Source organism: Doryrhamphus excisus, chromosome 6, assembly GCF_030265055.1.
Source record: "Doryrhamphus excisus isolate RoL2022-K1 chromosome 6, RoL_Dexc_1.0, whole genome shotgun sequence".
Taxonomy (NCBI): Eukaryota; Metazoa; Chordata; class Actinopteri; order Syngnathiformes; family Syngnathidae; genus Doryrhamphus; species Doryrhamphus excisus.
In genome coordinates this window covers 15,720,288-15,864,466 of record NC_080471.1, presented here as the reverse complement: position 1 = coordinate 15,864,466, position 144,179 = coordinate 15,720,288, and the positions used below count along the sequence as shown (strand labels likewise).

The following is a 144,179-nucleotide window of genomic DNA, read 5'->3' as shown; positions in this document are numbered from 1 at the left end:
TTATTTGTCTCGCCCATCTGTGGGGACTTTGGACTGCTTACTTATAAGTAGGTTAGGTCTTTCAGTAGCATTACTCCTGCTCCAAACCAAACGGATCACTTTGTCCTCTCAATCCAATTTAGGAGCGTGATGCCCAACACCCCCTTGCAAATATAAATGTGTGTGTGTATGTGTGTGTGCAATAAGTGTAAATTGGTATGTGGCCTCTGCCTACAGCTGGATGGTGGCTCCAGGCTAGTCTGTATTATGCACTGTATCCCACACACACTTTTACTCATTCAAACACACAAATGTGTTCCCTCTGCAGTCTGCACCGGGGTTAAAAAAAAGTGTTATTGATATCCCAAGTAAGCTGCTGGCCAAATTCAGGAAGTCTGTCGGCATTAGGGGATGAAGTCGGAACAAGCCCGCAGACGTCAGATGTTGCGGGTAGAACGCTACAACTCGCAGCAGAGCTCATCAGCTGAATAGATAAGTCTCCTCCTGAAGGCAACGTTGTTCACTTTGGACTCCAACAGAGCAAACACTGCTGATCAGCAGGAGGACACACACACATTAACACACACCAATTCCTTACGCACACACAAGTGTATCTGCCCTGAAACCACCCTTTCTCCCACCTTGTTCCCCTGTCGTTAATGGAGGGAGGAGTGGATGTTAATAGGCGGGAAAAGGTCAAGGTCAGCTACTCGCCTTTGGCAGAGAGACTGCAGCTGCTTAAATTTGTTCACGGGAGTCAAATATGGAAGATTTGGGGTGATGTGCAGAATATAGACAACAAGTACTGTAATGCACCATTAAATCAACCAATTAAACAATCATATTTCTCTCGCCAGAAGGACCTCTCTCAGGTCCAATATCAGTGACCTCTGACCTCACTTTGGTTTATTAATGCTTAATGCTTCTGAATGAATGGACACTCTAGAATCGTGTCGTGGACACCAACCATTCATGGCAGAATGCCCCAATACTTTTGTTTTTGTCTTGACGTAAAGTTAGACACCATTGGGAGTTTTCAAGTTTCGCCTCTGATGGAGTGTCTTACTCACCTGATCCTTTAATCAAAGCCTGCATCCATCTTATTAATGCCAGCTTATCTTCGAACTCCTACTTTTGTCGTTTCATCTTGCATTTTTGTTGCTCTCTCGTCGTGATGTTATAACGAGACAAAGCAGGGAAAGAGGTTGGTGTGGGGAGGAGGCACACGTCAGACAGTTGCCTAACAAAGTATCAATCTGGGCTAAAATATTCAAGGCGGCACTCTTCTCTGTGACAGCACCAGGGGGCCCACAAGGCAGTAAAATGGCTGTTGCTGACAAACATGAACACTTCATTTACATGTGGCTCAGTTTCCGTTTTATTAATTCTCTGCTCTCACCTTCCACACTGCGTCTTTTTGTCTCACTGTAAATGATAGGGCTTTTGTTTTGATTGACAGGCAAGCCATGACTCCCCTCCCTCCCTGCTCTGTCTCACTGTCTCATATTCTGAGCTTCCCTCTGCTCTCATTCTGCCCGTCAGCATTATATAGCCTCATGAGGAGAGAGAGGAGAGGATGAGGAGTTGATGAGGAGAGGAGTCTAAAACGCCTCTGTAGCTGCTCTAACTTATGCATCTTTTTTTATGTTCTCTGGGTTGTAATAGGCTCTTCGGCAGTACTACGGATACACTGCTGACACCAGAAATGATGAGTATTTCATTTTTCTTTTTTTTGGTCTTTTCTGGAGAGGCTGACAGTCATTGCCAAATGTTTGCTCACGTGTGAGCTTTACAGACATGGGTTATGCTGAAAATCAGAGCAGGGCTGTCTCATAGGTGCCAAGAGATGCCAAGCGGAGAATCGAACCCAGGTCTTCCCGATCTCCTGACTATGTGGCCTACGTGCTAACCACTCGGGGCCCCTATAGAGCACTTCATATTCGAACTACACTTCCTGGCCAAAAAAACAGCTCACACACTAACATTTCATTCTCAGAATAGTCCAATGTTTTGCCCTTTGCCATTCCTAAACTCATTTGGCTGTGTGTTTTGGGTCATTGCCCTGTTGGATGACCCATGACCTGCGACAGAGACCAAGCTTTCTGAAGCTTTGCAGCAGAATGCCTCCCTGATTGTAAACCAGGGTTGTCCACAGTGTGGCCCGCAACTTCTCATCAATCCATGTTAATTTATGACTCAAAATAATGTACTGATTTAAGCTATGTCTATTTCTGCTTAACGATGGCCACTTCCGGTTCATGTCCGGCCATTTTCGAGATAACTACACTCACTTCCGGTTTATGTCCCGGCCATTCTGAGTACAGATATAGATAATTTAGATTGATACAGATATAGATACCCTGCACACATTAAAGACACTCTGTGTTGGGTGCAGCAAAGCAGCCTTAGGTAGGTAGGTAGTTAGGGACAATAGGTAGGTAGGTAGGTAGGCAGGCAGACAGAAATTGACATTTCTCGCAGCTCTGCAAAAGTATCATAATTAACTTCATAAACAGATCACTTCAAATTCAATAATATGTTAATAAGTGCTTCCCCTCCATTGTACTGATGTGACTGATTTGTCCCCATGTATGTTATATTTCCAGTGTGTATATTCTTTGAAATACTAGGCTACTGAATTATTTTTATCCCTTACACAATAGGACAGACTACTAGCAAGGGTTAACATGCAAACCTGGGGAAATGCTAAGTAGGACATTTAGATTCTTCATGGCTGTAAATCCGCCGTTCCCTTTAGCAAAAAGACATTCTTTGACTCTGCACACACGAGGCTGCCGAACACAACTAATCAAATATGATTCTATGAAGCGATACTACCACCAAATTGAGAAACAGTGGCGCTTTTTTATAGGGACCGTTAAACGGAGACAACCGAGATTTGTGCGTTTGCAATTTGCGAGGCTCTTAGCGATAAATTCATCAAAGCCTGCAATGCCTGACAACAGGAATTGCGCGGCAGCACAATAACGCTAATAATAAGTGGCAATCTGGCAGACTCTTTTAGTTGCTCATTCATTTATTCTGCATACTGCAGCCCGGTTTGTTGTGAACAGAGACTGACTCATTATTAGTTAAAATCACATCTGCAACACAAAATCCACCTGTGTCATGGTCTGTTGCAATATTTAGATACTACAAATGTGTACTTTTATTTGAGCATAGCTGCAAGAAACAATCAGTCCTCTGATAAACATTTTACAGTGGAACTTTGTTTTTTCTTGATAATTCTTTCCAAAAGGACAGATGAAAATAGGATGAAAAAGATTTTAAATTCGCTTCACACATATTAACAAAAGATATAGTTCACAGAGAATAATTATACTCAGAAAACAATGTGAAATAATTGTAAATGACGAATGGACGGAATCGTTGATGTGGACTTCCCACACATCCAGCTGGGATTGAATTCAATAGTGTTTTTCACCTTCTTTATCTAATTGCTGGGACCCACAACTTTCTTTTCGCCAGTTATTGAGTAGTCTCACTTAACAATAAATAAACAAGCAACAGGTAGGGGGCAGTGCAGGTGTTCATGTATCACATAAGGCTTGTGAATGATGGGCAAAATTCTTCCTAAAAAAGTGCAGTTTTCCTTTTGCTGCATTGTACGAAAACTGAGACAGTGTACAAAAAATTAATCATATACTACAATTGGGGCATTTGAAAACAAAGGATGTAAATATTGTGTCACACTTTTTGTATGAAGTAATCTGCGAGATATCCTGGTATCCAAGAAGCATCCCGGTAAAAAAAATGGGGAAAAAAAACACCAACGAAAAATCAGCAATAGAAGCTGCAGTACTAGTGTCCTTCAATCAATATATTGAGCAGACCTGTCTATATTTCTTTGTTTTGTTTCTCTTTTAAAGGTCCACTCTCGTCTCCACGTAAAAATTAGACATGTTTACTAGAGGAGTTCCTCTCACGCTGACTTCCAAGTGACTTGTTGATGAGGCCAAAACTAGCAACTCCAGCCCCAGTGAAAGCCGCCCACACAGCTCAGTGGAGTGTGTGTTTATCTCATTTAGGTTGGAGACGGCGAGCACCAGGCCCTCACGTGTGGTGAGGCAGAGGACCGAGCGCATTGTGACGAGTGCCTCTGTGCATGTCGTCAATCCGGCAAGGCTCCTGCAGGCTTGTGCTGCTGTTTTTCTGCTGCACTGCAGAGGCCTGCGACGCCTCCTGCTCGCAACTTTAGACCGGTTTCCCCGGCAACCAGGGTGTCTGCACATGGAGAGCGAGCAACTTCCCCAGATGAGAGCTTTTGTCAGTGCAGTCACGATCACAAGGAGAGAGAGAGAGAGAAGGAAAGAGAGAGAGATGGGTGAGCACAAAGTAATTCTAACCCATTTATCACTTATATATCTTGGAGAGCCATAAAATGCTATCTGTCCAACCAAGTGGCCAAACCTTCCCAAGTTACACGGTGCTGGAGCACTCTCTCACACTCACACGTATGTCACATACAACCTTTTAAACATTAAAAGTATTTTAAAAGTGCTCTTCTTGTATAAAGCTCTATAAAATACAACCCTGGAGTTCTTTACTGAGCTTTCAGTGGAGCGCAAAGGAATGTCATCTCAACAGGTAGTGCAGGAGTTGCTCCTACTGCTGATTGTTTGTTGTTACATAAAGGTGACAAGAAAAGTCCTTGTCCACGACAAAAATAAGCATTACACAAGCTGCGGGGGATAAATCCTCCCCACGGATGAATTCACTTTCATTAAAATCTTCTACATAGCTGTACATCTCGCAAAAATATTAGTGGCTGTAAGTAGGCTAATGCTGTGTGTGAAATTTAAGCTTCACAGTAAGCAGACAATTAATCATTTAAATGCTTTTGTGTGTAATCTGATCTGACATGGTAAAATGAAAAAAAAGAAGCTGTATCTAATCAAATTTCCAAGCACTTTCAACCTTTAGATCTTCTAGTTTTTGTGTGAGATAAACTACAGAAAAAAAAAAACATTGCTGAAAGTAGGCACACTAGCTCACAATTAAACAGAACGGACCAAGTTATGTGTCCACTTGCAGGACATGTAGGTGCATCTGGACAGTGTAATGGCTTAAATATAACATTCAAATATCAGACAAGGATATTTGTACACGTCCATGCTGCTCCTGTCATTAACTAGCAACTGTAAAGCAATGGAGACGACAAGTCTGCTCTTTACGCTAAGAAAAATAATCAAAGAATCCTTCATCTTGAGTTATCATCATCCAGAAAAGCCAGAGCCAATCCTAGCCGAGTATTATCTGGACTGGTCGCCAGTTTGGGGCAATTATGAAAGCCGTGTTAAGTGTGGGTTGATCCTACACCAGCAGCAATAAAGTCAGCCATGTGAATCACTACACGGAATAACCAGGTAACAACTTTAGACCCCAGTTACCTTAGTAATCTTTTAAAATTGAGAGACATAAGAGTAATAGCTCTGGAAAAAAACGAATGTTGTGTATCAACGCTTTATTCATTTTGAATGACGTGAGAAACAACCTTACAAAGACCGTTGAGGAATGTGAGATACGGCTGTCCTGTGAGGTAATGTGATGGTTACGTGATACATTTTCCGGGGAACGCTATTTTCTGCACATGTTTTTGTGTGTTCTCTGCATTTCCATGTATAAAAAAAGAAGCGTTTTGTTGCCCGAGGGGGAAAGAATGTACCTGCACTTCCAAAAACTCAGGTTGCGTACCCTCCTCCCACCTTCCTCTCGCTCTATCTTACACCCCCTCTTTTTTTTTTGCTCATTGCTCTATTTGTCTCCATGCATGACTCACCAGACTTGGAAGCTTTTCATTCAGAACATTCTACCTCCCCTCCACCCACTCTTGTTTCAATAACGCTGGCTAGCTGACCTTTTTCTTTGCGAATAATAACAAGTGTTTCCCCTCATGCCGTGGACATTGGGATCCAGCCCACTTGATGAAGATGCTGCAGCTTGCATATATTAGTGCATGATATGTGGTTACAATCATAACAGAGTGGTGGCCGGGGGTAGGGGGGGTGGTGGGTGCATTTGTATTCATATTAAATGGAATCATTTGGTGCTCTAATAGCACGTCCATGTTTGTAGGCTAGTCATTATAGCCACTCGTAACTCTTCATTACAGCTAACAAGCAGATAAGAAGCTGTGTAGCATGGACACACAAAGCCTGGCAATTTCAGAAAAAAAACATTCTGAGAGTTTCCACTTTGTTTGTTTGTGTCTCTGATTGCAGTGAAAGTTTTTTTTTGTGTCACATTGGACATAACAAGGGCTGCACGGGAGTCTAGTGGTTAGCGCGCAGACCTCACAGCTAGGAGACCCGAGTTCAATCCCACCCTTGGCCATCCCTGTGCGTGTGTGGGTTTTCTCCGGGTACTCCAAAAACATGCTAGGTTAATTGGGAAGTCCAAATTGTCCATAGGTATGAATGTGAGTGTGAATGGTTGTTTGTCTATATGTATGTGCTCTGTGATTGGCTGGCAACCAGTCCAGAAGACAGCTGGGATAGCTGGAACCCCTCGCGACCCTCATGAGGATAAGCGGTAGTAAATGAATGAATGAATGAATGGACATAACAAAAAGCAGATTCCTTATGAATACAGATATAGAATAGAATATAATTAATTGATGAAACCTTATCTGAGGACTTTGTTTTCACTGTCTGATTGCATAAAACTAACAGTTATATGTATCATCTTCACTATTTACTCAGCCAACGCTGAACTGTTAACATAAGTGATTGTTTTTATTTGTCCATCTCTGTTAGCAAACTGTTATCTGGTACTTGGAGAATGACACAAGATAATGTATTTGTGCTTTTATTTTGTTATTTGTTATTCTAACCCAAGTGATCAGTACGAGCTGATCTCACTCATGATCAATATCAGAATAATCAGCATGAATTTGGTCTTTGGTAATATGAATGTAAAGAGGACTAAATGGGTGTTATTTCATGTCTACAGGGTTCTACTGATGTTAAAAACTATATTTAGAACATTGTAAACAAGTTTTCTGTCATGATTTGCACTTGTTTTGGTCTGCTGCCCCCTGTTGTCTCTGTTCTGTCCTGCAGCGGACTCCTGCCTTGCTCTCCTGGTCTGCACACCTGTTGCCCATCAGCCATTAGGCCTTCATATACCACTCCACTTCCATTGTTCCCCTTTCAGATCGTTTGCCTTGTCATGCCTGCACGCTTCAATTTTGCTCCTGACCTTTTGTCTCTCTGACTTGTAACTTGTATTTTTGCTGCTTACTGTCTGTAAGTAGTTTGGCAACTTTGTGAATCCTCATTTGCTACTTTGTACTCTTTTGTTTGTACTTTTAGCTTCCCAGTGACCTTTTGTTGTTTGTTTCCCTCTTCTGCGAGCACCCTTTGTTTTTTATTAAATACCTGTTTTATACATTTGCCTTGGTCTCTGCTCTGGGGTCCTCAACACCTGCCAATAGTGCCACCCATTGTAATGTTTTCTATGCCATAAATAAGGAAATATACTTTGCCAAAATTCACTTATCATGGTCAGGTTCAGTTTGTCAATTCAGAGTATATTGTTAACCAATTTAGGCATTTTTTTGTCATGCCGCTCTTCTACAAACTTTATAAAGGCTAACTGACTCCAACAAACCAAACCAGCATCTCAGTTTTTACACCACCTTAGAATACAACTGTGCAAATGCAATATAATCTTATGTCCTTTAAAAGACTGCATAATTTCCAGCTATTATCTAAGATTTTATTTGATATAGAGTGTGTATGTTGATCTGTACATATTGTTAAACATTCCACTGTGCACACAAAGGAAAAAAAAAATCCATCACCTTTGGGGCAGGCTGCTGTTATGGATTTAACATATCCAAATACAGACTGCTCCGCTTGCCTCCACTTTTCAGTTATGCCCTATGATTTGATTATATTAGTGTCCAGGGAGGAGGTAGAAGAGGCTCTGAGCTATTGTGCACGGGAGATGATGCCAAAGCTGTGCTGGATCCAACACTCCAGCCTCTGGCACCGGTGAAGAGAGATAAATGCACCAAACAATTCTCAGGAGACTTCCTGTTTACTCGGGTGTGGAAGAGACTTCTCTTCTTATCACCTTCACAGTCACAGTACAACTTCTACAGTCTGACTCGGGCTGTACGTGAGTTTATGAAGCATGGATTTGCTGCATGACAAAGCTAACATTCGCAACACGGGGTATCGTTTCAATGCATAGAAATAGACTGGTGTCAACTATGAATGATTATGCTTCTTTCTAGCTATAATAACTGGTATACAGTATTTGACATAAAAGCAGTATAGGCATGCATATTCTCAACAATTAAGGCATCAAATTATACTGAATTATATTATCAAATTAATGGATGGGCGGATAATTGGGGAAGAAAGGACACAAAAACCTGACATGGTTTAATTTAGTGGCTCTGATATTAACTTTAATTGAATCCTGTAAGTGATTTGCATTGGCCATTACTGATGTGATGTTTGCAAAATAATTACAGATAATATTGACATGGAAACCCAATAAAAATAGTTACTGTACCTTTCGTGTCTTCCGCCATCACACGTGTTAATTAGTGTGGGAGTTTCTTGAACGCCTTTTGTTTTCCTTCTAACACACACCAGCTCCAAAGCAATAATGTCAGCAAATTACTCCATGTAAATAAAATGTTATGAAGTTAATTATGTATTGATACTGTATTTATGGTGTCCAGTCATCATGACTGTTCAACTTGTCATCGCATTTGGAGAACCGTCACATATACGTAATGTAAACATAAGCTCCAAGGTCAAACACTTTTATATTAACTACATAGTGTACTGTGGTGTATATATAAAAAGCAAACATAACTTGTATAGTTTAGTGTATTTTTTTAGTACAAATCAAAGCATTCTATTAGGTTTGTGGGATTGTTTTCAGTGTGTGACTGCAAAACAATGTTCTCCAGCTAAACTCAGACAAAACTCTAATTGTCTTTGGATGACAGAAACAAAGAGAAAGTGTTATCAGTCACCTTGACTCATCAGGTTAGAAATTTAATAATGGTACACTACTGGGTAATGATGGACTCTAATCTGAACTTTAACAACCACATTAAATCAATAACATCATGAGCTTTTTACCACTTAAAAACAAGAATCAAGGGGATCGTGTCTAAACCAGATTTACAGAAACTAATCCATGCATTGCGTCCAGCAGGCTGGACTACTGTAACAGCCTTTTTACCGGGCTCTCTAAACAAGCTGTAAAACAGCTGCAGTCCATCCAGAATACTCCTGACTATAGAACCAGAAAATATGACCATATTAATCCAGTACTCTCCCGTCTCTGCACTGGCTTCCTGTCGCTCAGAGAATACCCTTTAAAAAAGCTCTGCTTGTTGAGAAGTCTTTTCATGGTCTTGCGCCAAAGTACATCTCTGACATGTTAGAGCCACCAAACCATCTCAGGCTCTGAGAAGCTCAGGTAGTGGAGGCACCCTGCAGGCACCCAGAGTCAGGACTAAACATGGTGTGGCTGCATTTCAGTTTTATGCTACCAGAAGATGTGCGACAATCCTCACCCTTGGCAATGTTCAAATCTAAGCTAAATACTTCTAAACACTTCTATTCAATTGTGCATTTGAAAACAAAGCATGTTATCTGCACTCTTCATTTAAATTTTTTTGTTTTATTTTTTATATTTTTTTTATCTACATCTTATAATTAAAACCACTGATCGTTGGTTTTAAGTCAACATTGTCACCTGTTCTGATGCTGTGTATATGACTTACTCCAATATTGTAGTTTGTCCAATAATTGTGCCCAGTGTCCATATCGCCATACTATCAGCCGCCAAGCTCGTATATTGTATTTTTGGAAAATTAATCTCATATTCTCTCATTATGTATTTATTCATCTTTCATTCATTCATTCATTTTCTACTGCTTATTCTCACAAGGTCACTGGGGTGCTTTGGCGGGGTACACCCTGGACTGGTCGCCAGCCAATCACAGAGCACCGAGTATAGACCAACAACCATTCACACTCACATTGATCCCTATGGACAATTTGTAGTCACCAATTAACCTAGCATGTTTTTGGAATGTGGGAGGAAACCGGAGTACCCGGAGAAAACCCATGCATGTACTCCACACAGAGATGGCCGAGGTTGGAATCAAACTCCGGTCTAGCTGTGTGGCCTGTGCGCTAACCACTCGACTTGTGCAGCCTCTCCCATTATTTAGTTTCTGCATTATCTATGTATAGCACATTTTAATCGAGCACTTCCGAAAATTTAATTTTGCTAAATAATTGATTTTTTTTTTGGTGGGGGGGGGGTGATTTATTGATACAGTTAGACAGTCTCAGTTGTCTTGAGGTGCAAAAGTGATGTATCGACTTCAGTAGCGGCTCATAGAAAATGAAGTGCATCAATACATACAGCTGACATTCTCACATTATCACAACAGTTCAATTCAGACAGAGCTCAATATAGTTTATTCACTCATGATAGCCATATTATCAGTATGGATCATGTCAGACGCGTTCATAGCGCACATTTGGAAACAACTGGCTGAATAAAGACAAATGGAAGTATACAATATATTTTATCACTTGTTCACAGCACTTGACAGCTGGCTGCTAATAGATAGATCAGATAAGATCAATCGCTTCGTGCTGCCAGAATTGTTTTATTTTTTGCGCACAATCACATCCATCTTATCCTCATAAGAGTTGTGGGCATGCTGGAGCCTAGCCCAGCTGTCTTCGGGCGAAAGGCGGGGTACACACTGGACTGGTCGCCAGCCAATCACAGGGCACATATAGACAAACAACCATTCACACTCACAGCATGCGGACCACATTTCAAACAAAAAAGTACAGTGCAGTTTTCTTTTGTGCCGTCTTATGTACACAGTAAGAGCAAATAATTGCTTGGATTCCCAGTTGTCATAAACACAATGGGATATAATTAGGAGACGCTTTTACCATATTTAATTATGCCTAAAATACACTCAACAAAAATATAACACTTTTTTCCCCATTGTTCATAAGCTGAACTAAAACTTTTTTTCTATCTCTCAAATTTTACTCCCTAATCTGTTTAAATCTGCGTTAAAATGACCAAAAATAAACCAGTCCTCCTCACTATAATGTTTTCTAGGCAACATTGGGCATTGGGCTCCGCTGCCACACAAAACAGAGGAAGGAACCGGCTGGAAAATATAGACACATTAATTTCATAAAAATCCTCCCTGTACAAACCGATAAATACCTAATTTCACCACAGCACCATCTGCCAGATCTGGTTGGGGAATGCCCTACTTGCTCTGATTTCCAAATCATAGTAATAGTCCATTCCATTCCATACTCAATTAATCGCTCCACTTTTCTTCTCTTCTCCAATTTTGCCTGCAGGGTTGTGCTTAATCTTTGCAGTTTTTCACACCATGCAGACTGGAGAGTCCTAAAGATGCAAGTGGCATCCACAGCTTTGAGCACGTCTTCTATGTTTGGGCCAGAAGAAAGAGCTTTGAGGTGAGTTGTATGGAGACATCAAGTGAAGCACTTTGTTGTGAGGGGAAGGACATGACAGAAATATACTGTGCAAAAGTTTTAGTCCAGAACTATCATGATAACTACCTATTTTACAGTTGACACACACTTAAATCGGCAGATTGACATATTTACATTGCTGTTTAATTTGCAGTAGGGGTGCCACAATTTTAGTTGGACATTAAGTATCGATGGGAACCTAAACTAAACCTTAGATTCTCCTGTAATTGTTAATTTAAAGAAATTTAGATTCTCACTTTTGATTACTGAAAAAAATTACACCAAAGAAGAAGAAGCGTGTCAGGAAGCATTTGCTTTCATCCTTTTTAACCATGGATAGTGTGCGGCAGCGCTTGAATGTTTAGCTGAACTTCTGCAAGAAATATGAATGGTTGGCGCAGTGCAACATTTGTAACGCCATCATATCATGCAAAGGAGGGTGCGCCACTAACATGATTATACACCTCCGGATTCATGGTGTACAGAGTGCTCTGTTTTTGACGCGCTACACCAGACTACTTCCCACCAGTCAATTTTGAAATGTTTTATAACTGCATGCATGACCTAAGCATGATGTTTAGGTGCATTCATGACGGACACGCTGTGTCTCCATGGAGGTGAAGAGAACCACGCTGCTCACCGATTTCTGGTAGTCCCGCAACAAGCTTATAATGATCACATTTTCACTCTCGATGTTGTGCCAAGATTGTCTGCAGTGTGCTCGCTCACTTCCACCTGTGCCCTCCAAATGGCTGTCTACCGGCTGGTAACTAGCAGCTGGTGACCCAAACTTTAGCTTGCATCCAAGAGACGGCTCGTAAATAAAAAAAAAAAACAAACACTTGTTAGTTGGGACACTCATGCCACTGTATAAATTACAATAAAAAATAACTGTAGTGCTCCAGCACCTTCGTGGGATTCTTCAGTTTCCCCAGCTGAGACCAGAAAGTGGCATTTGAGACTCAGCATACTCCAGTGTCAAATCCCAGCGACACTACATACAAACATAGGTCTTGTCGAGGGAGCCATCTGCTAGGGATTTCAAGGCAAACCTTCCATTCAAAATACACATTGCTTTGTCCATTTCTGCTCAACATTAACTGCAACACAAGCTGTGTTTTCTCAAATTACGGTTTGGGCCAAGGATCAAACAGGACATGCGCATGTTAATCTTACATCAAAAAAACAATGGCATTAAAGAGAATTTCACCAAGTTTGGTTAGCCTAGCATCGCTTAGAAAAATCCCATCCACTGCTGTATGTTTCGTGGCAAAATGTGAGAGGAAAATGAGCATGTGGCCTATATACCTATGTGTGTGAGCAAAAACAAAGAAATGTCTATTTCCAGAAACCTCCAATCATATATCTTTGATTCAATAGTTCCATTACATAGTGCTGAGGCCCAGATAAGAAGTAATTGACAAGAATTGACTGATACACTAAAGACTATTGAGCACACTCATTATCTCAATGACCTGACCCCTCAGCTCGGCCCGAACCACATGACCACATCCCATCAGTACCACACACGCAAATACACACACACAAAGATCAACCTTGTTGTTACCGGGCAACTGCTGCAGCCAAACCTGTATCCAACTTGATCACATGACACAAAGGCTGACGCAGATGACAGTGTTTGTGTGTGTGTGTGTGCTTACTTTTGTAGTACATTTAATTTTGTGCTTTTCCACCAGACCTATATTAGAACAGATTGTATAACATTCTAACGGTTAAACAATCCGCTCTACAATTAGATGCCTCCCCTCCTTTGTCAAGGTGCATCGTGGATATGCTGGAGCCTATTCCTGCTGTCTTCGAGTGAGTGCATCCTGGACTGGTCAGGGGTGTTTAGGGCACATATAGACAAACAACCATTCACACTCACATTCATACCTATTGACAATTATTTTTAAATAATTCATAATGCAAATGTTATGTGTTTTGCAGTGAATTAGACAGATGGGACACTGTAATTAAAACTGAAAAATGCTAGCTCACCCTTGCACTCATGCTAACTTGAATGCCTCTACACAAAACCTGGACTGACTACGCTTGTGGACATGTGCATTCACCATCTCCAATATTACAAGACTGTCTGAACACCTCATAATGTGTCGTAGTAATGAAGGCATGGGCAGGAGTTTCTCTTGACTGCACTCACTTCCTCTTCACCAATATCATTCACTCATCTCTCACAATTGGATTTGTTCCCTCAGCTTTCAAAACAGCAGCCATAACCCTGATACTGGAAAAAAAAAACAAAAAAGCAGGTCAGACCCAAATAATTTCATTAACCTTAGTCCCATTTCCAATCTTCCATTACTTTGAAAAATCCTGGAATAGACCATTGCCTCCTATCTCAACTTCCACCTCATAATTTCAGTCTGGTTTCCAGCACACCACCTCCACCTGGAGGATGACTTCTCAGGTCTTCTCACTATCCTCATTCTCCTGGATCTGTCCACAGCCTTTGGCACCATTTCACCAATTCTCTCCTGTTTGGTCTCCCCGATATGTCAGCTACGTCAGAACTCTCCTGCTTGTATAACTACAGTGGCTCCCCATCCAATAGTTCATCCTGTTTAAAATAATTCCCCCCAATTTCATGTCTTTCCATAACCATGCTCTGCCATATCTTTTTGACTGCTCCTGCTGCTCCCTCAAGTCATTGTTATCCCCCATCTCACGTCTTGTCTTTCCACCATGTAATATTGACTCATTTACGCTCTTCATATCAAGACTCAAAACAAATTATTCAGGACAGCTTATTCACTTTAGCATCAACTATTTACTCTCTTTTAGCTCACGTATGCAAATTTAACTGACATTTTCCGCTGTTTTCCATTCCATTCTCTTCCGCTTATCCGGGTCCGGGTCTCAAGCCAGTTGTCTCAGTAGGGAAGTCCAGACTTCCCGGTCTCCGACCACTTCTTCCAGCTCCACCGGAGGACACCAAGGCATTCCCAGGCCAGCAGGCAGACATAATCCCATGTACTAGGTCTGTCCCGAGGCCTTCTCCTGGCTGGGCATGCCCACAAAACCTCACCAGGGAGGCGTCCAGCAGGCTAGATGATTTGCAGGTGCTGAGTATCATCCCAGAAGCTTCTCACTCAGATGCAAACCGTTCCAGTAAACGCTGAATGTCACAGCCTGAAGAGGCCATCAGGACCATATAGCACATAAGTAGCAGAGATGACGTCCTAAGGCCTCCGAACCAGACTCCCTCGACGCCTTGGCTGCGCCTAGAAATTCCGGCCGTGAAGAAAATTATGAACAGAATCGGTGACAAAGGGCAGCCTTGGCCAACGTTCACTGGAAACAGGCTTGACATCCTGCTGGGAATGTGAACCAAGCTCCTGCTCTGGTTGTGCAAGGACCGAATGGCACGAAGTAGCGCAAGACCAATCCCGTACTCCCGGAGCGTCCCCCAAAGATGGGACACGGACAAATGCCTTTTCCAAGTCCACAAAGCACATGAAGACCAGTTGGGCAAACTCCCATGCAACCTCCATCAACCTTGCGAGGTTGTAGAGCTGGTCCAGTGTTCTGCGACTATGATGAAAACTGCATTGAACCTTCTGTAGCAGAGGTTCGACCAATGGTCGTACCCCTCTCTCCAGTCCCCAGGCCCCCTGGAATACACTTTCCCCTCAAGGCTAGGGAGTGTTAACCCCCATAGTTGGAACACACCCTCTGGTAACCCTTCATAAAAAGGGGGACCGCCAACCCAGAGCCTTGAGGAATTTGCTGAATTTTTCTTATCTATTTTTGTGCTGCTTTTATTATCCTTATTTCTTGTTTGTATGATGTTCTTGAGTGCCCAGAAAGTTGCTCAGAAATCAAATTAATGATTATTATTATTATTATCTATAAAACCTTTACTAAAATCTGTTGACTGCAAAGATAGAAAGAACTACATACTTTCTGGATCCTTCAAGCTAGACTACATTATCATACACTTTTCATGCCACCTACACGGTTTACTTCAACACCCTCCAAATATCTGATGTGTGCATCAAAAAAATGTTGTTGAGTGAAGAGATTGCAATGTGATGAACTAAAATGCTAGTCTCGTGGGTGCAAAAGAGAACCACTCGCAAAACAAACATTACAGAACATTTATAAGAGGTAGAAAATAAAATAGGAGATTGGGTAAACACGATGGCGGTGGAAACTAATTTGGGATGCAGTCAAGCACTTAAGGGCCTGCACGTCTCTGCAGCCTAGCAGGCAAAAATGTAACCCGAACAACCAACAGAAAAGATTTTCACATAGTGCAATGAACTCCCAGTGAACTTTTCAGGGCACAGGCCAGTGAGGAAGGATGGGAACTCAGGTAGTATAGCTAGTACTAGCTTGTTTAGTTTGTTTATGTACCTACAGAATAACTCACTGCACTGTCAGCCTGTTCAATTTTGTAACAAACAACATTCACACTTGAAACAAACAAAACAAAACTTTGAAAGAGTATACTTGGTCTGGACTTTCCTGGACGCATTATAAAATTAAACCAAAATGCCATCTTCTGGTTACTTTTATTTATGTTATGGTATATTTACCACCTTCTAAAATATACAGATGCACACATAGACAGAGAGAGCAGAGCAGAGAGACAACATTTCCAACACATTTTTGATTACATATTAGTAAGTTTGTATGACGTTTGCTGTCATTTTAATAATGGCCCATGTCTTTGGTCTGTGTAGCGTTCACATGTCATCAGTTGACTTGCAAGTGGACCGAGACACATCTCTCAAGTGGTCTTGGTCCACACCAGTGTGTAGCACAGTGTGTGCAAATAATGCATACAAGTAGAGCAAACCAGACATGACAAGCCAAGTGTGAATGCACCCTTGCAGTAATTTGCTATGATTGTTCCAGGATGTGGCTTAAAAGATATCAGGTTGACATTGATGACAGTATCAGAAACCACTTAGGATTCAGTGACTTTCACAAGGAGACTTAGATAAAGCTAAGATGGAACTCAGGTCAAACCAGAAACCTTCAGATTGCTAGATGGCCGCTCTTGCTCATGATCCACGTTGCCCACAGAAGCTTATCGATACACTGGTTGAATATTATGGGCTATCTTCCCCTAAGTGATGCCTTGGTTGGTAAACATGGGAGCTGACTTGAGAAAAGGCAGACTGCGGTGACACAGAGAGATAAGTGATAAGCCAGTAGCACGTTTGACACCGAGCGTTGTGTGGTCTCCACAAAGTCAGCTCCCATAAGATCAGGCAGGATTAGATTTCTGAATAGCAGTCATGGCACATGAGCACAATGTGTAGGCTGTAGACAAGTAGACAGTGGAACACAAACCACCAAGAGATTTCAATGGTGGCCTTCAATCATTTGAATCAGTTATTCATTAGTTATTCAATTAGACTTATTTTCCTCCGGTAATTCACAATTGCACCTTCATATGGATTTAGATCAGGTCAATAGTCATGACCATTGAAAATTGAAAATGACTTCAACGTTATGCTGCTTCATTTTTGTTAAATGTCAGTGACTGATGCACGATCGCACCGTTTGTCTTCTGAAAAGCAACGTGTATCTTTTGAAACAAATTTAAGATTGCAAGGTGCATACTGCAATGTATTGAGATGGGTGTAATATTTCAGCACGCTTGTGTTAGTCATACATGTAGAATGCTTGATGCCGCTCTTGTGCTATTGTTTAAGTGTACCTAATGTTGTGGCCAGTAAATGCCGGTTATCGTTACCACTGTCTGTGTATTGCTAACTGAAAATTAACAAAATTCTTGTATTGTTGGTAGCACGCCTGTTTTATGATGACTTTATGAAATAAGACAAAAATACATTTCAAGAAAAAAATGTAGACATGCTACCCCAATTGAGTTGAGAGTCGCACTGCATCGTGCATTTTACGGGACACGTATACCAAGTACCTTTTAGATACAAACCAAAATAGAGGCAATCTGAAGAAAACCTAATAAAGTGGAGGCATTGTGACAAACGCAGAGCTGTTTTAAACTTCCCAATTGCACTGTGTACTTGATTGAAGCACTGCTGAGTTCCTCTGTGGCAGCCGCTTGCAGAGTCGGTCTAGGGAGAGCCGTTGCTGTGTGTGGCTGGCCAATCACAGAGCGTGAAGAGTGAATACATAATTAGCATTTTCTTTAAACATGAATACAGATAATGACGACTTTCACACTCGTATCCGGCAAAAATGCATTATCCGTAGTAGTTGCTACTGTGAAGCATACTAGCAGGAGACACATGAATTTACTCACTGCCAGCTTAGCATGCTTTTCCATGGTCGAAGCTCTTGTGAGTTTTTGACTTTTCATCTCCATTGGCAAGGCGGTGTTGAAGTGTTTCTCCCACAAAGCTTGCCAATCATCTGACAAGGTGAATGGTGTCTTTTGGAATGGTTCCGTCTCGTCGAAACGGGCATAATAACTGTAGTAGTGAAGTCATTGTAGTGAAGGAAAACTTACATGTAAAGCCGTCTAGCCGAGACTTCATTTGCGCCTCCTCCTCAGAAAATTGGAACAAATTGTCAATATTTTAATATTATAAAGCATAAGTCCATCACAGAATGTGGGCCTTGCTATTTGCTATTTTTCACTGTGGAAACAAGATTACCGCACTGCGATTGGCTGGCAACCAGTCTAGGGTGTACCCTGCCTCTCACCCAAAGTCAGCTGGGATAGGTTCCAGCATACCCCCACGACCTTAATAAAGATAAGCAGTATAGAGAATGGATGGTTGGAAATAAGAAGTTTTGAGCATTTTAAGTTTATGTAAACAGTCAATATTTGCAGTCTGTGGCATGCTGTCAATTCATCTCTGGGCCACATCCTGACTTATGGCAACACATTATAGCATAATCAATGCTTGGAGTTTGTCAGAATTTGCAGGTTTTTGTTTGTCCACATGCCTCTTAAACATGAATAATTTCAGGATGCTTTGCTGTTGGCTTGACACAGCTCTGATGGTAACTCTCATCTTTTCTTCTCCAGACAGGCTTTTTTTCTGGATGCCCCAAACAATCAGAAACGGATTCATCAGAGAAAATAGTTTCACGCCAGTCTTCAGGACTCCAATACCTGTATGTTCTGCAGAATACCAGTCTGTCAATTTGTTTTTTCATGGAAAGAGGTGGCTTCTTTGACACGGGGCCATTTTCAAAAGTCTTTGCCTCCGTGTGCATGCAGATGCACTCATGCCTGCCTGGTACCTTCCTGGTTTCTTCAGCGAGCGCTAAATTGGTGGTTCCCAGATGTTAAATCAACTTTGAGAGATGGAGCTGACGCTTGATGGACTTTCTTCGGCGTCCTGATTCCTTCTGCTCAACAGCTGAACGATCTTCTTGAAGTTCTTGATTTTGCGATAAAAGGTTAAATGAGGTGTAATCTTACTAGCAGCAATATCCTTGCCTATGAATTTTTTTTACGCAAAGCAATGGTGAACTTCTCTTGATGATGTTTTGGTGTAAATGTTTGGAGTTGGCTGAGTGCCACTCAAAAGTGGCAATTAGTTACTAATGCTCAAAGTTACTAACTGTGAAGTAATGTAATGCAAAGCCTGTTTTATCGCATCCACGGTGTCCGCGTGGCTCCATGCGGACAAATGTCATCTTGATGTCATCTTCACACCCCCTCGTGCAGAATTTTTTTTAAACTACGTGAATGAAGACACAGGGAAGAAAATGGCAGGTGGACAGGAGGTCCTCGAAGCTGAAATACAGAATTTATACAGAATTTATACAGAATTTATATGAGGCAGGACACATGTTAATTTAAGCATGAAGAAACACTGAAACAAGTTTTGTTTTAAGTCAAGTTATTTGTTTTTCATTTTCTTTTGTAAGCACATTCTCCACCCAGTGTACAAGTCCCTGTGGTGTTGAGAGGAGGAAAGAGGAGAGGAAGGAAGAATGAAAGTCATTTCGAGCTTCGATTGCAGCTCTCCTCCTATTCAAAGGACGAGGGGGCCACCTTCTTTTCCTTTTTTGTTGCAGCAGCAAATAAATACACAATTACTCTTCTTCAAGAAGTAGACACACAATGCGCAAGTGTCGCCGTGTTGGAAGTCAAATGCAAACCTCTCCCGCTCTAGTTGATTACCTTGGTAGACGTGTGTTTTCCATATGCTGCCCCCTGCAGTTTCGGAGCAGACGCCGCATGAACTATAAAGACCACACGGTCTCTTGAGTGGATTTCCATGCGGCTCGTTTGCGCGGAAAGTACAACTCAGCCTTAAGTCAGGCATAGACTACTTCCTTTTCTTAAATGACACTGGCAATCATAGTGTCTGCTGGCAAAATTAAAAAATTGGCCAGTTAAATCCCCACTCAAGACCCAGGTACCAGGTACCATGTATAACTGTCTTTTTTACAAATAAATGTAACCTGCAAAAAATCTAATCTGAAAATTAGCTGGGTATTTTAAAAATATATAAAGTTCTATTTGCACAAAAGCTGATTGGTTTAATCCAAATTACCTTTCCATTTTGGGGGGTCTTTTTTAGTATATAGGTGTCCTGTGATACTTAATTTATTCATGTGAATTCCTAGATTTTACCAGAAAGTCCCAGGCTATTTTCATGGAAAAAATGATTTTAAAACAAATTAACAATTTGGTACATTTGCAGAAGCTCGGAGACACTTACATCCAAACAAATTTTATACAACTAAAGGTTTCTACATTTCAATGAAAAAAACAGATTTTTCCAATTAAAAAAAAAAAACCTTTTTGCACTTATTCTGCAAATGTCCCTTTCCAAAAAAATGTTATGACCCGTGTTGTAAAATTTGTAGTTTATGTCCATTAATCGCAATATATATTCCATCAATTCCAACTTGGAAATTTGCAGATTTCTGTTGTTTATATGTATATTTGTTGTGAATTCCCTTGTTCTGTACACTAGCTCCATACACAAAGGTTTGTGAAAATTGTTTTCGTAAACCAAGTAGCACAATCAAACAAACAAGAATTATGACTTCAGTTGTAGATCTTCTAAATAACGGTTCAGTGATACGAGCAACATGTTACCAGCATGCCTGACCTCATTTCCCTCACTGTGTGTCTTTCAATTCAATTCCACATGAACATATATAAAGAACGATTCAAATGTCTTTATGTGCGAAGAAAGCACACACTGCAGCTAAAAGGCTGTACATTGGCAATGGGGGCTGATAAAAGGGAGAGTAGAGGCAGAAGGCAGAAGAAAAAAAAAGTCAATCCATTTGAACAAAAAGAGTATACGTACCTTAACTTACCCTAATGTAGCCTCAGTCAGTCTGTGTGTGCAGTCAGCTATACTGCCTGTAAAACATAATACGATTAGGGAAACTTGCGAGGGTATAAAGATTTGACAACACGTGCTGTGACAGACATAAACCACACACCAAGCAGTTTGTGTGCACAACAAACCAAACAGTGTGGAGAAATACTGCACTTCAATATTATGCAGTGTTTGCAATCGCTTAGCTGGTGCTTATTTGCACTGCTCCAGCACAAATGCCAAAGTTGTCTTGTGCAGAGCGGTGCACATTTAACAAGGTCTCCTCGCACCTTTTTCCTCCATATCATGGCGTTGCACTTCCTCAGCACACACGCTTGCTAAAGCAGATGCATGCAAAGACACGTGCGCTACGAAGGCATATCTCCATCGCCACACAAATAAATGACTGTACATCATAGCACCTGATTGCCGGTTGCTATAACTGTATACACTGTTTTTAGCTTTTTAATAATGCTCGAATAGTTGTTACCTGAGACAACCCCGGGGAGAGGAAAAACAATTCTGGCCTCCCACAAGCCCCGTGGTTTAATCCCATCCAGTATCCTTGGGAAATAATGCCTCCTCTAATAATTCCTTTGGTCTTTGGGCCCAACATTGATGCCTTTTTTGTGTTGGCTGGGGCCATTAGTTCTGACACATGTATAATTGATTATCATATTAACAGCAAAAATCATTCAGCTCATTTTTTTGCTGATGTGAAGCAGGTGGATAATGGCTTTGAAGCAGTTGAATCTATACCTCATCTTGTTTGCTTTGGTCGAACATACACTTCTGGGAGCATAAGACTCGAAAATATTGCCCTTTTTGTTGTTAGTTGTGATATTCCATTAATGTGGAACCACTAATGATGAAGACAGTTGCTCCTGGGGCATCGCTTGACCTCCAATTTGTTCATATTTTGAACCATTATTTCGTAATTGTAAATAATGGAGATAGGAGCGTTTCAAGTATCAAATTGTCGCCATCATCAAACCTTTATCATCGAAACAAACAATGTTTGGAATATTTTACACAACCGCTGCAGTTAATATTATTCTGCCCAATGGCATTGAAAGAGGAGTTCAGAACATTCAGAGATTCTCACCCACAAAAACTACCCCATAATTGATCAGGTCAAATGCCTATGCCTCCCAGTTCCTCTTTATATGCATAATTAGCCTCATAGTAGTGTAAATAAGCAGGCAGCATTGTTGCACAGCACTGAAGGGTTTACTGCTGAAGTGAAAAACAAAAGGAAGCTGTGACACAGCTCAGTAATGTAAATGAGCAGGACACAAATTACACCATATGGCTGAGAGACAATTGAGAAACTCCAGTGTCGGGCCACCACTCCCTGACCTTATTTGAAAAACTGATGCGATAGAGAGTTACAATGGTGTCCAGAAAATGGAGCACCTCTCAATGATTATTGGATTACAACAAGACATTAGAGAGGCGGACTTCCTTATATGGTTCATAGTTTGGGCGTGTGACCAATCATAGCGGAGTGGACATGCCCGGAGTTGGGCTGTGGGTGGAATACACTCAAAAAGACAGTTTTGGCAGGAAGCACAAATCAAAGCAAATACAACTGGAATAGGCGCAGATTCTGCAAAATATAAAAAGTTTTCTGTGCGGGTTATTGTGTGTAGCTGCTCTATAGGAAACCACAACTCAATACAAAGGGTCGAAAAATGTGCATAATAGGTCCCTTTTAATCCTTTCTTTGACAAACGTACTACATTTAGTCAAAGGAAATTTGGATTTATTCTTATTAAAATAATTTTCTTCCGCAAAATTGTGTCGATTGTCTCATACCAAAGTACAGTACATACATACAGTATTTATGTATTACCACTCACCAGGCACCACTCACCAATCACTCACTAGAGTAAATCTTACAGCCAAAGTACAATCTGCTGCATTTAAGTATTGTACGTAAATAATGCATATTATTGTTTGCAGTGCTCATGACACTGCGATAATAAAAAAAAACAACAATCTGACAATAACTGACAAAAAACCCCCGAAAAAGACGAGTGACTTTAAGCAATTTAAGTCTGGAACACTACTTTGCCAATCTGACGAGGCAAATGGTGTCTTTAGGAAATGTGAATAAGGTTCACTTTTGAGTGTTCCAGTAAAACCTTTCAACACAACACAGCAGCAATTCATCTAACAGTTGAGACAGTCAACACGAAGCATGAATGTAATTTTTGAGAATTTCCCGTTCACTTTGAAAAAAATTAACAATGTAGAACATAATTTCAAAAAACACATAACATACAGTATTTAAGTAAAGTTGATGAATAATAAAAAGAGACCCATTAACACTCACTCACAATGAAAGAAATATGTGCTCAGGAGAGCAATAGTTTTTATAAGCGGACAGATAGATATGCCATAGTTACCATATGCCCAGCACCACTGGGAGCCGAGGTGCACCGAAAGTACGGTGACGCATGAGACACGCACACACACTGCAGGACACCTGGCACTCAGCACTTAACGCATGCAAATGCACCAATAGTAGCATCCGTGCACTGTACCTGAATATAGCACCATCCTCTCTCTAAGATTGTGCGTATTGTTTCTAATTCAATCATGGGTTAGCTCGAACACTAAAGGCTAATATCGGTTTAATATCCTGTTGTGAAAAGTAACACACATGTCTCCCATGGGATCTCCCTGACAGAGAGAGATAGATGTTAAAAAAGACACACAGGACGAAGCAGGAAAAAAGAGGGTCAAAGATAGACATAACAGAAAAGGGAGGACGAGGAAGCAGCACATTATCTCAGTGTATAGAGTCCTTGGAGGAACATTGTGTTTGTAGAGTGATACCTATCAGCTCCCTTGCTGTCTCAGGAGGTATTACTGCACAGTGGTGTACTTTACTCAGATAAAACATCCCTGCATCTCTGATGGAGAGATATAGGCAGTTAGCAGCAAAGTGAAAGGGACAGGCAAGAAGATGCAGGAATCAATTCCTTTTTACAAATGCATTTTATTGCATAATGGAGAGATAAATCCTTATGTGACAAACAGACTCACCAGTTCAGATGTGTTGAAGCCACTACATACATTTTATATATCCAACGCAAGGCATTTTGGAATGTGAGCAAAAACCTGCAAGCTGCTTGTCACTTTGACTGATTTCTCAGACAATGCTGCTAAATGGATGATTCACACTGCGGCGTGTCTGCATGCCTTCCTGCCTGCATGTTTCACTTGGTCGTGATCCCTCCTGAGACGCTGATTCACTAACTAGTGATTAATATCAACAGTGGCTTTGCTATTGACGCTTCAGGACGTCGTGCTTACCCGTGGATCTGGACCTTGAGATATGAGGTGCAGATTCAGAGGTGAAGCTGGAGTTGATCTCGACTGACTCAGTGGTGAGAAAATGGTTACACACTGCACTGTGTTAAAAATACTCTGCTGAATGCCAAATAAGCCCCTCTACCTGCCCACACGCATACGCAAAACTTTATTTCAAAATTATTTAAATTATTTGTGCAATTTACTGTTTACGCTGTACATTGTTGTTCATATTTGATGTAATCTATTTATTCGCCACATTATTATTATTATTTATTATTATACTGGAGCCAGGCAACGAGATTTTGTTGGCAAATTCACTGCTGTGTTATTGTGCAATGACAATAAATCCATCCATCCAAACCAGCATTGTTCGAATGTAAGAAGAAGATATGCAAACACAGAGAGAACATGCTAAGTCCATACATATAGTAAATATGATTATATGAATGACTCAATAAAAAGCTGTATTTAAATACAGGGTTTCGCCTTTCTCCTGCAAGCTCTCCCATTCTTCTTTCCAGGTCAACCTTGTTAGCATTTTTTGAGTGGTTTGATCTCTTTGCTGTCTGATATTTGCATGGACATGCATGTTTTTGCCACCATGGTTTTGCCTTATCCAAGTGATTTCCCTGTTTACTAAACCCCTTTTTCTTCCTTACTTTCAAAGAGACAGTAAAAGTGTTTGGTTTTTTTTCGACTGCATTTTTATAGATATTATAAGCAGTTATTATTTTGGGATTGGAGGAAGACAAGTTATAAAGGGTCAAATAAAGAGCAACTCAAAATGCATTAGAACATATACAAATGTGATTTGAACTCTGAAGTTGTGTGCAAGTTCTGAGGTAAACTTTTGTTCAAAGTTTTGGTTGACATCTGAATTGTTCAAACTAAGGAGCATTTGAAAAGTTGGTGTGCAGGATTATATTTTTTCCTTTGGGTCACATGCTGTTGGTCACTTCCAACTCTGCCTCGCTACAAGTGACAACACAAATGTGTGATATGAGCAGGAAAAATAATACAATTTTTCTCAGATTAATCATGGCACCTCGTCACAAAATATACATTAACGTCAGACACACAGGTTAGGAGAACCACAGTGTTGGCCTGGAGAATTTGCCCCCACTCCGTGAAGGGTGTGTTCATGTCGGACACCGTGGGGACCTTATATCGCCACGACGAACATTGGCCCCCGTCATAGCCCTCCCTATGACGGACCTTTTTCGTTTTGTGAATATGGGGTGAATAGCATTGGCCAACAGTGGGTAGACCAGTGCGAGTGGCTGGAGACCGACTTAAGCCTGTTCATGTGGATGTGGGGGAGCCGATTCAGTTAGCCAGGCACCCCCAACATGGTTGGCTTCCTGGCTCAGCCTCAAGCGACTATATAGCGCCTGTAAAGCGCAGCCGTTTTTGCCGCCATATCATTCCACTGCAGCATTGACACGGCTGCGTATTGTTACTGTTTTGTATCGTGGGGGTGACAGCTGTTGGATTTACAGTTTTTCCTGGTAAATTCTTTGGTGACCGACAATATTTGAGACAGTCACCAAGTGTACTTCTGGTTCCGGGTCATGTAGCTGTTAGCAAAGTGTTGAGGTGTTGAGTGGAGAGTAAACCAATTTGTGCAACATACAGTACCTTGACTCTTGTCTTGTTGCAAATCACATCTCCACAATATACTGTAATTATACAGTCACTGTGCTGATAGCTGCTCAACAAAGATCTGTCAACAATGTGATCATTTCCAAAGAATACAATACAAGAAAGGTTGATTCAATCTCATTGTCAGGTTAGAAAATAATCCTCCAAAATACTGAAAAGCGTGGGCCTCTTCAAATAAAACAGAAGTTAATTTATGAGAGTGCGTACAGTCGTAAAAAAAAATTTTGAGCACCTTTAATCTTTGCTGATGTAATTTACTTTATCTCATCCTTTCAATTTTGTCTCCGGGCCTAATCTTGAGTGAAGCACCTTTTTTTTTTTTTTTTGCAGAAATGTGGACTGAATGCTAATAAATATTTGCCATGACACCTTTTAAGACAGATACGTTAAGTTTGTTATGTAAATGTTGGTATAAAAACATGCAATGTTAATGTTTTTGGACTTACTTTTAAAACACTGTTATAGAGTCAAGCTGGGAAAATCCTTGGAATGTTGCAAGGGTTGAGTGTATTTTTTTTTCATTGGTTGTTTCCGGTTAATCCATTGGGTGTATTCATGCTGCAGCTGCCACGCAGGCCACACAGCGAGGAGACCCAAGTTCAATTCCACCCTCTGCAATCTCTGTGCGGAGTTTGCATGTTCTCGCCGTGCATGAGTGGGTTTTCTCCAAGGACTCCAGCTTCCTCCCACATTCCAAAAACATGCTAGGTTAATTGGCGACTCCAAATTGTCCATAGGTACGAATGTGAGTGGGAATAGTTGTTTGTCTATATGTGCCCTGTGATTGGCTGGCGACCAGTCCAGGCTCCAGCACCCCGCGACCCTCGTGAGGATAAGCGGTAGAAAATGAATGCATGAATTAATACTGGATGAACAGTTTGCGGTTACAACATCGGTTTTGTTGCTGGTTGTGTTGTACAGTCGACATGTTAATAAGTGACCATGTGGTCAAAGAGATAATAATAACAACATCTCCTATTATCACCTGCTTCCAATTATCTCCCCTTCCTGTTTTCAGTTTAGATAAATAAACAACTTGACTATAATCTTTGTATGGTAGCATTCACAGTACCTTTACATTATTTAGTACTGCTGCTTGCAGCACCAGCAAAATTGAGGCTCACCACGTTTCCCTTTCTTTGCACTGTAAAACCACACACAGTAAATATACTATTTTATTTATGAAGAATGCATTTAATCCACCTTCTGTTGATACTGCTTTTGAATTTGTATACAGGTTTTTATTCAGTTATTTTTTCATTGGGTAGTTTCAAGGGTGATCATGTGGCTCCACCCATGTCTTCCACCTCTGCATGCGTCATTTAAAACTCTTGTGGGTCACATCTGAAAATAATTGGGAATTGGCAACATTCATCTTTTCCAGCCCCCCTTTTTGGCAAATGTCGACAGTGCTAAATACACCCACGAATTACGCCAGCCAGCCAGCTAGTCAGAGACAACCACCTGCAGATTGACAAGCTTATCCAGGGAAGGGGGGTGTAGGCAGGCAGGGCTTTAGCCATACCTGGGATCTCTGCCTGGTGTCCAAATACTCTATGCAGATTGGCACTAGTTGCTGGGGAGTTTGTTTTTACACTGCCAAAGTGCCCTTGAACAATGAAAGCACTAAACCCAGTGCTGTGATACATAAATATATACACGCATGTATAACAAATATTCATATATTTTATTTTTTTTCATTATTGGTTTTCACAAGAGGATAAGTAGCACAGAAGATGGATGGATGGATGGATGGTGGGCGACTATACCATATATTGCAATTTATGAAAGAAGTTGAAAATCCAAGGGAACTCTAAAAACAGAACACATCTGAAAACGATTTAATTAAATGAATGTGTTTCGTTTGCCAGGCTTTGTCTCACACATTTGCACAGTGACACATCAGTCAGGACTGACTCAATTGATCTGCTACAGTCCAAAAAATGTGTTATAACACTTACTTTTTGATGACCACTGCACTTTCTTTCTTTTTTTTATTACTGAGTTTCAGAGTCATGTTAATGTCAATGAAATCTTACTTTGTGGCTGGGAAAGGAACTTAACAGCAGACTCAATAGTCAGCAAATACACTTTAAAGGTGTGAGAAAATCAAGTCAAGTCCCCTGAGAATGATGACCCGCACCTATAGGTCAAGTGGATGATTGCAACTAAAAATCTACCTAGAGAAGTGATGAGAAATTAGATTCACACTATGTTTTAGTGTATCAATTTACAGGATGGACCACTGATATGAGAAAGATCCTAACCACCAACCTTATTGTCCTACCACACAGACTCATCCGCACTTTGCATCCTTCATTTAAGGAGTCCAAAGTGCACTGAAGATGTTAAATTGCATTACAAAGACAACCTAACCAGATTTAGGAAAATGATTGTTAACTTATACTGAAACTCAGCTACCTTTAATGCAAGTTCAATGGCTAATGAATGCTTTTCGTGCGTCTCCGTTGTCACATTTTCCATGTCTCCTTTGCACTCTCGCTGACTCACTAATGCATTAACACAACTGCATGGACTGTGGCGCCATTCACCTCTGTGGGAGTATGGAAGTGTATTTTGGAGTGTGTATGGAGGTTCTACTTTGAGTTTCTTCCGGATGACAGTGCTTCTCACCTTATCGCTAAGGGAGAACCTAGCTCCCTTAAAAATAAAAATAATCTTGGCTGCTTTCAGTCACTAAAGAAAGCTCATGACTGTAGATGTGGGTAGGCACATACATTGACCGGCAAATTGAGAGTGTTGCCTTTTGGCATCACTGCAGATGCCGAACTAATCTGCCTGTCGATCTCACGTTCCAACCTTTCCTCACTCGTGAACAAGACCCCAAACAACTTACTGGAAATTCCGCCACATGGGGCAGGATCTCATCTTTGACTCATTTTTTCCTGATCAAGACTCGGACGTGCTGATTCTCATCCCATCGCCAGTGAGAGTTGAAAATCACAGCTCGATGAAGCCAGCAGGACCACATCATCTGCAAAAGGAGAAACCCAATTCAGCAGCCACCAAACCAGAACCCCTCAACGTCCTGGCAGCACCGAGAAATTCTGTCAGTCCGCCCAGGGCATCATTCAAGCTAGAACCGCCACTGCTCGTATTACCCAATATAGTAGATATAATCAGAGAAAATAACCCATTCAAAACATGAAAAAAACTTGTGCTTGTGTGTGTTGCAATAAATGTGGTCCCCAGCAATGTTTCCTCTTAGCAATTGATCCAGAGTTCTCTGAACACAGCAAATCTATGCAGCCGTACAATCCAACCAACCAATTTAATGTTTTAGTTATCTTTTCACCAAAATGTTCCCTCAATTCTTGTACTCTGTCTTGGTTATCATACAAGATTATACCATTTGGTACTTGGATAGCATTGTTTGTTTTTCAGTTGTCTTGGATCACACATCCAACACCAAATAATCTTTTGATATCCTGTAAAGAACATTCATTTGGCAAACTAAAATGAAAATATTACACAAACTAGCCTGTGTGCCTGCATATCATTCCACAGAATCGAGAATCGCATGCCTTTCCCCTTTAAGCGCTAAAGTCGCACAAAATTGCAACAAGCAACATTGCTAAATTTAACAAGCCATTTCTGCAAATACAGTGCCTCATGTAGGCAATACTTTACACCAGGAGATGGTGGACATCTGTAACTTCAATCTGAGCAACATTTGTAGGCGTTTCTATGCAAAGTTTACAGACTTTGAAGCCTGTTGTGCGTACGGCAGTATGTCAGCTTGTCCACACACAGCATACTTGAGCCGATGCTTTGCTAAACCTTGTTCGGAGTGGTGGGTTGTCAAAACACGGCTAATGGTGAGGGGGAGGTGGGAATGTAAAAAAAAAAAGCAGAAATAGCAGCGTATGCGGTACGATCTGTGGGAGGCTCTATAGAGCAGTGGATAGAGTCTATACACTGCTAATAGATAAATATGACCTGAAAAACATAATGACCTGGATGAATGCCAATATTGACAGGTATAATAGATTAATAGACACTTTATATATATGTAATGTTTGCAGTAATAATAGACATTGATGATGGCTTGAGACATGAGGAAGAGTATCCCAAGTGCATGAGACATTTTGTTGAGCTGGTATCGTGGAGATTAGATGAGTACATTTACTACAATCCCAAACCTTTTCTAATTTGCAGTATGCCTTTATTGCTAACAATTTTCAACTAAAACCTTTTGAAACAGTAATGTAAAAACTGAAAAAAATTGGGGTCTAAAGGGTTAACTCATACTCAGAAGTCAATTTCACCCAGCTTTGATGCCATCACCAGTTGCCACTTGACACCAGTTCTTTGATAACTACCACAGTTACACCACAAGTATCTGTGGGGGTATTTTGTATTGAGTATAGTTTGAAAATAATCCACCATGGGGTCAGAGAATGTTGCAAGTGCCAGCACACTGATAAAGAAGCTGAAAAACTACTAAATTCATGAAAGAAGTCATTGCAAAACACAAACATGGTGTCCTTGTGTCTCTTGCTTTCTCTCCTTTCTCATAACTCTTCCCCATCTTTGCCAATAAAAATCTTCAGATCTTAAGGGCAATGTTAAAAGCTCATTTTATTTATACTTTAAATGGTTTTATCATTGTTTTATGCACATAAAGCTATAATTGTGCTCTATAAAAAGCAATACCACTTAGTATTACAATGTATCACTTAGAAGAAATATTGCTTGAGTTTGTCTTAAAAGTTTTCCATGCAAAAATGTATATTCCTTCACATACACAATTACATTTTTGCATGGAGAAACAGGTTAGAGCCTTATGGGTTCATGTGTAACGGAGCATTTCTCAGTCTGCTCTCTAATACTGCACACACACACACACGCGCATACATATATTTGCAGTGTGCGTCAGAGGAGATTCACAAGTGCTTTCACGCCAGCATGAGCAGCCCTGACACTCGCCATGTTCTCTGGATCATTTGGGCTCATGTACCCCGTAGATCTCATGGTGCACTGAGCCAAGTCACAAACCTTAGCCCCCTGTGTGCATACGTGTGTGTGTGTGTGTCTTTCTTGCTGTCTCCTTTTTTATGACTACATTTTCTCCCTCTCCATCCATCCAGCTGACCTGCAGAAACATGCCACACTTCTTCTCCCCTTGATGCCTTTAAAGTATCCTTTATCAGCACCCTCCGTGTGTGTGTGTGTCAGCGTCAGTAGGGAATACATGGCGTGTGCACATAGCCTCAGAAGCTGTCAATTCACGTGTGTTTTGTGTTCACTCCAATACTATTTATTTAATACAGCATCAATTGATTTTGACGTTTAATCTCCAGCTTGTCCGTGCTCTCTTGTGCGTCACCTTCACTCCACGTCTCAGCCTCCCTCTCTCTTTCACACACACACACACACACACACACACTCATACTCCATCTTTGGTCACCTTTTTTTAAAGGTTTTTTTTCCCCCATCACAACAGATTCATGTCATATGTCACATGTCATGTGATATAAAAAGCTGCTGTGCTGAACTATTTGCTATCTAATCTATAGTGTTGTTTGTGTCTTTCTGCTTTCATTTACCCAACTTTGGGTAGATGTTAATGTGCAAGTTTGTCATTGAGAAAGTATGCTTAAATTACCAGTACATACTCTATGGTACTGTGGCGCCATCTGCTGGAATGAGGTGAGAACACCAACGTCATCGAAGAAAATGAATAGCTAGGACAGTGGTTCCCTTCTTTTGAAGATGGAATTATTTTCAGCCACCCACAAAAACAAGATTAAAGAAAACATTTAATATGTTAAAATATGTCAAATAACATAGACATGTAGCATATTGGAATACAATTATTTCAGAGTGGATGCGGTTATACAGAACAAATGTAACAATACGATACAAATCTGTAGAGGAGAGCAGCGCACACGAACGTTCTCCTCTTTCAGTGTTTTGATTTGGTCCATTTCTACAAAAAAGCGGTATCGCAAAAAGGGATGGTCATAATAATTGATTCATTGGTTGTGTTTATATCTGGCAAAATTGAATGCAGTACTTGGCTGCAACCAGCAGAGGTGCTGTTGATTCAGCTTCCAAACAGCATCGGAATAGGATTTCAAAACTCTCATAGACTAATCAAATGGCCATCCCTAATTGCAAAAACGTTTCTAAGGACTCCTATACCAGCTAAATCCCTGTACATCTCCACAGATACAGTATATATATATACATTATATATTAATATACAGTCAGTGGGTTTCAATTGACATGAGGTTTATAGGCATTTTTTTATACAATGTAAGTGAAAGCTTGAATGTAAATTCATGAATACTCGCTTCAACTACAACATTCATTTATCTTGCCATACATAGATCTATAAGACCCAACATAGAGTGCCATAATACACTCATTAAATAATTATATACACTTAAAAGCCCTGCCTCCAACACATGGATGTACTCTGTTGCTGAGCCACAACACTTTGGTGTTCAAAAGTTTCAAGTAATGCCAGGAATCCAAAGTATTCGCACATAACACAACTTTATCGCTACATGATGTATTTAACTTACAGTACCAGTGGTCATGCTGCATTAAGGGCTGGGGGAGGTATTTTAGAGTTAATACAGAATGGTGGTTCAGTTTCAAAAATCATGACTAAGTCTCTCATCATCTGTATAGTGCAAGACTGAGCTAACAGCTTGATCGGCAAGACTAATTAATTGCCAGTGGCCCAATGAATTCTGAAGCCTAACAAGAAATGCAAAGGTGACGTGGCCAGGAAAAAAGAAGTCAAGCAAGTATATGGTTGCAGTTTCTAGTTCAAATGTTGTCTGTGTGATGTAAATCATTGCTGCTGGAAGGGAAATTGGAATTTAAGTGGTTGGTGGGCCAAACTTTGGGTTTTGCTAACTTTGCTGCTTCAGTTTACATATTTCCACTGCTTCTTTATAATACAGCTTTAATATTACCACACAGAATTATGACTTTTTAATTTGTTAACTCTTTAAAGTTAAAGTTTTTAATTCATTCATGAAGACTTTCTTATAAAACTTGAAAAATTCTAATTTACTTTTGTACAATTACACCTATTTTCTCTCAAATATAATTTCATCTTGGAATATTGTTATTTTAATAGCAGCAACAGTTACTGAAGCATCAAAGTAGTAAAAGGAGTAACAAGTAAGTCCTTTCCACTGCACTGTTTGATTATTATAATTGTTAAATTTTTTCTTAGTCTGATTCGGGCACCATCTCGTCTTTACTTGCTGCTGTAATGTGCTACTAAACACCTGAACAGCTGTGTATTTTTGGTAATTACCATCATGTGCTCTGAAGAGTGCAGCATCTGTTCATGGTGTGTTTAAATCTTACATTTTACTTACTCATCTACTAAGAAGCAATCCTAAAAGCGGATGAGTCCTCCTGAGTTTTGCTGCAGTTGCTGGTACAATGTTAGTTTAATCCCCTGGTTTGCTGTGTGTTATTCCGTGCTGAGCTCTGGTTCAGGGTAATGTTTGAAGACTTTGTAGATCCATTGTGTGTAGAACGGCACGTTGATGAAGATGCCGGGTCTGTTGGCACGAGCGCAACCTCTGCCGTGGATGCTCACGCCAATAATAACCTTGAGCTCGCCATCCTGACACACCAGAGGGCCACCATAATCTCTCTGCAGAGGAGGAAATATTGTATGTAACACTTGGGCACTTTGGAAATGGATGACATCATCAAGGTTAATTTTTAGCATTGAAAGAAAGCTAAATGTGTTTTTGTTGTTGCCTTAAAGGTAGCAATCATCCACAGCGGTGCAGCACAACTCTTAAAGAACACGCAAAAACCAAGGCTTAGGTTGCTGATGAAATGTAGTGCAACCCTCTCAAGCTTCTCTATTTTACTTCCAGCCTCACACTAAGCCCACAAATTCAAATAACATTTACTTAGGATTTAAGATCTTTGTCAGAAAAGCATTGAACCCAGAGTGCAACATTCATCATTTCACACAAAGAAGAATTCAAAACTTGGATTTGGATCTGCAACAAGAGGAGCTTTGCATTTACCTCACACACGCCCTCGTTCCTCCTGCCTCCTGCACAGATTTTGGAGTTGGTGATATGCAGGCTTCCCCTGTGCAACTCTCTGCACTTTTCGTTGCTCACAATGGGCAGACTGACTGCTTTTAGGATGCCCTCATGACCTGTACCTGCATGCCAAAGTTCATGGTAGTTTAATTACCTTAAAATTTTTAGTGTAATCAAATGCATGTGCACCATGGCAAGCCACATCTCTCTCTGTTATGGGGTAGACGGAGGCACAGTGCAATTCTAACACCATAAATGTATCCCCAACTCACAAACATGTCTCCAGTACTTGGAATGACACGTCCTCATTTTTACTAGACGACCGTGAGTTCCATTCACGGACACATCAGAACATTTTTGCGTGGTATCATTTACATGGGATCAACATTTTCAGATGTGGTATCTTTTATCTTGATTTAAATTTTGAGTTTATTTGGAGGTGTTAATACATACATATCATGTCCTGTAAAAATGGGCATATTTCACACAGTTTCAATTGGTGATTAATCATGATTAATTAATTAGAAAACTGTGTTTCGTTTGGTTCATGTCTTTAATAATTCGACAGCCCTAATTATTATATATAACATTAATTATTTAAGTAATTTATTAAAACTGCATTTTTTATTTTATTTAATTAAAGATTAATTAATTAGAAAACTGTGTTTCATTTGGTTCATGTTTTTAATAATTTGACAACCCCAATTATTATATATATATATATAATATATATATTATAATATTAATTATTTAAGTAATTTATTAAAACTGCATTTTTAATTTTATTTTAAATTAACTCAATTAATTAATGAAATACATGTACTCAGAGTGACATTATGACTGGTAGAGAGACAAACTATAGCATTAACAGTGACAGAATGGCTATATAATGTAACGATGAAGGACATAAACAGACAACCAAGTCACTGAACATTGAAGAATGCATGCTGTCAGAAGCAATAATCTTTTTTTTTCACACTGTTATATGATTTTAAAAAGACAATTATAATAATTATCTGATAAATGGACATTTCAAGTATTCCAAACACATGCATTATTTAAAAGAGAGTATATAAAATACCTTTGGTCTCTCCCCATCCATACATTTTACACATGGTACCTTCCGAGATGGAACAACCATCTACAGGCAGCTGAATGGTATGGATGTTGTCTGCAGGGAGGGCAGGCCTGCACATATTTGGTTCCCAAAATATGAATAATCATCACCGTGTATAATGAATTACATAGGATACATATTTGACATCCAAGTACTCACTTGGAAAGCCTTATTAGGGCCAAACTGGAACCTTCTGGGCCACATATCACCTGCGCGATGCTGACTTCCTGTCTTGTTGACCAATCAGACTCCTGAATATTAGATACTCCCAGCCACACTCGATACTCACTCAGGTCTGGAACACTGGAGACAAATTGATACAGTTAGCTGGTAATATAAACTGTATACAGGAGATGGTAAAAAATCTGACAAGAGGGTAAAAATGGCATACCATGAGGAAAAGCACTGTCTGTCTGTGAGTACCCACTCCTCTCGTATGAGTGAACCCCCACACCAATGTATTGACCTGGAAAGGACACAAACAACAAAATGACATTGCACAGTATTGAGTAGCCGTCTATGTTAAAGTCACCCATTAATGCCTGTAATATTTACAGCAGCAGCACAGGATACTCCTGAATATTAATTACATAATCGAATAAGCTTTTGTGTGTTCTCAAAGGCAGCCAAGACCATCCTGTACGCCCCCAGTACTTCAGTAGTTGTGGAAAATGTGCCGAATATTAAACACACTGCTGTACCCTTTTTGTATGCTGACCATCCAGCTGCCGTCAGATACACTCACTGGACCTCCTCCAACGATCCTGGTTCTCTTATGAACAAAACAACCCACAGAGGACAGCTCACCTGGAAGAGCACAAAACACACACACACTTAAATTTCATTGGATTTGCTCTAAGTAATAATTCACTTGAAGTCAGACAAAAACATGCCTCGTGACAATACAGAGAGGCATTCATTTATCTCCATTACGGGTCTGACCTGCGGATCATTTGTGGCCTGCAGCTAATTTTTTCACGGGCCCAAGCCGGTACAAACATAACCTTTACCCTTACGACATCCTAGGGACATTTTGTGATGTTCATTTATTTTCTATTTTCAAGCCATTTTGCTGTGTTGTATTCAGTTTTTTTATTTAATTCAGTTCAATTTAAAAACCACTGAAAATGCAATTTTTTATCCTAAATATACAGTATGTAATATAATGCAGTCCTTTGTTACAATACTAGTTTGGACTACTGGCTTTCAATTCTAAATTCATCCACCAGATGGAGTTACTTTTCCCAATTCAAAGCATGCAGGAAAATGTTTCCTCCATGCTTGCCTTGCTACTGAAGTTGTACTTTTGTTTCACTATAGTAGGTGTTGGATAATCTGCAAGTGTATCTTTCTGTAAGTATGTTTGTGTACATACCCGCCCCCTCAACAAATATCATAAATATGTGATTTATACAATCAGGCTGAAGTAGTTTTAACAGACTTACTTGTTTAAAGTGGGGAAAATATTAATTTGCTATTATGTAATACATTAATCCCTCATTTGTCACAGTTGATTGATTCCAGACCTGATTGTGAAAAGTAAAGCTCTGCAAAGTAGGATTTCTTGAATATTTTCGAGTTAGTGCAAAGTTTACTTCTTTGAATGCATCTTCTGAATGCCTTATATTGGTATTTTTGTGGATTTAGCCATTTTCATGCTTGAAAATAATTAATTTATAATTAGTTTAAGCAAAAAATACATACAGTTTTATTGCGTATGCTTTTTTTTAATTAATAAGCATGAAGCAGCAAGGAATTGTTCTACTTGTAATAACCATAACAACCATAACAAAATTAAAAAAAACATTTTACACATCAAAGTAGATACAGTACCATTATTTGCAGAATTTCTATAGTGAGTTTTTTTTTCATAAATTAATTAACAAATGATGGCTGTTTCCTGCTTGACAATGGTCTATTACTTGTCAAAACATATTGAAGTACAAGAGGTATGCAGTATTCTGGTCATTAGGTGGCAGTAATGATGCAAAACATTATCTTACATTACATTACGTTAAAACTGCACAGACATAAAGTCAGCCGTGGCATGTCCAACATGATAGACCATTCGGTGTGGATGTAGTAAGTTTTTGGCTTCTTAACTTTAATAAATTCAGGTCTAACTGGTTAGCTCGCTAGTCTATTAGGTCACTAGCTTGCAGGCAACTCGGGTCCCTGCAGCGTAGGAGTTTCAATGTGGTGTAAACAATGAATAATAGGAGTGTAACGGTAAGTTTAGAGGTGTTATTCCATGTCTACAGGGCTCTAAACCTAAATTAAAAACCAAATTTAAAAAGTCAATAACTAGTTTTCTATTCTCTAACTACGAAAATATTCCATTTATTAACGTTGAGTCCTATATTGCAAAAATTAATTTAATGTGGGCAGGTCTAGAACTAATTAACCGCTATAAAAGAGGGTCAACGGAAATTGCTTTTTTTCAATCATTAAATTTATTGACAATTACTGTATGTATGCCCTTTTGCTTATCTACTTATTTGTGCATTCAAGTCAACATCCCTCAGTGCTGGAGTGTGTGTGTTTCCAACTGAGCTGTGAAGGGTTAAACTAACGATCCACTATGAAAATCATTGAACATAAAACATAACCAGTTATGTTAACAAGGTCATTAATTAAGGTAATTATTGAGTGCCTTTACAGATCCCATTAATGAAAAATGAAGTCCCTGAAGTCATATTTCACCACCACGACTGGTTCATCTCTCCAAGAAGGGGTTATGCCCACAAGTACAAGGTGTATAGGCACACAATGTAATCATAACGCTACCGCTTGCTCGTAGGATGTTCCACATGGCAACACATAAAACGGATTAGTGCTTGTCTTGGATGCCATTAAATCCAAATCAACAGCAGAGCCATTTGTAAGCGAAGGCAGACTGATGAGCTGCCTGAGACACTCACCCACTGGAATGATGCTCTGGGAAGCATTACCTGCACAAAGGAGAGGAGACAAACGAGGGGGTCAGTCTTTATTAATGGATACAAATAAGAGAGGAAGACCCCACACCAGAGAGGGAAATTTACTGTGGGCCAAATGCCACAGACACCAGTGACCTTCAATTTGTCATGTCCCATTAGTCTGTAGTCACGAACAACTTACAGGACCATACTGCTAAAGTGGTACAATTGGGAGTACATCACTGTTTTCTGGAAGGAAAAAAGCCTCAAAAACCTCAACCGCATGTAGCTGAAGCATAATGGTAAGTCACTATTGTAGTGTACTTTATTTGTGGGTGACTCATTTTTACACTTGTATGACAGTTCCAATGTAAATTTAAAACATTGATTGATGGAGTTTTAATGTTGGGCAAACGAGGCTGTTACGCCCCATAGTTTGTTGGATGCTATATGTGTGTGTGTGTTTTTTTTCCTCTCCCCTCCCCTCCCCTTCTGCTCTGCAGAGTGGTGACACACCTGGAAGGTGCATCCCAGGTGTGCCTGACTGCCAATCAAGTGGAGCTGGCATATATGAGGCAGACAGCAAGCAATGCTCTCCTGGAAGCGTTGTTGTGTGGTAGACCGGGTGGCCGTGCTGTTTGCTGTGTGCGTGGCCATTTTGTGTCAGCTATTTTTGTTTCACTAGTTTATTTTGCGTCCTGGTGTTGATGATTGCTTTTTGTTTCCATCCCCTGTTTTTGTGGGGATTGTTTTCTGTTGTTCCTGGAATAAAATTCTTGATTTATATTGACCTGCTAGTGTGTTAGTTACCTTTCCCTTGACTGGTATTTTCCTTTTACACTTTTGTTAAGCCCTATTTTGCCAGAGACACCTTTGAGACTTAACAGAGGCATCATAATTACATTTTTTAACGGGGACCTATTATGGTTTTTCTACTTTGACCTATAAATGTAGTTAGAATGTTGTATTCTCGTGTTAAACAATGCCAAAGTTTCAGATAATGAGGTTTGCGCATTTGCAAGTGAGCCCTGAAAGTAGTTCGGGATGGCTTGAAAAGCTCTGATTCAAAAGGCGTGGTAAAACTGCCTCTATGTGATGTCACAGAAGAGGTACGTCCTTATGTGGTTCATAGTTAGGGAGCACTTTGGGTGTGTGACCAATCAGTGCAGTGGGCATGCCCGCATGTGGGCCATGGGTGAAATAAATTAAAACAGACCGTTTTGGCAGGAAGCACAAATCCAAGGAAAACAGCTGGAATAGGTGCAGATTCTGCAAAATCTAAAAAGTTAACTGTGCGGGTTATTGTGTGTAGCTGCCCTGTAGGAGACCACAACTCAATACAAAGGGTCAAAAAATTGCATAATAGGTCCCCTTAAACATACAGTGGAATCTTCATTTTTTTCTGTTTCAATGAAAATTATTGCCGCATATACATATATCTCAATTATTGTATGGTGAATCAGTGCAAAACAAAGTGGTGTCTCTTAAACAATGGATTGTGGTTATTTTAGAATTGGGACACCATAGACTGATTCCGACCAGGAACCCTAATAATATTTATTTTGTGTATGTGTGTGTGTGGTTTATTTGTTCATAGAACTGACACACGTTGATGAGGTGCTGAAGTGCAACGCATGTTTCTGAGTGTTTGAGGAATATGTTTTTTTCTCAATTTTATACTATTAAAAATCTGTTTATTTGTATTTATTTTTCCATCATAAACAAAAATTTTGTTTGAAAATCCATAATATAAAAAAGAGGAATAAACAATAAAATGCCAATAAACACTTCCTTGTAGGAGGTAATATGACTAACACATGCAATGAATAGTTGTGTGTGTCTATGATGGTATTAAAGTATGCACTCACATGGTTTGACATGACAGTAGTCCCATCGTATAGCAGAATTGTTGGTGTAGCACCATGGTCCATGTTTGTCCTTATCAGGGTTTCTGCAGTAGTTCCTCTCTAGGCTTGAAACCACCAAGCCCCTCTCGCCACTATCAAACACACAATAATAAATCAGCAGTCAACTCAAAAACACACCTAATATGTAAGACAGATTTCCTGGTGATTGAACTTCCAGTATAAGTTGAACGCATCCATGTAGATATGATCTGGACAGTGGAAGTACACAGCTGTGTAGGCCATCTCTCCTTTGAGAGGAGATAAGGTCTGCAGAGGAATTACTCACTCAGACCATATAAACACCCACCTATTCTCTAAACACATGATTCTGTGTCACACTCAAGTCCTACAATGAGGAGATGTGAGGTAGCAAATCACAGCGGTTCACGCTCGTGTTTGTTGTATTTCAAGCAGCCGAGCTTAACAGCCAATTCTCTTGCTGACTCCCTAACCCTGACCCTCGACCTCTCCGGGCGGGAACCAAGCGGTGCAGCTGATTGGCTTTGAAGTGCTCCTACAACGAAAGGGTTTTAGGTCAGAGGTGAGGAGTGAAGTGGACCCCCCCCCCCCCCCCCCCCCGCCCCCGCCCCTCAGGTCAAGTTATCACCGGGGGTCATTCTTGCTGAGTTAGGTCATCTGCAGGGGATATGTTTTGTGGGCCATTTGGAGTTCCAAAGAGTGTATAGGTGTTTCTCAGTGATTCACTGACATTGGGACCCCCTCGGAAACAAGATGCTGCAGCTCGAGGGGCTATCCCAAATATTTGAATTAAACATTTGTGAGGTGACTGATGCCGGACCTGAAAGAGAACCCGGCTCACCATTTCTTCTTCAATATTTTTGTCTATGTACTGTATGTATCTCGTTGACGCAAATAAAGAAATTACATTGTGTAATAGTAAAACAATCATTTAAAATAATATAAAATGATACCAAAATCATAATATAAACAATACAAAAGCTGTACTGATATATTTTTTCCACCTATAAATAATACACTATATAATATCTATTTCAAGTGAAACCTGAGTTTTGTTGAACAAATGCAGAGAAACGGTAGACAGTGTAAACGTGGACTAAATGTAAACATGAACTTGTTTACAGTATCCTGTGCAACAAAAAAATTGTCAAATTCCAAACTTTTTAGCCAAGAGACAAGGCTCTCTAGGTGCTACAGTTTTGGTTAGCAAGTTACATCAAATAGGCTCATGAAGTACCGTTTTGGTTTATTTTAAATGATTACAAAAAATATATATTGCTTTACTAGCTAATAATTATTATGATTATTATTAATAATACTAGCTTTAGGTCTTTAGTGGCTTTATAAGTTTTGGCCTCAAGAGTGACCCTTGGGGCACGCCACATGATATACTACATTTAAACATGCAGATACATATTCTCGCTTCTCATATTGCTTCCTGTTTGCTAGGTAGCTTTTTACCCATTTTGAGACCAACCCTCTGATTTCATACCTTTCTAGTTTGTTAATTAAGATATTGTGATTAATTGTATTGAATGCTGTTGTCAAATCCATAATTGCTGCAACTGTGTATGAAATATAGCGTTGGTAATTTCCTCCGTTATTTCAGTTAGTTCCATGGAAGTAGAAATATTAGCTCTGTATTTACTGTCTGTGAATAAATCGTTCTTATTTTTTAATTTATCTAACCTGTTGTTGAAGAGTTTTTGGATGATTTTTGATGGTCATAAGGAAACTGGTTTGTTTATTAGTGAATTGATGTTTGATTGATTTTAATGTCTGTGTGTGACAACAGACTCTATGACCAGAGGTCATGACATTTTTAGAATATTAGGGGGACGGTCACTATTGTAAATATATTTTTAGCGCCTATCCTGGACGCTGCTGTTTATTTTAAAGAGATGCTTTTGATGGAGTGGGATTACCTGTTACTGTGTTCCCTCCAGGGAGCACAGGGCAGGTTTGATCTCGTCCTCGACTGCTCTCCTTGGTATTTTTCTCCAAAGCCTTCGTAGCAATCTGAATTTAAGAAAAATGAAGTATGTCATTATTAGTCTTTCAACTACCCTTTACAAATATTAGATTAATTTAGTGATATAGCGGCTTTTACTGGATTGTGCAGGTTTCCATAAAGAACAAGGATTGTATATGCATTAACAATAATGCAACGAATATTCATTATTTGTAATTATAGAAAACCTTAAACTCCTCTCTTCAGAAACTGCTTGTATTTTCATAAGGTCCCTTTGGAAATTGGTATTTTTGCTAGCATTTATAGCTTTGCATCGTTAATTCAAAAATGTCTTGCTCGATTGAGAATTCCATGCCGCAACAATGCTTCCAGCCCATCAGTCACCGTCCAGTGAGACCTGACAATCTTGTGCTGCTGTCAGACTTTGTTTGTGTTAGGCGTGGTGGTGAGGCCTTCCCACAGTCCTATAGGGCCACATTTCTCCACAGGGACTGCAGTGGAAAATATTGGTACAGGCAACGTTGTGTGGTTTGGACTCTACTATATGTACTCTTATTCTACCCAATCAAGGATAAAGTACTGTACTTGTCTTTATTCCTGCTTTGGTATTTCCAGTGGTAAAAAAAAATCTCTCACCAGGCTTGTTTTGGGAGCCACACAGGGGGATGTTGGTGCAAAACATTGTGCGGACTCTTGGGTCTGTCGTGAAGCACCATGGGAATTGTTGGCCATCTGGATTCCGACAGTAGTTTTCCCTCAGATCCCTGGAAAGCGCAGAAACAAGACATATTGTGCAGTATATGTACAGACATTAGCGAATGAGCGAGTTGGGTAGGTGGAGGACTCACTTGCAAGTGTATGCCTGTGGGATAAACGAGTGGTTATGGGGATACTGAGAGTCCCAGCGTTGGCAGGTGAGCCCAGTGGGGGTCATGTCCACCATCCCCCTGTAAGCTTCTCCATTACCCTGGTAGCACTGGCTTGTTTCCACCACCGTTCTTTTGGGAGGTATGTCTGTGAAAGCAAAGCAAAACATGATGCAAGTGGAAATAACCAAGGCAGAATATTTAATCAAGGTAGTCAAACGTGAGTCAACGCTTTAAATCATAAATTATATATTATACACACGTTTAAAGTTTGGGGGTATTTTGTTCTTTTTTTTTCTCTTGAACCCCACGGCTTACACAGTGATGCAGCTAATTTATGGTAATGTTTTAATCTTACGACATCTTTTATAGTTGAAAACAGCCATCGTGCGTTTCATGCACACACTCTCATCATTGGAAACACACAAGCAAATATGATGCAGCTTTCCAGTCAATTTGCCTGTCAAAGAAGGAAACAAGGCTGCTGTACATAATCTTGGCATCAATTAATTGATGGTGAAATGTTGGAAATGGAACTGGGAAAGCTGAAGCAAAGCAAGAGGCTTAGGAACTATTGCTCAAGTCTGCCAGTGAATCTTGACATCGTGAAGCAGTGTCCATGATCCACACTCCTGCACGATGAAGAAGACAACTCAACATTAAGGGCTATTTTGCCTTTAGACGAAAGTGACACACGAACAAAAGAGAGAGACTGACAAAGTGTGTGACGAAGAAAATTAATAATTAATGATGATTAATGATGATTAATAATTAATGTGTTTAATTCTGACCCTGAAGAAGACAACTTTAGTGGTTTTAGCTCCCAGCAGGAGGATGAGGACGGTGATAAATGATTTTTCTGGTACGCTACGATTTAACTAGCTGTACTACATACCCTATTCAGCATTGTTTAACTACACACATTACATTCACTGTTTGGCATTGTTTGGAAAAAATATATATCGATTTAACTAAAAGTTCAATCTTTCTGTGCACTAAATACCAAATACTATTATGACATTCTAGGTAATTTAGTTAACAACATACATTTTCAAATGTCTAAGTATTTCTTGAATTTTTCAAACAATATTTTGTATAATAAATTAAACTTAAAGCACAGAAAAAAAAATCTCAATTTAAAACGTAAAACCTATAGAAAACCACCCTCCAGATGAAGCATAAAACCAAAGAGATATACATCAAAAAAGCAATTTGGCTGACTAATTCTACTGCAATTTGCAGAAAAAAGCAATGATATTGATAAAACGCCTTATCTGACTGAAGCGGAGATGGTGAGATAAGACAAGACCGTGAGAATTTAAGAGAAGAGAACGTTCCCAGGGCGCGACAAAGCGTGAAGACGGATTATAAAATGACTAAAATAATTCATAACTTGGGCCCACCCCTCTGTTTTCCTCCTTGGACTGCTATTTGAGCAGATCTGTAAATTATTCTGCAATGGCCCACACATGTTAAAGTAGAGTTTAAGCACAGAATGACTCAGACACATTTGTAATCCTTGATGTAGTCGCAGTTCTTAACATTAGCTAGTCTAATGACATTTAATACAAGCATTGTAGTAACAGTTTTGCCTTTCCAAACAAAATAATTTGTATTGAGACTGTCAGGGCGGTATTAATTTGGTAATCGGTTTTGATTGTGGTTTGTAATTGTGTAGAACTGCAGTGCATCGTAGTGGTCATAAAAATTGATATATTTATGTAGCTAAAACACACATATGCTTTTAATATGTGCTTTCCAGTAACTCTCACTGCTATTCATGTCTGTCATTGTCTTGTTTTACCATAAAAAGACTGATGATGGTGCTCACAACACAAACCAAACACTGTTTTTGGTTTTTGATAGAAAATGGATGAATGGATGGATATATCTAAAAATATATTTATTGGAGAGCACACAAAAGAGCAGGCATTAACAAAAGAACACTTTGTCTCACTCTCTTATTCTCCAGTCACTGCCTTGTTTTCATTAAGACTCACTGGGTCGTAAACTCTGTCTGTTCCCAACAAACCTCCATATCAGAGAGAAAAGGGGGCAGATCATTTTAGAGAAAACAGGGGTGGGGGACACAGTGAATCACGGGGTCCACATGGAAGAGTGCCATCCTAGTAAACATGGTGCCAAGCAGGCTGATGATCACAGCATGAAAACAGACCAAGAGCCTGATCATCAAGCATCTTGTTTCAGTTTTATGTATTTAAACATCACAGGGATTTCTCACTGATTATAGGTCCATTTTACAACATGTTACATCTAGTCTCATCAACACCTATCTTTTGTGTGTCACTCAGACTTCTTTTTAATGCCTGGAGGTGTAATGTAAACAATCTGTGTGTATGTGCAGCATGTTAAAGTCGTAACCAAGCCCTCGACAATTTGACCACCTCACGTAATAGCTGGTGTAGAACAATAAACATCAAGCCTGTGGCGCAGGGGAGTAAAAACATCGTGGCTATTATTGAAGACATAACATGAGAGCCAAGTGTGTGTGTCTGTCTGTGTATTTCAGAGCATGCAACAACTCAATAGACTAGTTGTAGAGGTGACTAGGTGAGTAAGGTTTAAAAACATGAAGTAAATGTTTAGACATTGTAAGTACTTCATCCTCAAAACCATGACTTAGTATTTTGGTAGAAAAACACTTGTAAGGCAGAGAGTTCTGATGTTTGTCGTAGTTGATCACCAAGGTTGCACACAATGAGGCTGGATTTTAGTCAAGTCCTCTTTAAAGATAGCCTCTTTAAAGATAACCCTGAAGGTTTCAAGGCTGTCGCTTGGCAACTCAAATTTTCAGTTCACTCAACAGATTTTCAGTCTTTCAAGTTTAGATCTTAAATTACTTCTTCTAATTTACTTCTTCCTGAGCCTTGGCTGTATGTTTTGGGTCACTGTTATACGGAAAACCTGTCCATGTCCCCAGCTTCAGTGTTCAGGACAGGAGGTTTTCGTCCAAGATGGCATGGGCCTGTTCTTTGGCTTTGTAGTGTTTTGTTGATATTGTGGTTCCTTTTTCTCTGTTAACACATTATTCATGCCTCAGACACCAAATAATGACTCCCTCCACTGTATCTCTGCATAACATGCATGATCAATGCATTGCAACAACACACACAACAAAATAAATGCATGCGTGCCTTACCACAAACTTTGATGTTACAGTACTCCCAGATTGTGTTAGGGTCTGTGGTAAAGCACCACGGTCTGTGGCGTCCATCTGGATTCCTGCAGTAGTTATCATCAAGGCCCTTGTCAGGATACCTAATGTAAAACATGCATTACATCACTTCACTTGATATAAAGCAATCATGTATGTAACGTAATGTAATGCTTCTCTATCTTCAGTATCCACTTGTCTAGGTATTCAGTCCATTGTGATTGACTGAAAAATGTGAACTCATTAGTTGGTATCATATTTTCAGCTGCCGTCAGGTTGAGTTCCAAATAGAACCTTTGATTGCATATCTTCAATATCTCCTCCTCATTCTCCTAAAATATATAATCATGGATCACTTTCTCTGTTTCCATAAAGTTGGCTGTTGGCTCATTTGCATACTAACAGTGATCGGATATTTGGGATTGGATGAGGGAAGCGGAGAGCGGAGTTCCGGTTTCCTCCCACATTCCAAAAACATGCTAGGTTAATTGGCGACTCCAAATTGTCCATAGGTATGAATGTGAGTGTGAATGGTTGTTTGTCTATATGTGCCCTGTGATTGGCTGGCAACCAGTCCAGGGTGTACCCTGCCTCTCACCCGAAGACAGCTGGGATAGGCTCCAGCACCCCCCATGACCCTTGTGAGGATAAGCTTAAGAATGGCAAATTGGGTATTTTTGTCACACCAAAAATTCTCTCTGACAGTTTATTTTCAGTCTGATCAGATCATTCCTTTTCTGTCCTTATTTTAATACTGCATTTTTGCGATTTATTAGTGAATAAAAACAAGTTGCTTGAATGTAGCACCCATATCTGCCTTTGCATGCCCCCACACACCACAGAAAAACAGCCTGACATAAATAAAGATACGCAAGGAACACGGGGAGTAAAATGTTCCACCTCCCTAAAAAGCTGAAGCAAGAGGCCTTCAGGAATCTGAGCACGGCTTACAAAGAATTTAGGGCAATTAGTCCAAATGAAGCCTTTTCCCAGCTAAAACACACAGGGAGCACAACAGGGAGATGTGCTGCAAGTACACTGGCTGACTGTAAATGATTTAGTGCAATCACTTGACATGAGTTTCAACCATGAGGTCTTAACCCTCTGTGTGTGTTCATGGGCTAATGTGATCAAATTGGTGCAAGTGTGCTTGTTACCTTTCAGGGTGGTACAGGTGCTTGTGTGGCTCGTCCAGGTCCCAACGTTGGCATTCCTTTCCGCTCTCTGTGTGGTCCATGGGTCCTCTGTAATCCTCACCATTACAATGCATACATTCCACTTCATAACAATAACACACACACACATATACACAGAGAGAGAGAACAAACAGCTTTAAATAAGAAAATTAAGTATATATGGACTTGCAGCTAGAAAAACAATATGGTAATAGGAACAGAAAAAGAAACTGTGTAATGTATGACTAAATGCAGGATATAAGTAGACTAAGCAGTATAAGTCATGAAAACGTAATTAAACAGCACAGCAAATCCAACCAACTGTATAGTAGGGTACTACTTTCTTGGTGACATAATATTTTTTCATAAAACAACTCTCTTTTCCTTTATTTCTTGACTTTATACGGACATGATGCATAGAAGCTTTTATTAAGTGACAGACCAATGAATGTGCTTTCATGTGCATAAAATCTCATTTGTTGCATGGTGAACCCTACACACCACCGTCAACTGTCAACAACAATGAAAAGTGCAGATTAAAAGCAGATGTCCATGACGCCGCACATTTTACACACCAATCTACATGCATACGCAAGCCAAGTGTGTGTGTGTGTGTGTGTGTGTCTGTGTGCATGTTTCTTATTAGAGGCAGCTAATAGCTGGAGTCATTTTCTTCTGATTATTGCTTTTCTATCAATACAGAAAGGTCATTTACAGTGATGTATCAAACTACCTCTGGAATGCTGAGCGTGTCTAATTACCAGTGGCCTGATCGAGCTGCTGTCATTCTGAGAAGACGGCAAGAATCCTTGTGGGATTATCAAGAACCTCCTTCAAGGAGACATCAGCTCTTGACAGCAATACTGTATGATATAACATAGAGGCTGATACAATGGTGGGAAAGTATGTTCACGCTCATCACCACCACCATTTAAATGTCACTTTATTCATCCAGAGACATTACTCAAAAATGTTTAGCTTTATTTGTGCTATATATATAATTGCATGAAACAATGCTATAATTTGTTGTGTCTTTTTTGCAGGAAAACATGCATAGGCTGAAAAGCATAAAAAACGAAAAACACTTTAAAACTGCTGAAATCTAAAAGGGTGTACTCATTTTTGTGTGTGTACTCAAACTGTACGGTGTGTGTATCCTACCTTGGGAACACTGTGGTATAGCACACTCCTGGTGTCTCAGGTGTGCTCGTGGGTCAGTAGTGAAGCACCATGGTCCGACGGTGGAATTATCAGGGTTACGACAGTAGTTCTCCCTGAGGTCCTTCTTCCTGAAGCGCTTGGACATGAATCTATCAGGAGCAGAGCAGTAGTTACATAAACAAGCACATGTGCAAGAACCATCTGCAAACTGTTTGCAGCCAGTATGTGGATATAAAAAAACACTCAAGGCCACAGTTAGCTTTGTGTTATCAGCATAGGTGTGAGTAATATATTGCAATCATGCACTCAATGATCATAGAACGGTATCATTTTTAAAAGAAAATCCCAGAACAATATATAGCTTTCCATGAGCCTAGAGCAGGATAAAATGTAAACACATTGATGATGGTGACTCATATATTCTCCAACAGGAGCACACATGGCTGAGGCTTCCAGAGATAGACCCTTAGCCGAACAGTGCTTTCTTCAGCATGATGATGGAAAGATAATCTCTTAACCATTGGCTTAACCCTTTGTGGGCCGCACAAAAAAAATATATATATATCTCAATTTCATATTAATATACCAGTAAAAAGTCATTATTCTTTGGTGAAATACGACTAAATAAGATGATTCCTTACAGTGATGTGTGCAGGTCCAGTTTTAAGTTATGTTACAGAAATAGTACAGATAAGAAATGTTGGGCTGCGTTTATACATGTGGTTTGGAACTGGACCAAAAATGTAAAAAAGGCACTTTTTTGTGTACTTTGATGCAGCTCGCTTAACTTTCTCACAAGTATTTTTGTCATGGGATCAAAAACTATGCATTAAAGAACATATGTATAAAGTAAAGATATGATTCGGCAGCTTTTGTGACTTATTGCATAGCTTTATATTTTGCATATTGTATATTATGTATAACTAAAATGCATCTGTACATGGGCTAGTTTTATAATGAATTGCAGTAAGCTAAGATTTTGCACTTTTTGATGTCGTTTTAACACTGATCTATGTAGCATTGACATTTGACCTCAAGTGAACCACACCAGAGTTCACTTGCAAGCGGACCAAGATCCATCTCTTCAGCAGTGTTCAGATGTTTGCGTTGCAAATGCACCAGAGTTCATTTTAACCAAACCAACACACCCTAAGTCAATGTCATGTACTGTGATGGGTGTGTGAGACAGAGGAAGCATCAAGCATACAAAGCATGGAATCTAAAAGATGCAGGCTTATGGGCAGGGTACCGCTCTCTTTGTTTGGTCTGCTGTCGTCCTCGTCCTCCACAGAACTATCAAAGTCTGTAATGGCATTGAGTGGATGGAGATGAAAATGGAAAGAAGGAAGCGGTGTGAGGTTGCCAGATAATAAAGGTCTCTACAGAGGAGTTAAACGTGTCTGGAATAAAGGTTGCCTGATGGTTATTAATATGGAACACCTACTCCTTCGGTAGCCAACACACTGCAGGCTTTATGAATACAATGAAAGACTGCTGCATGTGCTGCATCCATTGTTGAAAACAGGGACTACTATTGTCTTACATGTAAGAAGGAGGCCTATTCATTTGAAATAACTGACACAATATGGTGGTGGGTGAATTATTGCCGGCCAGGGAATCATTTAATCATCTCAATTATGTGTGTGTGTGTGGTTTATTTGTTAACAGAACGTACACAAAACAACAAAGAACTCAATATGAATTGAATTAACGCATTCAACCTGCACTTCTAAGGCGTTCAAGCGCATTGCACATTTCTGAGTGTCACACAACCCATGGTTTTTCATCACTGAGTTGGATTTGGTTTCATATAGCGCTTTTCAAGGAACCCAAAACACTTCACTGTGAAGTGAACACATTATTCATTCACTCCGGGGGTGGTAAGCAACATCTGTATCCACAGCTTCTCTGGGATAAACTGACCGAAACATGGCAGCCAATTCATGCCTGCGGCCTCCCCAACTACCAGCAAATATCGCAGTCTGGGCAACACTGGAGGCTAGGTAGGTGAAGTGTCTTGCCCAGAGACACAACATTACAACAACAGGATCGAACTGGCAAATGTCCGGTTCCTGAACGACCTGCTCTACTTGTATATAATAATACATTGTAATATACAGTATAAGCAAGAATGCTATCGATTTTAATGGGTAATTCAATGCAAGCTGACCAAGATAATCAAGATCAAAGCTAAAATTGGTACAATAATCATCACACCTGTCTAGGTGTCAAACTTCAAATGTTCATGTCTATGTCCAAACAAGAACATTATTGACGGTGAAGCAATTTCTATCCTACACATGATGAAGGAGGCAGCTGAGGTCAAAGGTCTATGTGAATAATGCACACATATTAATGGAACACACATCCTTCTAGTGCAGTGATGGGCAAACTACTATATATACAGTAGTTTGGTATTTGTGAGAGGTGATCTAAAATGAGAGGCTAAAGCTAACGTGCATTTATATATATATATATATATTTTTTTTTTTTACTTACTTACACGTTAAAAAACTTTAATATGCTGTCTAAAACCTGCGTGAAAAAAATGTGAATGTCCTTAAAGTGTAGTGTTATATTGTTTTACAAAGTCACAGCTTACCATGGTGTAAAACATGTAGTTTGTTTCGCCGTTTCTCTCATTTCACTGAGCTGCAGCTGAATGAGCGCAACAGGCATATCACTGGTGTGTGTGTTTCTGTGTAAAAGTACTCAGGCAGGTTGCAGCAATGAGACACAGCAATAAAGAGATCCTACCTTCAGAGCAGAGGTAGGATCTCAGATCTCACAGCAGCAAAAACAAAGTTGGCCACACAGTCAGGAGATTGGAAAGACCTGAGTTTGAATCTCCGCTTGGAGTTTGCATGTTCTCCCTGTGCGTGCATGTGTTTTCTCCTGGTACTCCCAAATTCCAAAAACATGACTCCAAATTGCCCATAGGTATGAATGTGAGTGTGAATGGTTGTTTGTCTATATGTGCCCTGTGATTGGCTGGTGAACAGTCCAGGATGTACTTGCCCAAAGTCAGCTGGGATAGGCTCCAGCATACTCCCACGACCCTGGTGCGTAAAAGCGTCATAGAAAATGGATGGATGGAAATACTATAGTCTAGACCCCTGACAATGTTTTTCACCTCAATGTGGCCCTTGAGTAAAAACTTTTCCCACCCCAGTTCTGGTGTCTCATGTGTGCTTTTTTATCATGTCAGGTGTTTCCCTTCAAGCCAAACAACTGACACTTGAAATGGACAATGAGGCTAAATGCAGGCAGAGAACATTGCAGACTGTCCTGAAGATTCACAACGATTACTTTCACAGGCCAATGGAGAAACAATAGTTCACTGCTTGCAAGAGCAAAATCATCTTAATTGGCTCATTTTATTTTTACAGGCAGTTATTTAGAATCAGGCAGCATGCATGCATTTGAAAAATGTGCCTTATCTGGGAATTTAACTGGGGGATGTACCTTGAGCTTCACTAGAAGCTCTTCGATGTTATCTTAATCCCGTTCAAACAAACACACATACACACATAGAGAGAGAGGGAGAGAGCCTTTACCAAAAAAAAAATTATGTGTGCAACAAAGTCAGTTTTGATGAAGCACTGCAACCCGGGAACTATAAAGTGTAAACACACATGCACGCCTGCAGCTACTGACTAATTGTATAACGAACAGGCCAAAACAAACACTATTTTTTTTTACATTGAGATGATGAATTTTGTGGTTCTTACTTGTGTTCATGAGGAATATTGGAAGCCCAGGCCTGACATTGGATCCCAGTGACTGTCACCGACCGTCTCCCCCTGTAGCTCTGACCTGTACCCACGATACACTCACGTATGTAATCTGAAAGAAAAAGTAAGCATAACTACAGTGGAAAATTCAAAAGTAGTCATCATAACACATGAAAACAAGATCATTAACGCTCAGCGAGCAGCTAAGAAATCTACAACACAATTGTGTTTTCATTTTATTCGTACTACTACGAAAAAATGGTGCCAGACGAAATGTGAGATGATAATCATCGGAGTCTGTGGTTGGAAATTACTGCATATAATATGAACAACTAACAGTCTAAGTCATATAACATATATAATAGTTAATAAATCATGCGTTTTTTGTGGTTGAATACAGCTTATTACTCAAATAATATACATATTTAAGCAAATTGTACGTATTTTTTGCCTAAATCAAGCATGAAATGACTAAATAAACTAAAATACAAATATAAGACATTAAGAAGATGATTGAAATTGTGAATATAGTTTTTGACATTGGTCAGTAGGTGGTTTATTTTCTAATTAGACAGTGGTGTGAAAACGTGCTTGCCCCCTTCCTGATTTCTTTTTTTTTTTTTTTTTTGCATGTTTGCCACACTTCATCAAACAAATACATACTTATATATTAGTCAATGACAACACAACTAACCTAACTGGATTACGTTATTGTGTTTTATTCCACAGTTTTTAATTTATCTGCTTGTAGGACAGTTATGGATGTTAAAATGTTGTTTAATGTATTGCTTCCAGAATAAATAAAGTTTTTACAGTTTGACTGGAACACATTGTCATTTTATATTGTTTGGTATGAGGGAAATGGTTTGGATGTCAAACTTGAAAGTCAACAAGCATTGTGATAAACTTTGGCAGTTCCATTGTATTGTCTTGGCCGATGTTTGATAATGCTTATTTCTGTTTTCATAATAATCTGCATTGTGTTTTGATGCAGAGTTACCATGTTGCATGTGCATTCAGGGCGGGAGAGTTTTCCATAGTTTACAAAAACGTTTCTTAATAACAGAAAATGAAGCATAATGTGCTGCGACACAATAAACACGACATTGGTCCTTGCCCTTCCTTGTTTACTTTTCAGGGGACAACATCTGAAGAATGCTAAAGTACCTCCAGGCTATTGTTCAGCAAACTGGTAATATATGGCAGAAATACAGTATGCATTATATTTGACACATTTATTAAAAAATAGTCACCTTTCTTTTGATAAAGCTGGAAATTCAAGTCGTTTTGCAATTGGGCGACTGGTGAGTTCCGGTCAAAAGACAACCACTGGCATTTCCTGTTTTGGTGATCATAGAGGAACGCTCTAGACACAAGAAATGAGGCAGTTAAAAAAAGAAAAGTGAAACTTGTAGGATTTTAAATAGTTCTTGGAACAGCATTCCACTCAATTATCACCAATGTTGCCTGCAAAGACACCTGAAACTGTTCTATCCACTGTACATACGTAAGTACTGTACATATCATTGGCAATATTACCTGCAGGTGAATGGGAGTTTTTTGTTGCGGCTGCAGGTTCGAGCACACTTGGCAATGCTGATCTTCCTGCTTTTGGTTAGGTGGGATGGGGTTAGGGGCGTGACCACCAGATGCACGCCATCGGTCCTCTGGTAGTCCTGCAGGGCATTTCTTCTGCCCTCTGATGTGATGGATGGACACATCATTAGGTACACCAAAAGAGCGCTTCTACTATTAATGTTTTGTTCAGAGGTATTCATTTTAACATTATTATTGTGGATGTAGATGTTTCTAATACTCCTGCTTACTTCCGGTCATCACTACATGTTTGTGTAAGCTAACTCTTATCCTCCTGACGAGTGAAAATGTGTCCATATATGCACCCCCACTGTGTTGCTAGTGTTGTTATTTTTCTGACAAATACACATTATAGTGGTGGTGTTATTCAACTGAGCGCTGTTAGACTCAATCAGTCATAACTCAGTTTCTCACATAGCTCAATGTGCTCTACAAAACACTGTAATGCTAGGATCTCAAGTCAAATCACCACCTAAGTTCCTTTGTCAGGTCACCTTTCGTGGCCTGACAAGCATTTCAGTGAAATTTGTGCAAGATAGGTTAAAGGAAAATATGGCTGCCATTCAACAGAACATCTTTGCCTGGGCATGGGAACGAGTTTCAAACTAATTCCCCATAAATCATTGACCGTGTATCCAATGATAATAAAACTTAGAGGATATTTATATTGCAAGTATTCCCAAGTATTTTAGGCACAACCAATATGGTGCGCCATAACTACCACTTATCCATTGTGTATCCATACTTTTCAAGTGACTGTATGAAACCTCATAGTATGATATACGTATATTGGTAGAGGTGTACCTAATGATATGTCCAATGAGTGGCATTTTTTATATTCATCAGGCCATGTTGGGAAGAACAGAATTCAATATGAGGGTACATGGAACCCCCATGCAAGGATTTCCGCTCCAATATTATAACAAATACTACGTGATAGAGTGGGAACCATCATTGGCGACTTAGTGGTCACAATTGACTATAACAACTAAACCCATATGTCAGTAATAATACCTAGTTATGCCTAAGTTTGTTATTATGTATCAGTTTATTAAAACTGCTATATGTCATTAGATATGACATATGTAAGAGTGAAATTAGAGAGGCAATACTAAAAACATTTACAACTGTTTTATTATTGATTTTTAATAATGTCACTAATAATTAATTAAGTTAACCTGTTTATAAGTCATACGCACACATAAGGTTTTATAATGCTGTGCAAAATTTGTCTATAAGGTTTACATTTTAAAATAAATCTACCAAGTGTAATTAAGGGTGACATGTCACCAATTGGTAAGTTATATTATTCTTTTTGTTATTTTTTTAAATGTTATGAGTGCAATATTGGGTAGAAGACACACAGCATGTAGCTTTCTCTGGTGACAGGTGGCTATGATGACTCACAGCAGTTATTACTAACTTATAAGACCTAATAAGGTGCTTGCCAGATATTACTGCAACCAAGACTCTCTCACACACATACACAGGATGAGGATGACGCATACAAGTCCTTGTAAATGACATAAAGCAGTCATAAACCAGTTGCTGATTGTGCATGTGGGTGAGTGTTGCATTGGGTCACAATTTGGGTTAAGCCCACTCAAATACCGTTCAAGTGTGACTCCACATGCCGTGAGTGCACAACAAACGTTATGTGCAGTCCAATTCCGATATGTTCCTACTTGATCATAGAATAAACTTGCACAGGCTACTTTTTGACTAGGTATGCACTAATGCGATGCAGTCTACAAGGGCGTTTGCGCACAATGACTACAGCGTCAATTCAGATTAAACAACATCACAACTATATAATGAGAAGTGAATTATCACACTATTACAACATGTGTATGTCCTCTAAACTACAGCATGGTGTGGACATATTACGCCATATTACTATACGCATCAACAGTGTGCGTCATAGCGCGGTGCCAAAAGCGACCCAAACTGCTGTGAATTCAACTTACCTGAACAGGACAGGATGAAGAGTGTCAACAGCAGCTTGTAAATCCACATCACAACAGATGTATTGTTTTAAGACGAATAGTACTGTCCAAAAGAACAGTCCGACTCTGACAGAGAGATGTTGCTTCCACCACTGAGCTGAGGATGCGTCTCCTTCCACGACTTCCACGCCTCGCTTACTCTACTCCTCCTCGTCCTCCCTCCTCCCGTGTGTCAGTGACTTCTCTTGCCTACAGCCCACCCCATATTACGTTTTTGTTTCAGTCGTCTCCATCGCTCCACATACAATGACAAAACAAACCCAGTGACATCTTTGTGTACACTTTTGAATCATACACTACTAATAATTTATCTATAAGTTCACCCCCCCTACCTTCTGCCTATAATAAAGCTCTATACTTTAGTTACTTTTGGAGGTCAACGGCTGTTCACAATGGGATGAAGATTGCTATGACTCTGCAGTGTCATTTACCAGCCAGGCAGGAATCAATCAGATATTGGCTCTTTTCCAAGACATGAAAGTCAAAGTCAGTGCAACAAAAACAGCAGAGGTGGTGTGAGGAATGACTTTATATAGTAGTATTCTATTCTTTAAAAATGTGGTACACCAACCATGTAGGAGTCCTTTGTGTTTTCATGCTTTAAGAATGTGTTTCTTATTCCTTTCCAAATGTAATACAAACAGACAACAACTTTAGTAAACTTCCATCCATCCATATTCTATGCCACTTGTCCTCACGAGGGTTGTGCGTATGCTGGAGCCTCTCCCACCTGTCTATGGGCAAGAGGCGGGGTACACCCTGGACTGGTCACCAGCCAATCGCAAGGCACATATAGACAAACAACCATTCACACTCTCATTCATACCTATGGATAAACCATGTGTGGCCTACATGCTAACCACCCGTCCACCGTATGGCCGGTTACTGACCATTTATGTGCATAATTTTTAATTCATTCATTCATTCTACCGCTTATCCTCATGAGGGTCGTGGGCGTGCTGGAGCCTATCCCAGTTGTCTTCGGGCGAGAGGCGGAGTTCACACTGGACTGGTTGCCAGCCGATCACAGGACACATATAGACAAATATATCTAAATATATTTTAGCAACCACTTGTCAGTCGGCATCACTTGAATTTGGTAGAATACTTTGGCAACTTAGGGCAGAGAGCCCTGTTGCGTCCCACAGCAGAGGAAGGCCAGGGAGTTATGGCAGGAACACAAACACAGACACAGGCAAAATATATGATTAGAAGATGATTTGAAGAAAACCTAAACACTAGTAAAGATGAAAAACAATAAAAGACACATATAGTAGAAATCATGTAATAGACCTTCTTGAAAAAATACAAAACAAAACGGTGTGGGGCAGCAGCGTGAAAGGCCGGGTCTCACATGGGACAGAGTTTGCTGCGGGGCTGTTGAAGGCAGTATAGGTGTTGGTGGAACAGACATGTCTGGAGGTATTTTGTAGTTTGAGGAGCTCTTTGAGGGAGACTGGGATATTTCCATTGAGACCATGATGAGTTAAAAGGCAGAGTTTGCATTGGATTCTGTGGTAGATGGGTAGCCAGTGGAGTGTTTGGAGAACAAGTGTAATATGATCATATTTTTGCTGCCTTGTCAGGATCCGCACAGTTTTGGCCATGCAGGGATCGCGAGTAATGTAGCCTGGAGGAAACAAAGGCATGCACCAGTTTTTCACGTCAAGTTGGGAAAGGACAGAGTTGCCATATGTTTTGAGATGGAGGAAGGAGGCTTTAGAGGGGTGGCAAATGTTATTTTGAAATGATGAATGTGAGTCAAGCTTGATGCCTAGACTTGTGGCAGAAGAAGAAAGAGGGATACTGTGGCCAGAGACAGACAGACAATGGCTCTGTTTTGCTACTGTTTAACTGGAGGAAGTTCTGTGACATCCATGCCTTTGTCTCCTGCCGCCATGCAGTGAGAACAGGTGGCGTGGCCGGGTTGGAAATTAGATTTGTTTTCAGGTATAGCTGGGTGTCATCAGCATACAAATAAAATGAGATGTTTGCTGATTTTGTGACCCAAGAAGAGCATGTAAAGAGTGAATAGTGCTGGCCCAAGAACTTACCCATGAGGGAGCCCATGGGTGACGTGTGGGGTGATGATTTTGACTCCCCCAGAGCCACATAAACAATTTTGCCAGTGGGGTCTAACGGAAACCATGTAGGGAGAAAATAAGAATAAGAGAATCAGAAACAGGGAGCAACTACACTGTGATCATACCCGCCCAAAAACTGTGAATGACTCAATCAAGGAGGAGCATGTGTAACCTGTAACCTGCTTTGAAATGGTTATATTATATTTTATATGTCAAAAAATATGTTATACAGTTTAGGTCGTTATCGCAAGAAGCTGCAGCAATATATATTGCAATATAGTTTTTAGCCATATCATCCATCCCTACGTGTGATGAAGCACTATCATTTGTTAGATCAAAGAAACACTGCTATTTTGGAAAAAGTACTAACATTTTTCACAATTCCAGTAAGAGTTATTTCATCACAGCACCATTTGCTGGATGACATACAATATTAAACTTGCACAAAAACACCACTGTGGTGCTAGTTTGTGCTATTGGCTTTCTTTCTGCTGTTCCTGATAGGGACGGGGAGGGGTTTAGTTGAAGGAAAATATCCCAATCCATTGCCTGAGTGCCATCTCTATCTCCTGTGATGACTGCATAAGATAGTAGACCTTAGCATGTCATCATAACATGCAGCCAATTACTTGAAGTCGAAAGCGGAAATCACATTGTCATAATACATCAAATCAAACAGAGAAAGGAATGGAAGAATATGTAGGTGGAGACTCCTCAACTTCTCTCTCTTGTTCAAGTGACTAATGCTCCCGCCGCTTCCTGAAAGGACCGCCGAGTCGCTCGCAATAATAAACAACTGTGCATGAGTCAGACACTTTCACTGTAGTGGAGCATAAAAAGAGTCTACATGTGTCTCCATTTTGCTTTCCCTTGCACGCATGTAATGCTGCTTTTTAAAGCAATCTTATCACCGATTTCATCTGGTTCATCCAGTCATTACCTGCATCATCTTCAGAGGAACCCTGTAGTGTCTGGCATGCCCGAGGATAAAGACTGAGTAATTGAATGTCTTGCACTGTAGTACAACACATGTTGTTGTTCTGTATTGTTTACTGTGTTTTTTATGAATGTGCAGCTTTCATCTGGACCTCTGTGTGACCTCCAACCATATGACCTTATGCACTGAGGCACGGATGGAGAAGAGTTGGGAAACATGGTTGTGATATAGCCAACATTAGCACTGGAAGTCCCAGGGCAATGGGGGCACTTTATAGCAGATAAAGGAAATGGTGTCAGCAGGAATTAAAAGAGGACAGAAAAGACACCAGTATTTTGGTTTGGGGTTTTTTTTGTTTTGCTTGTGTTTGTGTGTGTTGGGGTTAGTGATGACAGCAGGCACAGATGCTGTAAACACTGATACGGCGTGTTAAGAGATCCTCCTTTTAAACAAACACACACTTCCTGTTGTCAGTGCATGAGATGGAAGCCACTGCTCATAATTGAGCTCTGCTGACAAGTTACGGTAACACAAATAAACGCAACACGCAAACACGTACACGTCACGCTCTTTCCACACAAACATGCTGAAATTGTGACACTGCAAGCAACTCATAGTGCATTACCATTTTGTTTTTCAGATTGCATCAGAGGAAGCTTCAGAAGATGGACTAGAGGGGAATTTAAATGTTTTATGATTATTTTGTTGTTCACATGAAAAGGTGTCCTGGCTGGTCAGTACTAAAAATATGTAAAGTTTGCTTTCTTTGTTTACATGGTCAGACATATATACAGTCGTCCCTCACCACTTCACGTTTCTAATTTCGGGGCGTCTATCAATAATTCTAATAAAACTTTTGAATAAAAGCATGAAGAAGCTGAAATTCACCTCCGAACCCCTAAAGTCACTTCCTGTCTGTAGCGACCAATCTTGCAACTTTTTCTGGTGTCGGAGAGTTTTCTGGCATGTGCAGACTTAAAAATGAAAGCATGTATTGTTCTACAGTTTCTGATCTCACAGAGCAGCAGTGGGTCCTACTCTATTTTGATAAATTGATGATCCATTTTAAATTGACAAACCAAGAATGAATTTTATTTGTATTTCTAAATGTAGTAGTTACTGTAATGCAACACAACAATACAACACAGCACATGCAAATGATATGCAAATCACCCGATTATGTCATCTGCTGACTTCTAGTACTAATATTTCACACATTTTAATAGGCTATGATGCTAGGTTAGCCAAGTCACTGAAGAAAAACAAATGGCTGAATGAAGAATCATTGGCAGAGATCCAGATTTTATTTTAAGATGTGTAGCAAGGACCCATTAAAAAAATATATGTTTTGCATAATAGGGAAATATGTGGTTACAACAGGACTCATCACATTCATTACTCATTGTAACTTGTCTTTTGACTGAAAAATTTATACTATTGTGTATTCTGGGTTTTCTCTGAGTCAGTTATGCATCTTTTAAAGGTGAACAAAGTTCCCCTGTGAACACACTTTGAGTAAAAAAGGCTTTATGTTCAAATAACAATAACACATAAATCTGCTGCCAGTTTCCGATGAGAATGAAAATTATTATAAAGTGAAGCAAATGAAGTCACTAACCATTTGACCACTTCCAGTCCACGCTGAGCCTTTTGTTCGCCTCTCCTTTTGTGTTTATGGGTGTTGACGTGAACATGGAAAGCAGAATGTTGGAAGAACAATTAGTTGACTTTGTGTAACCCTGCAAACCATAACTGTTTAAAGGGCACATCCTTTAGTTCAAACATATCACATGTGGTATCCATTGTACACCACAATGTACAGTTAAACCGAAATAAAATATAGGTCATGTTTACTTGCACAACTTACTCTATAGTGAAGAGGAAAGTTTGTTTGGTTCTATTGTTATTGCTGTGAGTTTATTTGTTCCAGAACTTTCCGTCTCCATCATTTGTTTTTGGCGTGATAATAACAGGTGGAAATGGTTTTGTGGAAAATAAAGTACATGTTATTAGCAACGAATGCTGGCAAAAGGATGATAAAACTTTATTTGTATCTGTATTGCATATATGCTGGCATGTCTATTAAAGCATTTCGAGCACAACCCAAAGGGGGCGCCACACATTTACATACTTATGCAACTTGATCCCAACCTGTGTTTGTCAGTGTAAAATACCTGTGGTCAAAACATGGAAAGGACAACAAAACAAAGCAAAGTAAGAACATGAGTGAAAGATTAAAACAGTGACCCATCCAGCATTTCCTCATTTCTTTCACATCTGCTAACAGTCAGCATTGTGTTGTCTGCTGTTTGCTGCTAATTCGCCCCCGTGTGACTCACGGTGAGCTGTAGACAACACAGGCGGAGGAGCCTTTAAAAAAAAAAATAAAAAAAAAACTGGCTGCAGGTACGTTTCATCCCACGTGTGCCTGTGTCAGGACTCATACATTTAATTAGCATGTTGATGGCCAACATGGCTCAGAACAGCACGTGTCCTCGGAGTTGAGTGATTTTCCAGACAACATAAGTAAGGTAAAACATAAGCGCACACATTGAAGCACACAAGGACACACAGAAGCCAGCTGCTAAAGTTTTGACCAAATTGTCCACATCAATTAGGCTGAGCTCTCCATCCGCATGTGACCTACAATGTAACAAATGCTCCTTTTAATCACCAAGGGTGTTTTTTCCACGTAGACTTACCTGCACAGATATACCCCCTAACATCTAATACCTCATGTTAGCGCTTTGTGCATATCAGCACCCACTCTAAACACATAAAATCCCCAAATCAAGACCAGTCAGGGGTTCGAAATGTGTTCCTTCTGGAATGAGATTTTTAAGCTCTACTTTTCCAAGTGTGCCAGTTTGTACAATGCACACTTCACACAGAAGCGCTGATCAGACAATTGTGTTCATATTTATGAGGTTGGAATCATAAATCTTGAGGTAAATGCGGCTTAGTGACTTCCTGATTAAAACGCAGTTGTTTTGGATGATCTGTGAACACAAACTAATGGAGACTGAACTCAACAGCACCTCTGCTGGTAGAGGGCTGGTATAATATATTGTGGTGTCGTTGGGAGTGCTTCAGGCTTCCTAGCATGCCTTGTGGCTCTTGTTTTGTAAAATGTTGCTAGAGTTGCATGTTTAGAGTTATAATTGTTTATGATTCTCCATAGTAGTAGCCTAATAGTAGTAGTCTACAGACTCCCCTGTTCAATGTTGGCGATTGTGGGGTTCTGTTTTGTGGGCCAAACTCACACTAAACCTTGTAGAGGGCCATAAAGCTCGTTATGGAGTGCATATTAGCCCAGGAAAAGCTGTATGATGTTTGATATCATTATAAACCAAATGACAGGGTTGATCAATAGTCAGAGCTCTATCCGCATTTGGACACTGCTTTTTTTCATCCTGGGCCCACACCAGATTATTTTGCACATATTTGATTGATAAATCCTTAGTTTAACTTTTTAAAGCATTTATGGCTTATCATGTATCAACCAGGATAACTTTCTGACATTTTTCTAGACATGTATATACATCAGATATTTGCAGTAGCTCTTTGCAGTCTAACACAAAATAAAATGAAAACTAATAGAAAATCGGAATTGTATAAATACAAAAGCTGAAGATGAATATTGTACTGCAAATGGCCTAGTCTAGTCTTTCCAGTGATACAGTGAATATACTGTAAGCGCACAGGAAATAAAGCAAACCTAAATAAACCAAAGTAGCATGTCAGCAAACTGAGCTGCAATCCTATTGATTTTCACGTCTACTTTGTGAAGAGTTCAGATCGTTAGGTCTATTTTTATCGTCAGGCGCAACTTTGTACTGATCATTAAACGTTCAACATGATTTATTTATGTTAAAGTAAGAAATATGGATTTTGAATGATAGCTGACTGAGGTAGCTTTCAAGTCAAAGGTGAAGTCAATGAAGTACTTTTTGATTGTCAGGTTTTTCAATTATTTTCTTACGATTATGAGGGATTATTTCTGTACTCATGTTGAATATGCTAACGAAGATGGTTAAGGTCATCTTGATTGCTGTTTTGACACTGACGCTAATGCACCGTTATTATTATGGGATGTTTTTACAGGACGTCACAGCACGGAAAATATTGACCTTGATGCTTCTGGCCTTTTGCATTTAATTGTGAAGGAAAATCCAGGCCTTCCTGTAGCATTAAGTCAAGTCTAATCACAAAGAAGTAAAACAAACTGCACCAATTAAACTCTTCAGCTGCTTTCATTGTGAGCAGGTTTGGGGGAAGTTTATCCAAACTCGGGTTGATTGCCCCCAGTGGGGTCACGAGGCGGAGGCCACCGAGAGTGTTGCAGCTAAACTTAGAATTAAAGCGTCACTGTGTTACAATTGTGAGTAAACATCTCCACATAGGCATGTTTATTACTATCAATATAGTGTCCCTGAACTCTTAGGGAGGGTTTAAATATGTAATGCTTATCCTTGCTTATGCAGTCCTTTTAGTTGAATCAGCGTCAGTCGCGTGTGTCACTTCCTGCAATTAGAGGAACAAACTGAAAAACCCGGTTGAAAGTTTGACCCGTTTGGCTGCAAGTCACGCGGTTCCAGCTTCAGGATGAAATGTTCTTTCTTGAGAAGGACTAAAAAAAAATGGGTAAATTGCAGAAACAGCAAAAGAAAAGTTACTGATGCAGGAGAAACAGTAGGCTGTTTCAGTCTCCCAATAGACGCTCCAACAGAACCGTTTCTATAATGCATGAGTCACGGTCCTGTTTGGCAATGTATAAGTATCAGTACTATTGGCTCCATTATTTGCATTTGTACAGATTGGATGACATAGCCTGGACGCATTAACACACAAACAAAAAACACATACAGTATATGCAAAATGGTCATTATTATCAGCAATATTCATACTATAATCAACATACTGGATGTTTTAAAGTTATACTGAAAGGAGGGCTGTCAATCAATTATATACAAATATTTAATCATGATTAATTGGATTTTGTCCATAGTTAATTCATAAATAATCACAGGTAGAAGGATGTTTTTGTCAATAATAAGTAGGGATGGAAATCTCTTTGTGGTAAATGATTCAATATGCATCTACATACTGCGGTTTAAGATAAAAAAAAAACATACATTAAACAAATAGAATAATCGATACAGTGTACAAAGGTATCATTCGATGCAATATGATTCAGTGGTTACAGTTGTTGCTGTATACATTAATCTTATCCTATAAAATAAGGAAGCTAATACTATAAATTATTTCCAGTACTGTCAAATGTGTAAAAGAACACATCATATCCGCAAGCATGCTGTTTGGCCACGGGAAATATTGAGGTGTAAGTAAAATACAATAACAACAAAAACAGGACAAATAAAATAAAATACAGTTGTTAACTACATCAACTTTTATGTAAAAGGATGTCAATTTTGGAAAAAGAATAATACACTGTTACAAATCCCATGTTTTTGCCTGTTTAATGCGAGCGGCGACTCCCACTTTGTGTGACATTCTTCCACACTGCCCACATACACCGGCACCTGTAATTTCTTTTTTTTTTTTTCGTTAACTTTGACAGCCCTAATTGAAACACCATATGTTCCTTTGTTGGCATTCTACCAATCACAGTTGGGGAAGGGCAACAATAACTGGCTGATGAAAGGTATTGTTGATTTATTGTGCCTTGAAACAACTGAAGCCAAATGCAATGCAGTACTTGGATGCAACCAGCAGATGCCCATATACATAAATAGAGTACTGCATGGTAAAACAAGCATGGGATGCCTGGTGGGATTCGTTGTGAGCATACTTTCAATCGGGGATCTCAAATGAAGATGAGCCGTAGAAGTTACAGCGTCTGTAAGTCCTTAAGTCAGGCATGTTAAAGGCTACGACCTCACCCCTCGTTTACAGGGGTATCCTCTTACAAAGCTGCTTTCTAGATGACCACTATATTGCAAACATACACAGATCTTCCTGTCAAACACATCTTTAAAAGAAACAAACTGTTTGGGACTCTCCATTTGAAGTTGTGGGGGTGTTCTTGTTCTTAAGTTGGCATTATATAAACACAAGTCGCTTCAAACAAACAAAACGTGACAGAATAAAAAAAAAGAACAGGGTCATCAAAGGCCATAACAATACAACACTTTTATTGTGAATATATTATATTTGCACAATAGTCAACACCATGTTATAAACATTTTTTCCACCTTTCTGTTCTCTTTTATACAGTAAATAGTGTACAAATGTATACAAAATGTATTCAGGCTATAGTCCACAAAAGAGTAAATAATGTACAGTATTAAAGCACAATCAGATATCATTGGAGGGGACACAAACATGCCTCAACATAGACATGGACCCCCTTAGGGTTAAAACACATTTCAACACTTTGATAAACAGGCATCACCTGCACACACAGCACCGGCAGATCAACATCAAGGCAAGTTGGAGAGAAGACAACTGTTCCACCTCACAAGGAGGCATGCTTGTTGTGATGTTTAATGATGAGGTAAGGCAATGCGAGATGATTTAAACACCTTCATTGTTCTCTCCAGCAGGCCATGATGCTCACCACGGGGCGCTCAAACAACAACAAACAAAAGCTCATCCCGGGAACTTTGCAGCGTTTTGTGGACACCGACACCTCAGCATCTGCTTCACAGCGCTTTTATTTTGTTAGAGCAACAACAATGACGGTAAAAAAAAGAAGCAGGAGCACAGAGAAACAAGGAACAGTCATGGTTGATATTAAGCTCAAGTCATTTTGGCTCCTGAGTCTGGTGAAATAAACAGAAATAAAGGGAGTACAACGGAGGTAACAGCATTCCTCATATTTTCTTATTCTTAGGGCCCCGATGTGTTCTCATGAGAACTTAGTGGAACCCCTAAAAATCTAGCAATATGTCCATGATGTTCGAACTACATTATTTTTCTGCATCACCGAGCATCACAAATGCATCTGTTGAGGTAACTCTGATCTGAAAATGATCTGTTTCACTCCAGTGGCAGTGCTATGGGTACTGATCAATATGGCATGCTTTTATCCACCATAGCTACATCTGTTGGATCTGGTGAGTCACTCCAGCATAATAAAAAAAAAAGAAGCAGAATCTCTCTGTTCGGCTAAACAAAATCAAAAGAAAATAGTGGAGCATTTACTTTAGTGTTTGTCCACCAGTTTCCGGTTCATGGACAACGATGGAAGACGGGATAAATGTTTCCATTGACGATACACCGTGGCAATACACTCCAAAACTTAGTATCTTTTCAACATATCGTTGCATCAGAACCATAAAATCTAGCTTGTAATATGTCTTTACAAGGATCGGCTATGTAGGAAAATGGAAATTCTATGGTTGGAATTGTTACCTTTATTGAGGTATCGTGAAACAGATCTTGGATAACGTTTGGTCTTATTTGATTAATGATTTAATCCTGGATATAAAAAAAAAAGGACACAAAAACCGGACAGAAATAGTTTGGTTTTAGTGAATAGCCCTGGCATTAACTGGAATTGCATCCTGTAAAATGATTTGCAATGGAAGTCACACAATTTCTGCTATACCCATAATATCGACTAGGTACAAAAACTTTTGAAATCCAATAAGAATCATTGCCTCTCGTTTCTCCCACATCACATGCATTATTTAGTGTGGCGAGCACCTGGAACACCTTCTGTTTGGCTTCTAACATGCATACATTGAATCGAAAATGCCGACTAAGAATATTTGTTGTTGTGATATGTGTTTTTGTGCTTAGTTATGACCCTCTCGCCTTGTGCTTTTCTCACTTGGCACTACACACCCTCCCAAAATACTAATTTCGAAACATGTATAAAATCCTACTAAATTCTCATGAGAATTGTTTTATGGGCCAGCAGCAAATTCGACCTATGGGCTACCTGCTCTATACTGCTATATTGCAGTAAATATCAGCACAGACACACGGTAAGACTGTTTTGCCCCTTTTCCACTTCACAGTGCCACCTCAGTTTTGCTCAATTTTGGGACAGTCAGTGTTCAACTTCAAAGTAGTCCTTCCTTAGTTGTCAAACATTGCATCCATCGGATTCGGACGAGTTTGTTCAACTTTATTAAAGAGAACTCTGACGGCAACAAGACAGATCTTTGCAGCAAATAGGAGAATGCAGAGTGCGACACTGCAGCTTTCAGAGCTAAGGCACAGCAACGGGATAAGCTAATGTTAGCACGTGTGCGTATTTGGGACATTTCAATTCATCTATCCATGCAGCTAAGATGAATCAGTTTGACTGGTCAGTGCTCAGAACTGGTTTGTCAACCCGGAACCCAGGCTACTACAACAGTACCTGATTTTCCTGGTGGAAAAGCGTCAATTGCGAGTGTAGGCACTGCGTATTGGAAAAGGGGGCATATGAGCCATGATGGAGGCACTGGAAATTCAATGCATCAAATGAAGGACACACAATGCAATCAGACCAAACAACATGGATGCTCTCTGGCCACGTATAACTGTCATTGCTTCTCCATTTCACACCCATATCTGAGATTTAACTCGTTCGGCATTCAGTGTGACTGCATGGAGCTTTGGTGTCAGGGTCACGGTATCATCTTTTGCTCTTTATAGAGCACATGCGGCTACGATACAACACTTAGTAGCAAAATGCCTGTTGATTGTTGAGTACAAAAGGAGCAGGTACAGTACATCGTTAAAACACAAACAAAAGGGGAGGGTACTCGTCATAGTTGCACTGGTTGCTGCAATCAATCATCACAGCATTTATGCTTCACATGTAATGAACAGAATAAGCAACAAATCAACAATTACACAAATCAACGCTGTCAGTGAACATACAGTCTTTGAGTGATTTTCCATTGGCTTAGTGGATTTAAATGTCCACTAAGTAAATCTGCAAAAGAAATGAGGCAGAATTAAAGGGTTTGGTTAGCGCTTACTCTTGCGGTTTGCAAGAGATTATGGGATACAGCTTAAAAGCATCTGAGCAGAGTAATAATGCCATTTAAAAATGAAAAGCATAAAATAACCAAGAAACCTTTGGCATCGGGAAATGAAGACAGCAATACTGCGTTGAGAACAAAATAACCACATTGCAAATCATCTCCATACCGTCCCCGATGGTGTCCACCGATGGCCTCTTCTTGTGAGATAACACCATCACTTTGCGTGAACGCTTTCATGACCACTTTTCCTCGTCATGCTCAGTGTCTTTTTGCTGTGTGTTCGTGTTTTTAGGTGTCACGAGCTTTGTAAAGGTGTGCTGAGCCACAGCAACAGCAGTTGGAGGGTGAGAACGGCCCAAAGACTTGGGTTTAGGGAGGTCCCTCCGCCACAATCAGAATCGTCTTCCTGTGGGACAAATCATTTGTTTAGAAGTACACGTACAGTATACTCTTTAATCATTTGTATGCCCTCTAGTGGCTGTGAGCAGAATTAGGGAAATCGGGACAATCTAATTGGACACTCAATTGCCCTGCACAATATTTTCCTCGTGAAAAGCAGATTATTAAGTTACTCGTTATTGGAGTTCACAACTGTCTGTAGAAGCCCTGTAGGGCAGTTTTGGTGTTTACCTTAGTACACTTATTTGTTTTTTTTTTTTTTTTAAGTTCATATTTTTCATTAAGAGTTAAGGTTTCTAATTGTGATTTTATTTCATTTGTGTCTAAGATGGCTTATTGTCTATTATTATGTCTACTATATTGGGTAATACACGTGTAGAGGTGACTATACGGGTGTTATTCCATGTCTGAAGTCATAAAAAGGTTTTCTTGGCTCCTATTCCGAAACTATTCCATTATATTAACATTGAATATAAACGAGGGATGACTCTACTTTTGTTATTTTCATTTTGTTTGTGAATTTACCTGTTTGAAATGATAAATGATGTACGTTAATGGTCATACTAAATCATTATTTACCTTCTTATCATTTCCATTTCAATGCCATTACAATCGTTATAATTTTATAATATTTTAATCATGATATCAATTATTTCCTCTTGTCACACCAGTGAGGGACATGGAGCTGGGATTCCTGTCTATACAATCATTCTCTTTCTCCACTGACAAGGAATTTGGGATCCCTTTTTTACAGATTTCCAGACAGGTCCAATATTTACAAAGAGAAAGTGTCATCAGTCTCCCTGAGATTTTTCTCTAAAACTAAATCATCACAGAAATGTAGGGGTGATAATGGACTCAGACTTGAATTTTAGCAGACATTTTTTTTATCAATAACATCATCATCTTTTTACCACCAAAAAAAAAATGCCAAAATCAAGGGAATCATATCTAAGCCAGATTTAGAAAGACTAATCCATACTTTTATCTCCAGCAGGCTAAACTGTTGTAACGACCTTCTCACTGGGCTTTCTAAATGAGCTGTAAACCATCTGCAATACATCCAGAATGCTGCTGCTTGAGTCCTGACTAGACCATCTTAGTCCAGTGCTGGCTTCCTCTCTCTTGGAGAATAGACATTAAAACAGCTTTGCTTGAATATAAGTCCTTTCATGGTCTTGCTCAAAAGTACATCTCTGCCATGTTCGAGCCATATAAACCATCTTGGGCACTGAGCAGCTCAGGGAGTGGTCTCCTGTGGCCGCACAGAGTCAGGACTAAACATGGTGAGGCTGCAATTCCGTTTTATCCTGCCAAAATCTGGAACAGTCTTTCAGAAGATGTGCGATAATTCTTTGGCAATGGTCAAATCCAGGCTGAAAACACTTCTACTCAACTATACATTTAAAAACTGAAAGTATTTTAACTGCACTTTTATTTTTTAAATGATTTTATCATTTTCTGTGATTTTACCTTTCTTTTCTTTATAGTAATTTGAATTACATCGTGTACGCAAGGTGCTCTATAAATAAGTTTGTCTGGCCTTGCCATGATTGATCAACACTGCTTAAATGTGTTCTATATTGTTTGTATTCATGTTCTACGTTGTTTGTTCTGCAAAAGCGGATGATAAATTCCCAATTACATTAATTGTTCATCCTCACAAGTAAACAAATATAGCGGTATACAGTATGAGATGTTTACAGTGATTATTGTGAAGATTTGAGCAATGTATCAATAGTTTTCGAGGACGAAGAAACTTCTGGAGATTAAATCGGCAACTTGCAGAACAAGGAATTAAGCCGACTTTATTCGAACAACCGACAATGAAACACAACAAAGCAGGCACATATAACAAGGAAGCTGTAAATGTGCAGACGATTCAGCAAACGCTATAACAAGCAGTCAATGCTGATGTTGACAAGCAATTCTTCCAAACCAACGACAGGCTTGTGAAAGTTGTCCCACCGTCATCTGTCAGCAACAAGCCATAATCTTTGTTTTCGCCATCCACACAAATACACTGAAAACTGAGTTTTTAAAAATCTTCACCCTGGCCGGAGTTGTCAATTAGACTCAGGACAAAAACCTCTGTGTGTGTCTTTGATTTTATCTTTAACATATATATTTTTAAGCGGGGGGTTATCTTTGCCTTGTCTGAGATTTGTGAAGGTTTTTTTCAATGTCCTACAAGCATACTGTACACCTGCCTGCAACTCTCAAATGGACTGTTTTGAGTGTGTGTGTGTGTGCAAGAGTGTTGGGAGTATTCAGGAAGCTCTCACATGCCAGCAGCAGGCCTGAAAGAGCTTTGGAACTGCTTGGACTCAAAAGGCAGGAAATCCATGCAGCACTTCCTCTGTTTACTTTAATAACACAATCTGTCGTCTTATGAAGACCTGCACTAAACGAAATGGCAGAGATGGCAAGACGAGAAAAGGCCACTTCCTACTTCCTGTTAGCTGGTATATACGCTCCCTGAACATAAACACAAACGCACATGAAGAAGTGTCGTGATCTAAGAAGCTTCTACTAGACAATGAAAGGCAGAGTTCACAGAGATAGGAGAGACATTTTTTATCCTAAATATTTAGACAGTTTCTAAATGGTGTGGTAATGAACAATATTTTATACGCCTTTGCTCCTTTGAGTTTCTGATTTATTACAATTTGCACAACACATGAACTGAATCACCTCTCTTTTTTTTTAGAGGAATCCACATAATGAATTGAATGGTAACGGGTGTGACCAATGCAAATGAAATATTGCTTCCTCAAATTACGTCATACAGAAAGCTCTTAATATTGGTGTTGTTTTAGGTGGGGAAGTGTGATGCTGCTATGCAAAATCTATTCAATAGTTAGGGGTATTATTCATTGAAATTAGTATTAATCTTGGAGTAGATAGAGTGGTCATACAGTCGATAGACACCTGGATAGCTAGATAAATTGACAAATGCAATAATTCAATAATTATATATATTTATTATTATTCTAATTATTTTTAGATTTATTTTGATGATTTTTTGTCAATTACTTTCTGAGAACAGTACATTTCACCAGTGTGTATTTGAGGTTGATTCTGATTCTGCAGGGAAACATAATTATAAGTACATTTGTGTGTTACAATGATATAAAATCTGGAACTTAAAGCAGAAAACTACTTTGATACAGTCTATGCTGGGAGGCTACTTCATAAGCGGTATAGGCACACTAACCCAATAAAACCCATCAGCAGAAACAAGAAGAGGGGTGTGTGCCTCAGAGTGAATCCTTTGCTGATTGGACACAGGGGCTCATCCTACCATGACGGACAAGAGATGCAGCCAGTGGGAGGCAGAAGCAAAGAAAATGAGATGGAGAGCATGCAAAATAATGAAACATAATAATGAGGACACAATAGAGGACTATGAAACGTCAGACCAAAAGCCAACACAGAATAAAATCTGATGCTTGTGAAGAATTACAGATATTGTAAATTAATCTTGTCTTACATTTTCATTGTTGTCGAAGCACACATCCGGTCCTTTGCGGTATCTTGGATTCTGGGCTAGTTCACATGGATCTGGACCCTCAGCTGAACATGCATTTTCAGGAGAACTAAAGCAAGAAGACAGTCTAACAAAGAAGTGATAAACTCGAATGGCACTCAGTAACATGTAAACCTCCACCAAGGCGCAACTATCCACAAAAATACCTTTTGTGAAATTGTACATATTCCATGAACGCTGTCAAAGACATTGTTTTATGCTACCAAGGAAAAACTGAGAGATGAGATAAATGCAATCAAAGCAAAGTCTCAATAATACTGACAGAAAGTCAACAGTCCTAAACAGGACAAATTGTCCGCCCGTGTTAAACCTTGCACGGCCCATTACCTTATTAGCAACTAATGGCCCCGTCAGTAACCACATGGCCAACTCCAGTGATGACACCTTTACTGTTAAACCAGCAAGAAGCCACATTCAAGCCACATCTGCCAAACATACGTATATTCTAACTAAAAGATTTGAACACACACACAAGTGCAGCTCCTGCTTTAACCTGAATTCCACTTTATGTTGGTACGCAGGCCAGAGACAAAGAAATCCAATCTGGTAGTAATGTGAGACCATCTTTCATACGCAGTGCATCTGGTTTACTGTTCACCCGTGAACATTCTGAGGGGACCTGCTGGAAAGTGCTTAGGCGTGTGTCCTTGGATTCGGACTTTAAAGCTCTCTTGTCATGGAGTGATGGATGGAAGTGCTCGGGAGTAAAAAAAAATAAAATAAAATAACAGGACTTGTTACTACTTAAGTGAAAGGATACAGGGTTGTTCAGCCTGTCGTAGCGGCCTGGGGTCACACGACAAACACGTTGCTTTGGCATCGGTGATTAGGAACACCAGGTTGGTGTTGGGCAGCTTCTCTGCACGATACATCCTGTCAGGCAGTGGTAGACCCACACGTTAGTAGGACCTCATACAACAAGAAAAATACTAGTTAAACAGCTGTCTATCTTCCATTTATCTATCCATCTACATACAAATAGTCATTTCCCCAATGATCTAAATACCTACCTACCCATAAACTCATCTACATGCCTATTAACGCATGCAGTGATCGTATCGATAATTGTATGATTGATAATGTATGCAATCTATCTACACACCTATCTAAATACAGAGCAATCTACCCATGTACATATCTATCTAGCCGTTTAACCCTCAATCCATCCTATCTATCACCAGTCAGGGAAGAGTGTATTATTTTTCAGAACATTCATTATTAATTGCATCGTAAAATTGAATCCTCTTCAAGTTAGCCAAAACCATACTCTCCCTACTTTTCTACCAATTCCAGTGATTTACTACTTGAACTCCAATGTAATATAAGTAGTTCCATTTGATACATACTGAATGGGTCCGCTCAGGTGTGCATGTGGCCTCTTAAACCCTTGCTTCTCTTATTGGACTTTTTATGGTCGCCATGAGGCTTTGTGTGTGTGCAGTCGTTAACATTGGGAACCAGACATGCGGGACCCATAACATTCAGTAATTACAGCCATATTTAACCCCCAAATTGACACAAAAGGAGGTTAGACCAAAGTAAATGTGCAGTGGCCCGTGAATTGTGGCGAATTTGAAGTAAAGCCAGTGGCTGAGGGAACTAAAACAGATAAAAAAGCGCTTGTGCCTCTTCCTGCAGTTCTTATCATTGACAGATCAAGGTCAAAATGTGTCAGATTGAAACTTGTAAGAGAACCTTTCTGAAGAGAGTCCGTGCAGGAAAGTAACACTATTCTTAACCTATCCCTGTGGATCATTAAAGAGAAGGATGTGTAGGAAGGATATCTGAGGAGGGGCGGCAGGGCATCTTTATAGTGTCATACATTCACACTTGGATGGGGAAGTTGATAGTTTGTGGACCTCGTAAAAATGAACATACATAGACCATACTCAGATGAATGAACAGATATACCTTGAACAGTTTCCACAGTCGAGGACTCCTGAGTAGGATCTTTCATCGTTGTCAAAGAAATACTGCGTTTGCTCTGTGATGCAGCTTTCTTTAAACATGGCATCTGGGATATCCTCGTCAGTTGACTCCGCTGGAAGGTTTGCACAAGTGTTTGAAGTAAAACTTGAGTTTCCACTTCAAAATAGCATTGTAACAAAGTGTGACAACCAGATGGCTGTTGGCTAGGGTGAGGAGAGACATTTTATTCGACAGGAGACTGAGAGCAGCAAGAAAATGGGCAGTTCCTGCATTGTGGAGACTGTGGAGTACAATCCTCCACCCATTTTGTAACTATTCAGTATGCTTGGAACCCAGGTACCAAAATAGTATCTGGTAGTATCTGTTTTTTCCAATAAAAATGTGACAATTACCAGTAGAGCCATGGCTAGCCTGAGTTGGTACTGTGGACTGGAAAAAGGCCATACATTAATGAACAAGTGGCCAAATATGACTTTATTGCTCACCTGCCTCTAGAAGGTTGGGGAACATGAGGCTATAGAAGAGCTGCTGGAGTATGGACCTACAAAAGAGGACATTAAAAAGACAATAATTATGTTATTATAGTTTGAGATACACAGAAAAGGGCATATCATTGCACCTTTCAGTACACCTATGAGACTATTTATTGATTTCATCTAAACTATGAAATCATCTACACTATAGACACACATACATGTATTTCAATATACCTGCCATTTGGCAAAACCCAGCAAAACTGACCGATGGCCTCTTTTGGATACCAAACAAAGACCCTTATTTGGTACCCTCAAAATGTTTGTTTCTTTCTGCTTTTTCCCTGATTACGGGGTTGCCTCAGCAGATATTTTTTGATCCGCATACTGATTTTTGGCTTGAGCCCTTTGAATTCCGCATGCCCTTCCTGACGAATACCGATGGTGCTTACTAGAGGAAATTCAAACCTGAAGTGTCCAGAACGGTACCCACTACACCATGGCAGCCTCGGTACCCTCAAAATGCGCAGCGCAGTCTAGCGCAGCGCAGTCTAGCGCAGCGCCGTGCACCCACACCTTCATCCCTCCCACTGCCGCAAGTGCACAGTTACATTAAACACAGCATCACGCTAATCGGCGCAGTCCGATCTACCAAATTGGTGGTGCACTCTGCGTGGGCTGCACCACACACCTCCACCCTGCATTTGCGTTCATAAAACTAACAACGCAGACCATAATTACAATTACAATTGTTTATATTTAAGCAAAAATGATCAATCATGTCAGTGACCCTTTAAAGGGTCATAAAATTGTGTATCTATAGAACACACACAAAGCCAAAACACCAAAGAAATTAGCATCCACACACTCACCAAGCAGCACTGGATGCCCACCAGCCAATACTAAGCAAGTCTGCTATGGTTGGCTGCAGAAGAAAAGACATATGTCAGACAGGGAAGTTTAAAGTCTTAAGAACCCCCTCCCCCTAAATGAATGAAAGTTCAATGAGCAACTAACCACACAGACAGAGCGAGGTCCTGCTGCCGCCTTGCTGTCCTTCTCCGGATCACAAACAGACTGATAGTCATAGGTCTTGTTGAAGGAGTAAAGAGAGGTGTTGACCAGGTTGATCATCAGCACGGGGTCCACCTCGCCAAAGAACTGACCTATCTGAACACAAAAAGGAGACTTCAAAAGCTGTCTTGCCTTGTACTGTCTTTGCTACTCCATCATCAGTTCATGAGTAACTTGCATCAGCTTTCTTGGCCAATTTGTATGATCAGACATACTCAGAGAATTTGTTTAAGCAAGCAGCTCTCCTCAGATGTATTGCTTATGCAATGGAGTGTGTAGCGATGTCCTTGTCTGCAATGTCAAATGCTATGAAACATGATTATGTTCCTGGAATGGTCGCAGCCAAGCTATTTTTTTTTTCTGGCGACCTCGTTAATCGCGGTGTGAGACTGTTACTACCAACAACACAGACTATAACCCAGTTTCAATTCTTATGAATCACTGCCCTATATTTTTATTTTTAAGTCATAAAAGTACACAGAAAGAAACCAAAAAATATCTCATCTCAACTCACATAGTAGGTATAGGGAAAAAAAAACAACTAGAAATGAAATCCTACATCCCTAGTAATCGTATAACACGTCACACTGTGCATGCTCTTTTTTTCCTACATTGAATCCTACAAATGGCACGTGAAAACAGGCAAATGCTGTATCTTGATTGACATTCATGGACATTCCCAAGACCACTAACATTAGACCTTGGGGACCTGGAGCAGTCTGCAATCAGTACATCAGTTTGAAAGGCTTACTGTACACCCACAAGAGACTCACTTTAATAAAGCATCCCTGACTGACAGAACAATCTTTGATCCTAATGTTAGGCTTGAGTAGAAACATGGATGGACCGCTGTCCTACAGGAGTTTGGAAAAGAGCTTAGAACAAGCAGGCCATAGTTGTAATTTAGCCACAAGTCCTTCAGTTGACCTTTATCGGAGACTGATTCATTTCCCACGAGAGGCAATGGTCTACTTGCAAAGTTTTTGATTTCACCTTTTTATCTCTTTGGCTACAGATCTTTTTCTCTGTGAAATCAACTAATGTCTTTACAGAGAGAAGCCCTAAACATGTTTTCCTATCTGGAAATTAAGGAATATAAATGTATCCGTTAAATAGTATAAATATACAGTATGTTATATACCAAAAATAATATAAAGTTGCTAATCATTTGCATGATTAAAACCCGAAATATATACACTGTCTATTGAATTATTTATTTGTGCCTTGAAACAAATCAAATATTCAACTTGTAATATACGTATATATTTTTTTCCCAAGTGACTTGATCTATTTGATTTTGTATGAGCTAAAGAATATTTCATGAGCAACTCACCAGACTAATATAATCATCCTGATTGGACATGAGGAGAAACCCCCCATCATCCAAGATCACACAGTCGACATGCTGAAGCGAAACCAAAAAAAAAGTTATATATGCATAAAAACAATATAAGGTAGCATTAAATGCATTCTATCAGGCTAATAATCATATTACTGTACCTTGTCATTTCTCATACAGCCACAGATCTCATCTTTGCACTAAAAGGAGAACACAATATGTAATTAGACTACATAAGAAGGAACTGCTCATGTCTAAAAGTAAAACTGTGAACCATAACTTACATTCTCTTTAAGTGTGGCGTTCATGAAACTGTTCATCCAGTATGTGACATTGAGTCTCACTCCTACCACTACAAACCAGACCAGAAACAAATGTATTACTTCACATTATCATGTTGTTTTGACATTTATTTTTAGCAAATCTGTCTATTTATCCATCCATCCATCTATCTATCCATTAGAGCATGACAGATACATGTATTGACCTTTTGTCGCAAGCGGCCAATCAATGTGGTATTACTGACCTGCAGGCTTAAGTGTGACTTCATCGACAGTGAGTTCCACGGCTTTGCTGACAAGAATACCTGACTCTGACACAATCTCCCGGCCTTCTGCAGCAACTGAGGAAAAACATACAAGGGAACTGTAACTGTAATCATGGCACATTTGGTCTAAAAACCCTTGTTGAAACTCTCAAAGCTGGCAGCATTTCAGAACCATTGCGGTCGATTGTTGGGACATTCCAAACATTTTTAGCTGCTTGCAATTTATGTTGAGCTGACTGGATGGAGCCTGTGAAGCCAGCCCATGTGTTAATCCAGTCAAGTGTTATCCCAACTCATTGTTTGCCTCCCCTGATGTCTGTTTGAGAGATTAGTGGAGATAAGCAAGAGAGGAAGCACACAGTCCAGGAGTGAGGGTAAGGATGAGTGCTGACAGACATACTGTAAGCAGGGAAAAGAAGAAGGATAAAGAGTGTGATGTCATCAACATACAAGTGCAGTCTTTGCCAAGGAGGCTTGGGATGACATCCAAAGGCAGGGAGCAAGGTAGGCTCAATGCCAGACCACACTGATGAGACTCATGCAACAAAGTGCAAACACAGGCATACACATACAGTATTAAGTTCTTACTGTTAAAAGATGGAGCGGTGAAAATGTACATCTCGTTGTCCAGAGCTCTCTTATAGAAGCTGGACTCGTATGTCTCGGGGTTCTCAATCCACTCTTCACCAGCACTAGAAATAAAAGCACAGTTGCAATAATTAATGCAGTATGTAACAAAAAGTTAATAATTCAGTGAAAAAAATTGTGGGAGACGGGATATCCCTCAAAAGTCAAGTTAGTGAGCATCGAAAGCACAGGTTTCAAACACATGGATCATGTCATTTTACGTGGCCTGTGAAAGCGTGGAAATAATGTATGTCAATAAATCTTAATCTGTCATGAGCGAAGAAAATACTCATGACAAGCTTGTCAACGCACTGAAAAATGCAAATGGTCATGACTTCATTAGTCTGACTCACGATGTCATCTTACAAATAACACAAAAGTCATCACACAGCAACTTAACATTCAAAAGGTGGCTGGAAAATATACAATACAAGTACCAGTGTTTTAAATTAAATAAAATATATATATATATATATATATATATATATATATATATATATATATATATATATATATATATATATATAGTAATGTTATCCTATAATGTTAAATGCATGTAACCAGAGCAAAGCATTTATTTGGAGGACAGGCGGCATTGAAAATGCATGGATGGATGGCACTGCAATGCTGCCTCTGCCCACCAGAGGGAGTCAGAGGAGCGCAGAGGGAGGCTGACAGCATTGCAGCAACTGTAAAGGCCGAAGGGTTAAAAGTTCACGAAAAAAAAGTAGCAGTTTCTGCAGCTGAAATTACGGTGTGTTATGTTGGCTTGTTTGGCACATTGTTCATTCATTTATCACACATTTACATGTTTGAAACCCATGTGTATGAAAGACTAAACTAACAAAAAGAAAATTGAATCAAATATGCATGTGGGTGCTGGATCTGTGGATTTATCCATATCCTGCATGGACCCAATCCTGCACTTTTAAGAAAATAACTCAACAAAGCAGACAAGAAAAGCAGCCAACCTAAAAATATCACAGTCCATTTCAATTTTCACAGCACATATTTGCATGCCGAGATAATTGGCCAAAGCTTGTGTAGTAGTTTTGCAGTGCCAGAGAGTTGAAGAGGAGAAAGTTGAGCGGGTACCTTCTTGGGAAGACTCTTGTGATCCCTCCATCTGTGGCTACAAATCTGGCGACTGTCCCGTTCCTGACAGGATGGAAAAACATGGTCAAGTATTGCGCTGACAAATAGTAAATCTGTGAGTCGCAGTTGGGGAAAAGACACTCTCGACTTTCACAGGACGAATTCTTTGACAATATACAAAGGACCTTTGGAGACTGCTAACTGCTTATCCCGCACAGGTCCACAGGCGAACTGGTGCATATCCCCACTGACTTTAGGGTTCACTACAGGACACTTCTAAAGAGGTGCTAAAATAACAATATGTGCATTTCATGAAGTAATCCATACAGTAGAAAGACCTCTAAGTATAATGCAGTCCATTTCCAGCACTTTAATTCTGTCATTACCTGAAATGTAGCATTTTCGACATGTTTGTGGTGTACGTTGCGGCAGGATTGCCCCCTCCTTTTGAATTTCTGCATGGGTTTGCATATGTGCCAAGAACTTATGCAGGAATAAGAACCTCAATTTGGACAAAACTTGTCTAGTGCGAACCTGATATAGTATTTAACATTTTGCATGCATTCCTTAACCATCAGTGGGTTTACCATGGTAGGAAACAGTATGGGATATGGAATATTTCTACACATCTTTTGGAAGAGTCATTCAATCAGCAATAAGCATATTTTTCTTTCACAACCACTAATTTTGTGAGTAAATTGTGCACGGCCTGAGCGTCAGCTTTGTAATCGTGTGTAGGACAGAGATTTTCACTTCAAAAATAAAGCAGCATGATTACATCTTTGAGTCATAGAAAGTTTGGCACTCACACTTTCTGCTCTTTCCACAAGTCAACCAGCTCAGCTGTCAGACCGGCATCCAAGATTAGTCGACTCACAAGGGACACATTACCTATGATTAAAGACAGATCTTGTCTACATATCATGCACATCATTTCTTCACCATAGTAATACTAACAGGGAGAGTGTGCTCATGACAACAATGGCAGTCTAATGCCAGGGAAGTGAACTAAATTGGGCTTATGGCTGTCAAGAAGAAGAAGAGTGATGAGAAGTAAAGGGAAGAAGAAAGAGTTATGGAGGTTAAAGTTGAACAAATTAATGTCATTTATATGTCGGACTGATTCATATTAGAACAGTTTCCTTATTTAGTGGATCCGCGGTTTTCGTCATTAATCCATCCCAAAAGGTCAGACAAAAACCAAAGCATGAAAACCGTTGTATATTTAACATAAAGAAAACAAAGCAAAATTAAGATCAACTTTATTGAAGACTAGCAAACACAGAGATGGGGGTGAAAGGAATGGAATAGCCATGCGGATGCTATGTCACTTGAGTCCATTACTAACTTAACTTTAGAGGAGACCTACTATGCTTACTTTCATGCCTTTACACGGACAATCACAGGTAAATCCTTAAAACACCGACTGACTTACATTTATTCAAAGAGTGTCAAGGAGAGCCAAGAATCAACCAGGTCGGAGCTGGCGAGCTTTCAACGCACCTTCATCGCACTATTGTGTCACAAAATTTTCACTGAAAATCGAGCTGAAAATGTGGACACCTCCCTCTGGTGCACTGCCACGCCCATCTACACTCAGCTCATCCTACCAGTTTACCAAAGTGGCTGTGCACAGTGGTGCGCTGGATAAAATTACCACTACACGGGTGCGCCACGTTCTGCCACACTGTGTGCCACCTTGTGGTGCAGCACAAAAGAGAGCCCTGAGTCACAAATGCATGTACTATTATGCTTTGTTGGGGCATTGTTTTGCCATAAAATAATTGAGACAGTGTAAGAAAAAAAACAAGACATATTTTAATCAACTATCTTAATCAAAAACTGAATCCTTGGAAAATTGGGGCATGCAAAAACCGAGGTTTCACTGTATAAACATTTAAACCATTGTGTCAAACAGATTATCATGCTGTTGCTATTTACTCTTGTTTGGTGGTGTGTTGGCAGTTTTACAATTTATTCATTTAACGGTCGGGAGCTTCAGTGGCGTGTGGAAGAACCGCACATTGCTCTGGGATGGCAGTGTTTCCCTTAGGTCAGGGGTGTCAAACTCAATCTAGCATAGAAAATTGATGGATGGGACAGTCCGTGAGATATATAACCTGGAAGTGTTTGCATCTGTGGAATGGGCAGCATTTCCTCGCAAGTAGTTAAAGTGATCGCTTCTTATGCCTTTTAAAGTGTTTTTTGTACAGACTGGGTGGAATGGATAAAGTGTTGTTGTTTTTAGTCATGTAAAGTTAAATTATTTTGCCTTTTGGTGTGAATCTGGCACCCTTATTAACAATGATTGTGAATTTTGTGCTATGGACAATATGTATTTAAAATGAAAATGGCAGAGTGGTTTATACTGGAAGAATTGGTGGGCCAACTCAATGCTATTCTCCAAACAGTTCTGTGGGCCGGATTAAATTGCATTGAGGGGCCAAATTTGGCCCCCAGACCTGAGTTTGACACTCCTGACTTAGGTACACAGCCACTGGAGTAGCTGAAGAACATAGACACAAACATGCGAACACATGCACACGCAAGGCATCGGCCTCTGCATCATGATTGCTCCCTGAGAGTTATATTTGCTAAGCACCACCTTTTATAATAAAAATGTATCTAAAAATGAATCCACTATCTTCTCGGGGGGATGGGGCGCCCTCCCTCATATACTAGTAGGGAAAACACCGGATGGCATTCTAGGAGTTGTCATGCATCCACACTGAGTTGGGCTGACATTAGGACGAGAGTTGGGCATCGAGTTTCAAGCATCTGTAGAGACCAGGATTAATATTGCGATTTTCCTGAGATCATTCAGATGTTTGTTTTTTGATTCCTAGTATCATGAAAAACAGCTTACACCAACATTTTTAGAATGACTTTTCAGAACGAAACATATTTTTTTAAAAATTGATAAAAAGCTCATATCATTAAAACAAATGTGAAAAAATCAGATATTTCATCCAAGAGCTAGGTTTAGCACCCTCATTTAAACCAAACAAACTTGTATCACCCCGTCTCTTAAAATTATCGGAATTGAGAATTCCTAGGAACTGGGTTTGAAAAGAGGAATCGGAACCAGGATTATTAAAACTCAAATGATGCCCAACCCTGGTTAGGACCATTGGCAGGCCACTCCAAATCTTAGGGGTTCTCTGAAAAAAAAGTTTTGCCAGTTTTACATGTACTTGCTTTCTTGTCATGTACTGACAAGAAGCATCGTTTTAACAGAGAAATAATCAATACACAACTTTATGCACTTTTTGTTTTATGCATACACTGTAAAGCGTTCTCAACTGCTCTTTAAGACACAAAACTATTCAGAGGCAGCTGTAGGACAAGACCTGAGTGTGACCTTGGCTTCAAATGGATCAGGAATAGCTGTATCCATTAGCAGGGGATAATGGCGGTAAGCTATACCAGGGGTGAGATCCATTAGAAGATGACCAATCAAACACTATGAGTCACTGTGCAGAATGACAACGTAAGGCTTCTAGGAAGCTAAGTCGATCAGCCTGATGTCACCCTGCTCAGACCTGACTAATCAAATTAGCAGAGTCATGATCTGCCTTTCAGACGCTGACCACTGGGGAAGATTGGGGACGTCACCACACATGCACACACACACACACACACACACACACACACACACACACACACATATACAGTACATACACGCATGTCTCCAATGTTATAATGATACAAACACACAGCAGTGCTACACAATGTACATTGATAAAGGCAACATCAGGGGGAAACACTATTATTTGCTAATATGTCGGGTTTAAAAACAAAACAAAGTGATGCATGACTCACATGCATCTGGAGTGTTCCTATCAATGTACTGGTTGAATTCAAGGAGAAACTGGGTGTTGTTGAGTGACAACTTCAGCTCTTTGCAGTACTCCCTGAAGAAACAGCAACCGTCAGTTTCACTCTCAGCACCATGTTTGCTCCGGCATGCTCAACAAGACTCTTAAAGGTGAAAAAAAAAATATCTCCACTCACCGTGGAGCGATGAAGGTGTAACCAAATTCATCAAAGTTCTCCAGCTGGATGGTTTCCATCACTTTGGAAAACACACATATAAAAATGCAGATGGGTGATGGAAATGTTGGCACCTTTCACAATGAGGTTATGAAACCTTTGAAGTCATAAAGTTTGAGTAAACTTTAGTGGTTCTACTGTATTTTCATGAAAATACGGAATTGCATTAGATATGACTACATATGCATGAATATGACAACCAGTCCCATACACATTGACATGGACACATGAAATATTGCACAGATATGAAGTGCTGGGTAAAGACAAAGGGGTGATGGGTGGAAGCTCACAAAGACTGAAATACTTGCCTGTTTGCCCTGTGACCCCCATGAAGAAAGAGAGCAGGAGAATAAAGTGAAAAAGATGTAGTCGTGATACCTGGGATAATAGTCTCATATAAAATACAATATCAGAGGAGAACTAGCATGTCATAAAAAGAAAATCTCTCTCAGATCAGATCTATGCTTAAAATCTTATAAATGGCAAGACAGGCGTCGATGATCATCATTCACTACCACTCTCTTAAAGTGAAGACGTTTTGGATTTTTAGAGTGTACTTAGCGGCGTGGTGCTGTCTGCAAAAGCCATCACTGAGCGCCCACTTTGAACATTGTCATGGAAATGTGGTGCAGGGATGAAACAACGTCCTTCATGTAAGAATATGACAATATGGCAGATTCATTGCCTGTTTCTTTATGGGCTGCAATGCACCATGTCGCTCATATACAGTATATATAGCACCCCCGTTCTATGCATGCATGTTTATCCAGCATGAAGACAATATCTTATGCGTCAGTAGGGAGAGAACAGAGATGTGTTGATGTATTGGTGGTCTGGCTGTGGAGTGAAACTTTAGACTGCCGCACACCAAATTTTCAAGTCCTTGCCTCGCTCTCTGTAGCAAAGCGTCACCGTGAGTTTTTCGGTCTTTAACAACCCTGTAAACGTTGACAGACTCTTTATGGCAGGGAGGTAGTGACACAAAGGCCAAATCACTCAGTCAAAATCTCATCTATTGGGATAACGGCGCCATTAGCCAGCAGTACTTTGTGGAGACACATCAAAGTGATGAAAATTCACCAAAGACAGATGTTTTTTAAGCTGAAGTCGTGTTTTTCTACCACTAATAATACCCTGTGAGGCATCTTTAAGCTTTTTCAAAGAAGAGTATTCATCGCGCCATCAGCAACAGAATTTTAAAATGTAACAATCACGCACTTTTTGAACGGCATAAATATATTCAAGCAGGAGAAGGAACATCACAATGCAAAAGAATGACACAGAAAAGTAAGTACTTGCCCCAAGTTGATGCTGTATATGTCCAGCAAAGAAGACAGAGAAGAACATGCCTCAAAGTCAGAATACCAAGACACAAATCACAACATATAACAACTAGATTTTTGTGCTTATAAATCATCAGTGTAATTTATGAGCAACAATTAGCTTATTAGTAGAAAATTTTATAAAGAGAAACCAGAACTGAAAAGAAAATGATGAAAAGTAGTAGTAGAATTTCCCCCAAATTGTGTACTTGAAAAACAATGTTAAAATGTCAAATACATAAAAATACATAAAACATTAACTTATTATATTAAAAGCATTCTATTTATATTAAAGCTTTGGGATGTTTTTTTGTGCGGAGAGACTTTTTTCTCCCCAAATTCTCTTGTTGTTATTAAATGAAAGTAATAAAATAAAATTGCAATCTACTCGCAGGTAATTCTCCAATAATTACAATTCTATAAAAATAAAAATCATAGATATAGAGTACAGAAAAATCTAAGAATGCACTTCGATGAAACCAATCCAATCCTACAAGCTATGTAAACTCTGTGTTATAGTTGACAAACAAATTAGTGTAATATCTCATGAGAAAGAACAATGAACAAGCTGCAAAAATGACCTTTGGCCTGCATTGTTCTCACACTGCAGTACATAGCTTTCATTTTATGCAGCCATTTTTGTCAATTTTTGTCTGCTTTTTGCCAGACTGTCCCTTACTTAAAATGTGTGCAGGGTGGAAAATGGGACATTACGTCACAGGGACAGCTTTTTGCCAGCCTGTACAGGCACACAAGCATGCACTCACAAAATGTGCAAAGTGCAAAATATTGCAAAACCAACAAAATGGTACACGGTAAAACTGTTGCATGTTTTGAGTAAACACTTCGCTAAAATGTCACTTAATACATTAATTCGAAAATATCAGGAGGTCTCATAAGACATGATGAAATATCCCATTTGCAGAAAATCTGTCTTGCGAGAAGCCAATCAAATCATGAACTGTGGCATTGCTGCTATGAATGATAATACAATAATATGGTAGTAGCCGTGCGCAAGGCATCGTTGGAACAACACATGTGGGTCGCACACTATAAACCTTGTAATATAACCAACCTCGGAGTTCTCAGCGTCTGCGAGTGATGTGTGGCTGTTTGTTCCGTTGTTGAATGTTCCCGAGACCAAAAAATGGTTAGTGGGGACAGCTGGAGTAATTCTACATTTGATCAAAGTTACTTAGAATTGTAAGTTCAAAACACATACTTCGGACTTGTCTGCACCCTTAATCATTGAGCGGTTGCATTTACGCTCATTGTTTACGCAGCACTTTACAAGAACCGGACCATCACTGCTGCTAACAAACCTCATACATAACAGATCTGTGTTAACAACTTGGTCGCTATATTCAGTGAGTAGAGTTTTGCAGTAAAAGTGAAAATCAGGAAGTGTCAGTTGTTCTAAATATCTGCTGTGCACATCTCAGATTGTACATAAGTATCGCCGTGCATTGCCAGTCTGAAAGAAGGCAGACCTTGTACTCCTTGTCACCTGGCAACATAACAGACAAAATGAATTGCCTGTGAGAAAAATACATGTAACAAAGGCCAATTCCGCAACTGTATTTAAGGAAATATTACATTTTTATGACATATTATTATTTATTATTAGGGATGCTCTGATCAGGGTTTAATGCTGATGAAATTGGCTGATACCGATCACATAGATGAAGTGTAAATATTGAAATGTACTATTGGCTATTGTGGCACAATACACATTTCAAAACACACCTGCATTCGTTTGTGACGATACAAATAACAAAGTTTGTTTGTCCTGTCGTATTTCTTCATTGCACTGTTCTTAAAATGAATGTTAAAACCTCATCTTGTCTTGTTTATGTGGACCTAACCTTGTGCGAGTTGCGTGTCTCCTGACACCCCTATTAGTAATATCATTTTTTTGCATTTTGACATGGAAACATAAGGAGTGATATTTTACCCTATATGTGTTAAAAAACAGATACAAAATTCTAAATACAAGTTTAAACAGGAAGTTAAATTCAATTATTTGAAAGATCTTAATTCTGATATAAGATGGCCTTAGTACAAGGTACATCACACGTGCAGTCGCTTCATAGTACATTAACAAGGATGTTCATAATTTGTACTTGTGCGGTACAAACTGGTTACGCAAGAAAAGCTGAACATAGGGAGGCGAAAGAGGGTCAGAACAAAAAGTGTGGCAGAAGAATACAAGTTAGGGAGGATCAAAAGAAGCACAGCACACTCGGGTTGGGTCACTGACAAGAAGAAGATCCTGTGCTTCAGCATGCATGGGAGTGCATGGCCACTGACCAGTAGGTTACACTACAAAAGAAAAGCACGGTGGGGATGCGCTTGATGCGAGCTAAGGAGTGGCTGCGTTTCCAGCTGGGAAGCAACAGTAGTGACCCAAGTAGGGCCATTAAAAGACAAATAAAAGAGCTGTTTACTTCATGATAGACTGTGTGGTACTCACACATTGCTTGTTTGATGTCATCACCCAGTTTGGCTTGAATGAAGTGTTCGCTGTATTTGGGCAGAACAAGGGCCAGGCTGCAGAAAAGATCATCAAAGTCAATAGTAATAATAATAATGTGTGTGAAATTTCCAATAATAAACAAAAAAGGGTTATTATTTTCTATCGAGCTAGTAACTAGCAAGCTGATGTATCTGCTCATATACATTAGAGCCAATTTGTGACCTTTTATAACATTTTTATGTCTTTAGCCAGCAGCTTCAAACAGACAACTTGTTTTATTTTAAGGAGAAGGATATGTGCCTGAAGTTTTTTGGTGCTTTTATACATATTTTATTCACAGATATGTCACTTTTATTATGAAATGACCACAAAAACACATGATATTACAGTGTGTGAGTGGATATCTGTTTGTAAATAGTGCAAGGAAATCCTGGCATCAAACACTATACAGTAGTGACCCCTTGTGGCTGAAGTAGCATCATCGGTCCTCAAGAGACCTGAACAGAACATAAAACATCTACTTTTGGTGACTCACCTGTAATCAGTTCCATTGACGGGTGCCCATGTGTAGGTTCTGATTCCTCGATCAATGTATCTCTACAAGAGGTAACATCCGTGGTTGGACTAGGAATTGCCATTTAGCTTTTGCTTAGTACTTAAATTACTCATATAAAAAAAAAAAATCTCTCACCTCATCCTGAGTTTTCACCAGTGTCTGAATGGTGCGTTCGCCTGTCTCACCATCAATCATCATTCTCCGAATCTGCAAGATGAGACCGATACTATTTGATTTACTGTACCTGTAGAAAGGTTCTGTACCACTACTTAAGAACTACCTCATAAACATGACACATATTTATGTATTTACAACTACCTCTACTTTAATGTCGTTCTCCAGCTCAGCATCCAGAAAGTCCAACGTCACAGGCTCCTGGAATTTAGGATTCTATAGAGATATGATTATAATTTGGTCATTAAAATCATAAATATCATCACTTGTGTGACAAAAAAATGTCAGCTTTTCAGCAAAATCTACTATAAAAATATTACATAGTCTTTTTTTTCTTACTGCTAGGCAGTATTTTAAAAGTACACCAGACTTAAATATCTATCCACCCTGGACTGATTGCCAGCCAATCGAAGGGCTGGTTTATCTGTTCCTGAATGTCACCACTGCACCTGTTTTGCACCCTCGGTATGTACTGTATGTTCATGAAGATAGTTTAAGACAATGACACCAATATTCTTGCTGCTGTAGTATTGGTCAGTGATCTCAAGCCAACAGTGGGGTACAACAGTGAAGGCCTCCTAAAGCATCTCCAGGAAGTAAAAGTTACAATTTTGAATGTTGGAAAAATAATTATGTCACTATCTTAAGGTGCAGGGAATTGCATTAGGAGACATTTTTTCCACATGCTGACCCCAAAGACTTTTATATCCTTTTGCATCTTAATAATGTCACTGGATATAATTACCTTATATAAGAGCCTCTACGTCATTTGCACAACAATGTTCTTTCATATTTCTGGGCCAGTCTAAATGTAAGGCATGAAAAATATAAAGTAAATCAGAGAAGTGTTTAAAATGAAAAATAGACAGACATAAATAGCTTTATTATGGTATAAAATGGAATCTGCAGTATTATAGTCCTATTGTATTGCTCTTATTTGTGCCAGATGAGATGATGCCAATGGAATGAAAGGACACTACTGTCCTCTTTTTTTTTTACACAGCAAACCCAATTAAATACAAAAAAATATATATATATATATATATATATATATATATATATATATATATATATATATATATTAAACGCATGGATAAGAAGTGTGTAAAATATTCAATGGCATAACCATATTGCATGAGTTTCTTACTTTTGGTGGCAAGTACAAATGCAATGGAGCGGCAATGAAAGATGATGCATCTCAGCATGAATAAGAGAGAGGAATATAAAAAAAAGGAATAAATGATCAAGGGCTAGCAATGATGCATGACACAGAATAAGACATCAAACATGTTGAAGAACGACAAGGAAAGGAGAAAAAGGAAATGATTAGAGACGGGAAGGAATAAAAAGAGGGGAGGGGAATGTTTAATGTCCATGTAAGAGTCGTGTCAAAATATTAATTGTCAAAAGACTTCAAATTGTTCTATGATTTTTTTTTTTTTGCATAGGACACATTTTTGATACAGCTCTTGCAATGGATCTTTGCAGGTGCAAAATTGTTGGTACCCTTTGGTTAATGAAAGAAAATCTCACAATGTTCACAGAAATAACTTGAATCTGACAAAAGTAATAATAAATGTAAAAAAAATCTATGAACGAGCAATGGAAGTCAGACATTGCTGTTAAACCATGCTTCAAAATAATTATTTCAACATTAAAGCCTGGACAAACATGATGGTACCCTTAACTTAATACCATTGCAATCAAAGATTCCTGTAACAGTCAATGAGACTTTGGCACCACTCAGTAGGTATTTTGGCCCGCTCCTCGTGAGCAAACAGTTGTCTCAGATTAGAAGCGTGCCTTTCCCAGACGGCATGTTTCAGCTCCTTCCAAAGATGCTCAATAGGATTTAGGTCAGGGCTCATCGAAGGTTACTTTTGAATAGTGTAATGTTTTCCTCCTAGCCATTTTTGGGTGTTTTTAGTTGCATTGTGTGTCATTGTCCTGTTGCAACACCCATGACCTTCGACTGAGACCAAGCTTTCTGACACCGGCAAGCACATTTCTCTCTAGAATCCCTTGATAGTCTTGAGATTTGATTCTACTCTGAACAGATTGAAGACACCCTGTGCCAGATGCAGCAAAGCAGCCTGAGAACATCACAGAGCCTCGTTCATGTTTCACAGTAGGGACAATGTTCTTTTCTTGATATGCTTCATCTCTGTGAACATAGAGCTAATGTGCCTTGGCAAAAAGTTCCATTTCTGTCTCGTCTGTCCATAGAACATTATCACAGAAGCTTTGTGGCCTGTCAATATGTAGTTGGCAAATTCCGGTCTGGCTTTTTTATGATTTGTTTTCAACAATGGTTTCCTCCTTTTGCTGTCTCCCATCAAGTCAAATTTGGTTCAACAACAGGTGGATCTTGAAGTTCACCTTTATATCTTTCTAAGTTTTTCTTGGCTGCTTTGTTATCATTCGTATTATCTGTCTTTTTCATTTGTCATCAATTTTCCTCCCACAACCACATCCAGGGAGGTTAAACTTCTGAATAATATGTGCAACTGTAGTCATAGGAACATCAAGCTGCTTGGAGACGGTCTTATAGCCTTTACCTTTAACATGCTTGTCAATAATTTTCTTTCGAATCACCTGAGACAACTCTTTCCTTTGCGTCCTCTGGTCCATGTGGAACACACCACATCACCAAACAGCACAGTCTTTACCTGTCGCCCTAAAATTTCGGCCCACTAACTGATAGTAGAGTGTAGACCCCTGTGAAGTCTTTTCTAGGGGTACCATCATTTTTGTCCAGGCCTGCTTCATTGGTTTATTTAAAATAACTCAGTTTAAGCATGGTTGAAAAGCAATGTCTGACTTTAATTGCTTAAATTTCATATAATTTTTATTAATTTTTTGTTACTTTTGTCGTATTCAAGGTATTTCAGTGACCATTGCGGAGGGTCCCACCAATTTTGTCCATGTGTGTACCTACAGTATTGTTGGAGCTTCTGAGGTCCTAATTGAAAAGGAGAAGCACTCACTCTACCTCACTTGTTTATCCACTACTTCTACTTCTATCTTAAACACCCTCTACCTGATCTCACCTCGTGAAATGTGACAGCATACTTATTATTGAGCCTGAGACTCCTGTTATGGATCCTTTTCTAGATGCAATCATGGAAAAGTGTAAAAAGCACCGTACTGACCCAAGAGGAGCTGTGTTGGATTTTATGGTCTAGAGATTTTTGCATCCAAACTAGCAACTGGTGCCAAAGACTTCTCCCCCAGCGAGTTACAGAATGTTATCAACATACCAAAAAACTCCCAGTGGCAGATGAAGCCTCAAAAAGTGAATGCTGTACCTTTGGTTGGAGATTGGGGTGCAACAGTACATAGCCGTTTGGATCAATGGCAAAATAGTATCCATTCGGGCCAATCTGGATGGAGAGAGCACAGGAAGGAGAATTACAGTGCATACATCTTTTTTGTTTACCTATACGTTACGTCACAAGATAGGATGGTATGCGAAATTGGGTCTACGAGAAGGAGACAAGACACGGTTTTAACATTACTTTTAAGAAAAGAACACATATATGCATATGACAATATATTGCAAATTTCCTAATGTAATGGAATTGCATTACACTATTTGCATTCTGTTGGTATGCTCCTGGCCCCGTCACCACCCAAAGAGACTGTATGACTGACAAAAGGGTCACTCTATTCATGCCGTAAACTATAGAACAAACTCGCCAAGGTGCTGAAACCAATGTACAGTATGAACCTTCACAAAAAAAAGACACACTTGGTGTTCAACTCACAGTGAAACGTGGTGTGAGCTTTTTGATGTCATTCAGAGACACGTCAATCCCCATCACGCCAAGAATGAGCTGATTTTGATGCTGAGAGACAGTGGGAGAGATATGAAGATAAATACACCGCACCCTATGGTTGACGCCGCATGAGATTATGTGATTACTTCACAGCACCTCGCCATTCCTGTCATCTTTAGTCTTGGTCTTATTAAAGACAGGAAGTGTCCCGGTAATAACAAGACCCAGTTCCTGAGTGAGAGACAACCACCACACACACGCATAAGCATTTTCTGAGCATGGGAGATAACGTTTGTACAAGTACAGGGGAAAAAAAAGTCAGACCAGTGCATCGAGGTAGACATTTGTCCATTGAACTTGTTTGGCTTGCTTGTCTGCCAGAACCATGGGTCTTCCCAGGACATCCAGGTACTCCTACATAAGAGAAAACACTGTGTTATGACGGGTAAAAAAAACTAGAATAAAAAATAAAGATTTACCTGTGTGTTGATTCGTATGGCTCCAATAGAAGGGATCTCATAGAAATAACCTGTATTAAAAATTGCATACAAAAAGTCCATCAGTAGACGGAACAGTTGAAGCCCCCCACCACCACCCCCGTTCAGCATTTTCATCTCATTCCCTAGAATTGTATACAGTGTGAATATGCATTGTATTGCACCTTTATTGGAGCAGGCCATCCACTGAATGGGTCCTTTGTCATAATTGTGCTGTCCAACCGAGAAGGTGAAGATTCTAACCTAGAATATTAATACCATACAGACAAAGCAACATACAATGGTGTTAAAAAAACAGATAAGATGTTAATTAATTGCATTTTTATTTGTTAAATATAATTCAGTGCAATTCTCTATGAATTTAGAAGCCAATTTTGAACAATATCAAACAAATATGATAAAATATTGCATTCCAGTAATAACACTGTTAAATTAGGCTGAGGTTCTAACAATTAACTTTCAATGTCCCATAAAGGGCATCCAAATAGTTATTAATCATACAACCCTACAATGTTATATTAAAGAAACTGCATGATTAATCTCATTCATTTTGTGGAGATGTATCAAGAATAACAGGCCTAATTAACTGATTATGAGCAATCAGGTCATTAAGTATTAGTAACTTCAGTATTAGTGTAAAATCCAATCCATAATTCACCAGATTTATACTAACATTATTTGCATAAACATAACGTTGCACATGGCTTCCCATTAATGAGGTTCATATTGAGATTTTAAAGACATGAACTCTGAGCTTTTCATTAGGTGTGCTGCCTTTAAGGTAAGCAGCACATGAAGTGTTAAGTGTTTGTGGCTTTTATCAGCATAAAAAGTGGAAGGATGTGGATGGTTTAGCCTAAGGGGAGCTCCAAAAAGCTCAAACGGAAGCATTTCCACAAATCTCAAGCAACATAAAACGTGAAAGCAACTAACATTTGTGATGAATACTACTGAAGAAAATAATACAATTGGGAAAGGCTTTCTCTGAGTTGTTTTCAGATTGTGGTATGATGTGTGTGTTGTGTGTGCGCATTGGGTGTGTTCTTATACTTTTTTGTCTGCGTTGTATTTCTCCAGTATGGCCTGGGCTCGTTCTTCTCCTCCATCAGTAAACAGCATGATGATCTTGTTACAGTTTGCTCTGCTCACATTAGTCTGGTTGCAAAAACAAACAAAGCCAAAATGGCAGTTATTGGGATTTTGGATACATTGCACATACCCTGGTACCAAACATGTATAATTAGGATATTTTTTCAGCAAACACTGAGATGTCAGTCATAATGACGTTGAAATTTGGCAATAGATATACCACATTTTGCAGTTTACTTAACATTTCAAGGAAAATATGAAAGTGAAGTAGAGGTTTGAGGCATTATGCTAATATAACTTTTATTCTGCTATTACGATGTTTTTTTATATTCAATTGACACCTTTATATAATAAAATTGCTCAATTTAAACTGTAACTGTGCAGCAACGGGGGGGGCATTCAACTTATGTAACACATTAGTCCAGCAGGTGGCAGCAAAAGACAATAGTACTGTCTTGTCTTAGCTACTTGTTTTGATAAACTTTATTAGCGGGAAATCTCATAATGGCATTCATTTTATGTAAAAAAAAAAAAAAAAAAAAACAAATCTGAATAAAAGAAAGGATTAAACAGTGTTTCTGTTACTTACTCTACTAATGTTGTTATTGTTGTCCAGTAACAGTTAATCAATTAAATTAGTATTCCAAAAGTAAAATGCTAAAATGCTAAATCCAAAATATTTGACGTATTTGAAAGTGTTTCAAAAGAGTAATGCAATAAATTACTTTCCATGGTAACTAATTACATTTAATAAGGAGTAATTCTGTTACTAATATAATAAAATTTTGGGGAAAGTAACTAGTAACAAAAACTCCTTTTTGAAAGTAATATGCTGGTTGCAAATTAAAAATATAGCAAATATACCAAAGTAGCTCATACACATTAACTTGTCTTTGAATAATTTGTTTGTGAACAAATGAAAAGAAAAACAAAAAAGTTTTACACAAAAGCAACAACAAAATACCAAAGTAAGAGTAAAGTAAAATATTTAAAATAATATCAAATATTACCGCAGAGAGCTGCTCAAAAGCAAATTCGAATCCCTTTGTGTAGTTTGTAATTCCTTTTGCTGTGATATTCTGGACTGCGTCTTTCAGCAACTTCTTGTTCCTCACATTGGCTTGAACCAGATGGTCAAAACACGCCGTCTTCTTCACCCTAGTATTGAACTGTGACAAAACAGCAAGGCATTATGACTTCAATATAAACATCCATACAAAAAATTAGTTGTAATTAGTCATACGGTGATATGAAAAGGTTTTAAAAAAAATTCAGTTATTTCAGTTAAATATTTCATATAGCAGATGAACGCAATGATAAATGAGAGGTGAATTGATTTGAATTCCTTTAGCACTAATTATTGGAACGCAAAATTTGTTTGGTAAACTCATTGAATCTAAACCTGCATACACAAGTGAAGCCAATCATGAGAAAAGGTATTCAAAGGTATTCACAAGGTATTGTATATGAACGGTAGCACCCTGGTAGCCTCAAAACAACTGCCAAATGACCTGAGAGCAAACATTGTTCAACATCGTGGTTTAGGGGCGGGATACAGAAGTTAGCTGAGAGATTTCAGCTGTTCCACTCTGAGGAACAAAGTGAGGAAATGCAAAACCATTTTTCTGTTGGTGTGCCCAAAATTATGCACCATGTATGGCTGTTTTGGTCTGCTATATGATATAGTATTTCACTGAAATGGCTGATCCGAACAACTAATGATTTATAAAGGAAAATCTTGAAAATTATCAGGGGTCCCCAAACTTTTTCATACCACTTTATATGCACATTCGTCACAGAATCAGGGTCGCGGAATAAACATGTACCCTTGCATAAATTACCAAATGTGCAACATATGTGTTGAAGAAATACATTGAATGGGTACATATACGGACACACACAGAAACACACACACTCCCACCTGGCCTTGGCTGTTATGAGCCAGTGGAAAACAGATACATTCATCAAGGCCTGCTAATTGCTTCACATCCTTGGAGCTCAACGACACGGTACCCATGGTAACAAGATGAAAGCTGTATAAGAACAATCTTATGCAGCACACCCTCTTTTTTTTGGGGGGGGGAGGTTTCATTTCCATCCCATATCATTCATATGCGACATGCACTCAGCTTGACAACAACAACAATCAAAGCAGTCTTCTACACACTTGTACACAAGGTTGTGCTCCAGGCTGTAATGATAGTGCTGATTTTCATGACTTAAGAAGTGTATGAATGATGAGTTGAATAGAACATAAAGTGCAATGAATGCTGGAAAGGTGAGGTATAAGAAACCACAACAAATCGACTAATCAGAGTTTCTCTGTGAGTTCCTAAATAAACTAATCTCCAAGCAGGGGATGCAAAATGACCTCTGACCCTGTGTGGGTGTGCATGCATTTCTAGTGTGGCCTTGTCGGTCTTGAAGCTGCTTCTCCTTTGACAATAACAGACAAACAACATCTCTATTTGACTGAAAGGCAATGATCACAATGGCCAGAATTAAGGTGAAAGCAAATAGACTGTCACGAACACACTACAGTGCACACACAAATACAATGGAGGTGAGCATAATGGCCCACGACGCGCACACACGCATCCATTGTCACATAATCTATTAAAAAAGACTGAGGCAGAGAGGTAAGAAGGGGCTGTGGGAGGGCGAGGAACAGTATAGTATGTGTGAATAGAGAATATGAGAGTGGGAAATTGAAAGGGTGTGTCACCTTGTATGGCAAATAGTGAGATCTCATATGTTATGCGGCACAGTGGAAGCTTGATTTTTGAATGCCTTAAAGTTTGTAAAAGTTTGTTTCAGCAACCATTTCATTATATAATCTCAAGGGACAATAATATAGGACTTAAACTTGGATATACTTTACAATATTCAGTGTACAGCTTGTATAGCAGAATTGATTCACTTTCCACTGAGACAACTCAAAACACAGTCATTATTGTCTAAAACACAAGTGAGCAGCAAGATAATTTTGTCTTGCCTATAGGTGGCAGTGATATAGTCTGGGCCTGAGTGCTGCTGGCGACTAGGGAACTGCGGTTCAGTAAGGGAAAAATTAATTGTGCTATGACATTGTGAAGCAAAGCCCCTTAGAAAACGTTCTAATATGGAACAACAAACGCAAACACAGCTCCAAAATGACAATGATGAAACAAGTTGAAGTTGAAGGTGATGGAGGCTTTAAAAGGGGACCTATTATGCTTTTCCACTTTTCTCACCTAAAAATGTAGTCAAAATGTTGCATTCTCGTGATCTAATTTAAAATGTTGTATTCTCCATGCCAAAGTTTCAGATAATGAGGTTTGCGCATTTGGAAGTGAGCCCTAAAAGAAGTTGGGGAAGGCTCAAAACTGTGGGTGTCAAAAAGCTACATAAAACTGCCCCTTTGTGATGTCACAGAGGTGCAGACCTCCTTATATGGTCTTGTCTGTATGCCGGATAAGCGCTCTGCCCTCCCCCAAACTCTGCTTCCTCTGCCCTCCCGCAAGCTCTGCTCCTTTGTTTACTTGCTAGCAAAGCCACATTTGTTTACAATTCCTAACAACGCCACCATCAGGCAAAAGTGGTTGGTGTTCCTGATTCCCTACCAGCAAAAGAAATAGATTTTAATCTGTCAAAGGCATTTCACACTGGACTGTTTTGTGAACATGGGCCAGTATGCAGTTGGACTAGCTGACGCCTTTCCAAAATCACAACAACCCTCTGGCCAGACATGGCCCTGTGGTCTTCAGCAGCAAAGCTTGCTTATGTCATGGAGCTGACAGTACCATGGGAAAATGGGGTTGAAGAAGCTTTAGAAGAAAAAAAAAAAAACAAGTATTCTGACCTAGCAAAAGAAGCATCCAAGAACGACTCCAGCCATGGAGGTTAGATGCAGGGGGGTTGTTGCTACATCTACCACCAGTCTGTTGAGGAAAATCTGAGTGAGAGGTCATTCCCTCCAACAGCGTATCAAAGCCATAATAAGCACTGCGGAAAAAAGAAGGAATTGGCTCTGGATACAGCGGAATGACAAAGCGTGGAAAACACAAAGACAAGCGGTGTACACCTGGTTCAGGGAGAAGGGAGAAGTCCTTCAAGGGAAGTGGAAGATATGGTACCGAGGGACCTCAGACACTGGGTACATTGTTAAGCCGTCTCGAGAAATCATGTGCAAAACATTTTACCTTAAACAATCCTTAAAACAGCATCAAACTATCCACAGAAACATAGTAAAGATGAGTAAAGGATTCCCTGGCTGTCAACATCTTGTTGATCTGCTCATGACACATACATTCAACCAAGTTTTCTTTACCTGTCCTCTTCCAAATAGTTCTATTTACTAGTTAGTTGGATTTTTGTGTTTGAGGCAGCAGGCCTTCCAAGATTGGATTAGTGATGACACAAGACAGAAGGCTAATCTTCCGGCCTTAATGCTGCTGAACACTTCCATGCTCCAGTTGGCACTCTGGCACTGCTCACTGGACTGACACCAGCTAACACAGCCAAACTAACTGAGCAGGCTGGATAGATAAAATGTAGCGGGAAGAGATCACACATGAAAGAGGAGTAAAGATGAAGAATGGGAAGGAGTAGCCAACAGACATTCCTCTGACCTACAACAGCTGCCGTGGGAGTGTGCGTGTGTGTGTCTTCCTTGACCAAATGCCAACCTGGTCCCTGGGCTCCTGTTAATGAGGGAGGATTCATAGCTAACATTAGAGATTAATGATTGAATGTCAAGTTCCAACACCTCCAGGTGGCGTGCATTAGTCCTGGGTGTGTATGAGCGAGCCCGTGGAAGAAAGAGACATAGTAAGAGGGTGACACAGAGCAGAAAAATGAGTTCTGATGAGCACAACCTCCATTTGTTTGCCTTTTGCTAATTGATTTATTAGGGGGCGGGATGAAGGCAATTAAGCAGACTACGTCTACACTTATATGTATTACAGCTTGGACTATTAAGAAGTCATTACTAGTCGTCATGACAACACTGACAAAGTTCAGTTTAATGCTAAAATACAGCAATGTCCACAGAAACATGTTCACCGGGAAAATTAATTTCTTGGCTCATTTTCCACACAAATTGCTCTCATTAAAAATTAACTTTTAGGAGGAAAAAAAGCAAGGATGAACTTAGAGTATATGTTGTTTTAATTGCATAACTGTATGTTCTCATGTACTGCAATTTCCGGTGTATAAGCCACAACCTTTTTCTTAAACTTTCAACACTGCGGCTAATTTATGGCTATGTTCTAACCTTGTGACATCTCCTTTACTTTAGAACTACTGCTCATGAATTTAAATACTGTGCCGCTCGCACGTCAGTGAGGATATGGTTGCTCATTTTTTGGCAGGAGCCAATAACAAAGAACACACGGCACACTTGTCAACCCACTGGAAATCACAGGAGGTCTTTACTCAACATAACAATGACTAATGGTGTCATCTTACAAAGAAGGCTAAACTTGGCTAGGAAATACACAACTACCAATATGATAACATTTAAAAATATATAGTTTTCCCATAGTGCATAATGCAAGTAACCCCCCCCCCCCCCATCTGAACCTTAGCGATGCTTTGTTATTGGACTTCTGCATTCCACCATGAGTACACCATGTCCAAGCAGAAGGGTCGATGCAACCAAGCAGCTCAGTGAGTGTTCCAGAGGGTGCCTGAGGGTAGACGCCACTGGTCAAGCATGCCATTTGCCTCAAAGGCAGTCAGCCCATCAGCCAGCGATCCGACCGGGTGTCTCAACAACTGGTATCACCGCTCATGAGGGAAGATGAGATGCAGCATCTAGGAAAGTTTGATGCCTACCCAATGCCACGTGTCAATCACATAGTGAAATGCTGAAAATGCCCTTCTGTCATAAGTTCCCTCAGAAACCTTGCGATAGATTGGTCTCTTACTGAATGAGTCACTGAAGTCTGAATTGTGCATGATAAAGAGTTCAGAAGAGACAAACTCAATTTAGATGGTAAGTATCATAAAACACAACGTACACTAATACTGTATATAAATCTTCTCTATTTTGTTCTACGTGTTCCACCTGCCATTCTTGGAAACACAAACAAGTATGTAATGGATGCTGAAGACTGCAAATCTGCCAAATCACTGTCCACTGAGACAAACAATGTATTGTTTCCAAAAACAAACCTTCCCCAAGGGTGTATAAGCAGTCAGCTCCAATCCTTGGGCCCATCTCAACAAACAAACAAAAATGCCTCCATGGGCACATATCTACACGCCACTCCGGCTCCTGATTGGGTCTTTCAAGACATAAACAGAAGAAGATAAATGAAAAAGTGTAAAATGATTGGTAGATGAAAAAAGTGAAAGTGAAAGGAGAGAAGAATGAGAAAAGTTGCATTGTTGTACACACAGTCAAAAGGTGCACAATAATATTGTTCACTAATTCAAAAAGATGAATGGAACTGGTAAGATGCTGAGAAGGAAAGGCAATAGAGAGATGAAGAATGACTTCTTCCAGGTTCCAGTGGTTTTTCCCGTTTGAGGCTTTAATTTCCTCAGAAGCAACGGTACAGCACACACACACTATATACAAAGTTAAAATCAATCAAGGGCTGGGTAAGACCCCTGACTTCCCCTTGGATCTTAGGTCTTCATACACTTTGAGTTCTTGCAGTTTGGCCGAGTGTGCCATTCCTTTACGTTTGTGCATATAGCCATGCAACCTCGGTTTTCATCATTAATTTGTGCCGAAAGGTCAGACAAAAAGCGAAACATCCATCTGTGTGACACAGCAATTGTAGTGTGTGTGGTGTCTTCATTCGTGCATTGGAATTACAAGCACATCTAAATTGAGTCTGGAGTTTCTACCTTTGTGGAAGTGTTTCCTTACCTGCATGACCTGACTTGCACTATCAACACTTACATAAACAACGTTGACGTAGTCATCATCAGACAGCGTTTCCAGCATCTCGCTGACAGAGGTCCTGATCAGTTTGAGCGTCAAGCCGGACACGCTACCGCTCCTGCAAGGAAAGAAAAGACAGGTTGATATAATAAGGAGCTAAATAAAAAATGAAATATGTTAGAATCAGGGGAAATCAGAAGTACAGAGATCAATGTGGTTATTAAGTTAACTCACGCATCCACCAGAATCAGCATGTCTTTGGGAGAAGCAGCTCCTTGGATATACCTGCATACACAGAAAAAAATCCCTAAACTTTGAAAACAGCAGGTTATACAGTGGTGCAGCTAATTTATGGCTATGTTCAAAAACTCATGACATCTGCTTTACTGCGGAACTACTACAAATTGTTTAAATATCATGCTGCTTTCGAGTCAGTGAGGAAATAGTAGCTCATCCTTTGGCAGGAGCCAGTCGTGAGCTATAAGCGAACTCACAATGAGCTTGTCAAAAATGGCAAGAGGTCAATAGTCAATGATACAGTCTGACTGACTGTCATCTTACAAATAATGCTAAACTCATCACACGTCAACTTAACAGTCAAAGGGTGGATAAGAAAGACACAATACACAAGCTGAATGTCTTTCCATAATGCATTTCATCCCAGCAGTGGTACTCTGGCTTCTTCAACATGAAACCCTAAGAATTGTCCATATAGGTGTAAATGTTTGTTTGTTTATGGGAATACCTCTGTTGAAGACCAATAAACAACAGTATTCTTACATATAAAATGTATAACATTTTGCTCCAATCTAGCCTCACACAGGCAAATTGTAGCTTAATTTAAGAATATTGTAAGAGCATTTGGCTTCATTTAAACTTGTATCAAGACCATTTTACTTAATTCTGGTTATGTGATAAGAACGGCTCACTTAAACTTAGACCCGATGTCTTATTTTAGGACTCATTACATTATTAAAGTCACAAGAAAAATATTGTGGTTGTGAGAATTTTAACCAAATAAATTTGAACTCTCATTTTAATATAAAAAGATGCTTTGCATCACTATTTGAAGAAATCCGATAATAAACACAAATTGTATTTTTAATGTTTTTTTTAATAATTATGTTTTTATATAAAAATATAGTCAGTGTAATGATGCAAATACTATCCCACTGAAACTCTAAAAGAAATAAAATTGTGTCATACCGTAAAACAGGGTTATAAGGGAGTTTCAAAAAACATTTTCCCAAAAATTGTCCCCTATTACCCTGCCGTCGCTTATAACCCCATTTTACGGTATATAATTATGCATGTAAAAAAAATCATCTTGTGTGTGAATATTCAAACCAACAAGCAGCATCCTAAATGTGAAATGAGCCATTACCAGGAGAAAGTAATGATGTTTTTGTATGTCTTACCAAGGTCTCCTGCGTACATCATACAGGTCAATTTTGCTGGGCGTCTTACGAGCATCCATCCAGGGAGACGCTTCAGAGAGGGAGGGAGAGGAGAAAAGTCTTCATTACACATTACTCACACCGCGGTAGGAAATAAACCACTAATTGCTATTTTATTTACGACACAGGGGACAACTTAGCAGTGACCAAAACAGACAGACATGTGGGTAATATTACACACATGTTGAATTGAATGTTATAATTCACGTAACATTACATTCTACCATCATAAATATAATTCATGGGAGTAACCAACAGAGATGCTGGCTGAATTTAATTGCTTGCACAATCATTGGCTCGTTTCTATGTGCTGCCATTAGTGAGGACAGGTGGTATGAAAGCAGCCAAGCACGCATGAGATATGACTGCTCTTCCTGCATGCTAAGTGTTTAAAAAAAAAACAACAACAAAACAAAAACAAAAAACAAGTCAAAACCAGTGATGATCCCTGAATATTGCACACAATCCTCTACTGTGAAGCCACACGGGGAACCTCATGAATAGAAAATACTATGCGGCTTAAGCAAAGATGATAGAAGGTTTGTATAGTGCAATCACAGCAAGGAGTTGGGATTTTGATTAATTCAAAAGTCTTGACTGTATTCACTGTATTATCGTATCTAAGGACAGTCTATAATTATAACCAAAGTAATAGGAAGTGACGCTGATGACCACCTATTTAAAAAAAACAACAAAACATACACTTAACATAAAACACTAACACATCCTAATATTGTTTCTTATGTTGTAAGGTGGATCATTGGTTCTGAAGAAATATTACTGACTGACTAATGATCAACTTTGATGATTTTGGCCTTGCGTTGATAATATCATCAATAACTTGCATCTCGACTTTGACAGCAACTTCATGATGGCTTTAATACATTTAGATTTTCACAGTGAATGTGTTGAGAAAAATCGTGTCCCCATCCAAAGCATCCAATGTTTGTTATGATGTCATTTCCAGCAAGAGAACATATTTTCCCTGGGAATCTACTTCATTGCATGCATTTCTTAATGTCCAATCAGTTTTAAGAACAAAATACACAAAAAGCTATTTACAGTCCACTGTTACTTGAATGTTTCTTTCTTCTCTGTGACACATTTTTGACTGATGTGACCTGTAATCTGGAAAATACGTATTATTATAGATATTACTGGTTCCTCAGAACCAGAATTGTAAAGGTATGTACAATTATTGCTGAAGATGCATAGTGTCCTGGTTACAGTTCGCTGACCTTGACCTTTTTTTCATGTGTGTGCATGTTGTATTTCATTCCTTACCTGGATAGTAGCGAGCCAGACCGGTAGCGCTTCCAAACACCTGCCACAGAAGAGTGGGATCATCCTCTCTGTTTCTTTTGAACACTTCCTCCAGTGCCTCCGTCCAATTTAGCTCATTCAGCACAATGGTGGCTAAAATGCCATGCATAAAAAAAACACAAGCAAAACCCAATGTGTAATTGAAAAGTAAACACATTCATTTTGTGACAAGTTTACATAAATTGACCTGTTCATTTTTACCTTGAAACACCTGATAACCTCTGTATGTGTGTATGTGTGTGATTGATAGTGTGTGTTGTGAGAGGCAACAGGCATTATGGATGCAATGACACAGCACCTTGACAGCGCTGAGATCCACCTCAGACTCACAATGATGGATGGGGACACAACACTCGCTGCCCCGAACTGGATCAGACTCTTACCCCACACGCCCCTTTTCCTTTCCTTTTTCCTTTTCCTTTTAATTCCGTTCAACAGTGTGTTGAAGTTATTGTATTTTTTAAATTGGTCTGTGCTCTTTAAATGAACTTCTGTGTGCATGAACTTAAACTTCCATAAGTGCCTGGCTAAGTGTGAAATACATCGGTCTCCGTTATTGATTGCGACGTGCTTACTGATGTGCAAACACTTCTCATTTGTATGCATGCCTGTAGAGGGATGAGCTAAATTAAGCGTCAGTATAACCATGGATATTTTATTGTTTCTAAATTAAAACATATGTGTATGTGTGTGTTAGTTCACAGTAGGCATTTGCCTCATTAAATGGTGAATTCTTAAAAGGAAAAAGAGGAGATATAATATGTTAGTGTCGATGGCGTATAATAAAAAAAAATCTGATCGTGCGAGGCTACAGTGGAATAGAGTGAAATAGCTTGGAGAGAGAAAAAAAAAACAAGAAATATATACTAAAGCTAAACTCCTCTGCCTCGTAGTAGACACAGCAGCCTGAAGTCAGCGATAATGCCAATGACACTAATGTATTCTCCAGCAGAACTCTGCATCGCTTTGAATGTGCACTCACTGATGAATTAATTGTGCAACTGAATGCAATAACCTAAACACTCTGGCTCTCCATTCCTGTTTACTATTAGTGTGATGCAGTGCAGTTGTACACCACAGCAATCTACAGCAATTATAAACGTATTTGTGTCAATAGAAACCGGGCAGATTTGCTGAAAATGCTCTAAAATGTTTATTATTATCTCGATCTCTATATTGTGTCATTTAAACTCTTTAGTCCTGCTTCTTCCCTCATTTACCAAAACAAATGTGGCCGTTATGATCCGTCTATCATCTATTTCCAGCCTACAGTAGCCGTCCCATGCTTCTGCCTGCCTGTGCAAGGTGATTTCATAAACCTTGCCTCCTACTTTACCCAGAAAATCCAATTTTCCCCCAGCTGAGAAAAGGCTATTCCTGGAACATTTATAGGGTGGAGCTCAAATTGGGGGAAGTTGAAGTCTCAACAGCATATGGATGTCGTCTTTTTCTTCAGGCATAAAAAAATAAATTCTCTGGCTAAGGTGGCCACTCTGTCCAAAATGTGTGACATATGTAGACTGATCCGTTTCTTCAATGTGTTTTCACCACGGGTGTAACTTTGGGTCTACCACCGGAAGGTTCAATTATTTGCCTGTTTATTTATTTATTGAATCATTAACTTAATTTGGCAGACCTGTATTAGAAATACAGTACACTGTGATACTTTTACTGAGATTTACTTGGCATTGTTGGAGCTGTGTACTTTATGCCACAATGACACAGTAGTTAGTATTCAGAGGGAAGGTTAAATTACCGGATGATTAAATATGCTATTGTTTTTCTGGCAAATTATACAAATAAAGAAAATGAACTCGATATTAGTTAAATCAGAATGATGTGATTATATTTGGGGGGTTACATTGGCTGGATCTGATTTTTGCGGGGGCCATGACCTCCCTATCCCCCGTGAAATTTACATGCTTGGCTTTCACCAATTGCACTGTACACCACCTTTAACCTTCCCACCTTTTTTCTAACTTTAAGGCAGTGTTTCAAGGCATTTGATTTTCACAAACATGGCGTATTCACAGATACTTTCAAAATAGCCTCTCCATCAATTCAAAGATTTTCCCTTATGGGGGCTTGATTTATGGGAGCCAGACCGCACAAGGTCCCCATGACATGAGAACGTAAACAGACTTTGTTCCACAGAGAAAAAGTTAGCAAGTCGGTTTCCAAGCCTTTACATTGCGGAGCATTCTTATGGAACATTCGTCCCGATTTACTTGAAGGTTTTGATTGAAGTAATTTCTGTATATAAATTCATCAAAAAGGTATTGGTGATAATCAATACATTAAATATGTTTCTTAATATTGTTGAATTTGGCACAATCTACGTTAATATTGTTGTGTTGTTGTAGTCAATTGTAGAGCTGGAACAATGAATGGATGAATCGATGACTAATCAATTATCCAATTAATTGACTCATATCCTTTGTTATTGGACTGTGGCACATTGGAGAAATATAATTAAACATAAAAACTACGAGCAAAAATGTGGGAAATAAATTACACTATGTAAAGTTAAAATGGTTGAATGTTGACACTTTCTACAAAGCAAGAAGAAAAAAACCTTTGGGCACCCGATTACTTGATGGAAATAACAAGCTTCAGCTGTTTCCATTCTCCTAGTCGAGTGTTGATGACGGCAAGCTGCATCAAATCAAGATGGTGTCATCTTCAATATATATCCAGTTGCTTGATGTCTTTGACAAGTATTTTAGCTTCCTATGGTCCCGCATTGTGATTGCTGTAAATTTTACAATTGCCTTTCCAAGTGCTTTGATTTTCCCATGCTTTGTTAAGTTAAGTTAAATTAAATTATGTTATGTTTGCTTCTCACCTTGTCACCTTGTTTTTTTTTTTTTGGTTTCTTTTGGTGAGCTTTGAGGCGATTTGGTGTTACTATTTCTGCCAGACACTGGAATCCACATCCACCCACCATAACAATAAGAAGGATGTACTATTAAAGAGAAACTTATAAAAAAAAAATTATATTTTTTTAGAGAAATTTGTGCAGTTTTATTTAAGTAAGCCTCTTGTACTTATTCATTGTATGTACAGTCCAACCTTTTATTATTTATGTAAAACCTGGTCACATTTTTTTGATGCAATTTAGTGTTGTATTGAAATAATAAGGTGATGTTCAAGGTTTCATTACATTTGATATTGATATAAGCTAGTCTGTTTGATGCAATTTAAGACAAAATAAGGTTTGGACCATCACTGTGAAAAACAAATTGCATACACAGACCTTACTCAATTTCAATTGAAGACCCCTGCCATAAAGCGATAAATATCATAGTGTGTGACACACACACACCGATACTTTCATCTCATACAGATCATTTTCCGTCTTGGAGGGATTCCAGCAGCTCTGAAATTCATTACTTGAAAGCAATACACAACATCTTTGAGTGTGTGAGGAATTGTGGCACCCAGCCCAGAATCTAACCAGGGATTTGTCAGAGGAATGACAAAAAACAAAAACAAAGTCACACTGGGTTCAAACACAAGCTAACAAACAAGCCTGAACTTTTACAAATAAAAAAAATCAAAAAGTTTGACATCAACGGACACCTGATCCATCGTTCAGTTTTCCTAGGTCTAAGGGTCTGAAGAAAAAGGTGACGTTTGTTAACCTTGAGGCCAAACGGGTCCTCAGCAGGACTTTAACCCTGCTGAGGAAGTCACTTTTTTGGGTCAGCTGGCCCTTTCCTGTGAGTGCTGACATCTCACGGAGAGATAATTAATGAATGCTGTAAGCCAGTCAGTCTCACATAGATCTAACCCACCAGGAGAAATTAGCCTCCTGAGACGGCTACCCTCCAACAACTTTACATTTCTGCACACTGACACTCAAACCAAATGATTGTGAACCTTGCAAAGTGCCGATATCACCACATAATTAAACAATGATAAATAAATGCGTTTCCGAGTTAAATCCAATCTGTGATAATCTGTACATATGTATGTTTCAATGCTAAGTGCATAGGATTTTTTTTTCGGTTTGGTGGTATTGACATTTGTTTTGTGTGACCCTGTTAAACCAAAAAAAAAATGTATCAGATGGGGGAAGAAAAAAAAATCTAGTCTGTAGTGGAGACAACTAAGAGAATAAAAGAAATAACTCAACACTCTCACAGAGCCAGGCGCCATTAAACATTTAAACAGCCCTGATATTCTTCATAACTAAGAAATGGCCACCATATATTCGAGGCTTGAGGAATACTCAATGTGCTATTTGATATCACATTTGCAAACTCAGCTGCGTGCATGTGGAGTACAGAAAATGTATTGAAGCCATTGAACAGTCAGTATGAAAGCTAGCAATAATAGTTTTTAAATATTTAAAGCAGTGGATTATTTTTTCTCATCCATGTGGAAAATGACACATTATTTTTATTCAATCATGTTTTTCATTATTAGGAAATTCATGTAGCACTATTAAATTACACTATCGATTTCAATTTCAGCAGTCGTTAAAGGCTATTCAGGTATTCAGGTTTCATTAGAGGGTATATTTTAGCTGGCACGCAGGCAGACGCAGTTTCGATTCCACCCTCTGCCATCTCTGTGTGGAGTTTGCATGTTCTCCCCGTGTGTGCATGGGTTTTCCTCCCACATTCCAAAAACATGCTAGGTTAATTGGCGACTCCAAATTGTCCATAGGTATGAATGTGAGTGTGAATGGTTGTTTGTCTATATGTGCCCTGTGATTGGCTGGCGACCAGTACAGGTTGTACCCCACCTCTCGCCCCAAGACAGCTGGGATAGGTTCCAGCACCCCCACAACCCTTGTGAGGAAAATGAATGAATGGATGATGAAAAAGTGGCCAAAGATCCTTAATGCATAAGGATTAAGGATAGTCACTGTTTTCAGTGATCATTTGTACATTCTGAAATGCATTTTAAACTTAATTAAGCTTTGAGAAAACACAATCTTTTACACCATTCTAAATGATCCTGGTAACATTGAGTTTATTCTAGAGCAGGGGCCTGCACATTATGGCACAGTTAGCCTCCCCTATAGTACAGATAGATGGTCCGAAGTTTACGGCTTCTGGTGCCTCCCAGGAGAGGCTCACCTCACACTTTGAAACCTAGAGCCTTCTAATAAACTAGAAAATTTGCTAAGCATGTATTGAGAAATAGTAAAATGTTTAAGGAGACATTCATTCATTCATTCATTTTCTAACCGCTTATCCTCACAAGCGGGCAAGAGGCGGGGTACACCCTGGACTGGTCTATTGGTCTACTGGACTATTTTGATCTATCTCTTGTACTAAATACCATTATATCATCCTCATCACTTTCTTTTTTGAACAAATCCATTAAGCCAAAGGCAAATTTGGCAAGGTTGCAAATTGCAATCATCTTCTAATGGAGTTATACGTGTCAGCTGTAACCATGGTTACCACAGTGTGTGCATGCACTCACAGCCATCATAGATGTCGGTGGGAATGTGCACAGCCGTGTGACTGTGGTCTGTCAGACGCTTAAATGACGGGTCCTCCTTAAAGTCCGGGCGGATTCGATATTTCCGTCCCTCTGTCTCATTTGCATCCAGCTTGGGAAGAAACAAAAAAACAAAAAAACGTTTGAAACCTGCTGCAAAGCATGTAATATATGTAGAAAATAGAGCACCATTAGATATTTCAAATACCCTAACAATGCTTCTCTATTGTGTCTTTAGAGGTGATTATGATAACTCTACTTGATGACATTGTGACAATTTGGCATCAATGGTATCAACATGGATGTGACAATACATGAAGAAACATGCACTGAAATGTGGAGAAAGGCATGCAGGATGGAGACGGAGGTGACGGGAGGAAAGAAAAAGGAGGAAGAGCATGTGTGAACACTTGCTTCCTAATAAAGCAACTGTGCAGCCTGCTCATCTATCTCATCTGTCAATTAGAGTAGAAACATGGCAGAAACCTCTTCACCTGCAAAAAAGAGGGTGGGAGGAGGGATGCATTAGAGGCGGCGAAGACAAGAGCCTTGGAGGAGAGGCAGAGCAAAAGATGTTGCATGAAAGCAAAGAGGCAAAACACAGGAGTGGAAGAGGTGAGGATGAAGGAAGGATATTGAGGATGCGAAAGGGAGGACAAGAAACAACCTTTTTCACTGGCTCACATCTGAGTCGCTTCAATGACAGCGGATGTAAAATGGACAAAAGTCTTGGGACACACCTTAATGAATTAAATTGTCAAGCAGGGGCTCAGTTTAGAACCCTGAATCATAATTATTTTTTTACTAAAACAATGATAATACTTCTGCTGTCAATGTTTTTGGGAAATAGACAAATGTAGTACAATAAACTCAATATACTGCCAACAATACAACATATTTGTAAATACTGTAATGCTGATGCTGTAGGATTACAATATCAAATATAATTTGATACAGCATCATATGATAAGATGCAATGTAGTGTGAGTAAGTTTATGTTTCCTTCAATGAACTGCAGCTCCCCCAGTGCCAGCAGCACTCATGTAGCCCCAGACCATGACATTTCCACCATTCCTGAACGAGACACAATCATCCTGGTACTTGTGTTTACCATCTATTTCAGGGGTCGGGAATCTTTTTGGCCGAGAGAGCCACATATTTTAAAATGTATTTCAGTGAAAATACTTTTTAACACTGAGTACAGTGTTCCCTCCTTTATCGGAAGGGATAGGTTGCTGCAGCTTCCCGGGGAGCCTCATCTCCCGTCTTCAAGATGAGCTGGCTGCACAGGACGAGGACGTTGGAGGAGCTTATTGCTCTCTCCATTCGGCTGGATGGTCGGCTGTGGGAGCGCACCCTTCAATGCATAGTGGAGATGACTGCCGCTCCACGGCTGGAGGTGCCAGCTGCTCAAGAGGATCACCCAGATCCCCTCATCACACCTTCAGACATCAGCAAACTCCCTACGGAGGCCCTCGGCGGGGATGAACCCATACAGTTGGGAGCCAGTCGCCTGTTGCAGACAGACAGGATTTGACGGCTGCATCTTAATCTGTGCCTGTATTGTGGAGAGGCGGAGCTCTGGGTGTACCCCGGAGGTCAAAGTACATCCTCCTCCAGCAAGGAGGGAGCATACTTTAGTATGCTCTTCCATCGGTTGCTCTCCGTTCCATGTCGGCCATGGATTCCAGCCACCCTTGTTCCCCTCCCAAGAGGCTGAACCAATCCTCTGTGTCTTTGGTTGCCTCCCTGCTGTGCCGTGTCCACCAGGTATGGTGAGACACATGTGTGGCACTCATGCATTTATGTAGGCGCAACCAGAAGTTGGCTGATCACCAATAGCCAAAAATCTGGCTACAGGCCTGGCCAGAGGCTTTGTTGTCGTCGCGGGACCTCACACTGGCTGGCACCTCGAGGAAGAGGTGGTGCGTATGGCCAATGCAGTATCCGCGAGACTCAAGCTCAAGCTTGGCATGTAACAGCGTTCATACCAAGGAGATTATACAACAGGAGAAGTAAGGCATTCACTTCCATAGTTTGCACTGGGCGGGTTTAGGCAGAATCCAGAGAAACTCAAATGAAAACATGCTCTCGGCATACGGCTCAGTCATTAAGTGCTTAAGTAGAGAGTCCAAAAGACCAGATTTGTCATTTTTCAAGTTTCACGTACACAAAAGCAGGTATGTGTAGATTTCTAACACTGTCTATATTATATGGATCTCCCATATTAGCTGAATTAATGACAAGTCAGTGTTAGTCATTATAGTCTATCAAATGTTGCATTGTGTAAATTCTTCTGTTTCTTTAATACTGTTGTTCAGGTTTTTATTGACATCTACATCATCCATCCATCCATTTTCTATGCCGCTTATCCACATTAGGGTCGCCAGATGACTTCAGGTGAGAGGCGGGTTACACCCTGGACTGATTGCCAGCCAATCGCAGGGTACACATCTACATCATCTAGGTCATAATTCTGCAGTATAATGATTTTTTTATTAGCTTGCTCATAAAGATCACATTGTTTCTTTACAATTAATTTTAATTTTCATTTAAAATTATTAATAATATATATGTTTCATTTTCTTCCAGAGTGCTTCAATTATTTTTAAACTTGTATGACCGTTAAAAATCGGACTTAAAACATTGCCTGCACAGTTAAAGGTTATATGGTGCATTGTTATGCAAAATGGTGTTGAAATCAAAAGGGCATCGACACTATAAATGGTTCCTGTTGTTGTAGTGGCCATGTGCCCCAGTACTCTTGTCCATAAGGTGTGGGTAGAACAAAAACAAGCACTCACGCTGTCCTTTGAATTGTAGTACGCAATTTCATCATCCTGCAAACAAGCACATTACCAGAGAAAAACATCACTATAATGTGACAAGAACAAGCGTTATATTATGACTTATACTCCATTAGTTAGTTTAATGCTGTACAGAGACACAAGGGGGTTCTGAAATGGGACTCCTAATGTGTCATAATGTGCAATATTTACTGATGGAGCTGCAATCACTGTAAGCGTCACCCTTTAAGCAGCCATAATAAAGCAGTTGAGATGATGAAATAGATCAAAATAGATGTGCATGACTTGTTTGTGTGTGCATCTCTTGAGGTCAGATTTATAGGCAGAAAACTAAACCATGCAAATCAAAAACCTTCCACTTCTCATGGTACAGTGCTCCTCATCCTTACCTCAAATTCATCTTTCCACAGATGCTCCATCTGGAAATTCTCCGCAGCTGTAGCCAGTTTCTGGGGGAAATTAAGGATGACAGGGATTTAGCCTGGGAAATACGTGCAGAGTCGTACAGTCACTGGTTGGTCTAATTACTGGAAATGTGCACAAAAAGTAGGTATGTTAGCAGCAGACCAGACACAGATATATTATTGCATCCCCTCCCTCGCGGACCTCAAACTGCCAGGCTATCAAGGTCTTACAGCACTGTGAGGCAAAAGGCCACATCGCACAGCATAATAATGTCAGAGTGAAAAGGTTTTAAGGTGTGTGTGTGTGTGTGTGTGTGTGCGCGCTTTACAGCATATGAAATGGCAAATGACTGAATAAAGTCAAAGGCAAGGGAATTACTGACTGAGAGGTTGTCAGTCAAAGAGGATCCTGCGTAATAAAAGGTGGGTGTAAGAGTAAGTTAATGCCACCTCGTGAAATGTATACATAGATTGAGTATTTTTTAAATACACTTTAATAAAACAAATCAAGCCACGGAAAGCACAAAAAACATTCCCACCACACTTAGTGTATGGGCCAATAAATGATGCATTCAGTGTTGGTGCACATCAGGACAAAGGTGAAATATAGCAGTGACTTTACACCATTACAGTCTACTTGCATTAGGGCCATATGGGGCAGTGAACCACGAGGTCCAGCAGATGGAGTTGTGGTGAAAAAAAAACGTGTGTGGCTGTTGATTACTATGCTGTAATACTCCTACTGATACCTACAGGACTGGAGTGGAATAGTATTGGAGATGTACAAGTTTAGTATTTTTTAGCATTGTTCAGCTTTGGGAGCGTTCCACACTCTACTGAGTACTATTCAAGTAGTTGAAAGGGTTTTTTTTTTTTGGTGCATGTTCATCACGTGATGCATGTTCCTTTTATGTACTCCAGCCTCAATTTTGAATTCATACACTTTCAATTTTGGGTGGTTTTGACAGCCACGGTAGCTGAGGTCAAACACCCAATTAACTGCAACTTTTTATTTCAAACACTAACATCTCCTTCAAAATTTCAATGTTTTGTTTTTCAGAATACGTCTGATCCAAGATTGACTATGTGGGTTTTATGTTGGCTTATCTGACCCCCCAAAAGCCAGCAGCCTTATTAAGAACCTCTTCCATCCCACACAATCACAGTTCTCCTCTTCTTCCCTCTGACAGATGTGACAGGACATTAAGGTCTGCTTTAACAATTGTGAGAAAGAAACAGCACTTATGTATAAGGACTTGTTTCTCATTTTCCCATGAGGCAACACCCTCCCCTCCTTGGATGCATCTATAGTTGCTAGAGAGGGTGAAACTACAGTATTTTGCAGGAGAGGATGTTTAAGGTATCCCCTAAGTATTTAGTTCAAGTGCTTCACCCTTTGTCAGAGCTTTGCAACTGTTGAGAGTGTTATTGCTCTGTCTGGTCAACACCTTCTGCACAATTATTACAAATATACTTTAACCTGCACTTGGTCCCTGTTCTCTGCATAGTTTGGTAGCTGCCACAATGCCGACATGCGCAAACATGACAACATTGGTTGTTTTTGGATATTTGTTGTCACTGAATTTGAATTGTAGGTTACTGTATGTGTAGTTTACCCATGGCAATGGTAGAACTCAAGTTCATGAATTACCCATCACTTGCAAGTCTTTTATAGTCCTATTTCCTATTGGAAAGCCTCAGCGAAACAGAATTGTGAGATTTTATACTACTCCCTACTCATCTATTTTGAAAAATAGAAAAAAATCTTAAATAAGCTCAAAATATGCATCTTTATTACCATCTACAATAAAAGCAATCTCAGCAATATCAGCGCCTCACTCCATACTGTAATAACTTTAATCAAATGACATTATGTGATTATTTATTGATTTTTTTAACCAGAAAATTATGTTCATTTGTTAGCTGTATGCACTGAGTGATGAAAGTGTATATATTGATGGCCTTCTAAACACAAAGAGATCTACTTGATGAGATTAAGTTGTTATTTCCTCTCATCTCATTGTTCAAAAGACAATATCAACTGCAACTGAACCCCTATTTAAGATGAAACAATATTAACAATATTAAGTCGAGTCATCCCTCAGAATATTGAGGTTCGATGATCATGGCTACATGTGTTTGAATCTGGTTCCTGGAACGTATTCTGGTCGTGACGTCAAAGCTATCTATGACAGCAGTATGAGTAAACAAAATATATGAATGTCATGAGCACTTTAAGATCAGATTGATTATATTCTAAAGAACTCCAAAATGTTATAGCGCCAAAACACATAATAAAATATGTCAAGGACCTAAAAATAAACAGAAGTGGGGGAAAAAACCTTTGGAGCAGCTTGCGTACACTCCTCCGTGATATTCATTAAGTTGTAAGAGGAACAAATCCCAGTATCGCATGATCTTACAGTACAACATCTGATAAGAATTTCACCAAGGCTTCAGTATGTGTGCTGATAGTTTATGAAACAACTTGTATGAAGAGGGTGGAACTTGATAACCGTACAAAATCTCACTCATTCCTTCCCATTGATAATTCACTGCACTGACAGTTACAGTCAGAAAATACGCCCCAGGTTCAACAAGATTAAAAACATCATATTTAAAAAAATACTCTAACTATTAAATTGTCACACAGGCATTCAATCAAACAAATGTGCTGCACTTTTAGTGCCACCGATTTCCACATTCAGTGATGAGATGCATGAGTATTGGTTGAAGCTGCTCAGGATACCTTGCATGTTTTAGTATCTATCTCTCTTATATTATACCCAAATGGTGCATGGTGTCAAAAATGGCTACCTTATTGTGATAGTACTATAGTATATGCATGCACATGCATATACAAATCTGTACAAACACATGCCCCAGTGGATAGCAGACGGACACACTTGTTAAAAATTCATGACGAGACTTCAACAGGGAGGGCTGCACTTCCTTCTGGGAGATATGAGGAAGGAAGGGTGTCTGCCTGTGAAAATATGTGTCAAAATGAGCCTAATTACCCGATCCATCATTTTATATCACTTTGTCAAACACACATACACAGAACTTGAATTTGATTAAAATTTGTCCACATTTAAGAGTGATGGTTTCATCCGTCTTTTCCTCTCTCACTCTCTCTCTCTCTCTCTCTCTCTCTCTCTCTATATATATATATATATATAGTAGCTCTATATATTAAGGATGTCAAAAATAATGCGTTAACGGCGGTAAATAATTTATTTAATCAATTCAGTCACATTTTTTTAGCGTAATTAACGCATGCGCATCATGCCAAGCCAGCGTTCTCTGTTATGATGACAGACGGCGTCACAGTGTAGCTCCCCACACAGACTATGTCGCCTCTTTAGAACTGTATTCTGAGCTGAACACATCAACAGCAGTGCAATTCAAACACCATTTATGTATCTCAACTCTAAAACAAACACGTCTTTAGTCCGTTCGTCATCGCATTACTTCCTCACCAGGCAGATCACAAGATGCTTTCACTGTTTGGGGTGAACATCACAACGTCTCTATTATGCCTGCACGTGGTCTAAATCGGGTCACCGACATGGTGCCCTCTTGCAATATTGCTTTGAAAGACCACACGAGTCTCCTGCCAGTATATATATATATATATATATATATATATATATATATATATATATATATATATATATATATATATATAGCTTGCTGCATGAGGTGGTATCTCAACAAGAAAGCATAGTGGAATTCCCAGGGTGATTGTGTGATTGTTCGCTGTACACGGAGAACAAAAGCCCAGCAAGAAAGTGTTTCAATTAGGGAGTGCTGCAGCAATTTGCTACACCGGTTTTGGTGGAGGTATGCAGTCTGAGGCTACCTTTTATTCATTTAACTCTATTAACACAAAAATTGAGTAAGCTCATATTGGGTATATATATATATATATATATATATATATATATATATATATATATATATATATATATATATATATATATATATATAATTGCCGGACACTTAATTAGGTACACAAACGCCATTTCAACTACCTTACATTATTCCTATACAGGATAATCTTTTAAGTTGAACACCGCTGAGGTAGTACAATCAGGATTTAACTGATAAAAAAATATATTGCTGAAGTCACACAAGTATGTGAGCTGTAGAGATGAGACCCACTGAACCTCTCTGATGGTGTCAGTCACATATTTTGTATTGTAACTCAGATGTTCCAGATGTTGCGCCCAGTGAATGTACTGTAGGTTTGGTTCAGGCTCCCTCTCAGGATAAGCGTCCAGCTGTGTTTACAGACTAAGCTCTGCGTGTGCCTCGATATAATGTCCTATCAGCACATCATCTTAAAGCTCATAAGGCACATGTGAGATTCATTTGGTCCAGATGGAGCAATCCAGTCAATATAACAGCAAGATACTTTATTTACCATTTTTGGGGGAAAACTAATTTTTGTGTGCATGGCTGCTGAATTTGTTTCATCCTATCAATACTTGAGAAACTCGTTAATCCCACAGTTTTTACGAATGCCATAACCGTAAAGAAAGCCATTCTAAAGTAGTAAAGTAGAAAGTCATTAAATAGTTATTTCAAGTTGTCATTTGCTTAAATTGATTGACACAAGCAATCTCACTTGGAAGAAAAGAATAACAAAACACATTTCAGCACAGCAACAATTGAGTTAATGGGCATCCCTAACTCGCCGCCTGCTGTAACGATCTTGATCTAACTGCTCATTAGTCTTCTTCTCAGTGATTGTGGTGTAGATGGCTCAGCTCCACACTCTAATGAGTCTACTCCGTCAACTGTGGATGACCACTGGAGACCTGAGGAGAGCCACCTCTCAACTGCAGCCTTAATGGGGAGGATGAGACTGGGATTTAAATCTATGGTGGTTTCGAAAAATGCTGCAGTAGTAGCACCAGCTAAGATAAATTCACTGGTTCTGTTAAGTCCAAAGATGAATACAGCTGATGAGTCTGCCAGAATGCAGGAATGATCATGCTTTCAACTGATGAGGGTCAACCTCACACAGAGTCTCAGCGGTATACAGCGGTACAAAGTTTGGGCAAGGTAGCAAACAGACATGTAATTATGAAGTTTATATAAAGATAATGCTGATCAATGAAGTAAAATTTTGCAATGTACCAGTTATCCATCCAACCATTTCCTATGCCGCTTATACTCAGTAGGGACGCAGGGGTTTGCTGGAGCCTATCCCAGCTGACTTTGGGCGAGAGGCGGGGTACACCCTGGACTGGTTGCCGGCCAATGGCAGGGCACATTTTGATAAACAACCATTCACACTCACATTCACAATAACGCCCGTACAGGCCAAACTCACACAGAAATGCCCTAGCGGCAATTGGAACTCAGGTCTTCCCTATATCTATATCTATACCCTATATCTATATGTGTGGCCAACACTGACATCATCGTGCGGCCATGCAGAAATTATTAAAAAATAATGATCAAACTTTGTTCCAAATAAAATGGTATTAAAAATTTTATTTTTTTAATACACAATGCAAAGGGAAGTATTTTTTTCCACATATATATCAAATATTATAATTATTTTATTTTCATATCTTTACAAAAAATAAAGCTATAATTGAAGACTTTTTGACTATAATTGAAGAATTTTTATTTTATTGTAGTTATTTGTTGTGGTGGTCCGTTGCTCTTTTGTCTTGCTTTCTCCTATTGTGTTTTTTTCCCTCCTGTTGAGCTTGAAATTTATAACTATTTTTTTCTGGAATGTAGCATTGTATAGTCCTTATTTTGACTTACGATGAGAGCACAGACCCAAAGGGGTCTTTCATGGCCAGCTCCACATTTTACAGAGCAGCTCACATTGGAATTTAATATGATTTTGTACAAAAAAATACCTGTACTGTGATAGGTTAAGAACTGGCATAATGTACTTTATTGAAGTTATTTTCTGCTAAATTGTTTTTCACAATAATATAACCAAATATAACCAAACTCTGAAATTCTTTAAAATGCTTTTAGACTGCATTTTTAATGTCCGGCATGTTTACAGAGCATACTGCAACAGGAATTGCGATAATAGTGGAGTACATCACTGTGATTGTTCCAGCATTTACAGAGAGCTCACACAGGCATAATGTGCCTGGAAAATAGTCCAGTTGATGTATAGTGTAATATAGCACTTAACTTTCATCCACTTTCTCACATAATCCCCATCACAACAAGTTGATAATAAAACAAGATGAGACTTTATAGATAGAAAGATGGGATCAGTCTTACTAAGGCTCCACCTCTCTCTCTCTTTTGTACATGCAAAAGAACATCCAAGCCTGAAATCAATGGTCCATTCAAAGCACACTGCTTTCTCCCTCAGACAACAAAGCAATACTCCGCAATAGCAGTAATGGTGTAAAAGATCATTTACACATACTTTTATTCCCTCCACCCCCTCATGTCCGACCATGCCGACGTGAAGAAAGGTTTTTGTCATAATGAGCCCAACAAAAGCCTTAATTATAAAGAGAACGAGGAACTTTGGAGAGGTCAATATAAGAAGTCCAAAAAGAAGGAGAAGGCATTATGAGCTAATTGATTATTGGAGGGTACAGTCCAAAGAGGAAAAGCCCAGTGACCGCAGACCTCATTAAAACCTGAGAACAAACATTTCCGGTCAGACAGATCGAAATAGGAAATGTCTATTTACTAATAATAGCGTGTAGGTGTAAGGAATAAATTTCCATTATCGACTATTGGAAAATTAACAACCATTCATTCTGGATTTCTGTTTTCCTGCCAGTCTTATGTGAAGCCCAACAGTGATGCAGTCATAGCAGATGTTTTCATGAAAGTAGCTCACCTTCCCATAGCTGACACTGAATCAACAGTGCTTCTACTGGTGGCAACCAAGCCGTACTCTCCATTTTGCCACACAAAAGATCCAGTAATAACATAACGTAAAACAGGGAAATTACAAGGAAAATCACAATGGAAGATTAGTCATAAATGAGAAAAGGTAAAAGGGAAGCACCGGAAATTAAAAACGATTGACCCAAGTGGGCAGAGCGACCAAAGCCGACATCAAATCTTAGACAAAGAGGATCAGACAACATAAAAAATGTTGATTTTAAATTCCAGTTTGACAAGAGGACTGTGGCAAAGGGCCAGCAAGAAGGCCACAGAGGAGGGAAGGCGATAAAAAAGAGAACGGCGGCCCTGTGGGAGAGCCATCCAGCTCCATGTGACCTCCTCTCTTGCTCGCTCTCTCTCCCTGATGTTGAACCATCTCATAGGAAAAGTCGGTCTACAGCTGCTTCCTGTTTGTCTTCCCATGTCAATCTCTGATTCGTCTAACTCTCTTATACTCTCCACCTCTGAGAAATTCTACTGGGATAACATTTCAGCCATACCCTCAGTCATACATGTGATATGTGTGGTCCTCGGGTTACATATCATTTCCTAGACTGTGATGTAAGGCGAGATTTTATGTCCTAAATCATAAATAACAGTTGAGTTTGCTAATGATGTTTTGGCATGATTGTTTGTTTTTACAAACAACACGTTTGTTTTTACCATAGAGACATTGTCCATTGACAGTCAAAGACTATCCCTGAGAAATATGCAAACCAAATATGTGTTTAAATGGAATAAAAAATATTTTAAAAGATCACTCATAATGCATTGCATCTGAGCAACACATTAACAGGTGGACGGAGGCAGCATTGCAGTACCATCCATCATGCCGCTTGTTCTCCAATGAAATGCTTTGCTCAGTCTAAATCTTCCCATAATCCATTGCATCTGAGCAACACATTCATCAGAGGACAAACAGCAAACAAAATGGTGGATGATTCTGCAATGCTGTCTCTGTCCACCAGATGGAGACAGCGGAGCCCAGTGCTCAGAGGGGGGCTGACGTCATTGCAGTGCTTTAATTATTGCATTTCACAAATGCAATGCATTATGGAAAAAAATTAAAGTTGTTTTTCCATTTTTAACCTGTAAATATTGTACATTGGAGTAGTTTCTGCATGATCCTGCTAACTTACAACCAAACAGCCAAAACAACAAACTATAATAAATTGCAAAGCTGCAGTTGATCATTTTAAAATTGCACTTAATAATGTGTGTTACAATAATTATAATAGTGTTACAATAAAAATGCCACCCCCCCAAAAAAATGTTAGTCTGGGGAGCCTCACACCTGTCTCTAATGTTTGTGTTAACTCTCAAACAAATAAAGGCAATTTATTGTCGACTGTTTTCTGTGGACCTTTTTTTTTAGAGAGAAAAAATGTACATTGTCCTTTCTTGTACATAAAATACTTTTTGAGTCATGCTGCTAACAAACACTGGCAAACACATAACTTGGGGGCGGTATAATAAGTTATGTGCATAATATTCCAGACTTCAGGACATGTGTGAGTGTGTGATGCAAGTGTTAGGAAGCAACAAAGTTTGTGTGAAATGTGTTTGATGAGACAAACAGAAGCTAATTATCTCATTGGGCCAGGATCGTTTTGAATTTCTAACAAGTGTGTTAACATAACTTGATGATGATGTACATATTGTTCGTTCAAACGGCTGTTTTGTAAATATTTGGATTTGGAATAAATAGGATGTAATTGAATAGTAGTGTTCTTGCCTTGAAATAATCTGTAAAATATAAAAGACCGGTGTCTTCTACGTAAATGTCAGTCACTTTGGGACAACATAAATATGGTTCTTGAGAAAGTAAAGATTAGTCAAAAATTGCTGCTGGGATTGAAAGGAAATTTATTGTTTTGACTGTTTGATACTGATGATATTCAAAATCAATAAGGATCTTTCTTAGCTATAGATTTGAAAATGATAGAACACTGTATTGGATATTAACTAATCATGCAAAAAGAATGTACAGTATGTGTCTTAAAATGAAGCTAAAGCCACAATAAGTGTTGCAATATAAAGAGCTACAATTTCTTCTAGATGAAAATATGAGGCCTCTCCCAGGGCTACCATAAGTCTAGTTAGAATTCCCCATCTGTGCTACTCCCTCCTACTCCGTCGTTCTGTCTGACAGACACACATACACATGCATTCTCACCAATACACACTCACACAAACACAGACACCTTTCGTCTGCTTAATATAATCAGTGCAGAGCGGAGATGGGAGGTTGAGTAACATCTGCTCTGGAGACTTGCGATATCTCTGATCGTATCATAGCCTTGGCTCATTATATTGACGCGTGCGCACAGACACACAGGCGCACACATGAAAACACCATGATACCGCATCTTGCGCTCATTATGGAAACACTGTGACAGAAGCCAACAGATTAATAAATATATGGCACGCACCTGGGGCACGATGTCTGAGAGACACATTGCACACATTACACAGGAATCGCTTGACACGCTTTCAATAAAACAAATGCAAGAAGTGGACTTAATTATTTACAAGGGAAGATGATATCTGTGTAAATAGAGCAATTAGGGAGTGGTGCGCACAAGCTGTTGTTATAATTCAAACAAACATATTGTTCATGTTGTTAAAAATGCATAATGGCAATGATGCCAGCGTCATGTGTGCCAGATGTCACTTTAAATAGCAGTAATCGATTATCATTAGTCGTAGTGAGAATAGTAGTCATAAAAATAATAGTGTTATTATTCAGGGTTTCCATTAGGGTTTTTTTGAAGCTGCGGTGGTGGGCCGCATGGGAGGGCACACTGCCGCTGCTGCGTCTGAATTGACTTATTTATTCATTAAGTTATTCATTTAATGTTTTTCAACAACCAACATAGCATGAACCGAGAACATTGGAAAAATGTTAATTTGATTGCAAAGTTGCTGAGAATAGCTAAAATAAAATGATGGGTTTCCTTTTGTAACCTGACCTATTTAGTCCAATTGTACTACATGGCTAGTACAAAAGGGCAAAATTTATAGGTTTTCTCTGGGTACTCTGCTTTCCTCCCACATACCAAAAACATTCATGCTAGGTTAATTGGCGACTCCAAATTGTCCATAGGTATGAATGTGAGTGTGAATGGTTGTTTGTCTATATGTGCCCTGTGATTGGCTGGCGACCAGTCCAGGGTCACTCCGCCTCATACCCCATTAATTACATGTAGCCATGGTATTATTCATTTTCAATGGGTACAGAAGGTATTCAAACTCCTTAAAAAATTGTAATGTATTACTAAGGGTGTCAATATTTTATAAATTGGCAAAAATATATATATATATTTTTTCATATCGGTGTTGTTTTCCTTGTCAATAATATTGATATGACGTCACGCTCCACAGAAAAACAATCTTGCAAGCTTAGTACGTCTGCTGTCTAGTCGTCCCTCCCCACTTCATGGTTCGAATTCTGCGGCTTAACACTAGTCACTACGTGTCGGTAATATTACTATAATGTAAAGACCCATCATAATCAGACTTGATCTCGAGCACAACAGACTTTTATTTATACAATAATAAGACAATAATAATAATAAAATACTGCAAATCACTATAAAAACACAGGCTGCTGTTGCTGCATTAACCCACACCAAGCAGACATGCAACACTGACATCACTTTTGGGTCTGGAATCAATTAACCACAAGGTTATAAACATGGGATTATTGTACTCACGTTTCATAATTTGTACTTTATCGGTACTTTGTTCTTATACAGATGTTTGTGCCACTTGGAAATGTGCAGCTTTCCAAATTGTATTGTTAATTTGATTCTTATTTGTGAATTTATCAAGACCACCATCTTTGGTATTGGTGGGCTGACCAGGAAGTGACATAATGGTGATGTGTATATTGCGGATGGACCATGCGAAACTCAACACTGGTTTTCAATGCATTGTTATTTAGAACAAGAGTAACACACTTCACCTTCCGCAGAAACATACTAACATACTGTCAAACAATAGCTCCCCAATGTGTATTGACAAAACCTCGGCATGATGGTTCCAAGTATACAAGAAAATATGACTGGCCGACTTTATAGTCTCTTAGTGCCAATATAGCTTTTCATTTTAACGCAGTGTGCAGAGCCCTTGTGTCTCTTCAGACTATTCCACCATAATGAGGGATCATGTTGGCCCTGTTGGCCGCCTTAGTGATGCTAAGTGTGACACACTATTGGATTCAACTTGTCTAATTTTTCTGTGATGTATTGGGAATCTAGTTCACTACATATATGGCATAGAAAATAAAGAAATAAGTATTCATGCCAAACTTCTGTATATATTTGGGGTGCTCCAATCAATCGGCCACCAGTCGGTATCGGATGATATCATTGAAAAAGGACAGTATCAATATCGACCAATACTTGCTTTATTTGGGGGTGAACACTTGGCAGGCTGTGGTGAGTTTTCGAGGCTCACAATGTGATTATCCATCGGGCAGCGGCTAAAGGCCCGCTCCCAACTCGCTGTACTTACAAGTGTGGGCAAAATTTGGGGATGAGTACCGCCTCAGTACAGATTTGGGAGCATCCAAACACCACCTAGCACTTTTAGTGCAGGAGGCGCTTTTGTTGTGTGCTGGGCTGCCTCTGCAACCACTTCTGACTATGTGAGCATGCACCTATTTTCTTGGTCATGGCTCCCTGAAGGTACAGAGATGTTTTCACAAACCCCCCGATTTGAAATACTAGAGAAACTGATAATATCTATTTATCCGTACTGTAGAGACTGAACTTGAAACTGAAACAAGGAAAATGGAACAAAATGGTGAGCATACTGTCCCATCTTGGCAATGCGGGATGCAAAATATGAGACCTGATGCAGGTAAAAAATTATATTTAAGAATAATTGCTGATATGCCGCAACAAGAAACCAGCAATTCAGCAAACAAATGCTAATGCACCAACACAGCGGGATGCCACGGTCTGAAGTAAATAATCAACACAAAATCAGAAACAGATGTATTTGAGCAGGAAAGTGGATAGAAACAGATGAAACAGAACAGGAAGTCATTACAAACTAGGGGCATAGAAACAGGAACTAAGGCATCAAAGGGAAACTAAACCAAACCATTCAAACGGGCTCACTCCCGCATCGTGACACATACGAGCGTATTCAAGAGTAGAACATGGTGCAAAGGACACCAGTTTTTTGCTGCCTTGGTGCAAAACGAGGGCAGTGTAAAGTAGTATAAATGAAGAAATCATGACATTCATATTGCATCACATTGCCCTAGTTGTTTACTATCTCCACTATATCTAATGTTCACATACGCATTGGTTACCTTTATAGCCATTGTGATTTACTGTATGTAACTTTGCAAGTGTACTCATAAACCAACTACACCCATCCTATTTGCTGCAGAGTGAGCTGAGGTATTACTTTAAGTGGAATTGCAGACCAGCCCATTTGTCACAGCATACTGTCATGTCACACACTAGAACACACATTCATGCAGCCTGTTCAAGCCAAAGCAAACTTCATGTGGCCTCTGATGTCAAACATCTATTAACGCCCACTTAATGTGTGTGTATAAGCTAATGTCTGTCTACGGACTTTTATCAGTTTGCCTTTCACCTCCATAATTCTGCAGCATCAATAATTTAGATTTTAATTAGGCCTCAGGCCCCTTCACACACTTTCAATGTGGTCATCCACAGCCTCCACCCCCCTCTTTCTCATGCCCTCTCAAGGGTAGGGGTGTTTACTATAAACCCCAAACAGCTCAATACCTTTTTGGTAAAACAAACATGTTCTTATGCACTAACCAGCTACTGCACTGAGTACACCTGTACAATACTGAGACAATACTGAGAACGAATAATAAAGATGTGCCAACTATACTGTCTTCACAAAAGAAAAGGAATACGCAGATTGTATTTACACAGTCAGTGTTATTATACTGGACTGTACCATACTGAGAGCTGTTTCTAATATCGTGGATACCTTATTTATTCACACCCCTCCATTTTGTAGCCGGAGTACCCGGAGAAAGCCTATGCACAAGGAGAATATACAAGCTCCACACAGATTGCCTGACAGAGATTTGAACCCGCAATCTCTAATATGCCAATATGCTAAATACATCCTCTGTATGGCCCATTTACCGGACTGCGCTCTAGTCACTTTTACACTCGTATCACCCAATATAATCCAATCCAATCCAAACCAATCCACTTTATTTATATAGCACATTTTATAAACAGTTTCCAAAGTGCTGCACAGACTAGTAAAAATAAAAAGTAATAATCCAAAACTAAAACAGCATTTAAGAAATAAAATAGTAAAATAGATATTAAAATATTAAAAACAAGAAACAAAGCAATAAAAGTATAAAAAATAAAACCAATTACAATAAAAACGAAGAACTAAAAGACACAGGACCAAACGGCTCACTCAGAGTTAAAAGCCAGAGAATAAAAGTGGGTTTTAAGACGATAATGAACATAATAATTGAAAATATGACATTTTAGACATAAATAAGACATAACAAAGCACATGTTAGCATTGACAACGGAAATCCTGTGGTCTCATCAATGTAACGTTATTGACTTGTGTAGAATAATTGTTTGTGGTTAAGTAAGAGACTCATGATCCGCTTCAATTGCTTGATCAATAAGCAGAAAACACATATTCAGTGCACATTCACACAGGAGCTGCTGTCGGCCAAAACTCACACAAGTGTCTGCTCTCGCACTAATATTGTTAGCTGCTGCTAACAATCAGCAAAGCAGTTAACTCTAGCTGGCTGACATCACACACGTCACTTCGAAGGTTCTGCTCTTTAAAGGGGAACTGCACTTTTTAAAAAAATTTTGCCCATCATTCACGCTCCTTGGAGCGCACCTGGAGCACACCTCTTCTGCTGGAAAATACACCATCTCAATGAGAGCAGACATCGTAAGTGTTGGTGCCGTACCTATGCTGCTGTTGTTGACAGAACCAGCATAAATATGTGTATCAATCACCTGGGAAAGACTTGTCAATGTTCTGATAAAATACGCATATTGGCTTTGTTTGGTTTGACATAAAATATGAAAATAAATGTGACAAAAATGACTAGCGCTTGGCTGTTTTAGTTTTGTAAAGGTAGCTCTCACAAGAAAAAAATGTGGTGACCCCTAATATAGCCAGTGGGACATTTAAACATTTACACTGCATGTAGTATGTGAACGGTATTGGTATCGGCCAATTTCACTCATAGATTATCGTGGATTATAGGCAGCATCACACCCTGATCGTAACATCCCTAATTTCTGGTTTTATCAGGAAATGTCCAATATATTTATACTATAATACTGTAATAAACAACAGTAAGTACCTCCTCTCTATTAAATGTCTGAAGCGCCCTGTAGTTAAGTGATTGTTACTGTATGTCACGTGTAATGACGACATTGCTACATTATTTTGTAGACGAGTAAAAGCCATAGTTTGCTCTACTATGCCTACTATACTTTTGTATACTAGTAGTACTTTTTTTGGACCACAAGTTTTATTTATGTCATTAAACTTCAGTGCCACTACAGCCAAAGAGTATAAAAAAAAGAAAATGCACTGATACCTTCACTACATGCCAATGTGAGTGTGCCCATTGGATAAGAAGGCTGAAGCATAGATTGTAAATCCTTTGATAGTGTGCTCTCTCCTAACAGTGTGCAGCCAAGTGCTCATTAATAATGCATGCCACACTCTTCCCACACACTTATTTATGGAAGCATGAGTAGACATGCATAGCCACGCACACAGGTAGCTGGTTAAACCGCTGCCTTTGTCAAGCTCGTCCATCATGCATAGAGTTTGAGATCAGAGACGGACAGAAGTGTGAAAGTTGGACTGCGTTTGACAGCTTACTGGATGATTTATTTGCTTGAATGGGTCTGTCTGTGTGTGTGTGTGTGTGTGTGTGTGTGTCATCATAGCGGTGTATTTGTCATTCATTCATCCATTTATGTGCAACCTCAGGACATAGAAGGCAATATCAATATGCCTTGAGGTCACTCACAGGGCAGGACGTGACATAAAGATGCAATAAAGAGCTAGAGGTGATCGATGTTTTGAGGTAAGATGGACTGTCGGCATTAGGCTTCCTGACCCCTCTATAACCAAATGCCACACACCCTTATAACCCACGCGTCTATCACTCCTAAATTTCCTGTCACTGCTTCCATATCAGTAGTTAACTTAGAATACATGAGATATTTACTTGGCAGAAGATGTGTTTATGAACTAACTCAGTCTGCATTACTAATCAGACGACCATGCCTTCTCAAAGCACTAAGGGAAGGGTGCTACCAGCGTCCACTGAATGCATGAAAACAGAATCTCGATGACCCAGTTTTATGGGAAAAAAAACAAAACCTCCTCAGGGTCAGAGCTTTCATTAGCTCACTGAATTCCTGCTTTTATGTTGACACGACTTCACTTGTTTTTTATGAGAATTTATTAGAATATTGTAAAAGAGTAAGTCGTTTTAATCCCTTTGTGAACTATTACTATACTAAAAACTAGAGATGAGGGAGTACACCACTAATTGTATCTGTTCACCCATCTAAATGATCTGTATCCGTGTCTGTACTCAATGGGAGGGGCATAAGCCAAAAGGGAGTGTGGTTTATCCACAAATGGGATGTGCTTTCATCGGCACATTACTTTAAGTTTGAAATTGACAAGAATTGATGAGAAGTTGCTGTATTTATTATTCAGCTGTATGTGTACTCTGCATGTGTGTAAGTGATCTGTAAGGCTTTATTGTTTAAATATGATTAATGAAGCCTGTTAAGCTTATCTGTTTGAAGTTGGTGATTTATGCAAACATCCAATGATGGAAAACAGGGAAATAATTTGTCAGCCTTGTTCACCGTATTTTTCTCAAAAGTACAGCGTTCAGTAATACAAACATATTTTTCCAAGTCACTTTATCTCACCGGCCAAATTAGAAGAGAGCAGACAAAAAACAAAAAAAAACACAGGCAAACACAATGAGCTGTATCCAGCTCTTTCTTGTGAAATGCACCGGGTACAAAACAAGTTTAAGATTGCAACGTGTATACTGCAACATATTGAGAAGGGTGCAATATTTTACCACGTAGGCAAGCTGAGGAAAACCTAATAAAGTGGAGCCAGTGAGCAACTTGCCAATTGCACCGTGCACGTGATTGGGGCACCAAATCTACTCCATGGTTAGCACCTGCAGCCTCGGTCTGGAGAGGCGCAGTCACTGTGTGTGACTGGCCAATCAAAGTGCATGAAGAGTGAATACACAATTGTGGATAATAAAGAGATGCATTAGCCGTAACGACTAAAATAAAAATGTGTTTAAAAGACAAGACAAGACCAAAATGCAGACTAGTGCAACAGAAACAATATAATAACGGTAAGAAGAACTACTTGTGATGATTTCATGAGTTCATTTAAAACAAAAAACGGTACGATACACACAAGTTCACACCAACAGCTGAGTAGCGCCACGAACATTTTCAAATGCATGCAGAGATATGCATACTGCACATTGTGGCCTCTGTTGCACAGTCCAGTGGGCCCTGCGTATTTATGCTCTTATTTATTGTATGTTGTCTTTTATCTTGTATTTTATATTGGTGTTTTTATCTCCTGTACAGCAACCTTGGGTGTCCTGAAAGGCGCTTTTAAATAAAATGTATTATTATTATTATTATTAAAGGCAATGAGAAGCTTTCGTTTAATTGGTTAAGATTACACTGTGCTGTGTTATACTCTCTCACGCTTTCTCTCCTCCCTCTTTGCCACTTGCGCCGGTGGAAGGGATGGAGGAGTGGAGACTGTGCTGCGCCAGACTCCGCTGCGCCAGACTGCGCTGCTCACAAATATTCACAAAGTGCGCTGGCCCCACCCCATTGTCGCGGCGCAGGCGCAGCTCAGAGCAGGTGCTCTACAAAAATAGAGCCCTATAACTCAAATGTAATCAAGCATTTTCTTTGTGTGAGAAATAACTGGTCTATGTAATATTTGTGTGCCCTTTCAACAGTTTGTAAGGGATGTCCTCTGCGGTGTTGTATTTCATTGTACTGGCAGTGAAATAGCAATTGCTGTAAAATGTTTATTCCTTGCTACTTTGAAAACCTTTTGGCACTGAACAGGATCTCCCATACTGCCAGAGGATTATTACAACATCAGGAGTGCAGCGGCTTCCTCTTAGAGAACAATGGTGCTTATTTATCATAGGAAAAGCAAACAATCCAATTGAATGTCCCTTGGGATAATGAACACTCGGCCAACCAAACAATTCAACATATGATTCAGTTAATTAAGAGCCAGATGGCGGTGGAACTGGAAAGTGAATGTTTTGGGAAATAACACGGTAATCAACTCAAGTAAAGATGTTTGTTGAAAGGCATTTAATAAATGTAATTATGAATATGATGTAAACCATTTCACATTTACAATTACGACTCAATTTAGTTTAGGTAAAATTATAGACCAATAATCCCACTCTATAGCCCAACACAATTAAGTTTGCAAATGCAGCATCACTGAAGCTCAGTATGTTGCTGTAGTGAGGAAGCCCTAATTTATTTATTTTTTATTCTTTGAGCAGCGGGTGTACTTGGATCCAATTACATTGCAATACAAAGTACAGTGTAAGAGTGATCATGCTTTACTTTTACTTTTTCAAATCTCCATAACCAGAATGGGATTATTCTCAAATTGAGTATATATTTCATTTTTATTTTTGTGTGGTTTATTTATGTGTAATTGTCTCAGGCCAAGTACTAACAGGAGGTGGTCCACGTGGTGACGCGCATTGTGGCCTCTGATGAGCAGTCCGGTGAGCCCTGCGCATTTAAAGACAATGAGAGGCGTTCATTTGATTGTTAAGATTGCACTCGGCTGTGCTAAACTCTTTGATGCTTTCTGTCCTTCTTCGTTGCCAGTTGGACCGGTGGGAGGGATGGAGGTGCGGCTACGCCGGACTGAGCCAGACTGAGCCAGACTGAGGCGGACTGCACCATTCACGAAAATTGCAAAGTGTGTTGGCCACACCCCGTTGGCACGGGCACGGGGCGCACAGGGCAGGTACACCGCAACTGCCCCTGGCTTACGGAATCAGAGCCCTGTGGTTAGGACATTGAGTCCTAACCACAATGTCAGTTAGGTCCTTTCTCCACCAACACTGAATTGAGACATTGAAAAGTAGGTCACTGATAGTGTAATTCATACGGTAGACTTTGGGTGCCGCCGCCTAATGACCAAAGTCAGCTGGAATAGGCTCCAGCTTCCCTATTAATGGAGTTACACAGTATTCGAGGGACAATGTTTGGTGTTTCTCTGCATTAGTCCTTGTTAGCAGGCCAACGTTCCACCTCCACACAGATGGTGAGTTCATTGAGTGTTTCCAGTCTTACCTCTAAGGCTGCAGACCTCTTGCGGAGCAGCTGTTCAATGTTCCTGGCTGCTCTGGCCACAAGCTCCTCTGCATCATTCTGTTCCACAGTGTAGAGGTGCTTGTTTCTGAGAAAGATCTACACCCAAAGTCACATATTAGTGCAAATAAATGTTACGTGAATTGACCATTAAAGATTTGGTTGTACCTGGGTTAGACTCTTGCCAGCTGTGGCCGTGTCTGCAAGGGTGACAAGCTCTTTCTGCATTTGATCAACCCATTCTTTAATCCTATTGGACAGAGCAACACACAGTGACCACTTCAGAAGAGACATCACAGTGCAATTAAGCTGTCAATCAAGTTGGCCCCATAGGTGCCAAGCCGCTCGATCACGGGACATCAAAACAAACAAGGGATTCATCAGGTAAGGTGTCATGTAAAAGGTCAGACAATCCAATTTAAATCACCACGATCAAACACAGTGTCATCAGTAAAAGCACGTCAAGTCACGTCATCGAATCCAATGAGAAAGTCTGCTCATTGGAATACGCATCAGCTTGAGTGCTGACAGTGAAGTAAAGTGGAGGGCGAGGGAGGAAGTGGAGAGATAGCTGATATGCTTGTCTGTATGTCAGAGGCCTCCAGGGATGTCAGGTCTAGCCTTCAGGTGTCACGCGATGGATTACACAACATTTGCTGTCTGATGAGCTACTCTCATCTGGACCGTGCTGACAGAGTCGATCAGTCAGAGCCTCTGATTGCAGCAGATTGAGCTGGACGGGTATGACAAATAGTGTACCTGAAGCACTGTACCACATGGTCATTTGTTAGGATCATCAGACCCGTCAAAGGCAAGATAAATACTTGACTGTGGATGGATTATTCACTTTTCTGGCCTCAGTGCAGTTGCAGTTAGCAAATGTATGGGCACCCAATCCAGACGTATGTAATATAGAAATTTTTCATTTTTTGTTCAGCTACAGGGCAAATTTATCAAGTATATAATTTTTTTTACATTTGTATCAGGATTAAAAAAAATGTCACCGAATGTTCTGAACTCCCTTTTGCCCAGTTATTAATGATAATCGCTACATCGTCCAGGTCTTCCCAATCTCCTGACTGTGCGGCCTGCATGCGGTCTTGCAAATAAGCAAATGAGCCAACATGCAGTCCGGGTTACCGTTACCACAGTCTGTGTACTGCTAGCTGAAAATAGTCTTATAATCTTATAGTGTAGGTAGCATGCCTGTTTTAGGATGACTTCATGGAATAAAACAAAACCATATTTCAAGAAATGCGATCATGCTACCCCAATTGAGTTGTTGAGTGTCTGCACAATGCTGTGCACCATGCATGTTACGGAACAAGTTTACCACAAGCAGACATATCGACCTCACATACGTATAATTAATGTAACACCTTGAAATAGCCACACAATTTCAGCTAGCAGAGTACAATTAGTTTATATATAAGGGATGTTGTCGGGTGTACCGATGATATCATGATTATGCATGCGCATCAACAGTGACTTGCTGTGTTACTCCCTAGATGCACGTCATACTGAAGTACACACAGCAGAGTAAGCATGGAAAAACCAACATGCTGACCCACAGGATATTTCAGACCAAATGTAATGGCTGTTGTGTATAAGCAATACATTATTCGAATACATTAAGCTCGATACAACTGAGGAAGATACAAACTATTGAATAAGACCAAAAGGCCAGACAAAAAAAGGAGGAGGGATGTGTCATGGACGGTATGCAATATATGGGGAGAATACTTAGAGTACAGGATGAAAGATGAGACCATTAACAAGCAGAAGAACACCAGCAGGGAAAGCACACAAAGTGAAATTGTTTAGGAGAAACTTGGCTAGGTGAACAAATTGCAGTGCAAAGCAGCTGTTTGCCTTTAATTCCCATAGCCAGATGCTTATGGACAGCACTGCAGAATGAGCAGACTGCAACTGTGAACAAAAATCAACTGTGCAGATATAACGCACTGTTTGCTCTTGTATGTTGATGTTGATGATGCTGGATGACCTGGCAACCATGTATCTTTAAATGCAGAGACCCAATTTGACGATGGAACTGTTAATCACACTCAAAAAAGAAATTAACGGTTGTAGACATCCACAATGTAGCCTTTGTATTCTTCCTAAAATTATTGTGTAGTCTAACACACAAATAAGGGTGTGTTTACTTAACAATACCTTGGGATACATGGGATGGTTTTTACCTGTATTGATTTTTTTTTTTAAGTTTTAAAGGAAAACTGCTATTTTTTAGAATTTTTCCCATCATTCACAATCTTTATCCACATGTCTTTTCTTTTCTATGTATACGTTTACGTATTGAAATGCAACTTTGGGTGTAGTTGCTGGCCAGTTAGTAGCTAGCTTGTGTTATAATAATAACAATAATGTTATTAACAAAATAACACAAAAAAAGAAAACATGTGTTCATGTCTCACATAATGATTGTAGATGATGGGCAACATTTCAAAACAGTGCAGTTTTTCTTTAAAGAAACATAAAATTACTAATTCTCAGACTATTTTTCTTTTACAACTGGACTGTTCAGGTTTTTCATACTAGATGTCTGCTCACCTGTCAAAGTAGAGCTGTCCGCTCCTCTGTGACATCACAAAGCAACACCGTCTAAAACCGAGCGTTTCGAGCCATCCAAAACTTCTGTCAGGGCTCACTTCCAAATGTACATACCTCATTATCTGTAACTTTGGCATCATTTAACACAAGAATACAACATTCTGACTACATCTATAGATCAGAAAAAAGGGAAAAGCATAATAGGTCCCCTTTAAGGGAGGAAAAAAAATCCAAACCTAGAAACAACTGCAATCAAGGGTTAACGATAACTTGCAAAGAGTCTCTTACAGCACTGTGGAGGAATTTTGGCCCACTCATTTTTGCAGAATTGTTGTAATTCAGCCACATTGGAGGGTTTTCAAGCATCTTCTTTCTCTTTGGGCTTTTCCCTTCAGGGGTCGCCACAGCAAATCAATCTCCTCCATCCAACCCTGTCTTCTACATCTGTCTCTCTCACACCAACTACCCTCATGTCCTCCTTCACTACATCCATAAACCTTCTCTTTGGTCTTCCTCTACGCCTCCTACCTGGCAACATCATTCTACCAATATATTCACTAGCTCTCTGCACTCTCCTCTGTTTTAACAGTAGACAATCACTTTTTTTTACCCTTAATAATTATACGAGTAATTATCTGAAACATTTAAGTGTGACAAACATGCAAAAACTAAAAGATCAGAAAGGGGCAACTATATTTCAAAATATATAGAAACTATAAACTAAGATCTTAAGTAACGTGGTGTCTAGGCTGCAAAATCACACCAATCTCAGAGACAGTATGTTTAATACATTTTGGAGTTATTTAAATTGCAATGCAACTAGCATTCATCCATGCCATGCTCCCATTTTAATTTCGCACATACAGTAAGTACATATAATACAGAAACTGACCTGCCGAGCTGCAGCATATTTTTGGAATATTCTCATTTATGCTATTAACAAAATCATGCGGTTCTCCTTTATTCTCTTGGGCATAGTGATTGTGGATGAATTAGCATTTCAGAGGAGCACAATTAGTCATATTCCCAGTTTGTATGTTAATGAGGACTTCTCCAACTGTGAGAGCTACTGTACAGTAAATCACTTGTGTGTTCCAGTTTGAGATTATGTCGCTGAGTGTTTTCAAAGAATTGGACATCCCTTCTGTGTGCTGTTAATAACTGAAATAATGTATTTCCACCATCCCTTGACTAACATACTGGAGTATTTTAGGACAGTTGAGGCCCACAACGAAGTTGACATCATAAAGATTAAATATGATCCATGCATGAAGTGGTGAGCATATGTCACAAAAAGTATTTGCGCTTGTTTTAGAATTGCAAATATCATATAATAATAAATTATATAATGTGTATTTTCTTTATATTTATATTATAATATAACTGACACCTCCTTCAGGTTGAGACAGGTTTTATTGTTTTCCTTTTTTACTACTAACACTAGTTAACATACTTACAAACTGATTACTTCTATTCTATGCGAATAATTGTTTTGAAATCCGAGCAAATCTTGAAAGGTTATACTGTGCCCTTTTCAGCTGGGTGCCGGGGGGGCTGACTCTGTCCCACAGAGGATATCAAACTGGCCCACGACTGTATTCTCTTTCCACTTAGAAAAAATTTAAAATCCTGTGGATTCATTTAATCCTAACAAAATTGCATTACGTTGCTTAAATCAACATCAACACATTATCTTTGGCATAACTGACCATCTACTGTTTGCTCATGGGCAGGGCAGTCACTCTTCTGTATTTCCTCTTTGTTGATGGAAATGTCTGCTCACTATTTGAAGCTTCATAGTAAGCAATGTTCCTATTACAGTATGTAGTAGATATCAAATCACTCAAAACTTGCACATTTTTTACTGAACCATAATTCGTGAGTATTCCTCTGTTAACGCCTTCACTTACTCTGCTGCTCGCTAAGTTCAAAAGGAAACCAGGTAACGGCATTAATTGTGCAACAGATTTGCTCCTTGCCTCAAGTCAACTCTCCTTTCCACTTTGTGTTCCTGTCTGAGCTGCTCGATCGCTAATGCAGAGCCGAGCACTCGAATAATCCAAGCAGTCACAAATCTAGTCTCACTAGACTCACTTTCGAACGCCGGCATGAGGGTGCCGACAAGTGAATCTTGAACCTGACCTGGGCTCACTGGTTCAGTGATTTTTGCTGGGCTTATGAGTTTGTTGCGAGTGTGTGAGTTTCTCAGGTGACATGGACTCTGCATCGAGTGCTGAATCATACATTGACGTCACCGTCATAGTGGATTCTGGAAAGAGAGAATGGGGAAGATGACTAATTCATGTTCTGTATGGAATTATATATATATATGGAATATATGGAACCGGTTTACAATCAAAACAAGATCATTTTACCAACAGACATTCTTGACTTTGTGGCATAATGCTGTATTGTGATGTAATGGCTAAAAAAACAAACAAAAAAAAAATAATAATAATAAAATATATACGTATATATATACTCGATATATGACCGATATATAGTGGTTAGCGCGCAGACCTCACAGCTAGGAGACCAGGGTTCAATTCCACCCTCAGCCATCTCTGTGTGGAGTTTGCATGTTCTCCCCGTGCATGTGTGGGTTTCCTCCCACATTCCAAAAACATGCTAGGTTAATTGGTGACTCCAGATTGTCCATAGGTATGAATGTTAGTGTGAATGGTTGTTTGTCTATATGTGCCCTGTGATTGGCTGGCGACCAGTCCAGGGTGTACCCCGCCTCTCGCTGAAGACAGCTGGGATAGGCTCCAGCACCCCTGCGACCTTCGTGAGGAAAAGCGGTAGAAAATGAATGAATGAATAATTAATGATGAGAGGCGATGTATGTCACCTCCGGTGTGAAGCACCCATCTATGAAATGTGGTTGCTCGTTCAAGCCAGTGCAGGTCTGGACTACACAGATCAACTTTGAAATAAATGACAACTTTTCAGAATGTGTTGAGTGCTTGTGTTTAAAATGTCTTTCAGCGTGTTGTGTTGTTTCTCACCACATATGAAGCATAAATGTAAGCCAGAGAAGACAAAGGCATCTGTCTATACAGAATTAAAAACCTCTGTATGTTGTATTTGAATATGCTTTTCTGTTGTGTCTTATTCATTCAGCTTTATTTTGACTTTGTGTGTCCTACTACAAAGCGTCTTTGAATACCTTGAAGAGCGCTGTACAAATAAAATGTATTCGATCAGTATTGACTGATATCAGTGAAAAAGCATGGTATCAATATCGACCGATACTTGATTTAAAATGTCGATCCCCTCTGCCCCGACTGCAGCATTCAGAACAACTATGTCTGCTGTTTGCGGGACTTTGTGAGAGTGACATGAGTTTCACATCCTGCAAAATGTCCCTCAAAATATGTCTCACCAGTGTGGCACTTGTGCGGCATATGGCAGGGTGTGGTGAGTTTGAGACTCGCGATGTGACGATTCGTCAGGCAGCGGCTAAAGTCCCCCATCCCAACCCACTGTACTTGCAAGTGTGGCCATAATTTGAGGATGAGTATTGCCTCAGTATGTATTTACGAGAATGCAGACACCATGTAGCACTTTTAGCACGGGAGGAGCTTTCATAGTTTGCGGGGTTGCGTCTGGCTCCGGATGACGTGTGACGCGCGTACCCTCTGCAACCACTTCTGACTCTGTGAGCACGCACGTGGTGGGTGCACGTCTGTCTCAGCATCTCAGTATCTTTGCTTTCCCATAAAGAATTTAGTTGAATTTAGTTATACTGTATTATATTGGAAGTAGACCAATAACGTTAAACTATGTTTCCATATATAAATCCCCTGAGGGGTTGTATTGGCTACAATGTTGAGGCTGAGTTAGTTATTGAGTGCTGACTCAACCAGGTCATCCAGGGTAAGCTCCACCTCCATGTAACTAACCGGGCTAATGATAAAGATAATTCATATAGTATCAGAAAATTGTACATTGTATTGCTTTCCATTAGGTGAAGGAGAACAGGGAAGCTACTGTTTCATCAAACAAGGGAATGCATGGTGTAGGTGAGGATTAATTGTTGGAAAAGCATAAAGAGTATGAAAATAATTGCTGTTAAGCTGAGGTTAGCAGTATTCTTTCTGCTCTGCTTGCTATGTTTTGATTACTACAGCCACTAGTACAACCTTCTCTTAATTAAACACAGGCACAGAAAATGCAACTGGGTCAGACACTGGCACACATTGTTTTTTTTCCCCCCAACACAGGAAGAGCAAATGGGAGCAAACAGAAAGAGACAATACTGAAAAAGGACAGACAGATGTTGTGATACTGTCACTTTGGAGGGAATAATAATGAGCTGGCCCGTGGAGTGTACCTCAGCAGGCGGCTGTTTAAATGACTGCCCAATTTCTAATTGCACTGGCAAAATACAGCAGCAGGCCAGTAGTTTAAAAGTGGGCATGGGAACATCAGCAGCTTCCAAAATCATACTGGAGAGTAAAAAACAAGCAAAACACCACAATCGCTGTAGTATGCCATGGAGTGATAAAAAAAAAAAAATTAATTTTAAGTTAATTTTATTTTAATAATAAGAATAATTTGAATTCGATTTTTTTATTTTTTTTTATTTTTTGTTAATCAATTGTCCTATTAATTGACAATTATTTTGGTATTCCATTCATCTTTTTTTATAGTGTCATTAATGAACATTCACATGTAAACATTTCACCCTTGAAAGCAAACCTAATATTTTTTTGTTTTGGAAAAATTCACATCAATCAGCTTCAACAATTGGTTTGGCCATGCTTGATCCGAGTGTTTCCATGAGGCTATTAGGACATTCCTCAAGTGGTGAAGATGGCTTCACGAAGGGCATCAACTGTCTGGAAATGATGGCCATTTTTGTAAACTTCCCTTGCCATCCGTTCCCAAATGCTCTCTATGGGATTTAAATCAGGGGAACATGCAGGATGGTCCTAAAGAGTGATGTTATTCTCCTTGAAGAAGCCCTTGGTCAACAAGCAAGCATTGTGAACTGCAGCGTTGTCCTGTTGTAAAACTCAGCTGTTGTTACACCAGGTGCCTCAGTCATGAGGAATGCCCACTGTAACATCTCCACATAACCAGCCACCATTTGACAACCCTGCACCACCTGAAACGGGCAGTTTTGTGGAATTGAATCAGTTTTTTTTTGTTTTTAAAACCCTTTTACCGCAGATGTCGTCTAATGCTTATGGTGCAGCAGTCTGCACCAGTAAGGGTCTTACTGGTGTCTTGGGTTGAAGACGGCCCGGCCCTGTGTCTTCATAAACAGCCAATTGGATCGTCCGGCTCAGTGCAGTTGTAATTTTTTAGGGTCTTTTTTTTGGCCACTTGAATTTCTTAGACTTTTTTTTAATGACTGTCTTACTGCTTCCAACCTCAGCAGTAATGGCGCGCTGCGCGATGCCTTGCTTATGCAGCTCAATCCTAGCACATTCAAGAAGAGAAAGCTTCTTAGCTTTGGCCATCAGGAAGGCATTACCGTGTGAATGCCTGACAGAAAATGACGATTTTGAGCAGATTTTGCTTTTATAGCCTGTGGTCTTAAACTTTTGATCAGGTGAAAAATAACCTTCCATCCATCTATCCATGTTCTATACCGCTTATCCTTGCGGATATGCTGAAGCCCTGCTGTCTTTTGAGCGAGAGGCGGGGTACACGCTGGACTGGTCGCCAGCCAATCACAGGGCACAGATAGACAAACAACCATTCACACTCACATTCATACCTATGGACAATTTGGAGTCGCCAATTAACCTAGCATGTTTTTGGAATGTGGGAGGAAACCGGAGTACCCAGAGATAACCCACGCACACACGGGGAGAACCTTCAAACTCCACATGGAGAATCGAACACAGGTCTTCCCGATATCCTGACTGTGTGGCTTATGTGATCAGGTCTTATATTTTGCCAAAATGTTCCGAATTGAGTGATTCTACTATGAATAAATGAGCGTATTGATTTGTATTTACTTATGATACGTAACCTCGGATAGTTACAATAACAATGCAGAAAAAACTACAACAGCTAGTCTTGGTTCCCTCCGCTATACTCCCCTCCTCATCCATTTATTCAACAAACTATAATGATGGATGAACTGAGGGTTGCAACCACCTCATTTTAATTTCTTTTGCTTCATCTCTTCTGTGGCTAAATAATCCATTTGCATCTCATCAGAATGCACACGGAGCGCAGACATATTGTAGCCATGATGATGAAGCCGCTCATTGCTGTGGTGATAAATGGCAATGCAGACAGATATGGAGGGTACCGTAGTTATTGCTACAGTTATTAAAATGTACTTGCATTCATTGCTTAATAATTGTCATCCACATAGTCAAGAAGTACGTTTAAAAGTCTTTGGGGATTTGAAAGGAAACTGTGATGGAAATAGAATGTTCCTAAGAGACAAAAGCGTTGGAAAGCAGGGTAATATGAGGTCTTTTGGGAAGACTTTCGACAAGGGTGTGGAATCTGTCCGTGGGAATCCACAACCACTGTTCATGTGGCTGAAATGTGTTTTTTGTTTAAAAAAATAAACCTCTTGTGTAAAGTCTTTAGATATGTCAAAAGCAAGATTATAAACTAAGACAGTTGTAGCATGTGACATTAGTTTTACCGTAACTTTGCTTCATTAATAGAGCCAATACCATATTCATGCATTGAATAGAAAGAATAAACGTTCAGTCATTTTCATAATTTTCAACTGCTTGCCCTTTTCTAGATAGTTTCTCTAAGGTTCAAGGGAAATATCTCTAGAGTAGAAACTCCTGTCTCCTGCAATGACAAAGTCAAGTGTTTTATTACCTTGATCTTAGCATAAATTAGTATTATTAAATAAGTACCTATAACTATAATCACAATTACTATGGCCGCAATGGAGCATCTGTCTATCCAGTATAATTGCAGAGCCACTCACATAGACAAAGACCTGAGATGGGAAGGAAATACAGACGTGTAGTGTGCTAATCATGTGCGGGACTATGACACCACGCATGACACACATTGGTTCATTCAATACATCAATACTGCAAACAGGATTTTGGCCATTGACTTTAATGTCACTCACATTTTCTCATTTTCACACGAGTCAAGATGCTGTTCAACCAAATTTAGACATTAATGAGAAGATTCATATTGATTTGATGTGTCAAGAGCCTAACCGATTACTCGATTAATCAAACAATCTTCAGATTAATCATTATTTGCGGGCCTAAACGTGATACTACAACTTTTGTAATATTTGTATTGCAATCACTACCTATACATGCACTAAATAAATCTGACTTGGTTGAGAACCAGCTTTTGAAACACATGTAAACACCTTAATTTGATCGTGTTCAACTTTAACACATTCTGATTAACACACATTGAAACCCAGATCGATTTGGCATGAATACACGATCAACCGAGCGTGCACCACTCTCCGTGGAGGATCATGGCTCAGCCCTTGACAACATTAAATTCACAAGGGGAGAAGACGAAGCCGGGGGGAAGGGACTGTTTACACCAACAAGGAGGCCATGAATCGCATGTCTAGAGGTTGATTCGTCTGCTTTCAGTTGCAGGCAGCGTAATGACGTGTGAACGGTTGTTTGTCTAAATGCACTCTGTGATTGACTGGCTTTTGCCCGATGTCACATGGGAAAGGCCTCTGCTCACCGTGACCCTGAACAGCATAAGCAGCAGGTTGAAGTGATTAATTAATAGCAACATTCTATTGTGTGTTTATTTTATTGTCTTATTTTGTATTAAATGTGCTGTCTGCCTGGGTTAGGTACTGCATAAGGGTGTGCCTTTGAATGTGCTTTAAGAATTTAAGCAACCTGCCCTGTTCTTGCTCTGCCATTGTAAGCTATGCCCTATGTAACACACATGCAGGCGCATTTATGTTTGTTATCAGCTAATAATAGTAATTTGGCAGAATATTGAATGTATAGCTTCAACCACACATTGATAGTCGCTTATGTTGTGTATGTTACGCGTATACGAGACAGCCATGAATGCAAGTCATATTATTTTGCCGATGTGACAATTTTTTTTTACATATTTTAACTTCAATTTGTGGCACATAAAGAAATATTTCTCCAATCTGTTCTTTAAAACCTCTCTTACCAATATATGCTAGCAGGTGGTGATGCTCTTATATTTTTTTGTATGTAATTTGGAACCAAATTTGGAACCAAACCTAATATTTCTATGACATATTTATCTATTTATCAGATTTTTTTGCAGCAGTTGAAGAAATACTATAAAAACATTTTTCAAATTACAAAAATATATATATATATCATAATAAAACCTTGCATATATTACAGTACATGTAAAATGTTATGTTATGTTCCATATACTGTATTATAATGCAGGCATGAGTGCAATTACTCCCACTGAGGTCAAATGCAGGACAAACAAGTTCAACAACTTGATCAAAGATGACGATGATGATGACAATGATGACGGTGATGACGGTGATAACAATATGTCCACACGGTGACCCACGCATGCATTGACTGCATAGACAAGACAACCCACGCCAAGCGTCTCGAGAGCCTCATTAAAATCAAGACAAACCCTTGAAAAGAAACGCAGAAAGAAAAGGACTGCAAATAGGATTAAATACTTACAAGAGCTGAGAAGGAAACTGTGAAGCCCACAAGGCGTCCTGGTAGAGCAGGACAAGGAACACACAGGCGTGCACTCTGCAGGTATCCATCTGAAAACAACGTGTGTGTAGATGTGTGTGAGACGGGAAGGAGGAGGGTGAATGTGGCGCTCCCCGCCGCCGATGAATGAGAGAATGAGCAGGCTGAGTGACGCTCCGTCGTCTCCCCCCCCTTGCAGTTTAACTATGACCGACACCTCTAATCTGATCAGCCGGCCACCATGCAGCTCCTACAGGTACTGATGGAGATCCTCTATGCCGCCGCTGTGAGTGGGTGTCTCTCTACCAATCTCTCTTTCTCTCTCTCTAGCTCTCTCTCTCTCCGTCGCTGTGTCTCTGTGGCCCCCAGTGCTTTTCCATCACACAAGAAAACCCTTAAATGATGATTTAACACTACAGTATATCGAAGAAAATCAGTTTTTATATGGTCAAAATTGATTAATATAAGGTACTAAAACTGCATGATCATAAATTATAATATTTAAGAAATATAGCATTACAAAATTAGACCAGCATTAAACCAGAAGACAGGCCGCAAAGATGTATGAGTAAAAGTTAAATAATTTGAAATTAACAGTTTTATATTGCAATGCTGTGTTTTTCATATGATCACAATTGCTATCAAAATTGAAATCAAAGTAGCAATTTTTTGGGGGCGGCATGGCGGTCGAGTGGTTAGCGCGCAGACCTCAACAGCTAGGAGACCAGGGTTCAATTCCACCCTCGGCCATCTCTGTATGGAGTTTGCATGTTCTCCCCGTGCATGCGTGGGTTTTCTCCGGGTACTCCGGTTTCCTCCGTGCACATTCCAAAAAAATAGGTTCAAACATAGGTATGAATGTGAGTGTGAATGGTTGTTTGTCTATATGTGCCCTGTGGTTGGCTGGCGACCAGTCCAGGGTGTACTCCGCCTCTTGCCCGAAGACAGCTGGAATAGGCTCCAGCACCCCCGCGACCCTCGTGAGGAAAAAGCGGTAGAAAATGAATGAATGTAAAAAAAAAAATTTCCATGTCTATTCAGCCATCTAGCTGGCTAAACCAGAGGTCAGCAACCCGCGGCTCCGGCCGAGCTCTGGTTTCCGAAATGAGTATGAAATATCCGACCCACTGCTAGTCCGTGAATGCATGATAATAAATCGTAACTGATTTTCTTGTTATTTTATCATTGTTGTTCAAGAATTACTGGATTTACCCGAACATTAGAGGATTTTTTTAATTTTTCTTAGACTTTGGACACAGTGCACAACAGTAGGAATGTGTGCCCAAACTCGGTAGTAACTGAAGCAAAAACTAAGGCACAGTCAATGCTTCATTTCGGTCTTATGCAGACTCAACCACGTGCAACAAATGCTTGAAGGTACGCAGGTAAAGTTACACAGTGACCTTCACATGGTGCCAAGTTCCATCTCCTCCAAAGACGTATTATACATCTTTATATGTATTTATACGTGTTTTACATTTTTACACAAGAGATGATGATGCAACTCTACATTAGAAGAGAGCACGTTTGATGCAGCCTTGAGCCGAAAAAAATGCCAAAAGGTTGCAGAAGTGTATTTTATCACAAATCGACCTCCATCTCCGAAATATACGATGTGCAGCAACGAGCAAGAGAAAATGTAGTATGAAAGTAGTATTGGTCAGTAAAATATGGTGAAATAGTTAACTACCCATATATTTTGATTTTAGGTCAACATATCACTGGTGTATGAATGTGAATGAATGTTTGGCGGCAGTCAGAAAGGCCATAGATGCAAATTAGCAACCACATTTCTGTCAGTGTGCACCAGAGCAGCTGTGTGTACAGATATAGATTACCACCACTGTGTGACTAAGGAGCGACATAATAATGAGTTCATTTCACTGTGAAGGGCTCTGGGTACCTTGAAAAGCGCTACATAAAATGTAATTTTGTGTTAAAATATAATATTTTCATCCGGATTCCTCCCGCGTTCCAAAAACATGCTAGGTTTATTGGCGACTCCAAATTGTCCATAGGTATGAATGTGAGTGTGAATGGTTGTTTGTCTATATGTGCCCTGTGATTGGCTGGCGACCAGTCCAGAGTGTACCCCGCCTCTCGCCCAAAGACAGCTGGGATAGGCTCCAGCACCCCTGCAACCCTGGTGAGGATAAGCGGTAGAAAATGAATTAATATATTATTTTCAGCATTTTATGCATTGTGATGACTCGACATTTTTAATTTTTTTAAATTTACTTTTGTTTTCAAGTGGTATACATTTTCAAGTTTGATACCAAATAGCTCTTAACTGCTCATACGACTTCCCACAAAATTGTTGAAAAGTTGATTTGCGATGTATAAAAAATTTATATTGTATGTCGGTGCTTTTAGTTAGAGGAGTGTCAGCATTTTTATTGGAAAAAATTGAATATATGTGTGCGTGTGTGCGCGTTAATGCAGCCCTGGAGGGAGATCAGGGCAGCGCATAGGCAGGATGCTCAGGGATTTGGTTATCAATCGTTGCTTGGCAACCACACACCATTTCTGGTGTCCTCTCGCCCTCCTTCTCCTCCTCCTGTTTCCCCCTTTTTTTCCCTCTTTGTCTCTCCCATCTCTATATCTCGCCCAATAGTTGCAACCTAATCTTGCATCTTTATCAACTCATCTTCCATCAAATGACCAAATTCTTTCTGTCATTCTCACTGGAATTGCACGGTGAAGAAGAACATGAGTGGTTAGAAGTGAAGAGGTGTCAGCAAGTGCAGGAATACAATAGCAAGGCGAAGTGAAGACAGGACTGGAAGGGCAGATGCTTGCTCTGCAGATATTTTGTCTTATTAATAAAGGTAGATGCTGCTGCATAGATAATAAGAGGTGTCAGACAAATCCCAGCAACACCTCTCTCCTTGACAATGCATCTCTATCTCAAAGCCTGATAAGTGCTAATATATTCCTTACCTAAATGATCAACTCCCTTCTACAGCTCTACATGAACTCTCTTACATTTTATTCAATAACTTTCCTTGCACCACACAGTACACCTCCATATTACATAGCTGATCACATAGGCCTATACAGTATCAGCAGTTTAATATATGGCCACACAGCAACATTTAATATAGCCTCCTAATTGGTTGATGCATGCTTCAATGATACCTTAAGAGTGAGACATCTTTGCTCATATTAAATCAGCCTCACTTTAATGGCGTTAGCACAAAGATCATTTATAAGCTAACACTGCCCCCTGTTGGCAAAACATTGCCATCACAATACTACTAGTTAAAAAAAAAAACTTTATGTTACCAGCTATATCTTGTGAATAATAAATTTAATAAATGTTATATGTCATATGATGCAAAAAAGAATTACAGTTCAACTGAAACATGTGCTCTCAGTTCTTGTTGGAAATTAAATACATCATGTATACTTTTTTCTTAAAGCAAGTTATAAGTAGGGATGTGTCATGATCGACACTTGTTTTGGTCTGCTGTCCCCTGTTGTCTCTGTTCTGTCCTGCAGCGGACTCCCGCCTTGCTCTCCTGGTCTGCACACCTGTTGCCCATCAGCCATTAGGCCTTCATATACCACTCCACTTCCATTGTTCCCCTGTCAGATTGTTTGCCTTGTCATGCCTGCACATCGCTTCATTTACATATGCTCCTGACCTTTTGTCTCTCTGCCTTGTAACTTGTATTTTGGGTCCCTACTGTCTGGAAGTAGTTGAGCCACTTTGTACTCTTTTGTTTGTACTTTTAGCTTTCCATTGACCTTCTGTTGTACTGTTTGTTTTCCTCTGCTGTGAGCACCCTTTGTTTATTATTAATACCTTTTTTATACATTTGCCTTGATCTCTGCTCTGGGGTCCTCAACACCCAGTGTAACAGGATGTCCGATAATAAATCATTTTAATCGGCCCGACATCGGTATCAGATT

The 144,179-nt window shown here is 39.6% G+C and overlaps 2 protein-coding genes across 9 annotated transcripts; both read right to left on the bottom strand.

The window, feature by feature from the left end:
• Positions 1–31,533: 31,533 nt before the first annotated feature.
• LOC131131354 (hepatocyte growth factor) lies at positions 31,534–55,610 on the bottom strand. Its single transcript, XM_058076007.1, has 18 exons — positions 55,396–55,610; positions 53,372–53,531; positions 53,086–53,198; positions 51,830–51,944; positions 48,099–48,247; positions 46,920–47,040; positions 45,748–45,866; positions 42,570–42,735; positions 42,358–42,485; positions 41,675–41,768; positions 39,732–39,862; positions 37,867–37,896; positions 35,647–35,752; positions 35,337–35,411; positions 35,105–35,248; positions 34,910–35,016; positions 33,808–33,950; positions 31,534–33,419 (listed from the first exon to the last, which is right to left on the bottom strand). Exons 1-18 carry the CDS (start codon positions 55,442–55,444, stop codon positions 33,234–33,236), a joined length of 2,136 nt encoding a protein of 711 aa, XP_057931990.1. The 5' UTR covers positions 55,445–55,610; the 3' UTR covers positions 31,534–33,233.
• Positions 55,611–63,931: 8,321 nt separating this feature from the next.
• On the bottom strand, positions 63,932–140,520 carry LOC131130920 (voltage-dependent calcium channel subunit alpha-2/delta-1). 8 transcript variants are annotated; one of them, XR_009130121.1, is made up of 41 exons: positions 140,247–140,520; positions 129,217–129,298; positions 129,031–129,147; positions 110,696–110,755; positions 110,304–110,339; positions 107,482–107,611; positions 102,001–102,132; positions 100,678–100,747; positions 99,494–99,544; positions 99,278–99,377; positions 93,393–93,551; positions 92,344–92,448; positions 91,458–91,536; positions 91,276–91,325; positions 91,121–91,210; positions 90,953–91,027; positions 90,785–90,865; positions 90,326–90,400; positions 90,068–90,127; positions 87,162–87,218; positions 86,979–87,050; positions 86,823–86,884; positions 86,285–86,361; positions 82,451–82,511; positions 82,259–82,350; positions 79,246–79,327; positions 78,437–78,499; positions 77,303–77,406; positions 76,694–76,789; positions 76,452–76,519; positions 76,329–76,367; positions 76,162–76,233; positions 74,772–74,924; positions 74,627–74,679; positions 73,767–73,822; positions 73,264–73,393; positions 72,113–72,225; positions 71,296–71,378; positions 71,020–71,102; positions 67,570–67,809; positions 63,932–67,351 (listed from the first exon to the last, which is right to left on the bottom strand). XR_009130121.1 is itself a non-coding variant. In XM_058075074.1 (40 exons), the coding sequence occupies exons 1-40, from the start codon at positions 140,333–140,335 to the stop codon at positions 67,773–67,775; spliced, it is 3,294 nt and encodes a 1,097-aa protein (XP_057931057.1). In that variant the 5' UTR covers positions 140,336–140,520; the 3' UTR covers positions 63,934–67,772. The 8 variants fall into 8 exon arrangements, 5 of the variants coding, with proteins under 5 accessions (XP_057931057.1, XP_057931058.1, XP_057931059.1 ...); XM_058075074.1 differs by having other exon boundaries at positions 63,934–67,809; XM_058075075.1 differs by lacking the exon at positions 71,020–71,102 and having other exon boundaries at positions 63,935–67,809.
• Between the last annotated feature and the right edge of the window lie 3,659 nt (positions 140,521–144,179).

What these genes read in the sequence shown, in the direction of transcription:
- LOC131131354 (XM_058076007.1), bottom strand. Translation starts at nt 55,444, where the DNA reads ATGTGGATTTACAAGCTGCTGTTGACACTCTTCATCCTGTCCTGTTCA. An exon ending in TGGCTCCCAAAACAAGCCTG is followed by an intron (nt 41,769 to 42,357) that starts GTGAGAGATTTT and finishes TCTTAAATTCAG; the next exon opens with ATTGCTACGAAGGCTTTGGA. An exon ending in GGAACGAGGGCGTGTGTGAG is followed by an intron (nt 33,420 to 33,807) that starts GTAAATGCAAAG and finishes CCTCCTCTGCAG; the next exon opens with AGAGATTATGGTGGCCCTCT.
- LOC131130920 (XM_058075074.1), bottom strand. Translation starts at nt 140,335, where the DNA reads ATGGATACCTGCAGAGTGCACGCCTGTGTGTTCCTTGTCCTGCTCTAC. An exon ending in CAGTTTCCTTCTCAGCTCTT is followed by an intron (nt 129,299 to 140,246) that starts GTAAGTATTTAA and finishes TCTGTCCAATAG; the next exon opens with GATTAAAGAATGGGTTGATC. An exon ending in CACCGCTCCATCTTTTAACA is followed by an intron (nt 76,790 to 77,302) that starts GTAAGAACTTAA and finishes GTTTTTCCTCAG; the next exon opens with TTGCTGCAGAAGGCCGGGAG.